Source organism: Dendrobates tinctorius, unplaced genomic scaffold, assembly GCF_039654945.1.
Source record: "Dendrobates tinctorius isolate UK_male_01 unplaced genomic scaffold, ASM3965494v1 ptg000165l, whole genome shotgun sequence".
Classification (NCBI taxonomy): Eukaryota; Metazoa; Chordata; class Amphibia; order Anura; family Dendrobatidae; genus Dendrobates; species Dendrobates tinctorius.
In genome coordinates, this window is record NW_027361832.1 from 24,969,450 (window position 1) to 25,113,628 (window position 144,179).

General features: G+C 43.7%; 1 protein-coding gene and 1 pseudogene across 1 annotated transcript; both read right to left on the bottom strand.

Annotated features, from left to right (window-relative positions):
- Positions 1-25,536: 25,536 nt before the first annotated feature.
- Positions 25,537-83,343, bottom strand: LOC141053051 (WD repeat-containing protein 18-like; annotated as a pseudogene).
- A 39,156-nt stretch (positions 83,344-122,499) lies between these two features.
- On the bottom strand, positions 122,500-133,327 carry LOC141053204 (fatty acid-binding protein, adipocyte-like). The gene is made up of 4 exons (XM_073550596.1): positions 133,159-133,327; positions 131,489-131,661; positions 128,923-129,024; positions 122,500-122,748 (listed from the first exon to the last, which is right to left on the bottom strand). Exons 1-4 carry the CDS (start codon positions 133,229-133,231, stop codon positions 122,698-122,700), a joined length of 399 nt encoding a protein of 132 aa, XP_073406697.1. The 5' UTR covers positions 133,232-133,327; the 3' UTR covers positions 122,500-122,697.
- Positions 133,328-144,179: the final 10,852 nt, after the last annotated feature.

Consider the following 144,179-nt stretch of genomic DNA (forward strand, 5'->3'; position numbering starts at 1 on the left):
AGATTTGGGATGATTCCTGGACTTATTAAACTGGTATATATATCAAAAGTAGTAGCCGACATTGCGCTCTCTGCTCATATATACAATCCCATAGATGCTTGGTTGATCATTCACTGCTAAATCTGATGAAATTAATAGAATAATAGTCCCTTAATGTCAAATATACAGTATACCTCACAAACTGTAGGTTGCCTTTTGACTTGATGACAGTACATGTATTTCCAACTGTAGCTTCTGTTCACAGAAATTAGGATATAAGATGACCTCGGGTCACCGAGCCCTATGAATAGGCTAAAGTTGGCTATACACATGGCATTGTTATCTACCACTCATTCCACTGATATCTATCTCTCTTTCAATAGGAAAAGGGAATGAGATTTTCATCCATGTTCTGTCAGTGTTTTTGAATCTTTACCACAAGTGATTTTCTCATATAAAAAAATAAATAAATAAATTGCAAAGATTTTCCTGTCCTTTGCAATGTTAGTGATGGATAGCATTGATGCCATCCATGTGCTGTCTGTGATCAAACACAGTCTCCGTGATTTTTTTCTGGACACGCAGTCTGCAAAAAAATCCCACAGAAATGTGAACAGCCCCATGGGTAATTGTATCCGTGAAAAACACAGATAGAACTCGACCATGATTCATGGATGTCTGAATGAGGCCTAAAGCTTGTACTATGTATACAGGGTCAGCAATCGTCACAGTATCATCACTGGTAGGCCTCGTCTTTTATGAAAGGGAAGGCAGAAAACAAGATCACTGTACAGACAGTAGGTAATAGGAGCAGCTCACCTCTTCCCCTCACTGCACAATGACCATTGCTTATGTCAAAGAGCATGCCCACAAGACTTTTCTGTTGCTTTTTGACAGCTATTGTCACCGCAACGGAGCGGAGCCAGAAGACTGCAGAGTCTGGTTGCTCCTACTCCACCGCTGAGATGTACATCTCCAGTTTATTAAATGTGTTTATTTCTTCCAGCAGAACAGGGGTTAATCAGCCATGTTGGAAATTGCTGCATTCTACAGTGCTTGGTTAACCACTCCTTCTCCCTGTAATATCTGGGCTGAGCTCTATTACCAAGTCCTTTTCAGAGTTAGCTCTTGCTTCATGACAATAGGAGGGAGAGAAGTCGGTATGAGGAGAGCTAGAGGAATTATAAGAGACTGTTGTTTGGTTTGTACGCTTGGTAATTCCTTATCCTTCCTTGTTTTGCTTTCTTCCCCCTCCCTACACACCCTGGTGGATTCCTCTGTTATATGTGAGTGTACGTGTATATATTTTGTATACGTGGAGTTTTCAGTTTGCCATTGTTTTTGTTGCCCTGTTTGTTGGGTTGGTGCACTGCAGTGCACAGTAGCGCATCTCTTCCCTGGCTGGGGGAAGGGGAATGACGAAGGACTAACTTAGGAGATAAGGCAAGGGCGGAGGCATCAGCGTCTTCACCATCTGAAGTAACCCGGGGAACAGGGTGATTTAGGGCGCCCCCTAGTGTAAGGGCCAGGAAAGGAGCCACTAGTCCCAGGTCACTCGACAGCTGTACCGTGACAGCTATTTTGGTACAGTAGCTTCTATAAAGCCAAACTCTGTGGCTATTGCCCCAGCAGCTCAGATAAATGTCTACCCCATATTCCGATAAAGACAATGGAAAAAAATGATCAGTTAAATAAAAGCAAATCCTATTAAAAATGTATTCTTAAAAACTTTTTCACCAATTTTAGTTTTTTTTTAAATCCTGGCAAGGCGTGATCTAAAAAATAAAAAAAACTATATTCATCTAGTGATCCTACTTTGCTCAACTCTACGGCCAGAAGAGGAAGCAGGAGACCTAAACAGTGGTACGGAAGAACGGTGCCATCTTTAATACTAATTTTTCATAAATACAATATTCATTACATTAATGTTTGCTGTACTTTTTGAAAGGTTACTCACAATTTAGGTCATGCTATTTTAGATGTCCTCCTTCAGTACATCTACTCATACGGCACTTTTTCTTTGTATCGAAGGATGACATTTAAAATGATTGGTTGGTGTACAATTCTCAATTTTCTATAATTTAACAATGAAAGATCATGTTCTGGACTCCTCATATCTGTCCATTTCTTACTGCTCCAGCTAGTACCTTGAGAGCACAAATGATTGAACGCTTGAAGAACCTTTCTAGAAATCATGGTTTGAATAATTATGAAAGCTTCACGCTGTCAGGACTTAGAGAACGTATTGTTCTCTATTCAAGTTGGAAACTGCAGGTTTTGTACAAACATGAAAGTCCACTCTCACCTCTTAATAGGATTTCCACAAAAACACTGCCTTCTCTATTTAAGGACTGACTCGGAAATCAGCTTTTATTCTAAATACTCTTACACCCAGAAGTGATTTAGAATATGTTTTCTTATATATTTTAATAAAAGATCATATTGACGAGAAACTTGTCTGAGATTTTTAAAGAGTAAGGCAATAGGTTTTTTTTTTAACCAACTCAAGTTCCTCTTTTTTCAAAAGTGGCCACAGCTTGACAGGAAAGAAACATGACCAAGAGCAACCATCGAATGTATCCTACTTTAAGCTAAAAAAGTAATGAAAATTATGATAAAAATGTTCTTTAGTCACTGTCTAGAATACATTTCTGGTTCACGGCAAATGAAAAATGCGCCAAATTCATTAAGAGGAGCACGCGTCTTCAAAAATTTGGTGCTTCTTACTCCAGCAGACCCTCATCAAGACCAGCATGCAGAATACCAGTTTTGATGAATCACTGCCTAAGAGAAGGAAATGTGTAAAAATAATTTAGCATCCAATTCTTATTTATTCCACCATCACAACCGTCCCTCAGCTCCACTCCGGTGGTCATTGCTGGTCCTGCACACATGACATCATGCTGATCATTTTATACCACCGCTGCAGCCAATTATTGGACCCAATGCTTACATGCTATACATGCAAATATCACTACTGAGGCCAGTGACAGGCTGCAGCTATTATGGGTCGATCAGTACAGTGGCAGCACTGTTGTGCATGGGATTAAACATGTGAGTAAAGGGTACTTTAACACATTTTTGCTCTTAGCCCATTTTAAAACATTCCAAGTACTTTTGAGGGTGTTGCCTATTTTCACAGTACATTCTTCCAGAGGATTGGGTGTAAGTGTTAAAGGTTCGTCGGATGCAGTGAACAGCAGGAGACAAAGAAGGGGTTAACAAAAGTCTACTAAAGCAATTAATGTACATGAATTCAGGGAAACCTCCGCGATGGGAGGTGTTAAGGCAAATGGTGAACTAAAGTATACAATAAACACATCAAGAAGGGAAAAAGCGAAGGTAATGACTTATCGATTGGAGTTCTTGTTGGAGAGTGGTTCCCGACGGCTTTGCAGTGTGTGAACAAAGTCTCTGGCTCTGCTGTGTAGAAACGAGATGCACTGTCTCCTGACCGTGCCGAAGTATCCAGATCCATTCGTCTTGGGTCCGTTGAACTTGGGTCCGTTGAACTTGGGTACGTTGGTCTTGGGTCCATTGGAGAGGGAATACAGTTCCTTCTGTGGGTTCCTAGAGTGTGACGAGATACACTGGGAGCACACTGCCGTACAGGCCACTGGGGTGACAAGGCCTCGTACAGAATCACAACGCTCAGGTGCAGTCGGCAAGTCTGCTGCACTACCCGTCACAGGTCTCATACGTGGAGGGGCACTGGGTTGCGGGTATGAGAGGACAGTGTGTGAGAGACTGGCGTCAGTGGCGGTAGTTAAGGAGAGGGAGTCAACCTTCGTCCTACTCTGTAGTCACCTTCCCACCAAGTCTCTCTCCTTCCCGCTCTCCGCTCCTTTTAAGTCTCCCACGCCCCCTCCAGTCAGGTGCTTGAGCTCTCCCCAACCAGGTAAGTCATCCCCCTGCAACAGTGATGTCGGCACTGATAGTTCGGGCTCCAGAGCATATTTCGGACCCATTACACTGTTCCTGTTCACCCCCTTACATAAGTCTGCAGTCGATGTATGTTACTACAAACTTGTGAATCTTTAGATTCTCCTGTGCTGGTGTTACGAGTGGCGGGCGTGTGATTGCAAGTATTTATATGATTTTCATACATGCTGTCACATGCCGACTAGACGTGTGTGGCCTAGCTCAATGAAAGTGAATTGAGAGAGGACAGACATGTCTAGCTGTAATGTGGCCGGAAATATGAAAATGCAATGGTGCCGGAGAATCCTTACACTGCACAGTGCACACGATATGTATGAGAATTTACATAGAGTGACTGCAGACTTATACCTTAAGGTCGGACTACCTCTTTAATATCAGTTTCAGCCTTACTTACTAATTGCAGCTCCAGCGCAGCTTCTCGGTCGCATACAATTGGTCTTTTTTTATATTGATGCAGCAGTGCCGTTATATCTAATCCATGAGCTTAGGAGTCTCGTGCCATCTCCTTGGATAGGACACGTTATAGACTGCAGGTGTCACATGCTACAGAGCCTCAAAGGTATTTTATTCATTGTAAGTGATAAGTTTTATAAGAATACAATCATATTTTCCCTATCAATCTCTACTTCTTGTCATTCTGTTCTGTATTGGTCATTTGATGGATATACAGGTACAGGATGAACAGGTTCGGGCAGCACAGTCGCTAAGTGGTTAGCACTGCAGCCTTGCAGCGCTGGGGTCCTGGATTCAAATCCCACCAAGGACAACATCTGCAATGAGTTTGTATGTTCACCCTGTGTTTGCGTGGGTTTCCTCCGGGTTCTCTGGTTTTGTTCCACATTCCAAAGACATGCTGATAGGGAATTTAGATTGTGAGCCCCATCGGGACAGCGATGATAATGTGTGCAAACTGTAAAGCGCTGTGGAATATGTTGGCGCTATATAAAAATATAGATTATTATTATTATTATTATTATTATTATTATTATTATTATTATTATTATTACAAAGTTTGTTACAGCCAACTGGCCCAAAATTGCTGTGGCTCTCCACAAACCTAATTCCTCCAAATTTGGGGTGTCTCAGACTGGTTTTGTTAGTTCCTTCATGGTTTTCAAGATTTCTGCTTCTTCTCATTCCGTCTTGGTCATATTATGGATACATTAGTGTAGAGTTTGATACACCAGATCTGAGCAATTATCCTGAAATTTCTCGGGCAGCTCAGATACATAATTTCTGAAAAGGTGGGATGTCCCAGATTGAAATGGGCAGGGTTCATGTAAGCTCTGCCTCAAAGTGGGCATTCAGGGTTTCGCTGAGGGCATTACCTGGAGGGTTTGGGCACTTCTGGAAGTGGTGGATGGAAAAGACTTAACTGCTTCTTTTACGTAAACATAAATGTTGGCCTATTACAAGTTATAGTACAGTGAACAGACTCTTCTTCTTCTCTATTTCTCTTTAGGTTACTATTAAAATGTCTTTAATAAAGCCATACCAAACCTTTGATATAATATGATGCCAGGAGAATACTGAACAATATGTTCCACCATCATGTTTCATTCCCAACAATTTCCGGATAGTTGTGATCACATTACTCTGAACATATATTAGTAACGGTAAAGAGTATTGAAGCAGAAAGGACACAAACACAGGAAGTTTACTGCTGAGCTGAGTCTTATTGAGGAAGACAGAAGAGCCAACCTCTTAACCTCCATTGTGTTCCAACAAAAGTCTATTTGAGCAATTAGGAAAGCAGCCAATATTCAACGTGTCCACGAACAGCTGCATAGCGTGAAAATGTATGGATATGCCCTGCAAATATACATAGGAGAAATACAAAGAAAAATGTTTTCCAAGTTCTTATTTATCACTGAGAAATTATTGACCATGATCATCTCAATAAGTATTAGAGCTCATTCAGATGTCAATCATTTTTCTTGTAGGCCAAAAACAGACTGATTTTCATCAGTTTTTGGTCCATGTGTCAGTTTTACCATTAGAGTTTCGTCAGGTTTTGGGTAGAGTTGAGCGACTTTGGTCGGATCGGGTTTCATGAAACAAAATTTGTTTCAGATAAAACTGGTCCGACTAGGGCAAAAAAAAGTCGGAGTTTCTTCCGAAACCCGACCCCAATGCAAGTCAATGGGGAATAAAGTCGGCATTTAGCGGATGACATTCATCCACTCAATGCCGACTTTTATTCCCCATTGACTTGCACTGGGGTCGGGTTTCGGACGAAACTCCGACTTTTTTTGCCCTTGTCGGACCAGTTTCATCTGAAACAAATTTTGTTTAATGAAACTCGATCCGACCAAAGTCGCTCAACTCTAGTTTTGGGTTTTTTTGAGTATGAGAAGGTTTCTTAAGCTTTTCTTATCAAACAAGCATGACGTTCGAACAGCACTGGGATGCAGCTAGGAAGGCAAACTGAGTGCTATCTGATTTTTTCATGGAGCCATAAACTTGAATTGGCGAGTTTGATTATTGACTTGGATCCAAGCGGACACATCACTGTGTTTTGGCATAGATCAAATCTATTTCTAGCATGTAGTAAACCTTTTGTTGCCGTCCATGCCATGGTTTAAATTTTTTTCAATAATTCCATCCTCAAAGAGGTACAGTGTTTTGAAAAAGTGTTTGCCCACTTCCTGATTTCCTATTCTTTTGCACGTTTGTCACACTTTAATGTTTCTGATCACCAAACAAATTTAAATATGAGACAAAGATATCAGAAGAAAACACAGAAAGCAGTTTTTAAAGGAAGGTCTTTATTGTTAAGGGAAAAATATCCAAACCTACAGGGCCCTTTTTGAAAAAGTGATTGCCCTCTAAACTTAATAACTGGTTGGGCTACCCTTAGCAGCAACAACTGCAATCAAGTGTTTGCCATAACTGGTAATGAGTATTTTACAATGCTCTGGAGGAATTTTGTCTCACTCCTCTTTGCAGAATTGTTATTCAGCCACATTGAGACTGTGTGCTCATGTTGCATTTTTTTAGCGCTTTTGAAGCGTTTTTCGGGGTCAAACCGCTTCAAAAATGCTTAAAGTAAGCATCCCTTTAATTTTAATGCATTGTGGCCTTTGATGTGTTTTTTTCCACATAGGAAATGCTTAGCGGTTAAAAACGCAGCATGCTCATTGTTTTCTGCTTCAGTCCGCGTTTTTAGCTGTTTCCTATGAGTCCAGAAGACGCGCGGAAAAAAATGCATCAAAAACGCGTGTTTTTTGTGCAAAAAAACGTGCAGAAAAAAAAGCGCGTTTTCTGGGAAGAAGTCCGGTTTTGTATCAGTTTTAAAACGCTAACGTGGGCACATAGCCTGAAAGGTTTCTGAGTATGAACCACTTTTCTAAGGTCATGCTACAGCATCTCAGTCGGATTAAGGTCAGGACTTTGACTAGGGCACTCCAAAGTCTTAATTTTTTTTTTTCTTTAGCCATTCAGAGGTGAACTTGCTGGTGTGTTTTGGATCATTATCCTGCTGCATAACCCAAGTGCGCTTCAGCTCACTTGGGTTATCACTGTGCGCAAAAACCTACAGGGAAAATTTGGTATGTATAAAAACTTCAGTTTACAATGACTGTATTACAATTGTAAGTTGTATATTGTGAAGTGTGATAATGGAATGACTTACATGTATATATTGTGTTGCTACATCCACAATACACATTTCCAGAACTGTTGTTCCTAAATGCAAAGGATGTTCATACCCCTTCCCCTCCCTTCAGCGTTAGGGTGCGGGCAACCAAATTCTTCTTGCAGTTTTCCTGCTCTGCTTTTAGTGTCTTTCTCATGTCTTGACTTAAAACTAGTGTTTTCTCAGTTCTGACCGGACATAACTGGCTAATGTCATGGCTTTACCGCGACAGAGAAGGACCAGAAGAACACAGAGTCTGATTTCACGGATTCCTGCACTGATTTGAAGCAATTCTCCTTCATATTATATGGTGCAGGTTTTTGTTATCAGTGCAGGGTTAAATTATTCAGCTTAGAGTCTCTGAAGCCTCCCTGCTTGGATGATTTCAGCTGTTCAGTGTTGGCCATTCCCTTCTGCTATATATTCTCACCTCTGGCAATCTGGATTGCCGGTGTTAAAGGGAATCTGTCACCTCATTTTTCCCGTATGAGATGCAGCCACCTCCATCAGGGGCTTATCTATAGCATTCTGTGATGCTGTAGATAAGCCCCCGATGTAACCTGAAAGATACGAAAAAAGAGTTAGATTATACTCACCGGGGGGGGGGGGCGGTCTGGCGCCTCCCATCTTCATACAATGACGTCCTCTACTTTCCTTCTGTAGCAATATGTTATATGTTGATGTGGCCTCTAGGGGTCTCACTACTTTGATGTGTGTAATATAGAGTGTAAGAACTTGTTGGTTAGTTGCTGTAAGCAGACATCTTGTAATGGAGGAATGTATCACAAGTCTCATGTAATAAACAAGCCTGGAGATATCCTAGGAGTGTGATCCTTAACCGGAAATACATAACAGAACATGGTGGCAGCTGGGCACAGAACCTGCAAATCCTCAGAGCTTGTGTGAGGCTGGGACTGTACAGAGGATCACAGAGAATCACAGCAAAACAGAGACTGGTCTGAAGCCCCTTCAAGGACTGGATGTGACTTCATGTAATTTGTCCCAGACTTGGAGACATTGGAAGGAAGAGTTCACAAAACAAGCAGGTACTGATGTATATCTGTCTATTCTGGATCATAGAAACACACCCACTCAAGGCCTAGACAGCAGTCCGGCACAGAGGCTCATGAGTAGGCGTGCAAAGACACTTTTAACAACTGCTAGTCATCTGTTAAAGCCAAAGTTGCTGGGAAACATCAAAGCTAAATTACAGAAGAATCAAGCTAGGCAAGCTTTCTATTACAATAAATCTGCAAAGGATCTGCCTGAGCTCCAGAGAAATGACAACATTCGGCTGCAGCCAAGCAGGCCGTTTGACAAACACTGGCAAAAGCAAAAGTTGTCCAGAAACTAGGACCTCGGTCCTACGAAATTCTAACAGAGGAAGGAAGAAGACTAAGGAGAAATCGGAGATATCTGAGGAAATCACAAGAAAGATTCATGGCCTTTTGAACAGTATCCTGACACCAAAGACAGCGAGGTAGCAAGTACAAGTCAAGTACCAACAGTGACAGCTGACCATCAGGGTGAGGATTCTGGCCAGAGACAGACAATATCAGAAGGCATATTACCAGGATCAGAAGAACTACCAGATGTAGGCAGTGACACATCTTATGTTACTAGAGCCGGCAGAATTACCAGAAAGCCGACGGACCTCAAGGATTATATCTAATTGGACTTATTATGTTATAGCTTGTTATTTCAGTTAAAAGAGAAAGGATGTAGCAAGATGTTATATGTTGATGTGGCCTCTAGGGGTCTCACTACTTTGATGTGTGTAATATAGAGTGTAAGAACTTGTTGGTTAGTTGTTAGCAGACATCTTATAATGGAGGAATGTATGACAAGTCTCATGTAATAAACAAGCCTGGAGATATCCAAGGAGTGTGATCCTTGACCGGAAATACATAACAGAACACCTTCCTGTCGTGGCTCCTGCGCAGGTGCACTGTCTGCCCTGTTGAGGGCAGAGCAGAGTCGTGCAGTGTGCAGGCATTGCCTGCGCACTGCAGTATTCTGCTCTGCCCTCAACAGGGCAGCCGGAGCCATGACCGGAATGAAAGAAGAAGACGTCATCGCTAGAAGATGGGAGGCGCCGGACCGCGACACCCATTGGACCGGACCGCCCCCCCCCCCCCCCGGTGAGTATAATCTAACTCTTTTTCTTGATCTTTCATGTTACATCTGGGGCTTATCTACAGCATTACAGAATGCTGTAAATAAGCCCCTGATGTCGGTGCCGGCAGCTCATATTCGAAAAAAGGGGTGATAGATTCCCTTTAAGTGGTTAGTCTACCTTCTCAACCCTGCTGTTCCAAGCGAATGCATTTTTGGCTTTGTAACATCAAGCTGTCTGTTTGACAATTTCACTCTACTGTTCCAAGGTGTTATCCTCATACTCATCTAAGCTACATCTAAATGTCTGTCTACCAACTTTTTCTCCTGTTAGAAAGTGCTGCCGGTACATTTATTTTATTCTGCTACATAAACCTTACTGTTTGCTGCCTCATCTCTGCTGTTTCAAGGTGCTGTCCACATGTTTTGCTCTGCTGCATCATTATACCTGTCTCTCTATTCGATAATGTTGTTCCAAGGTCCTGAATGCACACTAAGCACTGCTGCATTAAGTTAATTCTCTGTCTATACGACTGTCTGCCGTACAAGTAGAGTTCATAGGAACATCTGACAGGAGGAACTCCAGTGTAACTCAGTACTGTGAGTACTTCACTCAAAGGCGCTATAAGAGGAGACGTTCAGAAAAGGCACATATGTTGGCGGAGTGTTGGAAGGGAGAACTTCATCTTGCCTGGAAGTTGGCTGAGCTCCTGACCTGGAGGACACAGCACCAAGGCAGGCACCTGTGTGCACAACAGACTGTGAGTAAAGCTTTGGAACTACATGCCCTGGTGTCCTCCACTTATTCCTGCGCCAACGCGCCAGTACGGCTACATCCCTTGCCCCCGACACTACACCATCTAAGTGTCACTTCATGGTCCCCGGGATGCAGCTGGATGGGGGCAGGTGCTGAATGTAAACCGAGAGAAGGGGTTCGGATTTATTGCGGATCCCAAAAGAATCAGCGACCTGTTCTTTAACTGGCGGGACGTGGAGCCCCATCTGAGGAGGGGGAATCCTGATAGAGACCTGCAGCCTGGGGAGTATGTGACCTTCACTCGGCATGAGGGACTCTGGGGGTGGTACGCCTGAATATCCGCCGTATTCTGGAGGAGTTTTATTGAAAGGTACAAGCCAAAGAGACCTGTTACTGCCCCTCCACCCACCGTTACCACTCAGACTGCTCAGGTACCCGATCCTAGGAACCAGGCTGTTCTTGTGTCACCTCCAGGTCGGCAGCTCAAACCAAAGATCCCTGGCTTAACACCGTGGGAAGAGGAGGAGTACTTACGGATTGCCAATGACTACTTTGAATCTGGTAGCCATTAAAGAAAAACTTTCAAATCTCGTTACCCAGGAGGGTTTGTTTGCACCAGTTGTGCCTTTTTGTTATCATGTTTTTCTGGTAGCACTTTTGTTGCCTAAGTTTTTGCAATGGCAGCGTTCTCACCACTTGAACTAGCGATCATGAACTTGGAGTGATCCAAAAACTTTTATTGTAAATAGTTGCACCTCTTTAGGTGCCCTTTCTTGGTTTTACATAAAGAGACACTTTGCGAAGATAATGTTTTTGCATGGACACTTTTCGAAGATGATGTCTACCTCAAAGGACACTGCAAGAAATCCCGGCTGGGAGCGGTGTCCAGCGCCTTACAAGAATAATTGTTGAATGTTTTACTGTGAAGTATTTGATAATGCGTTTTATGAGTATTAGTAACTGAGAAATGGCTTTTATCGAATGTCTGATTTAGAAATGAGTGTGAATAAAGAACTGGAAGTAGACAGGTGACAGACCAGGTATTTGCGGTCACTGTCTTGTGTCTATAATAGAGAAAAAAAAAAATGATGAGAGAAAATGTGTTACAGAGAATAGCACTTTTAATCAGATTTGCACTCAGAATTGAAAATTTTAGATAGGATTTAAGATAGAATTGTTTGTAACGTTCAAGATGAGTACCTCCTATACCAGGAAGATTAGTATAAGAAAAGTTTGTTATGCATTACAATTTTTTTGTATGTTTCTTTGCTGTCTACTTTGTTGTCTTGCAGCCCGTGGACATGCTGTGTTTAATGGGGGGGTATGTGGCGCCCCTGAGGCTCAGTCACCACAGAGGTACTGCACCTTCTCCTAAGGTGTAGTGCCCCACAGCCTAGGTAAGTTGGGAACTCCTTTCCACACTCCAACACCTGCATCCCACACACAGGATAGTTCAGCACTGATCACATTGCAGCTCATGCTTAGAGGGTAGCAGAGCACCTCTGGTGATTCATTGCTTCATAACACGAGATGTGCTGGGAGGTGGGTGGAGTTGAGATCCATATAAAAGAGTGGGAAGGTTTAGAATTGCAGGTCAGTCTAACAGGAGGTCAGGCAAGAGGAGTTCTGAAGTTAGTTTTGAGTTCAGTTTGAGTTCAGTTTAGAAAGAGTGCTGCAGCTACCTCAGTGATCTGAGCCAGCTGGCATGGGAAAGAGAAGAGAAGGAGAAAGACGTAGAACTGCAACCTAAGCTTCCATAAGAGAGAGAAGGAACAGCGCGGAACGAAGGAGTAGGAGAACAGAGAGGTGTTGTGGGTTGGAAGAGGAACCCTGCCTATAGGTTCTCAGCACAAGGCCGGGGCCCGGTCCCCAAGGTTGTATGGACACTTATGGTTCTGCAGCAGACACCGGTGGAGTAGTTGGCTGTAAATGCACTACTCCCATCTAAGACTTGGGACACAACAGCAACTGATTTAGAGAGCCGGGACTCAGGAGAAGGGAGTCCCCGAAGCAGGCTACAGCTGTCTGCCATACGAGTAGAGTTCTTGGGAACATCTGACAAGAGGAACTCCAGAGTACCACGGTACTGGAGATCTTCACACTTTAAGGCGCAATAGAGGAGTCGTTCAGGAAAGGTACATGTTGGCGGAGTGTTGGAGAGGAGCTTTCCATCTGGCCTGGAGGTTGGTTGAGTCTCTGACCCGGAGGACACAGCCCGGAGGCAGGCACCCTTGTGTACCGCAGACTGTGAGTAAAGCTTTGGAACTGCAAGCCTCGGTGTCCTAAATTCATTCTTGCGCCAAGCCGCTCAGCACCGCTACATCTGGGTACCATCCTTACACTGCCTGCGTCTTTCCACAACCATTACAACTACACTGCCCTGGGACATCAGCCCTGCCTGTGGAGGGCTATACCATCACTGCTGCACCATGCTATCTGTCCCAGAGGATCTGTCTGCAGCGTCGGCTTAATACCTCCCTTGCCGAGCACCACAGGTGGCGTCACGAGCTATTTCATTCCATTAACTACATTCCCCCATTACTTGGGCGCCCAGGGCCACCGACCGGGTCACCGCTGCTGTGACACATTCCCCTGACACCGGCCCGGTACCGAGTACCCCGCGGCCCTGGGAGGGCGACCCAACTGCCTTTAACATGGTATAAATAATGATGCAGCTACTAATTTTCATCAGGTCAAAAAACCTTTTCTATCAAGTTGCTGAGCGTGTGACTTACCATGTCACTTATTTTCTGATAGAAAATTTCCCACGGCTCAGCAGTTTTGATAAACATGAAAATCAATGTAGGTCCAGAAGAACAGTGTAAAAGCAACTTGATCCTTTATTTAAACAGTGTTAAAAACCATAGAGAACATTTAACAGACATGTAGGCATTGCGACCTATGCGTTTTGAATGTCAAGCATTCATAACCACGGTGTTTTTTACTCATACTGCTGGACCTACATTGATTTTCTATCTCCAAGTACTGCTGAGAAATGCAGACGTGACGGGGATTTCAGAAGCCATTTATAAAAACTTATAAGTTCCCCATGCACACTAGGTTAACATGAGCAGTGTCGGACTGGGGTGCCAAGGGCCCACCAGAAACATCAACTCCAGGGCCCCACTTTTTATCTACTTGCAAATATGACTTTATCCTGATTCACAAATTTATATAGCAATAAAATGGGTTGATTGCTAAATAAATAAGATGTTGTCATTGTCTGCTCATTTAAGATGGTGATGGCCAACTCCTGCAAAGGGGCCCACTGGAGGATTCTCCTGTTCTCCTGTGCGCCAGTCCGACCCTGAACATGATCCAAACAGGCCAATATCTTCATCATCGGCCACCAATCCAATGTATATGGAGGCCTCCCGATTCGCCTCCAGCAAATGATATTGGAGGAGAAAAATAATTCCAACAGCAGATGTTTTGTTCTCCATGATATAAGCCACCAGTAGAGGATTGTGACAGAAGTATCCTAGAGGAACGCTTACAGTTACCGTATAATGGGGACTTGGGAGAGATTGCTTTTGGCCTAAAACTCATTTGTCCAAAGGCAATGTATTCTGTATAGGGGGGGTTTACATTGTTTCTCTTGACATTTTAGATCTCTTAATGCCACTCTATTCTAATTGGGCCAGAAATCTGGAGGTATTGCATTTGGAGCTGTGTCCATTATTGTTTCAGTGCTTTGCTATTTGGTGTTAATGGGTTTGAATCTGAGATATGAGGATTTACTACAATTGTATTCAGTCTGGGCATTTCTTTGTTAATTGTGCTAACAGCTTTACCTTTATTGTAACAGATTTGTTGTGGAGGGGACACAATTTTAAAGTAGAATTTTAGTATTTTGTATTAAGGTTTCTTATCCTACACTTGTTACGTCTTCACAGCAGGTACAGTTCCCCTGTCCACAATGTGGGTGCTGATGGAGGAGCAAGTGACCTGTCAATCAACCTCCCCTGATAAAAAAACTGCACATAGGCTCATTCGAAAATTTATTGGTAGATCTGGTCACTTGCCCCTCTATTAGCAAGAATTAGAGATTTGGAGAGTTGTTGAATCTGTGAGGAAGTGGGACTGACAAGACCAGGAAGAAAACCTGTAATACTTTTATTTTTGCAAGTGCCACAAAATTATGTCCCGAACACATTTATTAAAATATACTGGCCGACAACATTAAACAAAGTAAACTGCAGGTTATGTATTTTACCCACACTGATACATTGTAGCAAAATATCAAGAAAGGTTAGAGATTTGCATTGCTAATGTATTCATCTATTCGGATTTAAGGCTCAGGAGCCTAAAGGCAAGATTATCTGCAGTTGTAGATTGCACACGTCAAGCAGTCCTCATCTTCGCGTCATGGGTGGCTTTATATTTGTCTGCTATTACAAAATAAGGCAACCACCCTTCCCTACCTCCATCCTGGGATGAACTCCTCTTTTTCCCATAACAGTAATTAACCCATTTTAATAGATTTACAAATATAGACAGTTTTAAGGGGTAGTCCATTATTTGGACAACCCTTCTGGCTCTCACAGGGCTTGCATGACATTTTTATGTCTCATGATCCCTGTAGCCAATTAGAGGTCATTTCACTCTTCCATCCTTCGGACAAATCACACATCTGGAGGAAGCGAGAGAGCAGCCGCAGCTCTGACTTACTCCGGATGTCCTATTTGTCCAAAGGAGGGGGCAATGATGTAGCCACTGATTGTTATGTCATGTGATCCCTGCAGTCAATGTCATGCAAGCACTGGGAGAGCCAGTGCTGATACTGCTGGATCGGATGGGAGTATAGGTGTTATTTTTTTTCATAAGGAAGTAACATAGTAATTGAGAAGGGATTGTCTGAGTAATGTACAAAACCTTTAACCCCTTCACCCCCAAGGGTGGTTTGCACGTTCATGACCGGGCCAATTTTTACAATTCTGACCACTGTACCTTTATGAGGTCATAACTCTGGAACGCTTCCATGGATCCTGGTGATTCTGACATTGTTTTCTCGTGACATATTGTACTTCATGTTAGTGGTAAAATTTCATTCAAATAACTTGCGTTTATTTGTGAGAAAAACGGAAATTTGGCGAAAATTTTGAAAATTTCGCAATTTTCCAACTTTGAATTTTTATGCCCTTAAATCACAGAGATACGGCACACAAAAAACTTGATAACTAACATTTTCCACATGTTTACTTTACATCAGCACAATTTTGGAACCAAAATTTTTTTTTGTTAGGAAGTTATAAGGGTTAAATGTTGACCAGCAATTTCTCATTTTTACAACACCATTTTATTTTTAGGACCACATCACATTTGAAGCCACTTTGAGGGGTCTATATGATAGAAAATACCCAAAAGCGACACCATTCTAAAAACTGCACCCCTTAAAGTGCTCAAAACCACATTCAAGAAGTTTATTAACCCTTTAGGTGCGTCACAGGAATTTTTTTGAATATTTAAAAAAAAATGAACATCTAACTTTTTTTCATAAAAAAAATACTTCAGGTTCAATTTTTTTTATTTTACCAAGGGTAACAGGAGAAATTGGACTGCAAAAGTTATTGTGCAATTTGTCCTGAGTACGCAGATACCTGATATGTGGGGGGGAACCACTGTTTCAGTGCATGGCAGAGCTCAGAATGGAAGGAGCGCCGTTTGACTTTTTCAATGCAAAATTGGCTGGAATTCAGATTGGACGACAAGTCACGTTTGGAGAGTCCCTGATGTACCTAAACAGTGGAAACCCCCTACAAGTGACCCCATTTTGGAAACTAGACCCCCCAAGGAACTTATCTAGATATGTGGTGAGAACTTTGAATCCACAAGGGCTTTACAGAAGTTTATAACGTTCAGCGGTACAATTAAAAAATCATATTTTTTCCACAAAAATGATCTTTTCATCCCAATTTTTATTTTCCCAAGGGTAACAGGACCCTAAAAGTTATTGTGCAATTTGTCCTGAGTACGCTGATACCCCACATGTGGGGGTAAACCACTAATTGGGCGCATGGCAGAGCTCGGAAGGGAAGCAGCGCCATTTGACGTTTTTGGCTGGAATTGAGATCGGACACCATGTCGCGTTTGGAAAACCCCTGATGTACCAAAACAGTGGAAACCCCCCACAAATGACACCATTTTGGAAACTAGACCCCCTAAGGAACTTATCTAGATGTGTGGCGAGAACTTTGAACCCCCATGGGCTTCACAGAAGTTTATAACATAAAACCATACAATTAAAAAATCATATTTTTTCCACAAAAATGATCTTTTCACCCTCAATTCTTATTTTTCCAAGGGTAACAGGACCCTAAAAGTTATTGTGCAATTTGTCCTGAGTACGCTGATACCCCACATGTGGGGGTAAACCACTATTTGGGCGCATGGCAGAGCTCGGAAGGGAAGCAGCGCCATTTGACGTTTTTGGCTGGAATTGAGATCGGACACCATGTCGCGTTTGGAAAACCCCTGATGTACCAAAACAGTGGAAATCCCCCACAAATGACACCATTTTGGAAACTAGACCCCCTAAGGAACTTATCTAGATGTGTGGTGAGAACTTTGAACCCCCATGGGCTTCACAGAAGTTTATAACATAAAGCCATACAATTAAAAAATCATATTTTTTCCACAAAAATGATCTTTTCACCCTCAATTCTTATTTTTCCAAGGGTAACAGGACGTAAAAGTTATTGTGCAATTTGTCCTGAGTACGCTGATACCCCACATGTGGGGGTAAACCACTATTTGGGCGCATGGCAGAGCTCGGAAGGGAAGCAGCGCCATTTGACGTTTTTGGCTGGAATTGAGATCGGACACCATGTCGCGTTTGGAAAACTCCTGATGTACCAAAACAGTGGAAACCCCCCACAAATGACACCATTTTGGAAACTAGACCCCCTAAGGAACTTATCTAGATGTGTGGTGAGCACTTTGACCCCCCCCAGTGCTTCACAGAAGTTTATAATGCCCGGGCGTGAAAATAAAAAATGTGTATTTTTTCCACAAACATGATCTTTTAGTCACCATTTTTTTATTTTCCCAAGGGTACCAGGAGAAATTGGACCCCAAAAGTTGTTGTCCAATTTGTCCTGAGTATGCTGATACCCCATATGTAGGAGAAAACTACTGTATGGGCACACGTCGGGGCTCGGAAGGGAAGTAGTGACGTTTTGGAATGCAGACTTTGATGGAATGGTCTGCGGGTGTCATGTTGCCTTTGGAGAGCCCCTAATGTACCTAAACAGTGGAAACCCCCCACAAATGACACCATTTTGTAAACTAGAGCCCCCAAGGAACTTATCTAGATGTGTGGTGAGCACTTTGAACCCCCCAGTGCTTCACAGAAGTTTATAACGCCCGGGCGTGAAAATAAAAAATTCGTATTTTTTCCACAAACATGATCTTTTAGTCACCATTTTTTATTTTCCCAAGGGTACCAGGAGAAATTGGACCCCAAAAGTTGTTGTCCAATTTGTCCTGAGTATGCTGATACCCCATATGTGGGAGAAAACTATTGTATGGGCACACGTCGGGGCTCGGAAGGGAAGTAGTGACGTTTTGGAATGCAGACTTTGATGGAATGGTCTGCGGGTGTCATGTTGCCTTTGGAGAGCCCCTAATGTACCTAAACAGTGGAAACCCCCCACAAATGACCCCATTTTGAAAACTAGACCCACTAAGGAACTTATCTAGATGTGAGGTGAGCACTTTGAACCCCCAAGGGCTTCACAGAAGTTTATAATGCCAGGGCATAAAAATAAAAAAATCGTATTTTTTCCACAAACATGATCAATTAGTCCCCAATTTTTTCATTTTCCCAAGGGTAACAGGAGAAATTGGACCCCCAAAAGTTGTTGTCCAATTTGGCCTGAGTACGCTGACACCCCATATGTGGGAGAAAACTACTGTATGGACACACGTCGGGGCTCGGAAGGGAAGCAGTGACGTTTTGGAATGCAGACTTTGATGGAATGGTCTGCGGGTGTCATGTGCGTTTGGAGAGCCCCTGATGTACCTAAACTATTGAAACTCCCCACAAGTGACCCCATTTTGGACACTAGACCCCCCACGGAACTTATCTAGATGTGTGGTGAGCACTTTGAACCCCCAAGTGCTTCACAGAAGTTTATAACACTCGGACGTGAAAATAAAAAAATCATTTTTTTTCCACAAAAATGATATTTTTGCCCCCAATTTTTTTATTTTCCTAAGGGTAACAGGAGAAATTGGACCCCAAAAATTGTTTTTCAATTTGTCCTGAGTAGGCTGATACCCTACATGTGGGGGTAAAACACTGTCTGGGCGCATGGCAGAGCTTGGAAGGGAAGGAGCACCATTTGACTTTTTCAACTCAGAATTGGCTGGAATTGAAATCAGATGCCATGTTGCATTTGGAGAGCCCCTGATGTGCCCAAACAGTGGAAACCCCCCAATTATAACTCCAACCCTAACCCCAACACACCCCTAACCCTAATCTGAGCCCTAACCCTAGCCCTAACCCTAGCCCTATCCCTAGCCCTAACCCTAACCCTAACCCTAGCCCTAACCCTAACCCTAATGGGAAAATGGAGATAAATACTTTTTTTTTAATTTTATTATTTTTCCCTAACTAAGGGGGTGATATCGGGGGGTTTGATTTACTATTTATGGCGGTTTTTATATTTGGCAGCTGTCACACGCTATAAGACGCTTTTTATTGTAAAAATAGTTTTTGCATCACCACATATTGAGAGCTATAATTTTTACGCATTTTGACCCACCGAGTCATGTGAGGTCTTATTTTTTGCGGGACGAGTTGACGTTTTTATTGGTACCATTTTCGGGCACGTGACATTTTTTGATCGCTTTTTATTCCTATTTTTGGGACGCAGAATGAACAAAAACCAGCGTTTCATGAATTTCTTTTGAGGGGGTGCGTTTACACCGTTCCGCGTGCGGTAAAATTGATAAAGCAGTTTTATTCTTCGGGTCAGTACGGTTACAGCGATACCTCATTTAGGTCTTTTTTTATGTTTTTGTCGGTTTTATGCAATGAAAACTATTTTATATAAAAAATAATTATTTTTGCATCGCTTTATTCTGCGAGCTATAACTTTTTTATTTTTTCGCTGATGATGCTGTGTGGCAGCTCGTTTTTTGCGGGACAAGATGATGTTTTAAGTGGTACCATGGATATTTATATGCGTCTTTTTGATCGCGCGGTATGATAATAAATCATTATTTTTTGCTTCGTTTTTTATTTTTATTTTTTAAGGGGTTCGCTAAAGGGGTTAACTAATGGGACAGTTTTATAGGGCGGGTCATTACGGACGCGGCGATACCTAATATGTGTACTTTTATTGGTTTTTTTATTATTATTTCCAAAAAATGGATTTATTGGGGGAATATTTTTTTTTTTTTTCTAATTTATTTGGCGATTTTTTTTAAATTATTTTAACACTTTTTTTTATTTTTTTTTTTACTTTATTAAATAGTCCCAGGTGGGACATCACTGTCCTGTGACCGATCGCTGATCTGTCACATCACAGATCACTGTGACAGATCAGCGATCTGACACAGGCACTGCAGAAGGCTTCCTCATGCCTGCGCTTTGCAGGCACTGAGGAAGCCAGCTTCCTCAGGCCCCCGTCGCCATCTTGGATTCGGGGGCCTGGAGGAAAGGAGCCCCCCGCAGCAGCGCTGCACATTGAGCTGCCGTGGGGGGCTCAGGGAAGCACGGAGGGAGCCCCCTCCCTGCCGATGCTTCCCTTTAACCCCCGGTACACCGCGATCATGTTTGATCGCGGTGTGCAAGGGGTTAACGTGTCGGGGGCGGTCCGTGACCGCCCCTGACACATTGTGCCGGGTGTCAGCTGTGATAATCAGCTGACACCCGGCCGCGATCAGCGGCGCTCACCACGTGGGCGCCGCTGATCGCGCCGACGTACTATCCCGTCCATGGGCATAGGGGCCCAGGTCCCATGGACGGGATAGTACGTCAGATGGCAGAAAGGGGTTAATGTACTCATATTGAAATACTCCCTGCTCTCACTTTGTAATTCTTCACAAGATCTTTATTCTTCAATAGGTTTATCACTCGCTATTCATGCACATGTAGTATACTATTAGTAGTAGTAGTAGTAGTAGTAGTATTAACATCATCATCATTTTTGTCTGCCCTTATTCACACTGAGGTCAACTTTGACACATGGTAAGATTTTTAATATTAGTGTAGGACCGTCTCGATCAGGGTCACCTTGGCGACTGTGAGATGGATTTTAGGCTATTTTTGATCAAAAATCGAATTACTAAGAACCCTGTGTTATTTCAATGCACTTTTGCTTTTTTACTTATTTAGTTATAGCGGGGTTTGTGTTTACTTTGCTTCTTGTAGGTTTTTTCAATGTTTTATGGCCAATGTGAACATGAGTTTATATGCTGCATGTATACCAACTTTAACTAAGCTCAAATTTTGTGAGATTTTTCTTTGTATTTTTGCTTTTTGTGCAAGTCAGGGTGTGGCCTCACCCTCTTGAGCTGTAAATTACATTCAAAAGCCTTTTTTGTCTGCTCTTATTCACACACTGAGGTCAACTTGACATGTGGTAAGATTTTTAATGTTAGACCGTGTAGGACCGTCCCGATCAGGGTCAAACTTGGTGATGGTGAGATGGCTTTTATGCTATTTTTGATCAAAAATCGTATTACTAAGAACCTTGTGTTATTTAAGAGCACTGTGTTATTTAAATGCACTTTTGCTTTTTACTTATTTAGTTATAGCAGGGTTTATGTTTATTTTGCTTCTTGTAGGTTTTTTCAATGTTTTATGACCAAAGTGAGCATGCGTTTATATGCTGCATGTATACCAACTTTAACTAAGCTCATTTTTTGTGTGTTTTAGCTTTTTTAATTTCTAGAAAATGTTGAGCCTTTTATTACAGTTATGTGTTGACAGCTCTGTTTTATAAAAGGAACCAACGTTTAAATAGGTCATCACCACCACCATCTTAAAAACCATCAATAAAGCCAGAAAATAATAAAATAAAGGATACTTACATTACCGCTCCCCACTGCTTCTGTTTCAATGCTGACCAGGTTGCCCACCTATCTTTGCATTTTCTGCATGGTTCAACCAGACATCTGAGAATTGCAGCCACTGACATGTTGTATTGAGGTCATCAGTAAGATACATTTTTATATTTTTTTATAGCTATTCCTCTGAAAATCCCTTCATTAGCTCCCAGTTCCTCAACGAATAAGGTTTAAGCTACTGACAATGACCTACAAGATCGTCCATACAGGGACAGTGATGATGATGTCTATAAAGAGCTGTGGAATTAATGGCGTGATATAAGGCTAGGGTCACACAAGCGTATATTCTCTAACCCAAGAGAATCAGGCCAATTATTCTAATCAGAGTTTGATCAGAGTGTGAAGATAGTGCTATCCTATTCTCTCGGATGAGAAGAATATGGAGAAAAAAAATTCTCCATCTTCTCCATTCTATCAGTCCGTGGAAATCGGACTGAAATCAGATGACAGCCGAGTGCGGCCCCCACAGAATAAAATTGATCCGAGTGCGATACAATATTTCAGATCGCACTCGGACCAAAAATACGGCCATGTACTCAAGCCCTATGTGAGCAAAATAAATCTGTCTCCTCCAAGCCAGCGCTGTGCAGAGAACCTCTCTTACAATATAGTTTTGCACTTTAGTAACCTCAGGTCTGTTTTGAAACACTAATTCATTTTATAACTTAAACTAAGACATAATTGACAAGACTGAACATCGTTCATGGAAAACAATTTGCTAATATCACTTAAAGTTACTGAACAGGTTACCCAACTAACTACAAAGTAAAGGGACACACCCAGGCTCTCCATCGGAGCCACCAGCAACCTAATAAATGTAAATATAGTAGCTGAATATTGTTATAGTGTCTGAGAAGGGAATTATTACAGATAATTTATAGTATCTGCCATTACTACCTCTTTTGGTTGGACATTCCATAGTCTGACTGCTCTAACTATAAAGAACCCTTTACTATTTATCTGCCAAAATCGCATCGACTCCACAAGTAATGAATGTCCCCTTTGTAAACTCATTGGGAGGAATAAATCATATGCCAGCCCTTTGTATTGACCCCAGACTCATTTTTAAGAGTTGATCCGGTCCTTCTGTCACATCGGTAATTTGTGACCACTGGACATGAGCTGCCAGAGCCGCCTCTTACCTAAAGGCATCTTCTATTGATTAGTCAGCCTGGCACAGTACCACATGTGCATCATCCCATCACACAATTGTCATGCAGGCCAGCTAATAAAATGGAGAGTCGTAGATGCTGTCAAGTAAGAGGCGGTTCTCAAAACTCCCACCCACAGATTACTGACATGAATGTAAGGAGGTGGACCGGACCGTGGGTACCTGCATGCCTGGTCCGGAACTGAAGAGGCTGCATCCTCTGTTTCTGGGGGGAAGCCTGCTGCAGGAGGGAATGAGAGGAGAGACGGAGTTTCCTGCTGACAGAAGGGGGCGGGTAGAGCCCAGAGAGAGCACGCTGACACAGGGGTATAAGAAGGAAAAGAGCGTGCTGCAGCAGGAGTTGGCGCCAAATAAGTGAAGCACACAGAGCAGAGGAGAGCGCGGTCCGCTTCCCCCTCCAGAGAGTGTTGGCCCTGTGACAGACCGTGCTGCTGCTGCCAGAATACGAGCTGTGGTGTTGGGGGAATTAGCTGTGCCAGCAGAGTGGAGTGTGCAGAGCTGTTCCAGCTGAGCGGAGTGTGCAGCTGTGCCAGCAGAGCGGAGTGTGCAGAGCTGTGCCAGCAGAGCGGAGCGTGCGGAGCTAAGCCAGGTGCTGCACACTAGGAAACAGCGAGTACCACTGTTTCAAACCTTACATCTTATAGGATGATATAGGAGATTAGGGAGAGCCGTCGCACGAATGGGGGCGCCATTCTCGTATTTCTTAGGGTGCCAACCTCTGCACCTAGGTAGGTGTTCAGACAGTCAATTTTCTATAGGGCCAGGTCACTCTTTTCTACACACCGGCTGAGTGAAATTGTTATCAGGTGGTAGCACTAAGTATCAATTTTTAACATATTCCTTTTTTGTCCCTTCCTTTTTTCGTTTTTGTTGAGGTTTCTCTGGGCTAATCATTTTCTTGCAGTATTTTTTAACTGCTTGGATTTAGATTTTTCTGACCAGATGACTGTACTGGCAGATTTGGCTGGTTAGATTTGTTTCATCTGTAATATATCTTCTCTTCCTAGCAAGGTAATAGCCCTGTTTTTGCTAGGCTCAATAATAGGGGGTATCTGTACAATTTTTATTGTTGGTTAATGTACTTAATAAAAGTTATATTTTAATAGGGTTTTTTCAGTAAGTCGGTTATAGGTAACCCTTGTATACATACAAGTTTGTAAGTTGAAGTACAGCGTTCCAACGGTGGCACTGGCAACTGTAGCGCGGGTCATCTCGACGCAGTCTCTGACAGGCGGGAATCCAACAGTGGCACCGACAACAGCGGCACATGCAGTCTCTCAAGTGTCTGTCCACGATAAAGAAACAGCTTCGGAGAAAGGTCAATAATGGTGATTAGTAATTTAGGTTGATCAATGGAGAAAAGCTGATGAATGCAGTGGTGCCACTTTTGAGTCTCAGAAATGAAGGAAAATGGATTTTGCTTGTTGTAAATGTGAAAGTGACATTGTACTGTATGACTTTACCAACCTTTGGACCATATTCATTTCAGTCCACTTGGTGAGGTGGATCCTCCAAGCCCCTGATCCAGGTGGATGCATGGACTAGAGACGTCAGTGTAGCAGGTAAGGCATGCGGGATACAAGGACTGGAAGCACTGAGGACCGCAGACAGACCGGACACCGGAAAGCAGGCATTGATATGGAGCAGGTACTGGAGGACACAGGCAGACAGAACACAGATGAAACTAAGACACTAATACAAGCCTTATATAGGCCTAGACATACTGTACGATCACATGGAAGCACGTTCGGCCACAGAATTGAGAGGACCAGGATGAGGCAGGAAGAGTCCCGACCTGTGATAGGTGTCTAACAATATTCTTCAGTTGCACCAGTTGTCTGCTGACAATGTATTGCAAATGACGTTGATCAGGAAAAACTGTATATTTACTAACCCACAAACCATTTACCCTCACAGTATGCAGGAGGCATAACGCAAACATTTATCATGGGAATGAATAAAAATGTGTTTCTGACATTTGTTGAACTTATTAGTGACTTAATCAGTGCTAAATTTGGCAATGCTACTGCTAATATCTGCTCCGTTTCTCAGTCAGTATGTGAAAGGTAAATGGATCAGAGGATAGATTTCCTCGTATCTAAAACCACAGAAATGAAAAGACTGAAACTTGTTATTTCAGCATAAGATATCAGAATGATGTGACTAGTGAACTATGTGGACTCCATTGCACATTGTGGAGCATGGTCAAGTCATGTTGCCTCATATCACAACATCTGCTTTTCTATTCTAAGACAACATAAGTGTCAAGAAGTTATACTGGGAAAGCACCAAACTGGGGAAAAGGCTAAATGTACAAACAGAATGCAGAGGATATTTTATAGAAAACTTCATTTTTTTAATAAAGGAACGAGAAACTAGATCGAAGTGATAGAATCAAATTTATGTAGGATTTTTAGTTGCGCTCTGAAGTTAACGTCGCCAACACTTTTTTACACATCGCTGAAGATTGCATCAGGCATAAAAGGCTCAAATGACCTTTAGCATAACCGGGCAGGCTATCGCATCACTTGTTATAGCACAGCCAATCAGGAGGAACTACCATAAACTGTATGAAATCAAAAGCAGGAAATGCAGCACCCATTTTATAGTAAATCTGGATAGTGAGAAGATGTCACAGCTCACAGCTTAGCAATAAAGATAGGGAAAGTCATAAAACACTAAAGAAAGTGTACAGTTAGTGTATGACAGCACTGCGGTGAAGAAGATTAGAGTGTGAGAGATAGATTGTTGGTTACTGCCAGTTACCCTCCATTTACCCATAGCCATACTGTATATAGTGAGGTCACTTTGACATCAGAAGACTGTGTTAACACTAAAGAGCATGAATGGGGTTGGCTACAGCTGAAAGCTAGGATTGCTGTCTGTTCTTAGCATATTTCCTGGTGCAGGTATGATGATTGCATTGGTCACTGGACCTCTATGGTTTACAGTTCGTAGGCATTGCTTGCCTTGTATGTCCCAAATGCAAACAGTTTCATCATGGGAACCCAAAACCAGCATACTTCCATCTAATGATATGGAAAGGCACGTCACCTGGTCTCTGTACCCTTTAAACACCTTCTCATGTTCAGTATTAAAAGGCCTATCTCGCTGCACAGGCCATTCAAAAAGATCCACCTGAAATATGGAGCTATCACTTCCCCCACAAAATAAATTATATTCCGCAGGGTCGAATGTTACTGATATGATTCGAACATCAAAGAGGATGGACACAAGAATCTCCTCAGATGCAATATCCCAGAGCTTAACTGTCTGGTCCAAAGATGAAGTAATTGCTCTGGACTGGGTCCCTCCATTGCCACACTGTACATCAGTGATACGAAGTGAATGTTGGGTCCACATGTGACAACGTTCAGAACCTCGAGAGCCTTCAGTCTGCAAAACACTGAAAAGGTTCCACACAAGAGCAAGACTATCCTTGGCTCCAGTCAGGAAATGACTACTGTCATCTGTGAAGGTGAGGCAGGTGACATCCTGGTAGTGACTAGTGAGAATGGTAAGTAGATGTCCTGTGCAAACCTTTCACAGGTAAGCACTTTCTGCAATGCCGGCTGCTAGGTATAAACCATTAGGGGATGCAGACCAGCACGTCACTGGCGCCAAGGACACAATCTTATGTTGAACGTGATACTTTCTTTGTAGCTCAGATACATTGATGTAGTTCTTCCCCAGCTGTCCTCCGACGAGATACTGCCCACCGAGCAACACCAGGCCTCCTGTGCATGTGCGTCCTCCACGATAGGTGAGCAGAACCACTCCTTTCTGTAGATCCAATTAGCAACTTGTCCTGCAGCATCAGTACTCAACACAAGTTCTAGGGCACCGCCATGTTTGCCGCCCGGGCAAAGAGTCACGTATTAGCCACACATGGCCATATTATGGATAAGGCAAAAAAATCATTGCAAACACAGACATGGAAATATGAGGAAAAAGTTAACAGGAGTTTCAGAAACTATCACTCTTGGACAGTAGCCCATCTTTCTTATTGTCAGCAGCCTGAGGCAGTATCATCATTGAAATGCAACCCAGCTTTCCCCCAGTGCACGCAGCCTCATAAAGTATTGGCAACAGTGTCGGAAAGTATCACCACTGAAATATAAAACAGTTTTGTTATTGTCAGTAGTAACAGAAGTATGTTCATTGAACTACAGCCTGACACAGTGAGCAAAAATGGATGAAAAATGGACAAGCTTGCTGATGAGAAATTGTCCATGGAAAAAATCTCTGATGTGAAAGAGAGTATTTATGAGTTACTGTAACTCATAAGTGACCAAATGTTACTATGGAGTCCTATCAATATGTCGCATGTACTGTAATAGGTGTTCTATAGTAATCTATGCTCAGTTCAGAAACTAAAGGCAAATTGTTGGTCGTGGTCTTAATGCAGACACAAGAAGGAATCGGCAGTATGGCCAGGCCCATAGATAGCACTAGAAATCGGTTTGCGTTCTGGTGCCTAAGATGGGTTGCAAGAGGAAGCGACACAAGTATCCCTATAATTAAAAAAGATCTCCCCTCCACCAGGCTCTATAAAAAAAGGTGTTTTATGGAGGAGGGGGGAATGCATTCTTTTGTATTTGCAAATGAACCTCGAAGCAAGCCAGCACTTTTGGGGGTCAGAGGAGTTCCAATAAGATTCTTGCCTAGACGTGCAGGTAACCTAATCACACTGCAGACATCACTGCAGAGCACCACCTAAAGAAAAAAGACATTGGAACCAGGAGTATGTAAGCCAGAGATTCAGGGTGCTTTTTTATGTGTTAGGGAGGCTTTTACTATAAATTGGGTGGTAGGGGTGCTTTCAGAGTGAGGCATAGTGCAAGGGACAATGTGGAGGAGTGACAGGATGGGCTCAGCGTGGATAAGGCAAATTAAGTGGACTTAATATGGATAAGGAGCAGTGTAGGGGACTTAGTATGCATACGGGGCAGCATGGTGGGCTTAAGGCCCCGTCTCACTAAGCGATCTCGGTAGCGAGATCGCTGCTGAGTCACAACTTTTGTGACACAACAGCGATCTCACCAGCGAGATCGCTGTGTGCGACAGCGATCAGCGAGCGGCCCCCCTGCCGGTATCGCTGATCGCTGGAAGAAACCTCTGGACATTTCTTTGGTCACTGGTCTCCCGCTGGCCAGCACGCATCGCTGTGTGTGACAGGCGGGAGACCAGCGATCAGGTGTAAAAAATAATAAAAAAAATAAAAAATATAGTTATTCTCACCTTCCGACGTCCCGTTCAGCCATCCTGCCTCTCTCCACGCTCCGGTCCCAGTGATCCTTTGCACAAATGACCGCGAGATGTCACGGTCTCGAGGGATAACAAAGTCTCGCGGTCATTCGTCCAAAGGATCACTGGGACCGGAGCGTGGAGAGAGGCAGGATGGCTGAACAGGACGTCGGAAGGTGAGAATAACTATATTTTTTATTTTTTTTATTATTTTTTACAGCGATGGCAAGCGATGCCGCACACTCGGCATCGCTGTGCTGATCGCTGGTGAAGGTGTCTGTGTGACAGCTCACCAGTGATCACATAGCGACTTACCAGCGATCCTGACACCATGATATCGGTGTCGGGATCGCTGGTAAGTCGCTTAGTGTGACGGGGCCTTTAGTATGAATAAGGGAGAGCATAGGGGTTCAGTATGGAGAAGGGACAGTATGGGGGTTCAGTATGAAAAAGAGGCAGTATAGCTGTCTCAGTATGAATAAAGGGCAGCATGGGTACTCAGTATGGAGAGAGGGCTGCATGGTGGGGCATTCAGTAGGTAGACCAGGTAGTTTGGGAGGGCTCAGTATGGAGAATGAGCAATGTTGGGACCTCTGTATAGTGAAGGTGCAGCGTTGAAGGCTCAGTATGGAGAATGGGCAGCATGAGGACTCAGTATGAAGAAGGATTAACATGGGGGCTCAGTATTGAGAAGGGGCAGTATGGCATCTCAGTATGAATAAGTGACAACAAGTGTGGCTCAGTATGGAAAAGAAAAGCATGAGTGGCTTAATCATGCCAGACCTATTAAGTTTACGAAACACTCCTGTTAATTTTTTAATTCCCAAAACCTTTATAAATGGTAGTGTAGAGTTAATGTGTTAATATTCTCACCGACAAAGAAGGAGATGACTGAGATGGCTGTCTGCCGAACGATCAGCCAAAGAAGCATCATTCAGCTGACAGCCATCTAATGTGTATGGCCAGCTTTAGTCTCACGCACCACTAGGCGTTGTGACCACATAAAGTGCCTAAGGCATCATGAACGCCAAATACGGTTCTGAGTAAAGGCCTCATCACACACAGCGAGATCGCTGATTTTGTGACGCCACAGTGATCTCACCAGCGATCTCGCTGTGTGTGACACACATCAGCGACCGGGCCCCCTGCCGGGTATCGCTGATCATGCAGGATCATCCTGGGCCATTTTTTGATGGTTGCTCTCCCGCTGGCCAGCGCGCATCACTGCGTGTGGCAGCGGGAGCCAACGATCAGCGATGCTCCCAGCGCTGTAAGCAGTCCCTGGGAGCTGGTATCTAAGGTAAATATCGGGTTACTAAGTGGCGCGCGTCACTTAGTTACCCAATGTGTACCTTAGAAACCTGCGTGCTGGCAGCTCCCGGCGCGAGCAAGCTGATATCTAAGGTACACATCGGGTAACTAAGTGACGCGCGCCACTTAGTAACCCAATATTTACCTTAGATACCAGCGTCCTCGCTGGTGCTGATCGATGGTGGAGCTGCCTGTTTGGCAGCTCACCAGCGATCATGTAGTGATGCACCAGCGATCCTGACAAGGTCGTATCATTGTCGGGATCGCTGGTGCATCTTTAAGTGTAACGGTACCCTAAGGTCACATGAAGACAACCAAACTGATTAGTCCAACAGCTCAGGTTGAGGGATACAGATCTTTTCTTTTTTTTTTCTTTTCCAACTCTAATTACGGTAAATACTTTACTTTAGAAAATGTATTATGGAAGGTAATATACAATTTTCTGATAATTCTTTTCCAAATATGAAAAGCCCTTTGAAAACAGTAAGCTATATTAAATCTCAATGACAACATCACCTTTCCCCCACTTCTTAAACAATACAAATACCACAATCATAAACCTAATGAGCATTACTTCCAGGCCATGATCCGAACAATAGATTTACTGGGCGTAAAGGTGCCAAACCCTGTGCTGCTGAGGGGGTGTTAAGCCGCTCCACTGTCTGGACTGGCCCTCGCTTTGTGTTCAAGGAAGTTTAACTAGTGGGAGAACACAAGAGAATTTGCCAACAGGACACACGTTCATTGTCATGTCCGCTCACCATTCCAAGGTGTGTTTTGTCATGTCAATTTTAAGTGTTTTGTGTCTTGAAATAGCACAGAATTATCTTAACATTTTGGCTATTTACTGACTGCTTCAGCAAATGAGAGAGTTTTGTGGGTGATGACACGGCTGGTTTGTGAATGGAGCGACTAGGCCGAGTGCGATTATCCACCCAGTAACGCTGGTAGTAGTACAGTATGCTGAATAATCAGCCTTGCTTTGTTAGACAGTAGAAAATGTCAGAAACTGACCTGTTAAAATAAATGCTGATCTCTTCTGTGGAACGGAGCCAGATCAGTATCTAAATTCACTGGTGTTATCGTTACCAGCAGGTTTAATAGCACTGTGGTGAAAACTGCCTTAAAGGGCTTGTCCGTAATCACAAAAACAAAGCCACTTTCTGTCAGCACTAAATGACTGTTCAAACCAAACACAAGGGCTCGGTGCACCCTTGTTGTGGCTTGCTGTGGCCAAAAAGTTCAGTCCACTTTCCCACCTATTTGTCCTTCAATGCTGTCAATTAAGGAAGAGGTGGATGGGGATAGATGGAAAACTAATAGGTGGGAAGGTGTATTGCACTGGTTGACCACCTCAAAGGTGCACCAATTGCCTGTGCTTCATTTGAACAGTCATTTTGTGTTGTCAGGTTCCCTTTATTGAATGCAATACTACAAATAGCATGTAAAAAATGTTGCCACTACGGGACTGCAAAGCGTAAGTAGAGCTCACTAACGCAATTGTGTTTTGAAATTCCACCTAGTAGTACATTGGGATGTGACGATGCACTTACAGCTTCTTAGTCTGCACTGTATTCTCTAACCCGCAGCATCCTCCCTTGGCTGCTAGACAGGTTGTTTGCTCTGGTGTGGGGAAGGTGACTTGACGGACAGACGTGACTGGTAGTAGGAGGAGACGGTTTGTGCACTAGAGACGGAGATTGACAGGATAGGAGGGTGACAGCTGGGAAGGGTGGATAGGAGAGTGCAGTACCTAGAAATGACCACAAGATGGCAGGGGGGAGTAGCTTAGGACTTAACATCAGCTTACTGCTTGAGAAACGCTTAGTCATGGGGGCAGGGAGATAGGAACCCAGGAGGGGAATTCCTGGTGAGAGAGGGGATAAATAGAACAGGGTAGGGTTCCAGGCAGGCTAGTCCCGGGAGTAGCTCGGTAGAAGACGGTGAAGAGAGAAGAGCTCGACTAGAGGATGGATAGCAAAGAGACAGTCAGGGGGGTGGCCCTGACCCGACAGACCACAGAACAGACGAGGCCCCGGGGGTACCGATTGGATGACGACCTCGGGCAGGTGAAGCGCTGGCGGTAGATTGGTCTAGGACAGCCCCAGCGAAAGATCCGCGAGGGACATCACTTCGACTGGAGCAAAGGTGCATGTACCTGGGCCTGGAGACAGAGAACCGTAAAGAGGCTGCGGTGCGTGGTTGTGGTCGTCAGGAGGACGATGAATAAATCCGGAACTGTTACTATTGAAATCTGTCTCCGCCTCGTCCTTGCATCGCCTGGTGTCTGTGTCATCCGGACAGGGTAAGCAGTGGTCCACCCCCCAATCCCGGCCCCTACCACACTGGTACACAGCCACTGACCTGTCAATCAGCCGATGGAGTAAGTGTGTTGCTAGGCAGGAAATACAGTGCGAGACCGAGGAGCTTTAAGTGCGTCGTCACACCCCAATGCACTTCCAGACTGAACTGAAAATCATAATTTCTTGCTGCTAGAGAAGCTTTGTGTGGTCATAAAGGGATTGACTGGTTTATCTATCAAAGGGCCGCACAGTCATATAAATGGTTTGCAGGGTAAACGTTGCTGTGGAAATCACAATACTTTAACTAGACCTTATTAATATGGCTTCATCGTACCCACATTTAAAAGTCTACACCTATTGTACTACCCAGACTCCCAATGAGCGGATCCTACACTACCATAGCACTTTGGGGTGATGTGGGTTTGGTTCTGTAGAAAAGTGTGGGTTCAGGGGGTTAAATCTGGAGCACTCTCATACATGAGTACATTATGGCCCTCTGCCTCATGCATCAGGGAGGCAGTGAAATCCATTACCTTTGTTTTTAAAGTCAGTCTGGCCAGATGAGAACATCCCAACCAGATCCTTCCCCCAGCATTTTATTAAAATCAATGACCACAGCTTTTTGCATGCGAGGTTTGCATGCGATGAAAGCTAACTCTCCATTTTAGTCACTTTAGATGCAAAATGAATTCTTATTAAAAACAATAGGATCCTTTTAGATGTTGAGCTGTGTTTATTTACCGGAAGGCTTCATGCATATGATACAGCATCCAACCTTTGGGTAAGTTAAACACCTTTACATCTAAAACAATCCTGAATGTTGGCATGCTCTAACAACATTGTAGTGCAGGAGTGAGGAACCTCAGACCCATGGAAATGGCCGTTGATGACCTTTTATTCAGCCCCTGGGCAAGTTTCCGCGGACAGTCATGCTTGGGCCAGTAGCTGTATTTTGACAGCCGCCAGCCCATTAATTTCTTCTTACTCTGTGAACCCTCGCAAGTAGTGTTCACTACTGATGCTGAAGTGCGTGCAAAGAAAGATTATGTCCTGACACGCATTAGGAGGTACTTTGTGGGTGGAGTTAATGTGCCATATGTATGGCCCCCAAAGGATGATATAAATATCCAAATGGCCCTTGGCAGAAAAAAAGAAGAGATGTGCTCCAGCGATGAAACAATCCACTGATGTATTAAAAACATTTTTTGCTTCTTAAAAACATGAAAAATAATGTGGGTAACAGAAGATACAGAAATATGACCAACGCATTTCAGCAATTAAGCCTTAATCATGACCATGTTTGGCCATGATCAAGGCTTAATTGCTGAAACGCGTTGGTCATATTTCTGCCTCTTGTGTTACCCACATTGTTTTTTTCATGTTTTTAAGAAGCAAATAAATAACTGTTTTTAATACATCAGTGGATTGTTTCATCGCTGGAGCACATCTCTTCTTTTTTTCTGCTGATTGCTGACGCCCTGGACTGGGGCGGCTCCGTGCAGAGGACTTCCACTATTACAGACCAGCATGCTGTGGTGAGCTGACTTTCCTTTTCCCCTACCCTATCTTTTGATATTGGCAGAAAAAAGGTTCCCCACCCCTGTTGTAGTGGAATAGCTCCATGATGCAGGGTGGTATTTTTTTTTTATTTTATAGTAATTATTTTGTGTCTGGCACATTTTTATAAGCAAGTCATTATGATAGCCACAAAGGTTTAGTAATTTCTGTCATACAGCTCTGTAGTACTTAGGTTACTATATGGCACTTGGTATGGATTTTTATTACATAGATACATAGCATGTGATGAATCAAGTCTCAGTTTTTTTTATGTAGAATTCAAAATAAAAAAAACAACTCATATTGTGCATGAGCATCGAGTACATAGCTTCAACCCTGCATTGAACAATAAAGGTTTAATGGTACACATTGAAATCAGTGGTCTAGCTGTGTATGAAAGTGAAAGCTGCTCCAAATCTTAAAGGTGTTCTCCAACCTTAACATACAAGTCTGCAGTCACGCAATGTGAATCCTTGCACGATGTGAGGATTCTCCAAAGACCGCAAGTATGTGATTTGCGTACTTGAGGTAACATGCCAACTAGATGGGCACGGATGGGCCTTGAGAGAGCACAGACATGTCTAGTCATAATGTGGCCATAAGTATGCCAGCTGAATTCTTGCAGTCACATGACCGCCCATTAATGGCACACAATGTGAGGATTCACAAGTCTATAGTGACATAGCGCGACTGAAGACTTGTTGCCTAAAGGCCCCGTTACACTAAGCGAGATTGCTAGCGATATCACTTAAGAGTCACCGATTTTGTGACGCAGCAGCAATATTGCTAGCGATATCACTATGTGTGATACTTACCTCCGACCGGCTCCCCCGCTGGCTATGGCTGATCACGCAAGAACGTCCTGGGCCGTTTCTCGTCGGGCGCTTCCTGCTGGGCTTCCTGCTGGCACCGACGAGCGACACGTGGACGCAGGTGGGAGGGCGTCTTCATCGCCACGTCTGACAGGTAAGTAATGACGGCCGACCGCTGCTGCATCGCTGGTGAGATTTGCCTGTTTGGCAGCTCACTAGAGACCATTTAGTGATGCACCAGCGATCCTGACTGGGTCGTATCGTGGTCGGGATCGCTGGTGCATCGCTAAATGTGACGGTACCCTAAGGTTGGGCAACTCCTTTAAAGTCACCATGCACATTAAATGAAAGTAAGGCTGAATCCACTGATTTAGGCAGAACATGCCGACTACCTGTATGGTGGGTTACCGACTCTACCCTGACAGGTCATGTCAGAGGACGAAAGGATGTGGCATTTTGGATTTCAACGTCTGATCTGTCAGGGATTTGCTTGTCTATCCCACTTTCCAGTTCCGGTTAGGAACTTGCAGCTCTCTGGCACCCTCCCTAGCCTCAGCTCAGTCAGGGAACTACATCTAGGATAAGTAGTCGCCAGAAAGGCTGCCTTGCCACGTACTGGCTATTGTGCACTCTGCAGTGAGGGCGGTATGTATATCCCCAGTCTCAGGCAGGAAATACACACATAAACCTCCGTTTCATCACTGCCAGGGTCTCCCAAATCCACCAGAACACTTTGCTGCCACCAGCTCCTCATTTGATATGAAAACCAATATCAGGTCAGGAGGAGCCCACCCACAGGGTAGTGTAATTTAGCGTGGAGGACGTGGCGGTCCGTTCATAGAGCAAGGAAAATGAAACTAGTACATTTTATAGATTTACTCCAGAAAATATAGGCAGTATTTACAAAAATACAAAAGATGTTACAAAAGAGACAAATACCATCTGCTCACTCTTTCTATCCTCCTTCTCCTAGTCGCAGGAGACATTGCTCCCAACCCTGGTCCCCCATGTTATAGAAAGTCAAACCCCCCAACTGCTACACTCAGAAACCCCTCTAATCTTATTAATATTCCCTGCATGCCATCTGTTGTGCACTTTGGAATTCTCGCTCAGTGTGTAACAAACTCTCCTTCACGCATGACTTTTTCCTTTCTAATTCTCTTAACCTCCTGGCTCTTACTGAAACCTGGATCCAGCAGTCAGACACTACCGCTGCTGCTGCTCTTTCATATGGGGGATTACACTTCTCTCATACCCCAAGATCAGACAAAAGAGCAGGTGGAGGCGTTGGTCTGCTCCTATCACCAAAATGTACCTTTCAGGTTATCCCTCAACTACCCTCACTAGTCTTCCCTTCTTTTGAGGTCCATGCCGTCAGACTCTATACCCCCTTCTCCATGCGAGTGGCGGTGGTGTATCCTCCTCACGGCCCCTCCCATCAGTTCCTGGATCATTTTGCCACTTGGCTTCCACATTTTTTCTGTGACATCCCTACCCTCATCATGGGAGATTTCAACATCCCCATTGCTCTTCCCCTCTCCCCATCTGCTACTCACCTTTTATCTCTAACCTACTCATTTGGCCTTTTGCAGCTTACTAATTCTCCAACGCATGAAGACGGAAACTCCCTCGAATTGGTCTTCTCCCGGCTTTGTGCAGTGGATGATTTTGCAAACTCCCCTCTCCTGCTCTCTGACCACAATCTTCTTTCATTCTCTATCAAGAACTGCCAGGCTGCTCAGGTCACCCCCACTGTCCATACTTATAGAAACATACACGCCATTAACACCCAGAAACTTATGAAGAACTTGCAGTCTTCATTGGCCCCTATCTCCTCCCTCTCATGTACTGATTCTGCATTGAAGCATTACAATGAAACACTTCAAAGTGCCCTGGATGAATTTGCACCCCCTATAAATAGAACACCACAACACAGACGGCGACAACCCTGGCACACCCTGCAAACACGTTTCCTGCAGCGGTGCTCCACGTGCGCCGAACGTCTGTGAAGAAAATCCAATCTACACGAAGATATCATCCATTATAAGTTTATTCTTAGAACATACAACACTGCCCTTCACCTCTCCAAACAAACCTATTTCAACACCCTCATCACCTCACTGTCCAATAACCCGAAACGTCTCTTTGACACTTTTCATTCTCTACTCAACCCAAGAGTACAGGCCCCAACCACGGAGCTCTGAGCTGACGATCTGGCCAATTACTTCAAAGAAAAAATTGACCAGATTCGACAGGAAATTATCTCCCAATCACCTCATACCATGCACTGTCCTCCCTCCCCCACTGCATCTAGCTCACTCTCTGATTTTGAACCAGTCGCAGAAGAAGAAGTAAGCAGGCTCCTTGCATCTTCTCACCCAACCACTTACACCAGTGACCCATTTTCGTCACATCACCTCCAGTCCCTTTCCCCTGCTGTCACCCCTCACCTAACTAAAATATTTAACCTCTCTCTCTCTTCTGGTATGTTTCCCTCCTCATTTAAGCATGCCATCATACATCCACTACTTAAAAAACCATCCCTCGACCAAAACTGTGCCGCTAAGTATAGACCTGTCTCTAATCTTCCCTTCATCTCTAAACTCCTGGAAAGCCTGGTCCACTCCCGTCTTATCCGCTATCTCTTTGATAACTCTCTTCTCGACCCTCTCCAATCCGGTTTCTGCTCTTTACACTCTATTGAAACTGCCCTCACTAAAGTCTATAATGATCTACTAACAGCTAAATCAAATGGTCATTACTCCATGCTAATTCTCTTGGCTCTCTCTGCAGCATTCGACACAGTGGATCATAAGCTCCTCCTCACTATGCTCCGTTCCATTGGCCTCAAGGACACCGTTCTCTCCTGGTTTTCCTCCTATCTCTCTGACCACTCCTTGGGGTTCCTCAAGGATCGGTTCGAGGTCCCCTCCTCTTCTCCTTGTACACTGCCCCTATTGGTCAAGCAATCAGTAGATTTGGTTTCCAGTTCCATCTCTATGCTGATGACACCCAATTATACACTTCTACTCCTGACATCATGCCAGCCTTTCTAGAAAAAAACGGCGATTGTCTAAACACTGTGTCTAACATCATGTCCTCACTATATCTGAAACTGAACCTGTCAAAGACTGAACTCCTTGTGTTTCCTCCCTCTACTACTGGTTCCACTATTACTCCCCAGCAACATGCCCGCTGTCTTGGGGTCATACTTGACTCCGAGCTTTCCTTTGCCCCCCACATTCGATCACTGGCTCGCTCTTGTCATCTGCACCTCAAAAACATTTCTAGAATTTGACCTTTTCTTACTTTTGATTCTGCAAAAACTCTAAGGCTAAGTGCACACATACCGGAACTCTCGCGGAAATTACCACGAGAATTCCGGAATTCCAGTCCGCGGGAAAATCGCATTTTAAATTCCCGTGATTTTCCCGCGGAAAAACTAGCATTTTGCAAGCGTATTTAGCTTGCAGAATGCTAGCGTTTTCCAAGCGATCTGTAGCATCGTTTGGAGAACTGATTGACAGGTTGGTCACACTCGTCAAACATAGTGTTTGACGAGTGTGACCAACTTTTTACTACTGAGGCCGCCTATGCGGCATCAGTAGTAAAAGATAGAATGTAAAAAAAAATAAAAAATGGTGTTATTCTTAGCTTCCGACGTCCCGCGCATCCGTTCCCAGTAATCCTTTGCGAAAATGCCCGCGATGACGTCAGTTCTCGCGGGATCGCGATGTCTCGCGGTAATTCGCGATGACGTCGCGCGAATGACCGCGAGACTTCGCGATCCCGCGAGAACGGACGCCATCGCGGGCATTTTCGCAAAGGACTACTGGGAACGGGAGTGTGGAGAGAGGCGGGAAGGCTGCGCGGGACGTCGGAGGGTGAGAATAACAATATTTTTTATTTTAAATTCTATTTTTTACAGGGATATGGTACCCAAAGCCCGGAGGACAGTCTCCTCTCCTCCGGACCGTGGGTACCATCCGCAATTGTTCTGCTTACTTTTCGCATGGTGTGAACAGCCACATGCGGGAAGTAAGCGGAACAATGCATTCCTATGGGTGCGGGATCGCCGCGGTTCCGCAAATTAATGAACATGCTGCGGTTTTTACCGCGAAGCGATTCCGCTGCGGTAAAAACCGCAGCATTAGCACAGCACTGCGGAATCCCATAGGAATGCATGGGATGCTTATTTTTTGCGTTTTCGCGGCAAAATCGCGCGGTTAAAACCGCCGCGGAAACGCGTAAAAAACGCCACGTGTGAACTCAGCCTTACTGTTTCTCTTACTCATTCTCGTTTCGACTATTGTAACTTTCTTCTAATCGGTCTCCCTCTTACAAAACTCTCCCCTCGCCAATCTGTCTTGAATGCTGCAGCCAGGATCATATTCCTCACCAATCGTTACACCGATGCCTCTACCTTGTGCCAGTCATTACACTGGCTTCCCATCCACTCCAGAATTCAGTATAAACTTATTACCTTCACCCACAAAGCCCTCCATGGCTCAGCACCACCCTACATCTCCTCCCTTGTTTCAGTATACCATCCTACCTGCACCCTCCGTTCTGCTGATGACCTGAAGTTAGCATCCTCAATAATCAGAACCTCCCACTCCCGTCTCCAAGACTTTACACGTGCTGCGCCAATTCTTTGGAATGCACTTCCCAGGCCAATACGATTAGACCCCAATCCCCACAATTTTAAGCGTGTCCTGAAAACGCATTTATTCAGACTGGCCTATCGCCTCAACACATTAACCTAATCTATCCCTGTGTGGCATAACCAGGTTCCCCGCATCATGTTCCCACATTCTTTATGCATCCATTAGCCCTCTGTGTCTGTACTGTTACACACTTAACATTATGGCTGGTCCATACAATCAGGGCAACTGTTACCACCCACCTTTCGTGTCTACCTCTTCCTCATAGACTGTAAGCTAGCGAACATGGCCCTCATTCCTCTTGGTATTTGTTATAATCTATGTGATTATTGTTATGCTGTAATGTCTATTGTCTGTACTAGTCCCCTCTGAAATGTAAAGTGCTGCGAAATATGTCGGCACTATAGAAATATAATTTATTATTATTATTATTATTATTATTAAATACAGTATATACAGACAGTTACAAAATAAAAGAGGATTAAGATAAGAACTTACACATCTCAGTCACTGGTATGTCGTGTGGATGAGGGGGGAGGCGAAACTTCCCAGGACAAAGGGGTACAAATGCACAGCTTCCTGCAGCTGATTCTCCGGGAAAAAAAACTTCCTAATCGAGCATCCTAGATTTTTGCTCTTCTCTGGTTGACATCAATGTGGGGGCTGAGTCAGGGAATGCACTCCCCTTTTTGCAGAGTTATTAAAACTTCCACTGGCCATAACTATCGCTGGGAAGCTAACATAGTGATGATGGGGGGATTATCTTTTCAGTTACAACATTTTCTTTCATTTAAGACCAGACATGACGTGTCTGGGTGGACAGATGGGCATACATTCGTTTCTCATTTTCTGGCATCTGCACAAGCTACAAAACCCTGCTGTGAATAGCTTTATTTATGCAGATTCTAAAAATATAAGTTTCCTGCCTCTAGGATTATTGTGGGTTATTAAATTCGAGATAACTGCACAAACCAAGTGGGGTGGGCAGTATGTCATTCACAAACCAGGTAGATGCAACAGACAGCTCTGGCTGGGTGCTTTGGTTATTTACGCAATAACTCATATTTTCCTGACATGATTATTTTGCTTTCAGGGGAGATAAGCCTCTGTCAGAGGTTCCTGGCAATGGCTTTTTCGTCATTGCCCACACTCATATGTATGGGGCAGTCGGGAGAGATGGCACTCTGCAAAACAAATGTCTAGTCGACAGCTCAATCATGTGTATGGCCAGCTTTAAAATCCACTTTATACTTCAGCTAATAGATGAGAGGCTTTACATGTAGTAATATAAATACTATCCAAATATTCCCTTAAAAAGTCCATCAATCATCCCCTCTTATATGGATGCTATGACTAAGGGATAATTTACTATCTTGGGAATAATCTTTAAAGCCCATTTGTAAATTATTTTAGATGTACAACCCCTTTAATCTTTCCAATATATAACAGTGAAAAGCATCTGCAAGAAAAGAAGCTAATGCGATGTAGGATTCTTCCTATCGCTCTTATAGTCATTTCATGAACCCATCATCGATAGGTTCAGTTCAGTGGATTTTGTGGTCAGTACACAGGTCAGAAACTTTTTCAAATGGTCTTTAAAGCCAAATGAAATTCTAACTTGTCCTGGCACCGAGATGAATACAGTAGAGGAGCACACTGAGCTGTCAGTGCCGCGGCTTTGATCAGCACTCCAGCCTTTTTATGAATTAGTATAATGATGTGCTCCCCATTTTCCTTACTGCTACATCTGTGATGGTAAAGGGGATCTGTGTTTCCTTTCCCAGCCATCTCTGGCCTTACATTCCTTTCCCACTGTGAACATCTCTGTCTGGCGCGCTAATCGCTACGGGAATGCAAAGCTTAAGTAGCGCTCATTAAAGCATAGAAATCAAACTCTAAAGTCATCATAATGTCAATGTGTCAATGCCAGATCAACGCAGAATCCTAAGTAATGAACGACTGGTGAACACTCTAAAGACAAGCAGCAAATACAGAAATCTCCTTCATTACAAGGGCTTGTGTGCGGTAATCTCTGGAGCTGGCATTAGTAAGGATATACATAAATGCAGGGCTGGGACAAAGGGTAGGGGTATAGGAGGTCGCTTAGGGGAGCTTTAAAGAGAAAATGTAAATTAGAGATTAAAAAAACAATAAAAAATAATGCTCCCTCAATAGTGTTAACAGTAGATAGAAAGAGAGAGCATTATTTTTTGCTTATATAGTGCCATTAATTCCACAGTGCTTTAGAGATTATTGGCACTGCCTATTGTGCAGTCAACGGTGGCGCCATCTTGCTAGAGAAAATTTTTTTTCCTCCTTCAAGATGGCGCCGCCGGCACATGCGCAGCAGCTATCGGCAATCATCGAGAGCTGCTATTGCGCAGGCAGCACCATTTTCAAACTGATTTTTTTTAAAGAATTTCAGGATAATCTGAAGCAAATAAAGTATATACACATTACATATGCGATCATGCTGCAGCGCAGGCGCCACCGCCGACGCCTGCCTGCAGAAAGGTTTTTTTCCCAAGATATATGTATATAAATATATACAGTGGGGCAAAAAAGTATTTAGTCAGTCAGCAATAGTGCAAGTTCCACCACTTAAAAAGATGAGAGGCGTCTGTAATTTACATCATAGGTAGACCTCAACTATGGGAGACAAACTGAGAAAAAAAAATCCAGAAAATCACATTGTCTGTTTTGTTTTCATTTTATTTGCATATTATGGTGGAAAATAAGTATTTGGTCAGAAACAAAATTTCATCTCAATACTTTGTGATATATCCTTTGTTGGCAATGACAGAGGTCAAACGTTTTCTGTAAGTCTTCACAAGGTTGCCACACACTGTTGTTGGTATGTTGGCCCATTCCTCCATGCAGCTCTCCTCTAGAGCAGTGATGTTTTTGGCTTTTCGCTTGGCAACACAGACTTTCAACTCCCTCCAAAGGTTTTCTATAGGGTTGAGATGTGGAGACTGGCTAGGCCACTCCAGGACCTTGAAATGCTTCTTACGAAGCCACTCCTTCGTTGCCCTGGCGGTGTGCTTTGGATCATTGTCATGTTGAAAGACCCAGCCACGTTTCATCATCAATGCCCTTGCTGATGGAAGGAGGTTTGCACTCAAAATCTCACGATACATGGCCCCATTCATTCTTTCATGTACCCGGATCAGTCGTCCTGGCCCCTTTGCAGAGAAACAGCCCCAAAGCATGATGTGTCCACCACCATGCTTTACAGTAGGTATGGTGTTTGATGGATGCAACTCAGTATTCTTTTTCCTCCAAACACGACAAGTTGTGTTTCTACCAAACAGTTCCAGTTTGGTTTCATCAGACCATAGGACATTCTCCCAAAACTCCTCTGGATCATCCAAATGCTCTCTAGCAAACTTCAGACGGGCCCGGACATGTACAGGCTTAAGCAGTGGGACACGTCTGGCACTGCAGGATCTGAGTCCATGGTGGCGTAGTGTGTTACTTATGGTAGGCCTTGTTACATTGGTCCCAGCTCTCTGCAGTTCATTCACTAGGTCCCCCCGCGTGGTTCTGGGATTTTTGCTCACCGTTCTTGTGATCATTCTGACCCCACGGGGTGGGATTTTGCGTGGAGCACCAGATCGAGGGAGATTATCTGTGGTCTTGTATGTCTTCTATTTTCTAATTATTGCTCCCACAGTTGATTTCTTCACTCCAAGCTGGTTGGCTATTGCAGATTCAGTCTTCCCAGCCTGGTGCAGGGCTACAATTTTGTTTCTGGTGTCCTTTGACAGCTCTTTGGTCTTCACCATAGTGGAGTTTGGAGTCAGACTGTTTGAGGGTGTGCACAGGTGTCTTTTTATACTGATAACAAGTTTAAACAGGTGCCATTACTACAGGTAATGAGTGGAGGAAAGAGGAGACTCTTAAAGAAGAAGTTACAGGTCTGTGAGAGCCAGAAATCTTGATTGCTTGTTTCTGACCAAATACTTATTTTCCACCATAATATGCAAATAAAAGGAAAAAAAAACAGACAATGTGATTTTCGGGATTTTTTTTTCTCAGTTTGTCTCCCATAGTTGAGGTCTACCTATGATGTAAATTACAGATGCCTCTCATCTTTTTAAGTGGTGGAACTTGCACTATTGCTGACTGACTAAATACTTTTTTGCCCCACTGTATATATATATATATATATATATATATATATATATAATATTCATTATGTAAACTAGGGGGCAGGTCTGTGAGGGATCAGTGATCTGTCATAAGCCATCTGTATGAATACCTAATCATACCTAATCACATGAAGACCACCGCCCACAGGCCGCCCCGGAGCACGAGAATATCATTAACACAAAACCAAAAATAAGGATTAAACAACAACCACAAGACGGATTTCATCAACCAAGGTATCATTGTAATCAGTATAACGGCACCGACCTGACACTGTCTGTAGGTTACTGAGCACAATCCTGCTGACAGGTTCCCTTTAAAGGACCATAGAATAGATAAAACATAGATGGGTAGTCCATAATTTACAACTAATTGGTGTTTCATATTTCACACTTCTAAGACTGTTCACACCTGTTTCTAAATTCTGATTCTCTGCTCTATTCTAGGAAAAAACATTGGAATTCATAATGAAGACAGATCTATTGCATGATGGCATTACTCTGGTTTCCATTATGGTGAAAGAAAAAGCACAGAAAAATGGAATTGAAAAATACTGATGTGATCAGGGTTTACAGGGTGCGTTTTTATCTACCAATTCAAATACTATGAATCATGCAAGAGAAAAAGAAATAGAAACGTCTTCCCCAATAGTCTTCGCTAATTTTAATACTACTTAGAAAAATTGAAAGATAGGTAGTTAATAATTTCCTGTTTTTTTGCACATTTCGGAATATGCTTAACTACCCATAGCTGTTCAGTTTACTGCATGCAGATAGCTAGAATATATTTCATGATGTAGCCAAAGATAAGAAATGGACAAAATGATTTATTTTCATAAAACTGACGCTGCGAATATAGTTAATATAGAAGGAAAATATTCATAAATGATTTCTAATTACAGCCAACACCCTAGCACAAATGATTTCCTTCCTTTCCATACATAATTGAATAAAGTGTTGAGTTATTTGGCACAATACTCACATGTACACAATAGAAATACAATCTAGGACACATTTAACAAGTCGGTAGGTAATTACAAGATTTGTGCAATACCTTGCTATTGCAGAATATAGGTAACTCCCTTCTTCATACAGACAAGATGGCTCGTCTGCACAGAAAAAAGATTTTCTTGGTAGTTACAAGTAGTAACTTATGACGCTGCCCAGGCCTTAGGATACAAGTTGCAGTCACTCTATGTGACTGCAGACTTGTGAATCCTCACAGCGCGCGCACTGCACACTGTGGCGATTCTCCGGTGCCGGCAAAGGGAACAGACAGTTATATGATCGCAGGTATGCAATTTGCATACAAGTGTTCACATGCCGACGAGACGTATATGGCCTTGCTTAGTGCAAGTGTATTGAGCAACACCGGATATGTCTAGTCGGAATGTTGATGGAAGAATGCAAATCATATACTTGCAGTCACATTACCGCCCACTCCCAGCATTGGAATGGAGAATCCTAACAGTGCACGCACTGTGAGGATTCACAAGTCTGTAGTCACATAAAGTGACTGCATACTTGTACCCTAAGCATGAACCACCCCTTTAAAACTTTTGGATTGCAGTGTAAAATCTCCAAAAGACACCAACTTTAATATGGGTTATTTCAAATGGAAAAAGTAACCTTTTGGGCAGTCCTGGGTGTTACTGCAACCCATACTCCTACTATAATTACCCTCCCTGCCTAGAAGATAAATGTTTTCTAATAAATCAGACCAGAGTATTTTCCATACTGTAGCATGAAAAGATCTATATAGGTATTTTTATAGGAATATTATGGTATATTTACATTCCTATTCATCTGAATGAGGATTTCAGAAATGTAAGCACATGCTGCAGAAACAACCCCATGGGATTGGATTTTTCAGCATACTATAAAGCATGATAGGCCTTGTAATACCATTTACTCGCCTCACCACTGACGTGTAGTATGAATGTGAGACTTTGGTTGTGCATCTAGAACTATTCTCCAAATAAGCTATTGAAAACAGTCTGAATAATCAGATTTATTCCATTCAGTGAAATCTCACATCCTCAATCTATCCTGATTGAAGCAGCCAGCTTCAGGAATGTGTCCATCAGTGCCTCTTCCCGGTGCCAGTCACTGCATGGGTAGCCCGTTCACATTGCAATCTGAACTCATCACTAAGAGAGCAGCAGCACCTCACATCTCCATCACCCGACCCACGCTCTCTGTTCTGCCAAATATTTAAAACTAATATCCTCCATGTTACAAACCTCCCACATCCATCTCCAAAGCTTTTCTCCTGGTTCAAAAGTTCTCTGGAATGTGTTACCCTGGACAATCAAATTACTTCCAAAAGCCACATAGGCCAATCTTTTTCTATAATCTGACTTTTTTTTTCTTTTACCCTTCTGTTTTACACTTTTCTTTTTCTGAGCTTGATTCCTTTGTTGACCAGTATTCCCCACTCTCCTTGCACACTAATTCCCTTCATATCTGTGCCTACACAGATACTTATTTCCTAGGTTATGTCTGTGAAATGGCCACAGTGTGAACGTCCTCTTACAGGTTGCACGTATGTAAGGGTGGTGGACTGTACGCTCACGTTCCTGCGCCTGAACACTCCAATCGCATCATGTGAATAATGTCATGTGTTTTAAATTATGTCCTGCGGTTTTGAAATGTGTTAGGCAGTCAGACACAGGGTAAGATATTGTGTGATAAGCATTTCAAATGTTTAGAAATGTAATATATTCCTTTCATTGGATTAAGGTGTGTATAATCTATACATTCACCGGGAAGCGCACAATAACCAGCCTAATAAAGAAAACATCCGTAGCCTTTGTCCATTAATCATCAGTCAATTGTGTAATTTTCCTGAGGATTAGAGGCAGTGGAGTGCTGGTTCGTGACAAATTGTTAGCAGTGCTGGGATCTCTATGTGTGATCCCCTGGCGGTCCCCTAACAGTATGGAAAACAGTTTATCTTCGGGCTAGTCTGGGGCTATGTCACGGCCCCCGTCGCGCCCTGTGATACTCACCGGCTCACTCCTGCGCCGCAGCCTGTCTCCTCCCGTCAGCCGCTGTGTCCTCCTCTGACCGGCCCGCGGCCTGCGACGTCACTGCATGCTTTGTGCATGCGCCGTAGGCCGTGGCCGCGTCTCCCTGCATCTTCTTATGCTCCGGCGGTGCCCTGACCTGGAAGCACTGCCGGACCAATGGGGGCTGGTCCATAGGTATTTCAGGCCACCCTCCTGTAATGGAGGCGCCTGACCATCGTGTTTATTCCCACACGCTAGGCTCTCCTGTCCTTTGTCCTGTGTCCATTGTTCACTGGTTCCTTTTGCTCTCTTCCTGCAGCCCTGCTCCGTCCTGCTACCCGTGCCTGATTCCTATTATCCACTCCGGTCCTGTGCCTGCTCCGTCCTGCTGCCCGTGCCTGATTACTGTTATCCACTCCGGTCCTGTGCCCTTGCTCCGTCCTGCTGCCCATGCCTGATTCCTGTTATCCACTCCGGTTCTGTGCCCTTGCTCCGTCCTGCTGCCCGTGCCTGATTCCTGTTATCCTACTCGGGTCCTGTACTCCTGCCGGGTCCGGCTCTCTGTCTCTATCTCCTACTGTACCACTCCGGTCTTGCCACCCGAGCCCTAGACTGTCTTTGTGCTCTTAGTACCTGACCCAGTCCTACTCCAGTCCTTCTGAGCAGCCCCGCTTGGTACCGGCTGCCGTGGCATCCGAACCCCTGGGCCTGCTCCTAACGGTCCCTGTATAGGTGTCGGCTCCACCTCAATGCTCACCCGGGGCCCCTCGGTGCCACGGTCCAGAGGGTCCACTCCTGGAGTCTTTCCTCGCCAAGCGAGCACGCTAACAGGCTAGTTTTGAGACATTCCTTTACACTATCTTGAAGATGTCTGTCAAAAGTGGTCAGAGTGTAAAGATAGATATTTAGAAAGTACATTTTAGGTGCCGAATCATTTCTTATGTTACATAAGAAAAGATAGAAACATTTTTTCTTTTTCTCATGAGAGAAAGTAACTTAAGAAACTCAGACTAAAGTCTGATTGTAAAAACTGACACTGAACAAACTCTGGTGACACTTTGATCAAAGATAATTTAATTACCCCTTCACTCCGAGAACAATTTCCGTTTTTGTGGTTTTATTTTTTCATTTTTCCGCCTCTTCTTCCCAGAGCCATAACTCTTTTATTTTTCTGTCCACATAGTCATTTAAAGGTTTGTTTTTCGCGAGATGAGTTGTACTTTTGAATGCTACCGTTCATTTTACCACCTAGTATATTTGAAAATGGGAAAAAATTCCAAGTGGAGAGAAATTGAAAGAAAAACAATTCTGACATTGTTTTTCAGTTACAATTATGGCGATACCCTACCTTAATTTTGAGTTTCTAACGATACCCCACGTGCCCAATTTTTTAAATTATTTTAGGGGTGAAAAAAATCAGAAGTTTGGAAAAAAAAATTTGGGCTTGTGTCGCTTTTTCTGCAACCCATAACATTTTCATGTGATGGCTTATAATTTGTGGGGTGAGACAACATTTTTATTATTAATACCATTTTGGGCTAGATCTGACTTTCTGACTGCTTGTTACAGCATTTTTTGTGGAATTGCAGTAACCAAAAATGTAATTTTGTCATTTTTTAATTATTTTAGTTTACTGATCTTTTTTTTTTAAATATATTTTCATAGATTAGACTTTTCTGAATTAAGCGATACCACATATGTGTATTTTTGTATTTTTTTAATATCTTTATTTCCAATGAGGGAAAAGCGGGGTTATTTGAACTTTTTTCATATCTTTTAAAACATTTTTTTTTATTTTTCACTGTTCTTGTGGGATTTGAGGATTCAGTTGTCCGATCCTTGTGCAATATACAGTAATGTCACAGCATCGCTGCATGCAGCAGAAATTATGGTCTTCTTTGAAGCCTGGCCACAGGAAGGATTTCAGAGGAGATCCATAATGACAGGCACAAGGGACATAATCTGACCTTCAGTTGTCTTGACAAGCCATTGGCAACCCGCGATCATGTAAGGGGGTGAAGCACAGAAGGAGCCAAGGGAGGGTTGTCTCATCTGCTCCATGCCTGGAACCATTGAGCAGGAGAGCAGGTTCCCCGGGGGACATTTTAGCAGCCTATTCAGCAGCCAGAAACAGGAAGAGAGGAGAGCTGAGAGCGGGAAAACAACACGCGCTTTGCTCAGAGGAGCACAGACATCAGACAGGGGAGGACGCAGACGCAGGCGGGGAGAGAACTCTGGTCCAGCCGCCAGAGTCAGAGAGATTGTGGACAAACACTGCAGACTGTGAGTACGAGAAGTCTGGGACTGCAGTGTCAGGAAGGTTGCGCACTTCCCCCGTGATAAGACGCTGCCGCGCAGAGAGACTGTATTCTGTGATAAGACGCTGCCCCGCAGGGAGGCTGTGTTCAGTGACAAGACGCCCCCTGCAGAGAGACTGAGTTATGTGGCAAGACGCTTCCCTGCAAAGAGGCTGCATTCAGTATTGGAACTGTGGCCTGTATAGAGAGAATGAGCCACGTACAAAGTTGCGGTGACTTATGTGTTAAGGCAGAGCCCCTGATTCCGGTGAGAGAGCACCGCTGCAGAATAAAAGAGAAGGACTTGGAGCAAAGAGGATGTCGTCAGTCTCGTACCTCTCTGGCTCCTGCGTTAACCCCTCGTACCCCTGCTGGACAATGTTAAAGACCCAGGACACAGAGTACTACGACTACAAGCGCCACTGGTGATTCGGCGCAAACATTGGAGAAGAGTGACCCCTTCAATCAAGACCCCTGTAGACTAATAAGTTTTCACCATAGGAAAATAACTCTTATTGCCATTGAATTCTGTTTATGCTTTTTCTGCTATTTGCTAAACCCGTTCACATCACATTCATATTCTATACCGTTAACTTCACCAGTATTTTTCCCTGTAAATAAACCTCCCCTTTAACTGTTGGTCCGTCTGCTCCGTGGTGACATACCTATTCCTGTACGCTTCTTACAATCACATCATGGGCAAAGAGAATGACGTGCACACATAGTGGTGCATGTTAAATGCCACTGTCAGAGATCGTGAGCTGCAGGTCCTGGCTGTAAAACACAGCCATCGCCTGTCAGATATGGGGTGGGCTCGCTTTTGTGCCTACTCTTTACACCCGCTTTCGGCTTGCTCCTTACATGTATGGCAGATGTCGTGAAGCGGTTAATGAAACTTGAACTCTATTATCTCGTACAAGAATATCACTGCTATCTGAATGAGCCCTTAAACACTTTAATTATTAAAATTTTTATATAATTCAGTTTCAGTTATATTTACATTTATTTTATTTACTTTATCAAGGACAAGGGAGTAGTGTAATCCTGAAGTGACTGACGAGACAGATTGGCCTTACAGATAATGGGTCCTTGGATAGGACAACGTGTCACAAGAAACCCTGAGTTTGCAAAATGCCAATGGTAACAGACCTAAATAGGATTGAGTTTGTGGGACTAGTGGGGGTCCCAAGCGGTAGATCCAGGGTGCCAGGAGTGGAAGAAATAAGATGCTTATCCACTGAGCAGGTAGAGAGTCTTGCTGATCAGAATTGTGGGGACAAGCTAGGATGTGACAATCTATGGCAAAACAGTGTGCTTCACCGGCACTGGAGTAGTCTACAGTGGAAGGATACTGCGTGTGGTAAAAAGCTTTACACTGTGAAAGAAACATCCACAACCCTTGCCATGTTAGCCATTTAATACGTATTACAAACCAAGTTACCATTCAGTAGAGACTGTGTTATAGGCCCTCACAGCACCAACATCCAGCCAGGGTCCACACTTTCATGTAGCGCTCTGGGGCACAAAAGGAGGGGACGATTGTGTCGCCAGTGGCAACCCCCCCGCCGCGCTACTACATAGGCATTGCTTCATATCCCCTGAGCTGGCACTGCCTTTGAACGGAATGCTTTTAGCCAAGTTTGCCTACAGATTTCACCTGATCAGAGAGGGTCTCAACAGTAGGAGACCTTGAACTACACTTATGAGCATCCTTCCAAACTTTTGCTGGTTAATACTTTGTGTTATTGTTACGTTTCACATACCTCACCACAAGCTTATTTTTAGGATATAATTTACTAAGTCAGTTATTTTTCACTCGAGCTAGAAAATAGTGATTATTTTTTGTATATTTAGATTCCTAGCGACCGAGTCATAAAAGTGGTTTTGACAGAATCCTGGGGTAAAACTTCTTCAAATGTCACAAAGTTTGTGCAACTCAAAGTTCCTGTCATCTGTGCCAAAATGGGTTGAGCTGGGGTGGGACATGACTACGGTATGCCTGCCCAGCAAATTCAACAAAAACTACTTATGTAATGTGGTGCTCCCAGGGGTATGGTCGCCACAGTGGCTTTGCCTTCCTCGAGGGGAGGGTAATGCCAGACTTGGAGGCAATGACGGGACTCTCTCGCAGTCAATCTATGCATGCAACACAGTTCCACTCCAGCCCAGCAGGGGGAACTCTGAACCGGGATTAAGGGGAGGAGTGCTCTCTGAGGGCCAAGAGGAAGGGGTGGTTAGTCAGTTAGTCTGCGGAGGGTGCAGTGTGCAGACGTGTGCAAGGAGCGCTGAGATAGAGCGGAGAGGAAGAGCTCATCTCTGGAGAGAGCGCATGAACTGGAGCCTGGTCTCCACGGTTGTATGGATACTAACGGTCCTGCAACAGACACCAGAGGAGTAGGAGGTTGTAAATGCCCTATTCCCATCTAAGACTTGAGGGCACAACAGCAGCTTGGATAGTGAGCCAGGACTCAGGAGAGAGGAGTCCCCGAGATAGGCTACAGCTGTCTGCCGTGCAAGTGAGGTTCTTGAGAACATCTGTCCAGAGGAACTTCAGTGTAACTCGGTACTGGAGATCCCGCAAATAAGCGCTAGTAAGGAGACTGCACAGCCCATCTGCTGAGAGAGAACCCCTGAATTGCTTCCAGGCTAGCCTGCTCCAATACCATCTGTAATCAGGACCCTGGACTGCAGTTATCAAGTAAAGGTACACAAATTGTACCCCGCTGTGTCTTGTCTGCTTCCTACCTTTCCAGCACCGCTACATCCCCGTGACAACCACATCTACACTGTCCTGGGACTATAGCTTCACCTGTGGGGAGCTTTTACATCTTTGCTGCACCATACCATCAGTCCCAGCGGATCTGCATGCAGCGTCGGCTTAACACCTCCCTTGCCGAGCACCACAGGTGGCGTCACGAACTATTCATCTAACTACATTCCACCATTCACATCTTCCTATTACTTGGGCGCCCAGGGCCACGGTCCGGGTCACCGCTGCTGTGACACATCCCACTGATACCGACCCGGTACTGAGTATCCCACAGCCCTGGGAGGGTGACCCAACTTGGCGTCACGAACAGGATTACGGAGCCCGGTACCCCCCCGGGTCCTGTGTGCCATAGACTGTGTTTGTGTAAAAGACTGTGTGTGAAATTGGCGCCAATTGCCGCCATTGCCGCTCTGTTTGGCGCACGCGGGAAGAAGGGGCAGGCCTTCGTGGGCGGGGCCTGCCACAGAGTGCGAAGAAGTGAAGTGCCGCGTGGGAAGTGAGGACAGCGCGCGAGAGGAGTAGGAGCTGAGGCCTACAGCCCGGAGCATCGGGCCTGCGAAGCGGTCACTGGTCACCGGTGAGCTCACACAACCCCCGGTCCTGGCTAACGTTAACTAGGGGGGAGGAAGAGAATGACCGCGCCACACGGCAATGCAGCGGCGGACACCGTTGCCAACCCCGCAGCGCTGCAAGGAGGAGCGCCCGCCGCAGCGGTCCCCATAATGCCGCTGTCTATGCCCTACATACTGGGAGCGGCCTGGCTACCGCAGTACTCGGGTGAGTCTCATACCCTGAGTGAATTTAAAGAGAGACTGTGCAGTTTGTTTAAAGTCTACCCTCTGTCTGAGAGCCAGAAAGTGAATATCCTGATTGGACAGCTAACGGGTGCAGCGCAGAGAGAAGTGAAAGCCTGGCAGGACTCTGATAAAGAGATTGTTGCACAGATCCTGGCCAAGCTGAGAAGTACCTTTGACACTCGCACTGCAGCTGAAATCAAGATAAGGTTCTTTGGCTGTAAACAGAAGGTGCAGGACAGTATAAGGGACTATGCTCTCATCCTGCAGGAGGCGCTGCGAGCAGTTAAGCAAGTTGATCCTGACAGTGTGAAGGAGGAAGATAAACTGTTAAAGGAGCAGTTCATTGAAGGACTTCTATCCAGTACGCACAGAGGACAGTTGTGCATCATAACCCTGCAAGACCCTGATCTGGACTTTGCTGATTTTAAGGACAGGGCTATACGGGTACTGCAGGAACCCACTGACAGCCGTCCAGCGCCCCCTAGGCGCCCAGCGATCACTTACCACCAGGAAGCAACATCTTTCCCTTCCACCCCTGTGGAGGCTGATGCACAGACTCTGGATAAAGATACAGCTGAGGAGCTGCGTCTTCAGGTCCAGGAGTTGACCAAAGGGATGGCTGCACTTACCAAAACCGTGCAGTCCCTGCAAGTGTCCTCCAAGGAAAAGATCCAGCTTGCTTCCAGTCCAGATGATGTCCCGTGGCTCCGGAGGAGGAGAGCCCCGCCACTTCGAGGGAGGAACAACGATCGCTATGACCAGGACGGACGTCCCATCTGTCGTCGCTGCTACAAGGCCGGTCATCTTGCAAGATTTTGTCCTTTAAACGAGCAACCCCTGGGGCAGAGGGCCAACCCCCAGGAGTAGGACCACAAGGCCCAAGGAATTGGAGAGCCAAGTATGTGGGAGGGAGACTAATCCTTCCTGTGGTGATTGATGGCATCCCCATGAACGCTTTGCTGGACACTGACTCCCAGGTGACCACTATGCCGTACATTCTTTATAAGAGGTATTGGGCTGATTCAGAGCTTACCCGTGGCCCAACTGATAAACTGACAGTAGTTGCCAGTAATGGTCAGTCTTTGCCGCAGATAGGATGTAAAGAAATTACTGTTAAAGTGGGTCGGGTAGAGCTAGAGTCTCAAGGTCAGATAGTTGTTGATATTGATTGATGTGAATGTAATCCCATGATGACTCTTGGTACAAATGTAATTGAAAACTGTCCGAGGTTATTGTCTTGTTGCAACAGGTGGCTGAGACTGCTGGTTCCAGTGAACAACGAGTCCTGCAGAAGGAGATCAGAGCCCTGATGCAAAGACAACAGGTAGAACTCTCTGGCGGAGAAATTGGCAGTGTCAGAGTGAGTGATCCCTTCCCCATTGCAATACCCCCCAGATGTGAAATGCTGGTTTGGTGTCGGGCAGCTATAGGTCTTAGAGGGAGAGATTACCAGGCATTGGTAGAACCAGTATACTCCGATTGCAGGCCCACTGTCCTGACAGCCAGAGGGGTGGTTGATGTACGAAAGGGGAGAGTACCTGTATGCCTTTTGAATTGTGGGAAGGAGGCCACGACACCTCGGTACGCCACAGTTGCTAAGCTGCTCACTGTCAATAACAACTCTTTGCAGGCAGCAGAGCCCTTGGTCTCATCCGATCAGGAGGAGGACAATGGCTCTGTGAAGCAGATGGAGGAGTGGTGCCAGCAACTGCAGGTGGGAACTGACTCTACGGTCTCCTACCAGAAAAATGGGGTATACAGAGTGACACAAGAGTATGAGCGGGTATTCAGCAAACACCCACTAGATTTTGGGCAGGCAAAAGGGGTTCAACATCATATCCCCACTGGAGAGCATCCACCCATAAAGGAGAGGTACCGACCTATACCCCCCAACACAATACCAATGTGCTAAGAGTATGTTGAGGGAGATGAAGGAAGCAGGCGTTATCAGAGATAGTTGTAGCCCATGGGTAGCTCCCATAGTATTTGTAAAGAAAAAGGATGGTACCATGAGAATGTGTGTTGATTACAGGAAAATTAACAGCATTACACATAAAGACGCCTACCCACTACCTAGAATAGAGGAATCATTAGCTGCACTTAAAACTGCTAACTACTTTTCCACCTTGGATCTCACTAGTGGGTATTGGCAGGTTCCTGTGGCAGAGGCAAACAAGGAGAAAACAGCATTTGCCACTCCAATGGGTCTCTGTGAGTTCAATTATATGCCATTCGGGCTCTGCACAGCCCCAGGAACATTTCAATGACTGATGGAGTGCTGCCTGGGACACATGAACTTTGAGACGGTCCTGTTGTACCTGGATGATGTCATTGTTTTCTCCAAAACTTATGAAGATCATCTGGAACACCTGGCTGAAGTGTTTGAAGCGTTATCCAATTTTGGCCTGAAGGTGAAGCCCTTCAAGTTCCACCTCCTGAAGCCCAAGGTGCAGTACCTCGGTCATGTGGTCAGTGCAGAAGGTGTGGCACCAGATCCTGATAAGGTCACAGTCATCCGGGACTGGCCGAAGCCCAGCAACTTTCATGAAGTACGCCAATTCCTTGGACTGGTAGGCTACTACTGAAGATTCATCAAAGGCTTTACTGAAATAGCCACCCCTATGCAAAATCTTCTGGTGGGCCAGCCCAAGAAAGCCAGGAAAAAGAGTCCTACATTTGAATGGAATGAGGAACTGGAGAGGTCCTTCACCAGATTGAAGATGGCTCTCACAGGAGATGAAGTTCTGGCCTACCCAGATTATGACAAACCCTTTGTGCTGTACACTGATGCCAGCAACATGGGACTAGTAGCAGTACTGTCGCAGGTACAGAATGGGAAAAGAAAGAGTGATCTCCTACGCCAGCAGGAAGCTGCGCCCCACTGAAAGGAACCCTGACAACTACAGTTCTTTCAAGCTGGAGTTCCTTGCCATAGTCTGGGCTGTCACCGAAAGGTTCAAACATTACCTAGCCTCCGCCAAGTTCATTATATTCACAGACAACAACCCGTTGAGGCACTTGGACACTGCAAAACTAGGTGCACTGGAACAGCGATGGATGGCTCGCCTATCTAACTATGAGTTTACCATCAAGTACCGGGCAGGGCACAAGAATGCCAATGCTGATGCGCTGTCCAGAATGCCTAACCTACCAGATGCAGGAGAAGACCCTGAGGCTCTTGAAGAGATAGGCTGGGTTCACACGTAGCGGAACTCTCGTGGAAATTACCGCGAGAGTTCTGGAATTCCATTCCGCGGGAAAATCGCATTTTAAATTCCCGCGATTTTCCCGCGGAAAAACTAGCATTTTGCAAGCGTAATTAGCTTGCAAAATGCTAGCGTTTTCCAAGCGATCTGTAGCATCGCTTGGAGAACTGATTGATAGGTTGGTCACACTCGTCAAACATGGTGTTTGACAAGTGTGACCAACTTTTTACTACTGAGGCCGCCTATGCAGCATCAGTAGTAAAAGATAAAATGTAAAAAATAATAAAAAAAATTAAAAATGGTGTTATTCTTACCTTCCGACGTCCCGTGCAGCCTTCCCGCCTCTCTCCACGCTCCCGTTCCCAGTAATCCTTTGCGAAAATGCTCGCGATGACGTCCATTCTCACAGGATCGCGACGTCTCGTGGTAATTCGCGATGACGTCGCACGAATGACCGCGAGACTTCGCGATCCCGTGAGAACAGACGTCATCGCGGGCATTTTCGCAAAGGCTTACTGGGACCGGGAGCGTGGAGAGAGGCGGGAAGGCTGCGCGGGATGTCGGAAGGTGAGAATAACAATATTTTTTATTTTAAATTCTATTTTTTACAGGGATATGGTACCCACAGCCCGGAGGACAGTCTCCTTTCTTCCGGACCGTGGGTACCGTCCGCAATTGTTCTGCTTACTTTTTGCATGGTGTGCACAGCCACATGCGGAAAGTAAGCAGAACAATGCATTCCTATGGGTGCGGGATCGCCACGATTCCGCAAAATTAATGAGCATGTTGCGGTTTTTACCGCAAAGCGATTCCACCGCGGTAAAAACCGTAGCATTAGCACAGCATTGCAGAATCCCATAGGAATGCATGGGATGCCTATTTTTCGCTGCAAAATCGCGCGGTTAAAACCACCGCGAAAAAAACGCCACGTGTGAACTCAGCCATAGAGTTACCTCCCTTCCACCGGCCACTTGTGGCCCATCATGCTCAAGGAGTGAGAAACAGACGGTCTGGCTTGAAAGAGGTCACCCTGAATCCATTGCCCCATCATGACTGGGCAGAAATGCAAGATAGTGACCCTGCAGTCCGCCTGGTGACGGAGCTACTGTCACAAGCTGACTCACGCCCAGAGTTGGATGCTCCTGAAGAAACCCAGCAGTTGTGGAAGGAGAGAGGCCGGCTGTTCATCTATGAAGGAAAACTGTGTCGGAGGAGTATCAGTGCCCGTACTCATGAGCTGGTCTGGCAGGTGGTAGTCCCAAAGAGAGAGACATCAATGGTCCTAGAGGCATACCACAATGGAGCTGGACACTTTGGATGGAAGAAGTTGGAAGCATTGCTCCGGGAGAGGTTCTACTGGGCTGGTATGAGGAAAGCCATTGAGAGGTGGTGCCGGGAGTGTGGACAATGTAACCTGCGCAGAAAGGATCGAAACAGCCAGAGAGCTCCTCTACAGCCAATCATCACCAAACAGCCACTTGAGTTGGTAGCCTTGGACCATGTGAAGCTGGTTCCAAGCCGGTCAGGCTACATCTATGCTCTTACCATGGTGGACCACTACTCAAGATTCCTGGTAGTTGTGCCTGTCAAAGATCAGACAGCCAGGACAGCAGCCAGAGCATTCCAACAGCACTTCTGTAGACCACATGGATATCCTGAAAGAGTGCTTACAGATCAAGGTCCAGCTTTCGAGGCAGAAGTGTTCCAGGAATTCTGTAACTTGCATGGTTGTAAGAAGATCCGGACAACACCATACCACCCACAGACCAATGGCATGTGTGAGAAGATGAACAAGGTAGTGATTGACCTACTGAAGACTTTGCCCTTGGAGGAGAGGAATCTGTGGCCAGAGAAGTTGCCAGATCTGGTGGACCTCTACAACCATATTCCAGTAAATTCCACCAACTGTACCCCAGCCTACTTAATGAGAGCAAGACCCGGTAAATTGCCTATTGATTTGGACATGGGAGTCCTTATGCCCAAAGTAACGTCACCAGATGCTGACTGGGATACAGAAAGACAACAACAGTACAGAAGAGTTCAAGAATGTGTGGAAAAGAGTCTAGCCCAGGCAAGACAAAAGCAGGAAAAGCTCTACAATCAAAACGCACCTGCCGTTCCTTTGTCGCCGGGAGAACAAGTCTTAAAAAGGAAGAGAAGATTGCACAAATTGGTGATCAAAGGGAAGCTGAACCTTATACCATTCTGCCCTCAAACTTTGATAATACCAAGGTATGCCTTATTAGCAAAGATGGAGGAGAAACCTCAGCAGCAATATCAAGAGATCATCTGAAACTATGTCCTGACCTGCTGAAGAAAAGAGTGGAAGAACCAGATAACATCCAACCCATAGAGGAAGAAGAGAAGGTCAGCACAATACTTGGGGAATTCCCTGCGAATTGGACTAAAGTAAATGATGCTATAGTGGTGCCGGTGTTGACATTTCCCCAATTGGCAGCACAGGAAGACGTGACTCAAGGAAATCCTGAGGATCAGGAAAATCAGGCAGCAGATGCCACATCAGCAGTGGAGTCAGAGAACCCTCACCCTGCCAGTGGTGAACCTGTTATGCCCCTGGTGAGTCTAAGAGTTCGCAGACAATCTAGGATCCCTGTGCCATGCAGAACCCCCAGTAGTGTATCCAGTACATTACCCACTACACCAGTATTACGCAGGTCTACCCGCATTACACAAGGGATACCACCCATCAGATATTGTATATAGATAAATGTAAATGTTGAAATTGTATGTGTATATATGTAACTGTTTTTCAAATTTTGTGCCTACAGGTAACCTGTAAGAGTTTTCTTTAGATTTGCCAGTTTTCTTTTATGGACATTGTACCACAGGACTTGTGTGGTCAAAAACTTTCCTGTATATAGTTCACCATTTGCCCAGGAATGGACCATGGACATTGATGCTTGAACTTATCATCATAGGACCATTTTTGAAGCTCTTGGTTTTTGTAACTTTTTCATTTTTAACTCTTGTACAATTATTATTGTTTAACTGTTATTATGTTTCATGTTTTTGTTCAGCCTAGGAGTGCTGTCTTGCACTAGGGGGGAGTGTGGCGCCCCCAGGGGTATGGTCGCCACAGTGGCTTTGCCTTCCTCCAGGGGAGGGTAATGCCAGGCTTGGAGGCAAAGATGGGTCTCTCTCGCAGTCAATCTATGCATGCAACACAGTTCCACTCCAGGCCAGCAGGGGGAACTCTGAACCGGGATTAAGGGGAGGAGTGCTCTCTGAGGGCCAAGAGGAAGAGGTGGTTAGCCAGTTAGTCTGCGGAGGGTGAAGTGTACAGATGTGTGGAAGGAGTGCTGAGATAGAGCGGAGAGGACGAGCTCATCTCTGGAGAGAGCGCATGAACTGGAGCCTGGTCTCCACGGTTGTACGGATACTAACGGTCCTGCAACAGACACCAGAGGAGTAGGAGGCTGTAAATGCCCTACTCCCATCTAAGACTTGAGGGCACAACAGCAGCTTGGATAGTGAGCCGGGACTCAGGAGAGAGGAGTCCCCGAGATGGGCTACAGCTGTATGCCGTGCAAGTGAGGTTCTTGAGATCATCTGTCCAGAGGAACTTCAGTGTAACTCGGTACTGGAGATCCCGCAAATAAGCGCTAGTAAGGAGACTGCACAACCCATCTGCTGAGAGAGAACCCCTGAATTGCTTCCAGGTTAGCCTGCTCCAATACCATCTGTAATCAGGACCCTGGACTGCAGTTATCAAGTAAAGGTACAGAAATTGCACCCCGCTGTGTCTTGTCTGCTTCCTACCTTTCCGGCACCGCTACATCCCTGTGCCAACCACATCTACACTGCTCTGGAACTATAGTTTCACCTGTGGGGAGCTTTTATATCTTTGCTGCACCATACCATCAGTCACAGCGGATCTGCATGCAGCGTCGGCTTAACACCTCCCTTGCCGAGCACCACAGGTGGCGTCACAAACTATTCATCTAATTACATTCCACCATTCACATCTTCCTATTACTTGGGCGCCCAGGGCCACGGTCCGGGTCACCGCTGCTGTGACACATCCCACTGATACCGGCCCGGTACCGAGTACCCCACAGCCCTGGGAGGGCGACCCATGTAACATAGGGTCTGGGATTATATGAAAAGACAAAATGATTTACCTATGCACATAGAAGATCTGTGTTTAGTTTTACTAAATTTTTGGCACATTGATGGTCTCACCAAGTATTGATTTCATTTAGATTTCTCTTTTGGTCATTAAAAAGATTGACCATTACTTTTTTTATTGAACGTCAATTTATAGATTAGGCCATTAATATCTGATCGGTGAGGGGGTTACACCTGGCAAATCCAGCCATCAGCTGTTAATGGTGGCCCCTGTAAGATTTTCTTTTCCTGAAACAGTTTTGGAGGACTTTTTTTACTGAAGTGTTCTTTGCATCCATTCAATTGAACAGTGCCTTGTTTGGAGAGGTTTCCCTCAGAATTTGCTTCAAAGAAGTGAAATATACTTTCCTTTTTCCATCAGGCATTTTTTTCAAAACCTCTTCAGGGAAAAAAAAAGATAAAAAAAAGCACATCTTGTGAGCAGCAAACTGGCTTTCCCATAGAAATGAATTGGAAGAGTTTTCAAGAGAATTTGACGACGTTTTTGAGCAGAGTTTTGGAAAGAATCTGCTTAAAGCAAAAACTCTTGAAAAAAACTGTTTGAACATTGGTTAGGCCTCCTCATTCTGCCATTTCATTTTATTTTTTTAATCAATATTAGATAGAATTCTTTCATTGGCACTTTGCCGCTTGGCCCTAAGATGCAATACCGACGTCCTATTTTTCCCCATGTCTAAAGTAGTTTTGCTTGTGCCTCCTGCATCCTACAAGTCAGTGCTGGCTGCTGAGTATTTCACAGCACATTTTATGTTCAATAGTTTAATTTTACTTTTTATTTCCTTTTACTCTAGAATAAACATTGCATCAAAGCAAAACATTGTGCGTGATTCACAATGGTATAATTACATCAGGCATCCTCATACGTGTCTTACATGCTGCTACTTTATATTTTGCCTCACATTCACTTTCCAGTGTTACCTGTGTAAACCTGGATTTCCTTGTGTGTGACAGATTAGGATCTTGGGGAAGATGCAGGATGACTTTTCCCAGTGCTATGGATTGCTTCTTCATCCAGAGATGATGGAGTAGAGCTTGGTATCAATGTTTCTGCAGTGGTCAGCACAATGGGGATGTCTTATTAAGTGAACTATGAGTGGTTGTTATGGATAGACCCTTCTTAGTCTATTCCCCACATATTGTGCTTACCCTTCTTGGAAAGTGACTATGTAGAAGCATGGTAGAAACAAAATAGAAGACAGGAGGGGGCGCTCTTGGTATGATACCCGGTGGTCAAATGGATGAGGTTGAGGACAAATTGCACTAACCTGCCGTGGTTATGCTGGCAGCATAGCCACGTTCGCAGAGCCTGCGGTGCTTAACGTGCACTATTCGCTGTACCAGCTTCCAGGTTCAGAGTGTGGCCGGTCACATGGATCGTCACGTGATGCTGATGTCACCACAGGTCCTCCGTCCTTCAGGTCATCCAGTATGGTTGATAATCTGCTGGGTCCGTGCTGCACCAAGCCGCTTGCCGAAAAGGATGTAAAAAGTAAATGCAAGGAAGGAAAAATACGGCTGATCAAGGCGCTCAGACCAAGACAGACACTGGTTTTAGATGGAAAGGAAACTTATTTTCTTGATGAAGGCAGATTCACTGCCAAAAAGCTTTGTGAGGAGATAATGACCAAGTAAAGCATTTTCCTTTCCATCTAAAACCAGTGTCTGTCTTGGACTGAGCACCTTGATTAGCCATATTTTTTCTTCCTTGCATTTATGTAGAAGCATGGTCAGCCTCATGGAGTTTGATTCCCTGTGCACTTTATGAATTGGTAACTACATGGTGTGTAATAAGAGGGAAGGGTTTTTCTTGTGTGATACACCAAGAAATGCCCAAATAATAGAATAATATTGTCTACTTGTACGAAAGAGGACCAGGCTGTGGGTACCTCTGAGACGCCGGGTCCAGAACTGCCGAGGCCACGTCCAGTGTTGCAGGGGGGAAGGAAAGAGGAGATGGAAAGAACCCATTACCTGAAAGGAGGGGGTGTGGTAAGAAAGGAGGGGGTGTGGTAAGCGAGGGGAGACGGCAGGGTGTAGCGCGGAAAAAGGCAGAAAATTCCCGCCGAAGGAGGGACCGGCTGCGCGCTGCAGGGCAGAGACCCAGGACGGGGTCAGTGCGGACTCCCGTGTACCGTTGGGCGTACAGAGAGATGGGTGGCGGGTAAAGTAGCAGCTGTTGGGTGCGCAGGGGAGAACACTCCGAGGAGAGACTTGTGTGGAGCTTCACAATTCGGCTCCGCCGTTCAATGGACTAGGGGCTCAGTGGACAAAACTGTAGACCACCCTCTGCCGCCAGAAGCGTGACCATGGTGTTGGGAGGGAATGCCTGAAGACCCTGTGTTGGCCCCTGCCGGCAATACATCATCTATTGCACTACAGGTGACTAAAAGACATCAGAGTCACAATAAGTTAAAGATTATAGAAAGACTGTTGCATTGAACCACATTTATCCTGTTTAAACTGTTGTCCCCCTTCCTGTTATCTCCCTGCGAGGAGTTCATTATTGTTAATTAAACCTCACTCCTGTTAACCCTTGCTCTGCACCTTTGCGTTACTGCATCCGTTTACCTGCTTTACATACTCATAAACTAGGAAATCTATCTCAATCACATTTATCAGCTTTTGCATAGGTTCAGGTACAATATTACCATCAATATTGGCCAATAATGCGCAGGTTGCATATCCTTAAAGGAGTTGTCCGGCCTGAGGCTACAAGTGTTCAGTCGCTCTATATGACAGCAGACTTGTGAATCTTCACAGCGTGTGCACTGCGCTCTGTCAGGATTCTCCCACTCAAGAAGCAGTCGGTCACATGACTGGAAATAAGTAATTTGCATACTTCCAGCCACATTCCAACTAGACTTGGCCAGCCTTGCTCATTACACTTGCATTGAGTAAGGCCGTACCTTTCTAGTCGGCATATGGCCTCATGTATGTAAATCACATACTTGCGGTCACATGCCCAGCGCCAGTGTGCGTTATGTGAAGATTCACAAGTCCTGAATGTAAATAATTTCATAAAAAATGCAGATTTAATTTTTGCAACAATTGTACATGAAGATAGAAGTGAACATCTGCAGTTCGGGAGTAAGTAGTTACCTAGAGATCAACAAAGACGGCATGTATCCAGAGAGATTACACGGGGACTCTTATAGGGCTTGCTGTGTTAGCCTGGGGACTATAAGACACAACTGCTCATTTGCCAGGTAGAAACCTCAGATGTTGACTCACACTTATATGGAAAAAACTGAAAAGAAAGGTGAGCCGAACAAAACAGTGATATGTGCACATTTCAAACAAAATTAGAATAGATGTAGCAATTTTGTCATGTCATCTATCTGCTGCACATCAATGGTGTTTGTTTTTAAAATTGCACAAATTTGAATAAGATCTATGAATCCTTGTGTCACCTGAGACCCAGAACAATGCATACTGTATGTCAGTCTGTCTATTCACTTCTATGACAATTCCACAAATAGACAACTAACTGGATTTCCTATTTGCAGAAATCCTATAGAAGAGAATTATGAGAGGTACATACAGGTGCATCTCACAAAATTAGAATTGCTTCAAAAAAGTTAATTTATTTCAGTTGTTCAATACGAAAAGTGAAACTCATATTATATAGAGTCATTACAAACACAGTGATCTGTTTCAAGTGTTTATTTCTGTTAAGGTTGATTCTTATGGCTTACAGCCAATGAAAATCCAAACTCATTATCTCAGTAAATTATAATAATTAACAAAAAACACCTGCAAAGGCTTCATAAGCATTTAAAATGGTCCCTTAATCTGTTTCAGTAGGCTCCACAATCATGGGGAAGACTGCTGTCTTGACAGATATCCAGAAGGCAGTCACTGACACACTCCACAAGGAGGGTAAGCTACAAAAGGTCATTGCTAAAGAAACTGGCTGTTCATAGAGTGCTGTATCCAAGCATATTAATGGAAAGTTGAGTGGAAGAAAAAAGTGTGGTAGAAAAAGGTGCACAAGCAACCAGGATAACCACAGCCTTGAAAGGATTGTTAAGAAAAGGCCATTCAAAAATTTGGGGGAGTGTCACGATTTCACCCCTCAGGGTGTCTGTGATGCAGTTACTGACAGCTCGGCCGTCCAATCCAGTACAAGGCGTGCTGAAACTGTCAGTACTTTGATTGGCCATCCAATCTGCTACAGGGGTGTGCTGAGCAGTCAGTGTGTTGATTGACAGCTCGACTAGTCAATCTGTGACTGGGAGGCGTCGGCTGTCTCAGGTGTTCACTATCCCGGCTAATTGCAATGCCTACTTAACTGAGGAGCTTCTCCCAGACCACTGCCAGAAATGCATTTATCTTGTGAGGTTTCTGCTCTGTGCTCTCCTGTGCCTTGTATTCTGTTTGCTTGATCTGTTGCCTGACCTTGGACTTCGTTCTGACCATCCACCTGTTTAACCCTTTCAGTTCTGATCTGTTAGCCTCCCGGTACTCTGACCTCGGAACGTTACCTGATTACGCTTTTGTCTCTTCCTTCTGTTTATGATGTACCCTCCTGTCTTCTGACCTTGGACTCCTTGACCACTCCGACTCACGGCTTGGCCGTGAGAAGTGACTAGCGTCACAGGGAGATTCACAAGGAGTGGACTGCTGCTGGAGTCATTGCTTCAAGAGCCACCAAACACAGATGTATCCAGGACATGGGCTACAAGTGTCGCATTTCTTGTGTCAAGCCACTCATGACCAATATACAACACCAGAAGTGTCTTACCTGGGCCAAGGAGAAAAAGAACTGGACTGTTGCTCAGTGGTCCAAGGTGTTGGTTTCTGATGAAAGTAAATTTTGCATTTCATTTGCAAATCAAGGTCCCAGAGTCTGGAGGAAGAGTGGAGAGGCCACAATCCAAGCTGCTTCAGGTCTAGTGTGAAGTTTCCAAAATCAGTGATTGTTTGGGGAGCCATGTCATCTGCTGGTGTAGGTCCACTGTGTTTTATCAAGACCAAAGTCAGCGCAGCCATCTACCAGGAAATTTTAGAGCACTTCATGCTTTCCTCTGCTCAAATGCTCAAATATGAAAAATTGAGACTGTTATATCCCTCTATATTATTTGTTTGATTGTATATGAGTTGGCGACTCTAGGTAAGCACCTGTTCCGACCCAATCTATGTTTGGATGTGACAGTCAGTTTTTTGATATTGTACAGTATGTATTAGCCTTGTGACTGAACACTCTGCCCCTTAGTCTCAGGTGTTTTTAATTGCAACAGGATCATATCCCTCCATAGAGATATAGACTTTAGTCTAGGAGAGGATTCACATTAAGTTACCAGAGAAATGTAGACTGTCTAAGAGAGGATTGGCATTAGGTCCAGGCAACGAAAATCACCTTAACGTGGCTACCAGGTACACATGAATTGGCCAATTTATGCGCTAAGCATTCTCAATTTTTCAAATTTCTAGTGCAGTAATGCAATTCAATTTTCATATTTCATGTTTGCATGCTATAGCACTACATAGTGCTGCTTTATTTGTTTGATTGTATATGAGTTGGTGACTCTAGTTAAGCACCTGTTCAGGCCCAATCTTTGTTTGGGTGTGACTGTCAGTTTTTTTATATTGTTTAATTTGTTCAGACACAGGTGAACTTCTTTTTGTGTTAAACTAGTTATACAGTATCAGGTGGTGAACTTTGATTTTTGCCTTAATGAAAGATCACTTGAACAAACATGCCATTGGTGAACATGGATGAAAAGTGCTTGTTTAATATCTCAGCCTTTTCTTTGTCCTCTATAATAATCTTGCTACTATTGTATTTTAAGGGGCCGATACCATCTGTTTTTTTTCTTTTTGGCATTAATGTATTCATAAAAAATTTTGAGATTGATTTTATTGTTGCTATTTGTTTCTCTGTAGATATATTTGCTAGCTTGATATCTTTTTTACATTTCTTATTTAGATTTATACTTCTGAAATGCTCCCTTAGTTAAAGGGGTTGTCCGAAGTCCAAAGTAAATTTCCTCCTAAATACTTATCTATTTAGTGCTATAATCTAAACTATTTTCTAATATACTTGAATAAAAAATTCCCAATCCTTCCCTAACTATCTAACTGCCCTATGCCTGAAATGAGACATCATGAATGACTCTCATTTCAGGGACTGTGTTAGTCCCTGCGCGATGTGCACTGTACAATGTGCACAATGACAGCACATTCTCTGTTGCCAGCCCAAATCAGCAGTAACAAGCCAGAAACACAGATCATTGTCAAAATATCCGGTATACAGTGACGTCACTTGCAGAAGTGGCACTGGTCTCTGCATGCCTGGTATTTTGATAATGTTCTGTTGCCAGCTTGTTACTGCAGCTATGAGCCAGCAATAGAGAGTGAGCTGTCATTGTGCATATGGCACAGTGCACATCGTGCAGGGACCAGGAGCTGCGAAAATGACCACAGTCTTTACTACCTGAGGATGCCTCATATGAGTATCCCAGCATGCACTGAGATTACCAAAGAAGTGTCATCAAAAAGAAGAAAAACAACCAGTTTGACAGTGTAGTAAGGGAAGAACAGGGAATTATTAATGCAAGTATATTAGAGAATAGTTTAGATTATGGCACTAAATGGATAGAGATTTAGGAGGAAAATTACTTTTCACTTCGTACCACCCCTTTAATTTTTTTTTCTGAGGAGCCTTGGTTCAGCATTTTGTACTGCCTTTTTCATTATTGCTTGTTAATTGAATTTTAGTTTAAGCTTTTACCACTTTGATGATTGCTATGCTGTAATGAATGGATTGGAGGAAATATAGATTGAGAATGAGAATAATACAGCATCTATTCATTCATGTATGATCCCCTGGAGTCACAATTTACAACAAACATGAATTTTATTGTTAAACTGTGTAAGAAAAAGGAATGTCTTACCCTGGGATCTTATAAGCTGATTTAATTACTCCTGGAAGAGACCACGTGTACAAGGAGAATTATGTCTGAACAAACCTTCATCCCCTTTGTGTGCTTCACCCATCTTCCTGAGCCCTACGGTTACTACAGGACGAATGTCCATGGCATTCCACACATGACCCTAATCTCTCTACATGGATTACGGGTTATTATGCAAAGATTACTTAAAAAAAGTTGCTTATTATTGAAGAGTAACATATTTGTTCTTAATAGAAAATAAAGTCATTTTTTTAAGTTATCTGTATCCCTAAGAGTATCACACAGTTGTATTGCGGTGATCTGTTAAACTGAGATCAGATTTATATGCAGGCTACTTTATAGTGCACACTCACTTGTATGCTTTCAAGGTCAATGGCATGTGCTTTATGGCATGATTATAGTGTTGGATGGGGTACCAAAAATCTTGTGACAGGTTTCCTTTAAATGCCATAGCTGTAAATGATCATGGGCATCCTTTAGGCTGGCAACTTTGGCAGTGATAGGTTAGACTTTTTCGACTTGCTTACTCACTTGTATTGCATTGTGATGTAGCAGCGGCACGGAGTGAACCTTGGTAACACCACAGGTGTCGTGGCCAAAGTCAATGTGTAGCCCCAGCCTAAAGGAAACCAATGATCAGCTACAGCTGTGGTATTTAAGGGAAATCTGTCACCAGTTTTTTCTATCCCACCTGAGCACAGCATGATGTGGTGGTAGAGATCCTGATTTCATTGCTGTGTCACTTACTGGGCTTGCTGGCTGTCATTTTGATAAAATCACAACTTTATCTGCTGCAGATCTAGCAGTTCTCTGAATGCTGACCTCTGTATAGCCCTGACCACACCTCAGATTGGCAGCTTTCTATGTACATTCACGGTGCTAGCGGTGATCTCATTGAGTTCACCGCAGTTCATCGTCTCAACTCACAGTGAATTGAGGCTGGACACGCAACTTCAATGACCAGCGGTAACCTTTATGATAGCAAAGTGAAACAGAATGTATGCCATGTTATACCACCTTTCTGCCTATCTCCATTTGATAAAAGTGCCCCAAGTATATTTGTTTTATACCTCTGTCACATATAAAATACCACATAGGGTTATTTATTACTCAAACCTAAACTTCACTTTACCCTTTCCTGTTGCTGCCAATTTTCATTTTTGCATATTTGTATTTTCCTACAAACCTTGAAAATGTTAGTTGAAAGACATACCGAGTGAATACTAGGAGCAGAGGTAAGAAGTCTGTGTGGAAAGCTGAGTGACGTACCTGTAGAGAGAATAGATAAATAGACATGCTGGTTAGAGTGCGATGGTGGCAGATGGCAGGGCACAGTCTGTATACCTCGTTCTGGATTAATTCATATCTCTCACTTTTAAGATACACACTTATGGGATACACACTGCAGACATCATGGCAATACAAATTAAAAACACACAGAAGCTGTGCAATAAATGAAAAAAACATTGCAGAGATATAAGTGGGTTAAAATCTTGCAAAGACCACATTGACATGATTTATAAAAAAGCAAAAAGTATACAAACTAACGAGTCTGCTGAGATTACCAGGGGAAGAGTCTTGAGGAGATCATTTGCATATTCCCAGCGCCTTCTGGGATAAGTGAAGAGTCTCCGCGAGCTCAACGATCACTGGGTTTTGGCCGTTGCAGCTGAAAAGAGGAAATCGGAAAACCAGGGGAAGAGTCTTGAGGAGATCATTTGCATATCCCAGCGCCTTCTGGGATAAGTGAAGAGTCTCCGCGAGCTCAACGATCACTGGGTTTTGGCCATTGCAGCTGAAAAGAGGAAATTGGAAAACCAGGGAAAGAGTCTTGAGGAGATCATTTGCATATTCCCAGCGCCTTATAGGATAAGTTAAGAGTCTCCGTGAGCTCAACGATCACTGGGTTTTGGCCGTTGCAGCTGAAAAGAGGAAATCGGAAAACCGCGCGCCTATGGGGGCGCGAATTTTGGCTCATCTTTCATCATTTTTAAGAAATCTCAATATGGAAGAAGCCAGGAGCCATTTGGTGAGCTGCATTTCTTGCTACATGTTCACAGACTTACCAGTGGAAAAGCCAAACTTCACATGCCACAAATGCAAGCTTGTGTCCCTGTTGGAGGAAAAGTTGCAAAATCTCGAAGAGAGGTTAGCTACGTTGAAGATCATTAAGGAAGGTGAAGAGTTCTTAGACAGAGCAGAATTATCTCTTCATGTTACAGAAAGAGAAGAAATTCGAAGTGCACCTGAACAGAGGAATGGAGACATGTGACCCAGAGAAGCAGGAGGATCAGGAGGCAGTCAGCACACATACTTCTCAGGAACCAGTACCAGGCTCTCACGCAGGAAAACGATGAAGAAATACATCAGGATAAGACTTTGCCCACAAACAGCAACCTTATACGCCTTCAGAGTCCTCCTGGATGGAGAAAGAAAAATGTTGTGAAGAAGAAACGGAGAGTGGTGGTCATGGGGGATTCCCTGTTGAGAGGAACAGAGGCCGCTATCTGCAGACCGGATATAACTTCAAGAGAAATGTGCTGTCTTCCAGGTGCAAAAATTAAAGATGTGTCTGACAGGATATCAGGACTATTCAGACCTACAGATGACTACCCATTCCTGCTACTACATGTGGGGACAAATGACACCCCAAGAAACGACCTGGAAACCATCTGCAGAGATTTTGAAGACTTAGGCAAGAACGTGAAAGAACTGGGAGCGCAGGTGGTCTTCTCTTCCATCCTCCCAGTGGATGGCCATGGAACAAGGAGGTGGAATAAGATTCTGCAGGTAAACAACTGGCTACGTCGATGGTGCCGTCAGCAACTATTTGGATTTATGGATCACGGAGTGAATTACCTTTACAATGGACTACTTGCTAGAGATGGGGTGCACCTTACGAAGACTGGAAAACATGTATTTGGAAGTCGCCTTGCTACACTTGTAAGGAGAGCTTTAAACTAGAACAACATGGGAAGGGAAGCAAAAGACCAGAAAAAGCCATACACCTGACAAATGCTATTGAGAACTCTGCTATTAGAAGTGGAAAGGAAGAACAAAGACAAAAGAATCTAATTAATAAAAATATTGGAGAAAGAGAAACCAATCACAAACTAAAATGTTTCTATACTAATGCACAAAGCATGGGCAACAAACAAGGAGAATTGGAACTACTAACGCAAGAAAAGAAATATGATGTCATTGGAATCACTGAAACTTGGTGGGACAATACACATGATTGGAATACAAGACTAGAAGGATACAACTTATTTGCAAGAAACAGACTTGATAAACGAGGAGGAGGTGTCGCATTGTATGTTAGAAACGCTTATATCTGCACAGAGATTGAAGCTTCAGAGACTGGGAGTTCTGTGGAAACTGTTTGGGTAAGAATACAAGGGCAGAACAATGGAAAGGACACCATTGTAGGCATTTACTACAGGCCGCCTGTGCAAGCTGAAGATATGGATGAACTCTTTATGCATCAAATGGCCAAGTTCTCCAAAAAATATGACATAGTTGTCATGGGAGATTTCAACTATCCAGACATTTGTTGGGAATCTCTCTCAGGCAAAACTAACAGGTCAAGGAAATTCTTATCCTCTCTTGCTGACAACTTTATCTTCCAAAAGGTAGGGGAGAAAACAAGGGGAACTGCTACCTTGGATCTAATCCTTATAAACAGGGAGGAAATGGTTGAGGAGGTAAAAGTGGCTGGGACCCTAAGAGGTAGCGACCATGCTATTTTAGAATTTTGGATAACTAGAGGAGGAAGACCTGTGAAGACTCAGACGTCAAGGTTGGCTTTCAGAAAGGCAGATTTTAAGGGATTCAGAAAGAGAATTGGAGGGATCCAATGGCTGGATATCCTTAAAGACAAAAATGTCCAGGAAGGATGGGAGATCTTGAAAAATGAAATTCTCAAAGCACAATTGTTAACAATTCTGAAAAGAGGGAAGAATAGGAAGCATTTAAGGAAACCAGGATGGATGAACACAGAACTTAAGCACATGCTAAAAAGGAAGAAAAAAATGTTTATAAAATGGAAAGAGGGAGGCATTTCTAAAGAAGAATATAATGCTGTCTGCAGAACCTGCAGGGCACAAATCAGATTTCTAAAGCTGACAATGAATTGAGGCTTGCAAGAGATGTCAAAAGCAATAATAAAGGATTTTGGGGATATGTCAAAAGTAAAAGAAAAGTCAAAGATGCTATAGGATTTTTACAGGATGAAAATGATGAAATGGTAAGACAGGATGTTGAGAAGGCCGAACTTTTAAATTCCTATTTTGCATCTGTTTTCTCTCAGAAAGGAAATGTAACATCAACTGTTCTTCACTGTCCTATTAAGGGAATAGAAGAAACCAGGATATCTATAAACAGAAAGATAGTGAGGAAACACTTAGCTAACCTAAATGAATTCAAGTCTCCATGTCCAGATGAATTACACCCCAGAGTACTGAAGGAGATAGCAGAAGAAATTTTTGAACCCCTCTCCATAATCTTTGAAAATTCTTGGAGAACAGAAGTCCCAGTAGACTGGAGAAGAGCAAATGTTGTTCCTATCTTCAAAAAGGGGAAGAAGGTGGACCCAGGCAACTATAGGCCGGTGAGTCTGACTTCTATACCAGGAAAGATCTTTGAAGAAATTATTAAACAACATGTATGTCAGTACCTGGATAAGAATGAAGTGATTAAACAGAGTCAGCATGGGTTTGTAACTAATAAGTCATGTCAGGCTAACTTAATTTCCTTCTATGATGGAATTACTGATTGGGTGGATCAAGGAAATGCTGTAGATATAGTATATCTTGACTTCAGCAAGGCATTTGACAAAGTATCTTATACAATCCTTATTGAAAAAATGACTATGTATGGAATGGACAAGGCAACTGTTAGGTGGATTCATAACTGGCTTAGTGATCGGACCCAAAGAGTGGTCATAAATGGCTGCACATCCAGTTGGAAGAATGTCCCAAGTGGGGTACCACAGGGCACTGTCCTGGGCCCTGTATTGTTCAACATATTTATCAATGATTTAGATGAAGGAATTGAGGGTAAACTGATTAAATTTGCTGATGACACAAAGCTAGGAGGGATAGCTAATACTAGAGAAGAGAGAGAGAGGATTCAAAAAGATATAAATAAACTGGAGAAGTGGGCAGCAACTAACAGAATGGTTTTTAACAGGGAAAAATGCAAAGTACTACATCTGGGCAATAAAAATGAAAAAAGCATATACAGAATGGGAGGAATAGGGCTAAGCAACAGCACATGTGAAAAAGACTTGGGTATACTAATAGATCACAGACTGAATATGAGTCAACAGTGTGATGCAGCAGCAAAAAAGGCAAATGCAATTCTAGGATGTAATAACAGAAGCATATAGTCTAGATCACGTGAAGTCATTATTTCCCTCTACTCCTCTTTGGTCAGACCTCATCTGGAATATTGTGTCCAGTTTTGGACACCACATTTTAAAAAAGACATCAACAAACTGGAGCAAGTTCAGAAAAGAGCGACCAGAATGGTGACCGGTCTGCAAACCCTGTCTTATGAGGAAAGGTTGCAGGATTTGGGAATGTTTAGTTTGCAAAAGAGAAGGCTGAGAGGAGACTTAATAGCTGTCTACAAATATCTAAAGGGCTGTCACATTGTAGAAGGATCAACTTTATTCTCATTTGCACAAGGAAAGACTAGAAGCAATGGGATGAAACTGAATGGGAGGAGACACAGATTAGATATTAGAAAATTTTTTTTGACAGGGTGATCAATGAGTGGAACAAGCTGCCACGAGAAGTGGTGAGTTCTCCTTCAATGGAAGTCTTCAAACAGAGGCTGGACAGACATCTGACTGGGATGATTTAGCGAATCCTGCTTTGAGCAGGGGGTTGGACCAGATGGCACAGGAAGTCCCTTCCAATTCTACGATTCTATGATTCTATGATTAAAATCTTATGAGTATATCTAAATACAAGATTATTATCATATGTGAAAGCATGTCTCTAGTAAATTTTCAGATGTTGCAATGCTGCAAAAAAACCTCTGTTTTGTCCTTTATCTTAAAGCAACCTCACTCTTGCTTAAAATCTACCCACTATACAAATAAAGCTGCAGGAGTTAAAGGTTCACCCCTCCCAAAGTCATGTCCTCCTCCGTTTTCTTCTCCGGTGGTTTCTTTATAGCAGGAAAAACCTGATAAAAACATGTAGTTCATGAATCTGAGGGCAGAATGGGGATTACATCATGCATCAGGATAAGGTTTTTCTCCCAGAAACAAAAGTCCAATTATATCTGAGGCCGCGCATGTGACTTGTGCTTCAGCAGAATACGAAGCATTTAGCGCAGAGGTAATAGAGTCTCCATGGACGGCCTGTATCTCAGCATATCCAAGCAGGACTGACATGTACCAGATGGTACAGATGTGATGCATGTACTCACACTGCCATGTCACAGTGATGGCTGCATGGAAAGAAACCTGACCGGTTGCATCAGCGTGACACATACTGGGGGGAAATCATGCTGTAATAATAAAGGGAATCTGTCACCAGGTTTTTCCTCTTTACCCTTCTTCTCACTCACCTGAAAAGATATCAGAACAGGAAGTAACATTTTCATCTATAGGAAGCCCAAGTTTAATACAGTCCTGAAATCATTAATGGGAATCTGTTACTAGTTTTTTTCCCTACCCCATCTGAGAGCAGCATAATCAGCTGGGAGGAGCTCAGGAAGACAAGTGAAAGAGTTAGAAATTCTCACACTGGGCTGTCAGAATGCGCTCACTGAAGAATTCTCAGTTAACCTATTCTACAGCCAGCAATAGAGAGCGCAACATAGACATTATGGAAGATAACCATAACAACTTTTTTAATGCTCATTTGCATAATAAACTTTACACCCAGCCTTTCCATGTGCTTTCACATCATTTTTCAGGACATTCAGGTATCCATAAACTTTTGTTAGTTGATTCTGGTTAGTTACTCTTAACATCCTGAAAGATTCTCTGTAGGGTATTGTGGCACCCCTGAGGGTTCAGTTGCCTCAGAGGTACTGCACCTCCTCCTGAGGTGTGGTAACCCACCATCTAGGTAAGGTAGAGACTCCTGACCACACTCCAACACCTGCACCCCACACCACAAAGTAGTGTAGCAAAGCACCTTCGGCGGCTCCCTGCTTGGAGTATAGCAAAGCACTCATTGGTGGCTCCCTGCTTGGAACATGAAACGTGCTGGGAGGTGGGTGGAGTTAGATTACATTTCAAGGAGCAGGAAGAGTTTAAGTCAGTCAGTCAGTAGTTGGTTGGAGAGAGAAGAAGATCCCTAGAGAGAGGGATAGACGGATGGAAGTGCTGCAGCAGATCCCAGTGATCTGGGACTGCTGGCACGGGAAAGAGAGAAAGAGAGAGCAACATAGACTGAAAGCTTGACTCTCCATAGAAAGAAAGGATTAGTACGGAACGTGAGGAGTAAAAGAGAACAGAGGACGTGGGTGAGAAGAGAACCCTTCCTAGAAGTTCTAAGCGCAAGGCCGGGGCCCGGTCCCTGAGGTTGTACGGATACTAATGGTCCTGCAGCAGACACCGGAGGAATAGAAGTAGTGACCACTTTATTCCTACACAAGACTTGGGGGCACAACAGCAACTGGATAGTGAGCCGGGACTTAGTAGCAAGGAGTCCCCGAAGCAGGCTACAGCTGTCTGCCGTACAAGTAGAATTCATAGGAACATCAGACAGGAGGAACTCCAGTGTAACTCAGTACTAGGAGTACTTCATCTAAAGGCGCTATAAGAGGAGACGTTCAGAAAGGCACAAGTTGGCGGAGTGTTGGAAAGGAGTATTTCATCTGGCCTGGGGGTTGACTGAGTTCCAGACCCAGAGGACACGGCACAGAAGCAGGCACCTGTTTGGACGACAGACTGTGAGTAAAGCTTTGGAACCACATGCCCTGGTATCCTCCACTTATTCCTGCGTCAACCTGCCCGGCACTACTACCTCCCCTGCGCCTGACACTACACCATCTAAGTGTCACCATATCTACTCTGCCCTGGGACTACAGCCCTGCCTGTGGAGGGCTATACCATCACTGCTGCACCACACCATCTGTCCCAGAGGATCTGTCTGCAGCGTCGGCCTAACATCTACATTGCCGAACACCACAGGTGGCGTCACGACTTATTCATTCACACTGAACAGTTACAATGGGCGCCCAGGGCCACGGGCCGGGTCACAGCTACCATGACAACTTCCATTGAGATCCACCGGGCCCGGTACCGAGTACCCCGCAGCCCTGGGTGTGAGGGCGTCCCAGTATACCTTATGTATGGTGAGAGAACTTCAACTGATGTGATTATGTCATTGTGCAGTTACAATAAGTTATCACAACTCAGCTCCATCACTGTTTTTTCTTTTGAGGGAGGAGGGATGTACTGGGTGAGCTATGGGATCCCCAGGCATCAAGCATGAGTTAGGGTACCGTCACACATAGCGATCTCACTAGCGAGATCGCTGATTTTGTGAGACATCAGCGATCTCACCAGCGAGATCGCTGTGTGTGACGGGGATCAGCAACCAGCCCCCCTGCCGGTTATTGCTGATCGTGCTCGAGCGACCTGAGCCATTTTTCCATCGCTGGTCTCCCGCTGCCCAGCACGCATCGCTGCGTGTGGCAGCGAGAGACCAGCGATCAGCGACACTGGTTTCTAATGTAAATGGGTATCCAGGAGCCGCGGCTCCTGGATACCCGATGTTTACATTAGAATCCAGCGTCGCTGGTCCTGATCGCTTGGGCTGTCTAACGATGTCCCAGCGATCCCATCCATGTCGGATCGTTGGTGGGATCGCTGGGACATCGTTATGTGTGACGGGGACTTATTGCTACTTCTGTAGTCAATACAGAAGTAGGATTTTTAATCCCGGAATTGATGCAAATGGAGCCCCGACCAAGTATTGAGTGCAGTTACTGAACATAATTTAACTTTTTGATGATAGTCTAGCACCTGTACAGTAATTACGTGAATTAAGAAGGAACATTAGGGGAATTATATTATATTATACAAGTAACTGCAGTAATTTCTATAGGACAAATCTAAATGTTCTAAGACTGTATTTGTGTTCAGTACAGTAGAGTAGCTACCAGGGGGGCAGGGGGGGCGGTGGCCCCGGGCCCCGCGCTCTGATGGGGCACACCGAGCTATGCTACTGTAACTGTACCGGCGTGCACAGCGCGCCCATACAGTTACATTCTGTGGCAGAGCTGGGAGAATCAATCTCCCTACTCTGCCGCCCAGCCGCTATGGGCCCCTTTGAAGGCAGTGGGGGGCCCCGGTTCCAGCAGTGCGCCCCCCACCTCACAGCCAGCAATGTCGTCCTGGGCTATTCTGTGCGCACAGGACCTCTGATGAGGTCACAGGACGGGCGGAGTCAGTGGTCACATGATCAGGTGCTTCAGTGGCTGCAGGTCAGGACTCTGCTGTGTTGGTTGTCATGGTGTTGGATGAGGTGAAGTAAGTTTCTGTGTGGGGTCAGGAGGGTTTTACAGGGTGGATGTAGGCGAGCTGTGTGTGTAGAAGGTGTACGGAGCAGAGATATGCATGTTTGAGGTGTACAGAGGAGCGGAGCCGTGTGTGTATGGGGTGAGCGGAGCCGTTTGTGTACAAAGTGTACGCAGCGGAGCCGTTTGTGTACAAGGTGTATGGAGTGGAGCCATGTGTGTACGGGGTGTACGGTGCAGAGTCGTGTGTGCGGCGTGTACGGAGCAGAGCAGTGTGTGTGCGGCGTGTACGTAGCAGAGCCGTGTGTGTGCGAGGTGTACGGAGCGGAGCCGAGTGTGCAAGGTGTACGGAGCGGAGCCGTATGTGTGCAAGGTGTACGGAGTGGAGCCGCGTGTGTACAGCGTGTACGCAGCAGAACCGCGTGTGTACGGGGTGTACGGAGCAGAGCCACGTGTGTACAAGGTGTACGGAGCAGAGCCGCATGTGTACAAGTGCACGGAGCGGAGCCAGGTGTGTACAAGGTGTACGGAGCGGAGCCGTGTGTGTACAGCGTTTACGTAGCAGAGGGGCGTGTGTGCAAGGTGTACGGAGCAGAGGCGCATGTGTACAAGGTGTACGGAACAGAGCCGCATGTGTACAAGGTGTACGGAACAGAGCTGCATGTGTACAAGGTGTACGGAGCAGAGCCGTGTGTGTATAGGGGGTGCAGAGCAGAGCCGTGTGTGTATAGGGGGTATCAGGTGCAGTAATAGGGACACATATGGCAGCAGCGGCTCAGCATTGGGGTATCAGGTGCAGTAATAGGGACACATATGGCAGCAGCGGCTCCGCATTGGGGTATCAGGTGCAGTAATAGGGACACATACAGCAGCAGTGGCTCAGTATTGGGGTATCAGGTGCAGTAATAGGGACACATATGGCAGCAGCGGCTCAGTATTGGGGCATCAGGTGCAGTAATAGGGACACATAAAGCAGCAGCGGCTCAGTATTGGGGTATCAGGTGCAGTAATAGGGACACATACAGCAGCAGCGGCTCCGCATTGGGGTATCAGGTGCAGTAATAGGGACACATACAGCAGCAGCGGCTCCGCATTGGGGCATCAGGTGCAGTAATAAGGACACTTACAGCAGCAGCGGTTCCGGATTGGGGTATCAGGTGCAGTAATAGAGACACATATGGCAGCAGCGGCTCAGTATTGGGGCTTTAGGTGCAGTAATAGGGACACATACAGCAGCAGCGGCTCAGTATTGGGGTATCAGGTGCAGTAATAGGGACAAATATGGCAGCAGCGGCTCAGCATTGGGGTATCAGGTGCAGTAATAGGGACACATACAGCAGCAGCGGCTCAGCATTGGGGTATCAGGTGCAGTAATAGGGACACATGCGGCAGCAGCGGCTCCGCATTGGAGTATCAGGTACAGTAATAGGGGCACATACAGCAGCAGCGGCTCCGCATTGGGGTATCAGGTGCAGTAATAAGGACACATACAGCAGCAGCGTTTTCGGATTGGGGTATCAGGTGCCGTAATAGAGACACATACGGCAGCAGCGGCTCAGTATTGGGGCATCAGGTGCAGTAATAGGGACACATACAGCAGCAGCGGCTCAGTATTGGGGTATCAGGTGCAGTAATAGGGACACATATGGCAGCAGCGGCTCAGCATTGGGATATCAGGTGCAGTAATAGGGACACATACAGCAGCAGCGGCTCAGCATTGGGGTATCAGGTGCAGTAATAGGGACACATACGGCAGCAGAGGCTCAGCATTGGGGTATCATGTGCAGTAATAGGGACACATACAGCAGCAGAGGCTCAGCATAGGGGTATCAGGTGCCGTAATAGGGACACATACGGCAGCAGCGGCTCAGCATTGGGGTATCAGATGCAGTAATAGGGACACATACGGCAGCAGTGGTTCCGCATTGGGGTATCAGGTGCAGTAATAGGGACACATACGGCAGCAGCGGCTCAGCATTGGGGTATCAGGTGCAGTAATAGGGACACATACAGCAGCAGCGGCTCAGCATTGGGGTATCAGGTGCAGTAATAGGGACACATACGGCAGCAGCGGCTCAGCATTGGGGTATCAGGTGCAGTAATAGGGACACATACAGCAGCAGCGGCTCAGCATTGGGGTATCAGGTGCAGTAATAGGGACACATACGGCAGCAGCGGCTCAGCATTGGGGTATCAGGTGCAGTAATAGGGACACATACAGCAGCAGAGGCTCAGCATTGGGGTATCAGGTGCCGTAATAGGGACACATACGGCAGCGGCGGCTCAGCATTGGGGTATCAGGTGCAGTAATAGGGACACATACGGCAGCAGCGACTCAGCATTGGTGTATCAGTAGGATGAGGGGTTTGTGCAGGTTGGGCATACATGATGATGGAGCTGGAATATGAGAAGTGAAACATGTCATTGTTGTATTCTCTGCTGCTGAGTCCTGGCTAGAGGAGTTGTCAGGTCGGTCTGGGCCAGATGGAAAAGACGTGAAAAATGAACGATTCCATCAGAAAGAATGTCAGCTGTAAGACACCAACTATACCTGTGCAGTAATCACATACAGTATGTTTTGTAGGACTGGTATTTACCACTGACCATATTGCGGTAATATCCATGTTGGTCTTTATATAGGGATTATTTTCAGTAACAACGCAGCCATCTACTACATCCACTATTAGGGTGCGTCACCGAGTTGTAATCAAAGTTACCTAGTTAGGGGCCCACTCAGAAGTTTCGCCCCCCCTGAACCAAAACCCTAGCTACGCCTCTGGTTCAGTATTTGTAGTATATATCAATATGGAACAGATTTTGGGAACTGGCCGGTCCAGCTGAGGTTGCATTGACTTATATACGGCTCATTGCACAAGAGGAAATATATGTACACTCCTAAATAATGACATGGCAACCCCAAGAAGGAAAAATTGTGGCATTATGGAAATCACAGATTCAATAGACATGATAAATGTATGCAAATTATGAAAAATGTAAAAAAAAACCTTTCAAAACATCTACTTCCAATTACTGGCACTAGAGTTTAAGTCCTTACATCTATTTTACTATCTAATTTATTGAGCGCCATGCACAGAAATACATTGTCTAACACAACTAGATTTACAAGTGATGGAGGCCTCTCGTATGAGAGGATGGAAACGTTGGGCTTATTTATCTTGGAAAAAATTTGCCTCAGGGGGGATCTCATTTATATGTATAAATATATGTGTGGTCAGTACAAAGGACTGGTGCATGACTTATTGCTTACAAAAACAACCATACTAAGGACCAGGGTCACTCATTATGGGTGGAAGAAAAGCCATTCCAGCAGCTAAATAGGGAAAGGTTCTTTACAGTCAGAGCAGTCAGACTGTGGAATGTCCGACCACAAGCGGTTAAAAAAACATTTTTCCCACAACAAATGGAATTGTGGATGATAAATAATCTAGAAATAGAGAATGTATAACTGGTAGAGAAAGGGTGAACTGGATGGGACCCAAGTCTTTTTTGTAACTGCCGTATGTAATATGACTTGACTTTTATTAATGAGATTATTATGGTTGCCTCAAGAATGTTCTGCAATGCACAAATCATCAGGATCCGCTTCTGGCAGCTACTTTGCAATTACCGACCAATAATGTCCTAGATGTGCTCAGTGGGAGATGTCTGGAGACGCTGCAGACCACTGTAGAACGTTTAGGCCACGAAAGCATGGCCAACATGCAGATTAGCTTCGCAGTGTTGAAAATCAGCTCCTGAAACATTTTGTAGAAATGGCTGTACCACTGGTACAACCACCAAATCAATGTAAGGCAGGAAGATTAGAGTACCTTGAATGGACTGTGTGACATATCCACATGAAGCCTTTGCAAGGGAACATCACTCCAATTCTACTCATGGAATTATAACCTGTCATCCCCACATACCTCCAAACTAATTTCACAATATCTCCCCACACATAATCCCCGGTCCTCCCACAACCCCCTTCTTTCCTCCACACTTATACATTCGTTATACATTGTACATTCTATGCCCCAACACATCTGATTATCTGCCACACTCGGAACTTTCATATGGAGCATGAAAACCAATGTCTTCAAGAAAGCTTCCAGCTTGCAATGAGCCCGGTGCCACCTCACCACCACTGGAGCTGCCGCAACCCACAGACCTACTGTCACCTTCCCCATCATCCTGTAGACTGTAAGCCCACGAGGGCAGGGTGCTCTTCCCACTGTACCAGTCTGTCATTGCTAGCTTGTTAACTGTAATTTATATCAGTATTTTGTATGTAACCCCTTCTAATGTACAGCACCATGGAATCAACAGTGTTAGACCCACTGGTCTTCATCCCAAGTACATTTACAGTTCAGCGTTACACTGATTTGGTCATGATACCACTTCTTCCATGTTTATTGCACAAAGCTTAGGTTTACCTGCAGTGACCTGCAGTGACCAGAATTTAGAAGCTGAATCCTTGGAGGAGCCAACGAAGATGTCCAGTCTTCACTTAATCCTAAATTTACTTGTAGTTCTCTAAGTTATTACTGCACATTTTGTTAAATGATATGGTCAACTCAGCTTCTCTGCATGTCCCAGTATTTCAGTTTCTTGTACAGGTACAGTAACCCATGTTATTTTTGTAAAAAAAAAATTATCTATGCAATTCATCTCCATTTTACTTAGCTCCAGACCGTTGTTTCAGAACTGGAAAACTCATCTAGCGGCATATTGAATACTTTTGCTCTTGTGCATACATTGTTTGAATCTGAAAGCCTTGTTTAGTGTCTGCCAAAACTCAGTAGGTTGTGTAAATGTTTTGAGATTAATCGCACCCCAGGGAACTGTCCATTATCCACTGGTTATTTTGGCCACTGGAATGATGTTACTGGAACACTTACTTTTCCATCTGGAAGAACTGGCTCTTGGCCAGAGGATTTCATTACATAAAGGGCGGATGAGTGAAAAAATAGTGAGCATGACAAGTTCATGTTAGGTTCGTTGTGTAGTATAGTCCCATAGTTCGGACATGCATCTTTATATTGATCTGTTACCAATACCATGCACTCAAATACAGTTCCCCTTCACTGCTCTTGGAGCGCCCCAAGGGTCTTCGCCAGGTCGGCGGGGTACTCAGAGCCGGGCCCGGTGGATTTCAATGGGAGTTGTCACGGTAGCTGTGACCCGGTCCGTGACCCTGGGCGTCCATTGTAAAAGGGGAATGTTGAGTATGTGAATGATGATTAAAGTTTATTAGTGAATGATTCGTGACGCCACCTGTGGTGTTCGGCAATGAAGATGTTAAGCCGTCGCTGCAGACAGATCCTCTGGGACTGATGGTGTGGTGCAGCAATGGTGTTAGGGCAGTAGTCCCAGGGCAGTGTAGGTGAAGAGATAGGGAGGAGACGTAGATGGTGCGGTGTCAGGCACAGCGATGGAGCATTGCTGAGTGTGTTGGCGCAGGAATAAGTGGAGGACAACAGGGCATGTAGTTCCAAAGCTTTACTCACAGTCTGTGATGCATACAGGTGCCCGCCTCGGTGCAGTGTCCTCCGGGTCAGGGGCTCAGCCAACTACCAGGCAAGATGAAGTACTCTGTTCCAACACTCTGCCAACATATGTGCCTTTTCTGAACGTCTCCCTTTTGCGCCTATAGTGAAGTACTCTCAGTACTGAGTTACACTGGAGTTCCTCCTGTCAAATGTTCCTATGAACTCTACTTGTACAGCAGACAGCTGTAGCCTGCTTCGGGGACTCCTTGCTACCAAGTCCCGGCTCACTATCGTTGCTGTTGTGTCCCCAAGTCTTGAGTGGGAATAAAGTGGTGACAACTTCTATTCCTCCGGTGTCTGCTGCAGGACCATTAGTATCCATACAATCTCGGGGACCGGACCTCGGCCTTGCGCTGTGAACTTAGGAAGGGTTCTGCTCTAACCCTGCTCCTTAGTCCTCCTCTCCTCACGTTCCATACTAATCCTTCCTTCTTATGGAGAGAGTCAGGCTTTCCATCAATGTCTCTTTCCTGTGCCAGCGGACCAAGGTCACTGAGGTCGGCTGCAGCACTTCCTTCATCCATCCCACTCAGGGGATCTTCACTGCTCCACTGACTCTGTCAGAATGACTAAATCCTAAACTCTTCCCGCTCTTTTGGTGCAGACTAAACTCCACCCGCCTCCCAGCACGCTTCGTGTTCCAAGCAGGGAGCCACCAAAGGGTGCTTTGCTACACTACTATGTTGTGTGGGATGCAGCTGTTGGAGTGTGGTCAGGTGTATCCACCTTACCTGGATGGTGGGGTACCACACCTCAGGAGGAGGTGCAGTACCTCTGTGGCGACTGAACCCTCACAGTACATCCGCGGGCTGCAAGTGAAACAAAGTTAGACAAAACAAAGGGACATACAAAAATTTTTGAATGCTAATAAACAATTCTTATCTAAACTTCCCAATGTGGGAGGCACTCACTCTTGAACGTTGCAGAACAATTTAACAGACTATCTAGAATTACCTAATTTTAAAGTGCTATGAAAGTAAACTTACTACCAGTTCAAGTCAACACATTTTCCTTCTCTTTATCTTTCACATTTTCTTTTACTGTCTCTGTTAGACATGGGTGACAACCGCTGATGCCTGGTTCGTCACCTACATTCAATCTTTATTCAACATTATCAAATTCTGTAAAATATCCATTCCTAATCAAATACCTAAATACTACTATCAGTAAGCGCTCTATAAAATCTATCAATCTTTTTATAAGACACATCACACAATACTTCACATTAAGACATCAATAATTCTTACACGTGCTGGACACCACTCCCAGCCGGGATTTCTTGCAATGTCCTTGGATTGGAGCTATGCTCCATGCTGAGGTAGTTCTTATTCATAAAAGATCTATGTAAAACCAAGAAAGAGCACCTAAAGAGGTGCAACTATATACAACACAGTTTGTGGATCATTCATTGTCCATGATCTCTGCAGTTCAATGAAAAATATGCTGCCAACGCAACTAGGCAAAAACTTGTAAAACTAAAGAAAACATGATAACAAAAAAAAGGCACAATGGTGCAAATACCCTCCTGGGTTCTATATTGGGGATCCCCTCCTGGGGTAGTGGAAGCTGGTCTCTTTGGCTGCTTCCAGGGGAGAACTGAAGGGCTTCCTTTTCTTGTTGATTGTCCACAAATTGTAAGTATTCCTTCTCCCAAGGGGTTAAGTTGGTGGCTGCCGATGCAGATGGAATGGCAACGGGAGTAACTGCTGTCTGTGAGGGTAGCATTTCAGCTGCTGCTGGTGGTAGCTCTGCTGCTACTGATTCTGCAGGAGTTGCAGCTGGTACCGAAGGATATTGTTCCCCAGTTTCAGGTGGTACCACAGTTAGCACTGTTTCTGTAGTTTTTGGCCTAACGTCTGGTGGCACCAATATCTGTGGCCGCTCGTAAGGTGAAAGGCGTGGGTTCAGATTCTGCGGCAAAGGGAACCCGTGATGCAAATTAATATCCGTCTGCGGTTCAGTCTCTTCCACCAAACCCACAAGATGCCGAATGGGACGTGCCTGCTCCAGCCTCACTCTTCTCAGCAGGGATTTCTTCCACTTCCCCATCGCAATCAACTTAGTGCCTCTAAATTGAGAGCATAGCTCTTCCAATTGTCCCATGTGGAATTCGAGCATGCTGGCTGCAGTGCGTGAAAACTCAAGGGGTAACCCGTTGACAGGGGTGGTGGTCATACCTGGAGCTTCCCGGTGGTGTTGTGTCTGCTCCGGTTCGGGCATCGGGCGGCAGTCAGTGGCAGCGGTGGTGACTTGTGCTGCCCGGTCAGAGGCGGGAGAAGGTGGTGGACCCGATGGCATCTCCGGGCTCGCAGGGTCCTGCAGCAGGAGTCCAGCTTCTTCCTGCTCGGCTCTCGGGCCCTCCGGTACCTCCTCCGTGCAGGCGGCGCTCAGTGGCCGTTGCAGCAGGGAGATGGTGACAGGAGCTGCCGATGGCATCGCAGCGGCCTCAGGTTCCGCAAGTGCTGCAGGAGGGAGGACCAGGGCATCCTCGGTGGGTACCAGTGGTGCAGGTACCGCGGGCGTAGGTACTGGTGATATAACAGCGGCGGCGGGTACCAATGGTGAGGGCACCAGTGATGAAGGTACCGATGGTTTAGGCCCCTCCTGTGCACGCTGCAGTTCAGAGTCCAGAGAGCCTCCTGTCTCAGCTGCAGGCGGTGTGTCAGCTGGGCAATCTTGTCCTCCAGCTGCTGGCGGTCCATCATGGAAGCAAGGTCGGAGCCTTCAGCCATTGCGCCGGGGAAGTTCAGCTCAACCTCCTCGCGCTCTTCGGGCCTCCTTCCTTCTTCCAATATTGTGTTCTCGCTCTCTTCCTCCTTCCCGGGCTCTTTTCCCGACACCGGCTCTCGCTCCTCCTTCTGGGGGCGGAGTCTTCTTCCTACTCCTCCATACCAGGCCAGTATACGAACCCCCCGGGGGGTGGGCCATGTTGCAGTTGCATTGAAGTTCAGGCAGGGGAGGCCCAGGACAGTTTGCGGTCTTTTCTTAGGACCACCCATGTTCTCACGCCCTTCTTCACCGTGCCGGCGGCCATTTTGAGAGTCCATTTTACAGTCTATCAATTTGGTTGTTCTGCACATTTTCAGCAATGTCTAAGTCCAATAACATTCAGGCACACAGAACCCAGTGGCACTGGGCCTCGTCATCCTGTTCGTGACACCAGAAAATGGAGCGCCCCCAGGGTCTTCGCCAGGTCAGCGGGGTACTCAGAGCCGGGCCTGGTGTATTTCAATGGGAGTTGTCACGGTAGCTGTGACCTGGTCCATGGCCCTGGGCGTTCATTGTAAAAGGGGAATGTTGAGTATGTGAATGATGATTAAAGTTCTCTGTGGCGACTGAACCCTCAGGGGCGCCACACTCTCCTGCAAAGATCCGATGCTAAGAGACCCTATATCAGACAGCTGTTGTGAAAACATACGGAAACCAACGGAATACAAAATACATAGTCCTACTTCAAGGATGCTCTCAGAAATATCATAGAAAATGCATGAAGACCACAGAGAGTTTCAATATCCTAACAATAGTATGGATATACTGCAAAACATATTTAGTTATTAATTAGCAAAGACAAATTCTGTAAAGTTACAAACTGTCTTTATTAGATTTCAAAAATACAACACACGTGGCATGATAGGAAATTGAATCCAAAACTAGAAGTCAATTTGTATTAAAAGGACAGGCGGGCAACATTATAACCATGAAAAGCAATGGGGGCATCAATGTGAACAAATGGGGAAAACCATAGACATGCAAAGCAAAGTAGTGTTCAATAATAAAGTGCATAGTGCGTAACATATAATTACATATACAGCAATGCATGTCCTGTGGTACCACCACAGGTCACAGGGGGAAAAAGAGCACAGAATAGTCATTACATATTTCCAAACACAATATATGGACCACCCATATGATACATCAGCCCCAAATAATGGATAGTGGCCTGTAAGTATCCACAAAAACATTAGAAGCAGTAGCACCACATTTTCTTACCCATGTTGATACCCAACCAGTGCGCAGGTGCCCTGACGCGTGTTTCGTTGTTGCTTCCTCAGTGGGCAGTGACGATCAGCCATTGGAACTCCTGTGGTTTTACAGTGTGTTAATTGGGCACAAGGTTTCTACAGGTGAATCTTGCAAAATATGTGTTTCATTGAAATCACAAAACTATGTAAAAAAGAGCTTATGCAGTTTTTCAGATGCATTCTTAAAGTTGGTTTTAACTGCAGCTCAACCACTATGTATGAATATACCCTAAGAGTAAAAAAGAGGATGTATTTAGACAAACCATAAGCAAATTACCTCTTCAGAGAGGAAAAGGACTAGAACTCTAGTGCCACCTTTTAGAAGTAGCAATCCTAAAAGTATAATAGACAATTTAATGAGCCTTACTACATAACTAAAGCCCCCGTCACACATAACGATGTCCCAGCAATCCCACCAATGATCCGACATGGATGGGATCACTGGGACATCGTTAGGCTGATCGCTGGTGAGCTGTCACATAGACAGCCCCTCCAGTGATCAGTACCATTGACGCTGGTCGCTGGTTTCTAATGTGAACGTCAGGTATCCAGGAGCCGCGGCGCCTGGATACCCGCTGTTTACCTTGGAAACCGGAGTACACGCTGGTTTCCAAGGTAAGCATCGGGTTTCTAGGAGCCGTGCGACTCCTGGATACCCGCTGTTTACCTTGGAAACCAGCATGTACGCCGGTTTCCAAGGTAAACAGCGGGTATCCAGGAGCCGCGGCTCCTGGATACCCGACGTTTACATTAGAAACCAGCGTCCAGTGTCGCTGATCTCTCGCTGCCACACGCAGCTATGCGTACTGGGCAGCAGGAGACCAGCGATGGAAAAACGTCCCAGGCCGCTCGAGCACAATCAGCGATAACCGGCAGGGGGGCCGGTCGCTGATCCCAATCACACACAGCGATCTCGCTGGCAAGATCGCTGATGTGTCACAAAATCGAGCGAGATTGCTGTGTGTGACGGGGGCCCTTAGGATAAAAGCCAAACCTGAATCTCAATTTGCAGACAATGTGTTTCAGGGTACTGCTCCTCATCAGTGCAAAAGTGTGAGATCTGGTTTGACTAAGTGAGTAGGCGTCTCACCAGTATCCAAGGGTTAACGTTTTTCCTTGTGGAGACTGACATGCCAAGCCTGGCATGCCAATGTGAGGAGATTTTTAAGCCTTGCAATGCTATTCTACAAAATTAAATATGCAAATTACCTCTTCAGAGAGGAAGAGGACTAGCGCTATAAGCAACCTTTAACAAGCCAGGAGTGGGTGAAAAATGCAGAAGCGGTGACGTGATTCTGTTATACTTTTCATCTGATTGTTCTACTACTGGTTTTGGCTTGCAAATACTGAAGTGAAATACTGACCAAATACTGAATGTGTGAACGAGCCTTAGGCTAGGGTCACATGAGTGTGTATTCTTTCTTCTGACAGAATCGGAATATTTGACAAATCATACAAATCAGAGTTTGATCATAGTGTGATCCGATTCACTTGGATGAGAAGATGGAGAAAAAAAATTCTCCATTTTCTCCATTATGTCAGTCCGTGAAAATCAGACTGACCTAGGAAAAAAATCGGACATGTGCCAAGTCCCATAGACTAACATCGGTTCAATTGTGATCTGATGTTTTGTCGGATCCTACTGGGACCGATAATACTACAGTCATGTGCATGGGCCCTTAGGCTGTGTCCAGACAGCTGTAATTTGTCAGTGTGCTGTCCTTGTGCACAACCGACAGCTCAATGTCCCAATAATAACCTATGTGCTGTTACCACCAGGGATTTTCCACATAACTGCTGGTCCATGTGAAAGACACTACAACATGCACTAGTCTTGCCCTTTTAAGGACCAGACTAAAGGCTCATTCAGATGTCTGTGATTCTTCTGGTATGCAAAAGACAGTCTGAGTTTTATCAGTGTTTTGATCTGACTTTCATCAGAGTTTGGTCAGTGTGTCAGAGATTCATCAGTTTTTCCCTGATGAAAAAAAGAGTGATGGAGATTCTTCTCCTATCACATAGTCTGTGAGAAATGAACAACTTATGGATGGCACCTGAATACTGTCTGCGCCGAGAAGAGTATACCGTGACGTGGTGGAGTGACTTCGTATACATTTTTTGCAAAAAACGTATCAACTAAATACCCTGTTTTTGTTATCATCTTTTACCAGCACTTGCTGTTTATTGTTATATATATTTTACAACAGCGTATTCATGCACGTTTGTCATGCTGTGTGTTTTTTCTGTGTCTCAGTCTTTGGGTGGTGTGAACATTGTCTTATTGACCTGTTCACTCTTGTGCATGTCCCATGTGTTTTTAATTTATTAATTTCTTGCTCATGCAAGCTTTGGGAGATCCCCGCCTCTCTCTTGTGGGACTTGCACATGAAGAGCCATTTTGCCCAGCGTGCCCATACCGGGCAGCTCCTTTCTGAATCCTGCTCACGTAGGTATTGTTCACATGATCAGGTTTAAATACATTAGATAGGACTGCTCCGAGAAGGGTATACCGTGACGTGGTGCAGTGGCTTCGTATACATTATTTGCAAAAAAAGTATCAACTAATTACCCTGTTTTTGTTATCATCTTTTACCAGCACTTGCTCCTTATTGTAACATATATTTTACTACAGAGTATTCATGCACGTTTGTAATACTGTGTGTTTTTTCTGTGTCTCAGTCTTTGGGTGGTGTGACCATTGTCTTATTGACCTGTTCATTCTTGTGCATGTCCCATATGTTTTTAATTTAAAATCAAGCATGTCTATTTTGTGTGGACAACTCTAGCTGCAAAAATGCATGTAAACAGATCCAAAGACTGTAACAAGTACAAGATCATTCTGTGAGAAACATATATTAAATAGAACCCGAAAGAGAAAGACTTATGTCTGAATAACCCCTAATATTGGTCAAAAGTAGGCACGGTGCAAGTTGTACATGGGTATACCTGACAGATCATTGGCTGTGTGTTACAGCCAGGACCTGCCTCCAGGGCTGCCATTAGGAATTTTGTGGCACCATTCTGGCAAAATTTTCGGGGCGCCCTTGAGACTCTGCCCAGGCTCCACCCCTCGAGCTGTCCACAGCCGCCACCACGACAAAGTAGACTCTTTTTGCCGAGCTTTACTCTACTGTATCCCATTAATCATTTGTTAAAATATCCAATACAATTTAGGTATATTTTTATTTATTTTTCAATTTTTAAAATGACCAATAATATCACATACAAGGGACAAATTCCAATGCACCATGTTCAGATCACATACTACCACCATATGGTGACCAATAACACCACATACAAGAAACAAATACCACTAGACCATGTCCAGACCACATATTACCACCACATAGTGACCAAATAATAGCATATACAAGGAACAAATACCACCACACTATGACCAGACCACATATTACCACCACATACTGACCAAATAATAGCACATACAAGGAAAAAATACTGCCACATCAAGGCCGGACAACATATTATCACCCCATAGTGACTGAATACTACAGTATTGATCATTAATTTAAAAAAAAACATAATACTAATGTCACCATAAGTGCCATTATACAGAGGAAATCTGCACTTAGTATGCAGTGTCTGTGAACAGGTAATACAGTGGTTACTGGTGACATTATACACAGGAGCTCTGTATACAGTATCAGTGTACAGGTAATACAGTGATCAACAATGACATTATACACACAAGTGCTGTATATATTGTACAGGTTATACAGTGATCAATGACATTATACACAGGAGCTCTGTATTGTTAGAATCTGTTCAGTTTGTGACTATCCGCCTTTTTCTTGTAGTGTTCTGGCTGCTGGTCTTTTTCCCCTGGTGCTGGGTTTGCCTTTGGTCAGGTGATTGTATCGCCCTTTATTAACCTGCACCTGTCTCCCATTCCTTGCTGGACAACAGTGTTAATCCACTTGAAGTCTGGCTTGGAGCCTTGCTTTGCCTTCTGTGTGTTTATTTAGTGCAGTTCTGAGACCTCTGGTTCTGCCAGTCTTAGTTTCTGTTTGCAGTTTGTTTCTGCAGCCTTCTCTGCATTTCTACTAGGAGGTGAACCGTTTTTGTACCTAGTCCTTAGATCTTTCAGGGACCCCCCTTCCCCCTATCTATAGGTCTTCGCTGAGATTAACCTAGGATCGTCGGTGGGTCTATTCTTAAGGAATGGGTCACCCACTCCATCGTAGGGTATCAGCCTTGTCGCAGTGCAGGGTCAGTTTTCCCCCATCTTACCCTAGTCCTGTGCTGAAGTACCGTAACATGTATATTGTGTCAGTGTAAAGGTAATACAGTGATCGCTGGTGACATTGTACACAGGACTGCTGTATATAGTATACAGTGAATAGTGTCAGTGTACACTTAAAACACTGACTCACCAGTGATGTCTCTAGGTGAAGTCCTTCATCTTCACTTTTCATCTTCATACAGCACAGACCGCCATCACTTCTTTCAGCAAGGGCTCGTCTTTGCAGGAAATAATACAGTTATCTACAGCACCGCTTGCAGAACACATTACTTATTGTTTTCCCAACTTCTACACTACACCAGATGAAGAAAAAAAGGCGATAAAGTGTCGCTCTGCAGAGTAGCAGTACCGCCCACCTTCATTTAAAATAGTATACCTGCATAGTATTACTGCAGTAATAATATCCCTTAATTAGCCCCTATGAAAATAATATCCCCCATCCTGGCCCCCATGTGTCTCATTCCTGGCTCTAGCCATATGTTCTTCCTTACTGCCCTCATGAGTATCCATTCTGCCCATGTGATGTCTCATCCTGCCCCATCTGTCCTATGATCCTGCCCCATCTGTACAATGATCCTGCCCCATCTGTCCCATGATCCTGCCCCATCTGTCCCATGATCCTGCCCCATCTGCCCCATGATCCTGACCATTCTGTCTCCATCATACCCATCCTGCCCCATAACACTGCACCATGTGTCTCCATCCTGCCCCATGTTTCCATCCTGCCCCATGATCCTGCACCATGTATCTCTATCCTGCCCCATCTGCCTCCATCCTGTCCCATTTTCCTTCCCATCTGTTTCCATCCTGCCCCATCTGTCTCCATCCTACCCCATATTCCTGCCCCGTGTCTCCATCCTGCCCCGTATCTCTATCCTGCCCCCCGTGTCTCCATCCTGCCCCCATGTCTCCATCTTGCCCCGTGTCTCCATCCTGCCCCCTGTGTCTACATTCTGCCCCTGTCTCCATTCTGCCCATGTCTGCCATCCTGCCCCCATGTCTCCATCCTGCCCATGTCTCTGTCCTGCCACCGTGTCTCCATCCTGACCCGTGTCTCCATCCTGCCCCCTGTGTCTCCATTCTGCCCCGGGCTTGTCCCTTTCAATAAAAATAAAAAAACACTTTCTCCTTACCTGCGTCTTGGACGTAGGTTCAGTTACTACATCGGCAGAAGCCTGCTGATGGGGCCCGATGACCAGAACAGACGGGACCCGATGTGGTCCTCCTTCTCTGTTCATTGGGCCTCATACGCCAGTCAGGGAGGTAATGCCCTGATGGCGGCCCTGCCTGCCTCTACCAATCACGGGCGGAGCAAGTCTCCCCACACCATTATTAACCAGTGAAATGCTGTTATCAATCTCTGACAGTGGCATTTAACATGCATCGGCATGGGGGCGCATCATTCATGCCCGTGATGTGATTGCAGGCGCCAATAGGTTGCTATGACAGCAGGAGGTTTGTTGAAGACCCCCGTGCTTGTCCTTACATAGCTCCTTTGAAACACTGACTGTGTATAGCACAAGCGATCAGACGATCGTAGCTTCAAGGACCTTAAGGGGACTATTAAGAATAGTGAAAAGTGGAAAAAAATGTTTAAAAAAACCAAAAAAGTTAAAATCACATCTTTTTCCCACATTTAAAATACAGATAATAAAAAAATTACACATGTGGTATCCCCACATTCAGAAAAGACAGATCTATCAAAATATAAAACAATCCCCAAAATATGCAGCATCAAGCGATCAAAACATCATGTACAGTGCCTTGCGAAAGTATTCGGCCCCCTGGGACTTTTCAACCTATTCCCACATATCATGCTTCAAACATAAAGATACCAAATGTAAATTTTTGGCGAAGAATCAACAAGTGGAACACAATTGTGAAGTTGAACGAAATTTATTGGATATTTTAAATTTTTGTGGAAATGCAAAAACTGAAAAGTGGGCGTGCAATATTATTCGGCCCCTTTACTTTCGGTGCAGCAAACTCACTCCAAAAGTTAATTGTGGATCTATGAATGATCCAATGTTGTCCTAAATGACTAATAATGATAAATATAATTCACCTGTGTGTAATCAAGTCTCCGTATAAATGCGCCTGCTCTGTGATAGTCTCAGGATTCTGTTGGAAGCACAGAGAACATCATAAAGACCAAGGAACACAACAGGCAGATCCGTGATACTGTTGTGGAGAAGTTTCAAGCCGGATTTGGATAAAAAATGATTTCCAAAACTTTAAACATCCCAAGGAGCACTGTGCAAGCGATCATACTGAAATGGAAGGATTATCATACCACTGCAAATCTACCAAGACCCGACCGTCCATCTAAACTTTCATCTCAAACAAGGAGAAGACTGATCAGAGATGCAGCCAAGAGGCACATGAACACTCTAGATGAACTGCAGAGATCTACAGCTGAGGTGAGACAGTCTGTCCATAAACAATCAGTCGTACACTGCACAAATCTGGCCTTTATGGAAGAGAGGCAAGAAGAAAGCCATTTCTCAAAGATATCCATGAAAAGTGTCATTTTAAGTTTTGCAACAAGCTACCTGGGAGACACACCAAACATGTGGAAGAAGGTGGTCTGGTCAGATGAAACCAAAATCGAACTTTTTGGCAACAATGCCAAATGATATGTTTGGCATAAAGGCAGCACAGCTCATCACCCTGAACACACCATCCCCAATGTCAAACATGGTGGTGGCAGCATCATGGTTTGGGCCTGCTTTTCTTCAGCAGGGACAGGGAAGATGGTTAAAATTGATGGGAAGATGGATGGAGCCAAATACAGGACCATTCTTGAAGAAAACCTGTTGGAGTCTGCAAAAGACCTGAGACTGGGATGGAGATTTGTCTTCCAACAAGACAATGATCCCAAACATAAAGCAAAATCTACAACGGAATGGTTCACAAATAAACGTATCCAGGTGTTAGAATGGCCAAGTCAAAGTCCAGACATGAATCCAGTCGAGAATCTGTGGAAAGAGCTGAATACTGCTGTTCACAAATGATCTCCATCAAACCACACTGAGCTCAAGCTGTTTGCCAAGGAAGAATGGGCAAGAATTTCAGTCTCTCGATGTACAAAACTGATAGAGACATACCCCAAGCGACGTTCAGCTGTAATCGCAGCAAAAGGTGGCACAACAAAGTATTAAGTTAAAGGGGCCAAATAATATTGCACACCCCACTTTTCATTTTTTGAATTTCCACAAAATCTTAAAATAACCAATAAATTTTGTTCACCTTCACAATTGTGTCCCACTTGTTGGTGATTCTTCACCAAAAATTTATATTTTGTATCTTTATGTTTGAAGCATGATATGTGGAAAAGGTTGAAATGGTTGAAAAGTTCCAGGGAGCCGAACACTTTCGCAAGGCACTGTACATAACAAAATGGTATAAAAAATGATGTCTCGCCCTGCAAAAAAATGGGCCATCACACAGTTCCATCAGCCGAAAAATGAAAATGATATTGGTTTTGGAAAATGGCGACACAACTCAAAAAATATATTTTTTTTACACTTCTGATTATTTTTCACCACTAAAATAATTTAAAAAAAACATCATACTGATGAGCAGGATCTTATTGCAACGTTATTTTTACAACAAAATAAATAATTCCCAAAAAACAATGTCAGAATTACGTTTTTTTTCACAATTTCTCCTCACTTGGAATTTTTTTTCCCATTTTCCAGTACATATGTGGTGAATTAAAGGGAGTCACTAAAAAGTATAACTCGTCTTTTGAAAGAAAAGAAAAAAAAGCAGTAATATGTCTTTGTGGAAAGAAATAAAAAGAATTACGGTTCTGGGAAGATGAGCAGGAATAAACTAAAAATCAAAAATGTAAATTGTCGTGAAGGGGCTGATATGGATGTTCAAATCGGAACCTTACTGAGCAACCCTATGACTTCTGTATTTTCCTTAGGGAAGTCTAGTTAGAACAGACTTTGTAAATCAAGCCTGAGACTAAAAAAGTAAATTTTTACCTTTTGTTTGGTCCCTCCTCTAAATATCAATATGTAACCTATAATTATAGATTCTATTATACTGAAAGCATGTGTGTTTGGGTGTTGTCTGACATATGCACTGGCCTCATCGGGCATAAATCCATGGATTCGTGTACTAAAGGACATATCTTGCTTTTATCTCACAGCTTGTCAGTAAGATGCAGCTGAAGGTTATTAGAGTTCAAGTTCCCAATCCAGTTCCCACCCAGTATGATGTGTCCCATTGTGACATTCTTCACGGTATGAGAGGCCATGTGTAGCTAGCAGCACCGTCCTGCCCCATATCAAACTTGTGTTGTTTGGCATGTATCACTCAACTTGGCCGGGTTTAATAAGCAACCTTATCAACAGGAGTTGCTCCTGTCCGGTTCGGCGGAAAATAATATGCTCATGGGATGAATTAAAAATACGTTCACAGTGTTCTCCATCTACCATCACAGCACAGTATAAATGTATAAATATAAAATATGGCCAAATATTTGAGTCAGGATGTTTATAGGTGTTTTCTGTTATTTCCCACCTAGAAAAAAAAAGGTATCCAGGTGGCTAATAATAAGCCTGAGCTCTCAGGAAATCTATCAGAAACTTAAAAAAAAAAAAAAAAGAGTTATTCTTTATAGTTTAGGAGAAATATGAGCTAAAGCTGCACAGGCCTTTTTGTCGCTGTTGGTCATAGACATAGCACTGCAAAGGAGGTAGGACTTATTGCTACTATAATCCGGCATATAGGTAAGCCTAAATTGGGGTTGAGAGCAATTTTGGGATAGGAGCCACAATTACATTAAAGTGTTAGGCAGATTTTTCACTTTCATGTGATTTATTTGTCCCTACAGCTGGAAACACTTGTAGGGATACACTTCTCTAGACCTGGACACAGTATGGCAGATCTAAAATTCCTAATATTGAAAGGTCATTTCAATAGTGACAGAGAAAGGAAAATTTGGGAGTTCAAATTTATAAATATGTTCCAATCTCTAACAATAGGACTGAATTTGACACCTGGATTCATGACTCATTACATGGACACAGTTCACACCTCCACAAGAAGGTCTTCAGCTCTCTAATAGAACATTTCCACCTCATTTGCATGTGTAACAAAAACCTGAAATTGATTTCCTTGACCTGTATCACCTCATGTCCTGTTGTCCTATTTAAATGGTGCCATCTCTTCTCAGTAATTCACTTGTAATCTAGCCTGATGAAGGGGCCTTTTGAGCTCTGAAAGCTTGCTTGCAAATATAATTTCTCTGGTTAGCCAATAAAGGTATCACACCTTGATTACTTTTCTCAATTTTTGGGACATAAGTATTAACATCTATGTGATTTACTTGCTATTAAACTGTATCTGGAGGTTTATTTTCTTACATTCATAAAATCATTGACAACTCAATTATTATAATTTTATTTAAGTTACAGAAGAACCCATTCCCACATATTGGAAATATTGGAACATTCACCTTTACCTTGACAAATATTGTGTACATCAAGATGCACTAACAGTGTCAGACCTTATGAGCTATCAGGCATGGATCCTCTCTGAGGGCAGGTGATCACTTTATATATGGGTGCATGTTTGTAACATCTATGACTCTGTTCCTATTAGGGACAGTTATGGGAAAGGGGCATGTTCGTGATGTCACTGGTTCGTATCCTTTCAGGGGCATTGCAGGGGAAGGTGGTGAGTTTATGACATGTTTGGTTCACCTAAGGTCCTACAATAGGAAGTGGAGGGGAAGGTGGTGAGTTCATGACATCATTGGCTCATGTAAGATCCTATAATGAGCAGCGGAGGGGAAGGTGGTGAGGTTATGGCATCATTGGCTCACGTAAGATCCTATAATGGGCAGCGGAGGGGAAGGTGGTGAGTTTATGACATCGGCTCATCTAAGGTTCTATAATGGGCAGTGGAGGGTAAGGTGGTGAATTTGACATCATTGACTCATCTAAGGTCCTATAATGGGTCGTGGAGGGGAAGATGGTGAATTTATGACATCATTGGATAGCCTCTGATCTTATCAGGGGCAGTGATGGGGAAGGAAGTGTGTTCGATACCTCATTGGCTTTGGTCCTATCAGGGGCAGTGAAGGAGAAGGATTTGTGTCTGTGACCTCAACAGATCTGTTCCTATCCGTAAGGGAAGGGAGAAGGGTGTGTTTGAGACTTCTAAGAATGCTATCCATAGTGAAGTCACAGACAGCGGTATCAAAACTGTTAAGACAAATGGGAACAGTGCAGGATGATTCAAAACAAGGGCAGCAGGTATTTTGACTATACCTTTGATATGTATAGTTAAATTTTCAATTTGGACTCTAGGATTTAAATAAACAAATCCCTAAAATGTTCTTAGAACAGTTTTGTGCTTTTTTAATTTAAATGTGTTATTATATGCAGGGAATATGAGACGAAGAGAGGAACTAACTGAGGCAGAGCCGAATGAGTTTAGGAAGGAAAGAATGTGTATAAAGATGGTCTATGTGTTAAGAGAAATATCCATGAAGATTTGCACTGAGGAGGGGCAACACCCTGAAACACTGCTTGCAAATTAAGTTTCTGGTTTGGTTTTTATCCTCAGTCCCATGACAAGGATCGTTAAACAATTGATGATGACTTTTATGATTGCTACTTCCCATAGGTGGCCCTAGTGTTTAAGTCTTCTTCCTCTCTTAAAATGCAATTTGTATACACACACGTGGTCAAAATTGTTGCCACCCCTCGTGTAATGACAGAAAAACCCACAATGATCACAGAAATAACTTGAATCTGACAAAAGTAATAATAAATAAAAAGTCTATGAAAATGAACAAATGAAAGTCAGACATTGCTTTTCAGCCATGCTTCCACAGAATTAAAAAAAATAAAATAAATAAAACTCATGAAATAGGCCTGGACAGAAATGATGGCACCCCTGAAAATAATGTGACAAAAGATACATGTTATATCGAGGTGTGTCCACTAATTAGCATCACAGGTGTCTACAATCTTGGAATCAGTGAGTGGGCCTGTATAGAGGCTACAGATAATCACTGTGCTGTTTGGTGCCATGGTGTGTATCACACTTAACATGGACCAGAGGAAGCGAAGGAAAGAGTTGTCTCGGGAGATTAGAAAGAAAATTATAGACAAAAGTAAAAGTTATAAGACCATCTCTAAGCAGCTTGATGTTCCTGTGACTACAGTTGCACATATTATTCAGAAATGTAAGCTCCATGGGACTGTAGCCAACCTCCCTGGACGTGGCCGCAGGAGGAAGATTGATGGCAAATCAAAGAGACGGATAATACAAATGGTAACAAAAGAGCCCAGAAAAACTTCTAAACAGATTAAAGGTGAACTTCAAGCTCAAGGAAAATCAGTGTCAGATCGCACCATCCGTTGCTGTATGAGCCAAAGTGGACTTCATGGGAGACAACCAAGGAGGACACCATTGTTGAAAAAAAATCTTTAAAAGCCAGACTGGAATTTGCCAAACTACATTTTGACAAGCCACAAAGCTTCTGGGGGAATGTCCTACGGATATTTGAGACAAAAATGGAACTTTTTGGCAAGGCATATCAGCTCTATGTTCACATACAGAAAAATGAAGCATATCATGAAAAGAAGACTTTCCGTACTGTGAAACATGGAGGAGGTTCTGTTATGTTCACACAGCTAAAAACACCCAAGAATGGCTAAGAGGAAAATATTGGATTATTCTGAAGTGGCTTTCTATGAGCGCTGACCTAAATCCTATTGAGCATCTCTGGAAAGAGCTGAAACATGCCGTCTGGAAAAGGCAACCTTCAAACACGAGACAACTGGAGCAGTGGGCCAAAATACCTGTCGAGAGGTGCAGAAGTCTCATTGACAGTTATAGGAATCATTTGTCAGTGTTGGCATAGTACTTTTCAATTGCACAGTATAAATAACTTGAAATCTCTATCTCGACGTTATTTTCTTTCAGTCTATCTTAGCTAAGGCTAGGTTCAAATGCATGTTTACGCAGCATTTTTATCAGCATCATTTTACGCATGATGCCAAAAAATGCTGCGTTTGCATGCGTTTTTGCATGCGTTTGCATTGTGTATGCATCAGACAAAAATGGGTGTGTCTCATGGGATTTCTATTTACATTTTGAAGAACGCATGCGTATCGAATGCATGCGTACGCATGCACTTGTGTACGCATGCGTTCCCATAGACAGTAATGCGTTTTTTTATCCATTAATCCGCATGCACATGACTGCGCATACTTGATGGATTTTTGCCGCTTCTAAAAATGCAACATGTTACGTTCGCCAGACTCGGCCGCACACCGAAAACTACGCATACGTATGCTGACGCATGCGAACTGGTGCAAACGCATGCCCCTGTGTACACTATGTTAAAGATAGGTATACATGATGCATTCGGATTGCTGCGGATGAAATGCTGCGCACACAGATGCAAATGTGAAACCAGCCTTATGCAATAGTATCTGTGCCCAATCTGTTCAGCTAAGGCTAGTTTCACACTAGCGTTCAGGAGGGCTGCGGATGGCAGCCTACTTCCTCCTTTCTTTTACTCCGTGAAGCTCCGCACACACTCCGCCTACTGCCGAATGCGTCCAGTGTTTCCATGCGTACCTATCTTTAACATTGGGTACACAGGGACATGCGTTGTATGTGGATGCGTCCACATGCGGCGATTTGATGTGTGCGGCGACCGCACGGAAACGCAAAATTTGGCTTTCTGTTGCTAGGCTCACTTCCCAGTGTCATGGATGTTGTGTTTGGGTATATCTGTCATTTCTCCAGTTACTTTTCAGTTTGCTACCTCAACAATCTTCCTATTACACATACCCTAGTAATGTGACTACTCTCCTTCTTTTTCCAGAACTACTTAATAACAAACTCCACAGAAAATCACTTCCTTCTTCTTTCTAAAACTTTTCCATCTGCATTAAAGGAGATGTCCAGGTTTGGCACAAAAGTGTGCTGTCACTTTATGTGACTGTAGACTTGTGAATCCTCACTTCATGCACAGCGTGCATTGTCATAATTCTCCGGTGCCAGCAGCAAGACAGGGTGGTCATGTGACTGTAAATAAGTGATACACATAATTCCTATTATATTACAACTAGACGTACTTCACTTGTGAGTCAGCGTATGTCTAGTCGGAATATGGCGGGGAGTATGCATATTGCATTCTTGCGATTGCATGACTGATTTAGTTGATAATTTTCATCACGTTACTATGCACCAGGTACGGACTGGGGCTGAAATTCAGCCCTGGCATTTGAAATTACACAGGCCCATCGTGTCCCCATCCACAAGCACCATATGGGATTTATTAATGCTAATATTACTATGGATGGAGGAAAGCAAGATTTAGGCTAAGTTCACACGTACCGGAACTCTCGTGGAAATTACCGCGAGAATTCCGGAATTCCATTCCGCGGGAAAATCGCATTTTAAATTCCCGCGATATTCCCGCGATTTTCCCGCGGAAAAACTAGCATTTTGCAAGCGTAATTAGCTTGCAGAATGTTAGCGTTTTCCAAGCGATCTGTAGCATCGCTTGGAGAACTGATTGACAGGTTGGTCACACTCGTCAAACACAGTGTTTGACAAGTGTGACCAACTTTTTACTACTGAGGCCGCCTATGCAGCATCAGTAGTAAAAGATAAAATCTAAAAAAAAAATAAAAAATGGTGTTATTCTTACCTTCCGACGTCCCGCGGAGCCATTCCCAGTAATCCTTTGCGAAAATGCCCGCAATGACGTACGTTCTCGCGGGATCGCGACGTCTTGCGGTTATTCGCGATGACGTTGCGCGAATGACCGTGAGACTTCGCGATCCCGCGAGAACGGACGCCAATGCGGGCATTTTCGCAAAGGATTACTGGGAACGGCTGCGCGGGATGTCGGAAGGTAAGAATAACAATATTTTTCATTTTAATTCTATTTTTTACAGGGATATGGTACCCAAAGCCAGGAGGACAGTCCCCTCTCCTCCGGGCCGTGGGTACCATCCGCAATTGTTCTGCTTACTTTTCGCATGGTGTGCACAGCCACATGCGGAAAGTAAGCAGAACAATGCATTCCTATGGGTGCGGAATCGCCACGATTCCGCAAAATTAATGAGCATGCTGCGGTTTTTACCGCGAAGCGATTCCGCCGCGGTAAAAACCACAGCATTGCGGAATCCCATAGGAATGCATGGAATGCTTATTTTTCGCAGCAAAATCGCGCGGATAAAACCACCGCGGAAACACGAAAAAAATGCAACGTGTGAACTCAGCCTTAATACAAGACCAATAATTCTAATGATCCACGTGGCTGCTGGGGTAAGTGAAGGAGTCAGCAACTTTGTGCTCAGTCACAACTCTTAAGTATGGGTGTCTTTAGAACACTGATTCTCTTAACAACGTAGCAGACAAGGCAGCCCATGACCAGACAGGCCCTTCTGGCATTTGCCAGAGTTGCCAGATGGCCAGTCCAGCCCTGCTATGAACAAACAGGAGTTGCTGCCTGATTTCAGCTCTGAAGCCTACAGATTGTGATTAGTATAATGAATCATTATTCATTATGCAAGCTGTAACAATGTAATGGTTTTAAACAGCAGCTTATATTTTGCTATTTATTTCTGTAAAATCTACTAAGAAGGCAGCTACAACCAATATCTAGCGCAGAAGATACCTTTTCAACGCAAATGTTTCGAGCAGGAAGGTAAAGTTTTCCTAACAATGTTTCAGCTCTTGTTGGAAAATGAAATGTGCAGCGTCTGCTAGATTTCCTTTCCTCAAGTACATTTTCCTGATCTATAAATTTAGGATAATGAGTATCGGTGACATTTAAGTGCTGCATTGTTCCCCTTCCACTTGATAGTATTGTACTATCTTTGACAAGAAGGAATAAACAGGAAAAGAATTTACTATATATAAATCTGACTATTTTTGAAATGATAAAATGGCGACTTTATAGCTTTTGCAATAGACTTCTAGTTCTTAAAACTCAGAAAAAAGCAAACACTCCATAAAGTAGCAGAGGTAGAGCATGGACTAAGATTTCTATAGGTAACATTTCATTGATTCATCTAACATGAAGCTTGTGCAAGCCATGTTCATATGGTCTGGTTATTACCTGCTCATAGAACCAAGTTTTATCCTATCTACTGTTACCGTCATTTCAACAAATTTTGCATAATTGTATAGTACAAGAAAATATAAGAAACTTTATCATATACAGTGGCATGTAAACGTTTGGGTACCCCTGGCTAAAATTACTGTTATTGTGAACAGTAAACAAGTTGAAGATGAAATGATTTCTAAAAGGCCTAAAGTTAAAGATGACACATTTCCTTTGTATTTTAGGCAAAAAAAATATATCTATGTTCATCATTTCCATTTTAAAAATTACAAAAAGGAAAACCAGCCGATGAAAAAGTTTGGGCACTAGCCATGGTTAATATCTAGTAGCACCCCCTTTTTAAAGCATCACAGCTTGTACCGTATATACTCGAGTATAAGCCGACCCGAGTATAACCCGACCCCCCTAATTTTGCCACAAAAAACTGGGAGAACTTATTGACTCGAGTATAAGCCTAGGGTTGGAAATGCTCCATAGATTATTCCCCTATATGATGTCCCCATAAGAAGCTCCATAGATTGTTCCCCCATATTCTGCCCCCCATAAGAAGCTCCATAGATTGTTCCCCCATATGCTGACCCCAGAAGAAGCTCCAGATTATTCCCCCATATGCTGCCCCCATAGATTGTTCCCCCATATGCTGCCCCCATAGATTGTTCCCCCATATGCTGCCCCCATAGATTGTTCCCCCATATGCTGCCCCCATGCTGCTGCTGCTGCTGCTGCATGTAAAAATAAAAAAAGACATACTCACCTCTCCGTCGCTGGGTGTCAGGTGCCGGTGTCACTGCTGGCACCTGAGATACTCACGTGTCCTGCGTCCATGGCTGCTCACCGCTATGTGCCACGTCATCAGTCAGTGACGTTCTGACTGCAGGGGGCGCGGCGCGCACTAACCACGTCACTGCGCCCTCTGCTGTGCTGTCTGAAGTCACTGACCGATGACAGACAGCAGCAAGCAGCCATGGACGCAGGACAGGTGAGTATCGCTATACTTACCCGTCCTGACGCTGTGTCTTGAGCCCCCAGCTTCTCCGTGCTCTCTCTTCCTGCCTTCAGCAGTCATGTGGTACCGCTCATGAAAACTCGTGAATATGCGCATATTCATGAGTTTTAATAAGCGGCACCACGTGACCGCTGAAGGCAGGAAGAGAGAGCACGGGGAGAAGCTGGGGGCTCAAGACACAGCGTCAGGACGGGTAAGTATGACCTGACACCCCCGCCCCCCTCCCCCTCTGACCCCCTTTGTATATGACTCGAATATAAGACGAGAGGGGGACTTTCAGCCCAATTTTTTGGGCTGAAAATCTCGGCTTATATTCGAGTATATACGGTAAATTCTTTTTGTTGCTAGCCAAGAGTCTGTCAGTTCTTGTTTGGGGGATTTTCATGCATTCTTACTTGGAAAATGTTTCCAGTTCTTTGAGATTCTTGGGTCGTGTTGCATGAACTGATATTTGGCGGTCAGATTTTCAATGATGTTCAGATCAGAGGACTGTGAGGGCCATTGTAAAACCTTCAGCTTGCACCTTTTGAGGTAGTTTAATGTTGATTTTGACGTGTGTTTAGGATAATTATCCATTTGTAGCCATCCTCTTTTCAACTTCAGCTTTTTTACAGATGGTGTTATGTTTGTATCAAGATTGTGTTGAAATTTTATTGAATCCATTCTTCCCTCTACCCGTGAAATGTTCCCCGTGCCATTGGCTGCAGCACAACCCCAAAGCTTGATTGATCCACCCCCATGATTAATGATTGGCGAGATGTTCTTTTCCTAAAATTCTGTGCCTTTTTTTCTCCACACATACCTTTGATTATTGTAGCCAAAGATTTCTCTTTTAACCTCAGGCTTGTTCAGATTTTTTTTGCATACTTCTGATGCTGAATTTTATGGTGAGGATGCAGGAGAGGTTTTCTTCTGATGACTCTTCCACGAAGGCCATATTTGTGCAGATGTCTCTGAACAGTAGCACAATGTACCACACCGCTCTATTCTGTTAAATTTTTCTGACAGCCTTTTGCAGTCAAGCGAGGGTTCTGGTTTGCCTCTGTAGCAAACCTACGTGCAGCTCTCACTGAAATGTTTCTTGATCTTCCAGACCTTATCATGACCTATTCCTGTTAATTGTCATTTCTCAGTTAAATTTCGAACTGAGGAAAGGGCAACTTGAAAACACTTTGCTATCTTCTTATAGCCTTCAATCGCTTTGTGGACCTCCACCAATTTCAGTGTCCTAGGCTGCTGCTTTGAAGAACCTATGGCTGCTGTTTTTTGGCACAAGGTTAGAGGAGGCTGGGTTTTTATAAAGCTGGGAAATTTGCATCAGCTGGCCTTTCCTAACAATGATAGTGAACAAGTGTGGAGACACAGCGGGTCAGCTAGTGCCCTAGTCCACTTGCCGAAACTGCATGGCCCAGGGATCATCCCACTGAACGCTCAATCTCTTTTTACCATGGGCATAATACTACTCAGTCAACTGTGAGGGTAAACAGTGTGGCAATCCTTTACTGAACCGCAAAACAGACAAATAACACATAGAACAGTCCAGCAAAATACCCAAGATGGTGTAAAATAATAGAGTCTCACACTTCCGCTGACTCACAAGGATAAGACCAGTTGTGACTTCAGAACTTCCAGAGCTGACTACCCCCACATGTTGCAAGCACAGAGAGGAGGTAATGACAAGCTTAGGAAGATGACAGTCCATTGAGGTATAAGGCCGGTTGACCTGAGGGTCACAACCTGGCTTCTCCGAACATCTCCATGGAGCCAGGTGACCTGTGGGTCCCATTCCTGGCTTTCACAGATGTATCCATAGGGCTCAGGTGACCAATGGGTCCAAATCCTGACTACCCCAAATATATCCATGGTTCAGTGATGGTCAATGAAGCAGATCTGCATTCTTTTAGCAGGGGCTGTGGTCCCCTAAGCTCGCATCCTGTAGAATGACAAATCTGTGTCCCTCATGATGGAGCCATGATATCTTGGCTGCTGTCGTGTAGAGTCTCAGGTTCTTTGGATGTTTGGATGTCTTGACTTAATATCTGTCTGATGTTACAGAGGCATATAACCTCTTTTTAACAAGTGTCCTTCAAACCAGCAGTCACAGGTAAAAGGGAAGAATGGTCACAAGATCAATTCACATTATTTGATTAGTTAATCTATTTGCAGAGTTTTTCCTCCTCTGATTTGCAACTCAACAAACTGGCTAGCCTGGACAATGTGTAATCAACATATCATCAAATATCATTGTGCAATAACCCTGTATCTCTAGTCATCCAGGATTACAGCACAATATGTTACATCAATGTCAATATTACAGGCTTATACAAACAAAAGTCTGTGTTTTCGTGACCAACAAGAAAGAAGCACATACAGCTCTGGCAAAAATTAAGAGGCCACCACATCAAAACCCTGTTATGGGCAGCCCAGTCTCCAGACCTGGACCCCATTGAAAACCTCTGGAATGTAATCAAGAGGATGATGGATAGTCACAAGCCATCAAACAAAGAAGTGCTTAAGTTTTTGCTCCAGAAGCAGTGTGAAAGATTGGTAGAAAGCATGCCAAGACGCATGACAGTTGTTTTTAAAACTCATGGTTATTCTACAAAATATTGATTTCTGAACTCTTCCCGAGTTAACACATTAGTATTGTTGCTTCTAAATGATTCTGAATTTGTTTTCTTTGCATTATTTGAGGTCTGAAAGCACTGTTTTGTTTTTTTATTTTGACCATTTCTCCTTTTCAGAAAAAAATACAAAATTTATTGCTTGGAAATTCAGAGACATGTTGTCAGTAGTTTATAAAATAAAAGAGCAATTTACATTTTACTCAAAAATATACCTATAACTTTTGGTCTGTACTGTCTGTACTGTATATATACACTCACTGGCCACTTTATTAGGTACACCTGTCCAACTGTGTGTTAAGACTTAATTTCTAATCAGCCAATCACATGGCGGCAACTCAGTGCATTTAGGCATGTAGACATGGTCAAGACAATCTCCTGCAGTTCAAACCGAGCATCAGTATGGGGAAGAAAGGTGATTTGAGTGCCTTTGAACGTGGCTTGATTGTTGGTGCCAGAAGGGCTGGTCTGAGAATTTCAGAAACTGCTGATCTACTGGGATTTTCACGCACAACCATCTCTAGGGTTTACAGAGAATGGTCCGAAAAAGAAAAAAAATCCAGTGAGCGGCAGTTCTGTGGCCGGAAATGCCATGTTGATGCCAGAGGTCAGAGGAGAATGGGCAGACTGGTTCGAGCTGATAGAAAGGCAACAGTGACTCAAATTGCCACCCGTTACAACCAAGGTAGGCAGAAGAGCATCTCTGAACGCACAGTGCGTCGAACTTTGAGGCAGATGGGCTACAGCAGCAGAAGACCACACTGGGTACCACTCCTCTCAGCTAAGAACAGGAAACTGAGGCTACAATTTGCACAAGCTCATCGAAATTGGACAGTAGAAGATTGGAAAAACGTTGCCTGGTCTGATGAGTCTCGATTTCTGCTGCGACATTCGGATGGTAGGGTCAGAATTTGGCGTAAACAACATGAAAGCATGGATCCATCCTGCCTTGTATCAACGGTTCAGGCTGGTGGTGGTGGTGTCATGGTGTGGGGAATTTTTTCTGGGCACTCTTTGGGCCCCTTGGTACCAATTGAGCATCGTTGCAACGCCACAGCCTACCTGAGTATTGTTGCTGACCATGTCCATCCCTTTATGACCACAATGTACCCAACATCTGATGGCTACTTTCAGCAGGATAATGCGCCATGTCATAAAGCTCGAATCATCTCAGATTGGTTTCTTGAACATGACAATGAGTTTACTGTACTCAAATGGCCTCCTCAGTCACCAGATCTCAATCCAATAGAGCATCTTTGGGATGTGGTGGAACGGGAGATTCGCATCGGGGATGTGCAGCCGACAAATCTGCGCCAACTGTGTGATGCCATCATGTCAATATGGTCCAAAATCTCTGAGGAATGCTTCCAGCACATTGTTGAATCTCTGCCACGAAGAATTGAGGCAGTTCTGAAGGCAAAAGGGGGTCCAACCCCTTACTAGCATGGTGTACCTAATAAAGTGGCCAGTGAGTGTATATAGATATATAAAAACATATATATATAACATATATATACAGTACAGACCAAAAGTTTGAACACACCTTCTCATTCAAAGAGTTTTCTTTATTTTCAAGACTAAGCATCTCTGGGAACTCCTTCAAAACTGTTGGAAGACCATTTCCGGTGACTACATCTTGAAGCTCATCAACAGAATGCCAAGAGTGTGCAAAGCAGTAATCAAAGCAAAAGGTGGTTACTTTCAAGAACCTAGAATATAAGACATATTTTCAGTTGTTTCACACTTTTTTGTTAATTATATTATTCCACATGTGTTAATTCATATTTTTGATGCCTTCAGAGTGAATCTACAATTTCCATAGCATAAAAATAAAGAAAACTTTTTGAATGAGACGTTGTGTCCAAACTTTTGGTCTGTACTGTGTATATACAGTGGGGCAAAAAAGTATTTAGTCAGTCAGCAATAGTGCAAGTTCCACCACTTAAAAAGATGAGAGGCGTCTGTAATTTACATCATAGGTAGACCTCAACTATGGGAGACAAACTGAGAAAAAAAAATCCAGAAAATCACATTGTCTGTTTTTTTTTCATTTTATTTGCATATTATGGTGGAAAATAAGTATTTGGTCAGAAACAAAATTTCATCTCAATACTTTGTGATATATCCTTTGTTGGCAATGACAGAGGTCAAACGTTTTCTGTAAGTCTTCACAAGATTGCCACACACTGTTGTTGGTATGTTGGCCCATTCCTCCATGCAGATCTCCTCTAGAGCAGTGATGTTTTTGGCTTTTCGCTTGGCAACACGGACTTTCAACTCCCTCCAAAGGTTTTCTATAGGGTTGAGATCTGGAGACTGGCTAGGCCACTCCAGGACCTTGAAATGCTTCTTACGAAGCCACTCCTTCGTTGCCCTGGCGGTGTGATTTGGATCATTGTCATGTTGAAAGACCCAGCCACGTTTCATCATCAATGCCCTTGCTGATGGAAGGAGGTTTGCACTCAAAATCTCACGATACATGGCCCCATTCATTCTTTCATGTACCCGGATCAGTCGTCCTGGCCCCTTTGCAGAGAAACAGCCCCAAAGCATGATGTTTCCACCACCATGCTTTACAGTAGGTATGGTGTTTGATGGATGCAACTCAGTATTCTTTTTCCTCCAAACACGACAAGTTGTGTTTCTACCAAACAGTTCCAGTTTGGTTTCATCAGACCATAGGACATTCTCCCAAAACTCCTCTGGATCATCCAAATGCTCTCTAGCAAACTTCAGACGGGCCCGGACATGTACAGGCTTAAGCAGTGGGACACGTCTGGCACTGCAGGATCTGAGTCCATGGTGGCGTAGTGTGTTACTTATGGTAGGCCTTGTTACATTGGTCCCAGCTCTCTGCAGTTCATTCACTAGGTCCCCCCGCGTGGTTCTGGGATTTTTGCTCACCGTTCTTGTGATCATTCTGACCCCACGGGGTGGGATTTTGCGTGGAGCAACAGATCGAGGGAGATTATCTGTGGTCTTTTATGTCTTCCATTTTCTAATTATTGCTCCCACAGTTGATTTCTTCACTCCAAGCTGGTTGGCTATTGCAGATTCAGTCTTCCCAGCCTGGTGCAGGGCTACAATTTTGTTTCTGGTGTCCTTTGACAGCTCTTTGGTCTTCACCATAGTGGAGTTTGGAGTCAGACTGTTTGAGGGTGTGCACAGGTGTCTTTTTATACTGATAACAAGTTTAAACAGGTGCCATTACTACAGGTAATGAGTGGAGGAAAGAGGAGACTCTTAAAGAAGAAGTTACAGGTCTGTGAGAGCCAGAAATCTTGATTGCTTGTTTCTGACCAAATACTTATTTTCCACCATAATATGCAAATAAAATGAAAAAAAAACAGACAATGTGATTTTCTGGATTTTTTTTTCTCAGTTTGTCTCCCATAGTTGAGGTTTACCTATGATATAAATTACAGACGCCTCTCATCTTTTTAAGTGGTGGAACTTGCACTATTGCTGACTGACTAAATACTTTTTTGCCCCACTGTATGTACACATTGTGAGGTAGCGCTGTCATTCACATAGGGGATCACTTGCTTGCAGCCACAAAAACCACATCCGGCACGGGTTTTCATAAAACAATCATAGTCTCTTCGGTTTATTCAGCATCATAAACCGTCAAAGCAACAGGAAACAGTATATAGTCAGCATAGCGTCCATTACAGAGTTCAGCTCTGTTATCCTGTAGTCATACAAGTTATGCACTGTTCAATGCGCAGGCTTTCTAGCCACCAAGTTATCTCACCCTGTCAGGGTTTCCTCATGCTGCTTCACCATGCTGCACATGTTCATTCCCTCCAGGGAACTAACAGGCACACATCGCCATTACTCACAGCCACTTCACAGGCTGTTAGCCAGGAAGCCCTATCTCAGCGGGACCTTCCACACTGGACCAACCGGGTCCCAGCATTCACCACATGTGACCTACCCTGGCCACCATATATGGTCCGTTGCCATGCCCACCGGGTCACATGACTATGACCTCATCACAGGTCCTTGACCCATTCACACACTCTTTGCAATATCGTCCTTAAACACACCCCCTGGGTGGGTTTGTAGGTAACTGGGTCCACCCGTCTCACCAATTACCTGGAGACATCTCCCTGACACATTGACATAACACGTCAGCAGTATCACTGCTGATCAATACACACATCAGTCTCCATCTCAAGGCCACCCACCTTGAGATACATAATGGTCATTCATGACTCTGCCATTCATCCTCTCTCCTGGGACATCCACACAGTGCCCCCTAGTGGACACAGGGGTCATTACACCACAATATATATACCAGGATGATGGACATATATACCAGGATGGGGGGGAGTAATTTTGACCAGGGGTGCCCAAACTTTTACATGCCGCTGTATCTTAGCAGGAAAATGTTCATCTGCCTTCACATATGATCCACTCACTCTCCAGCCCTTTCCGCCTGTTAAAGACATCATTCACTACTATGAAAACCTGCTAAAGTCTATCTTGTTTGGGGACTGCCAGCTCACTGAGGCTGCTTATTCAAGTCTATGGAATGGGGGGTGAGGAGGAGACGGAGATACAGTAGGGAGACACACATGAAGTGCTTACTAGAAAGCAGCAGCTCTATTTCACAGCTACACTGCTCAGTACTGTTGTATAGGGACCTCCATGCTGTTTCTTCTGAATATACTGTACTTGATATACAGAAAAAGTGTTACAGTGTTAACGGTGTTATATACAGAAAGGGAAGCATGAATAACTAATGTCTCTGTGAACTGAATACAGGAGTAATCATAGCAGCAAGTTTCCACTCACCAGTAGTGTTGAGCGATACCATCCGATACTGAGAAATATCGGATCGGATTGGATCGGACCGATACCCAAAAAGTATCGGGTATTGCCGATTCCGATACTGGAAGTCCCATGCAAGTCTATGGGACAGAAATATCGGAAGTAAAAAAACCCTTTCTTTCCTTGTACATCCAGTTCGGGAGGGGGGAAGAGTGTGGGCGGTGCGTGGGCGGACACTGTGCGTGTCTGTGTGTGCGGGCAGGGTCTGTACGGGCCTCTCGGGGGTCTATGCGGGCCTCTCGGGGGTCTGTGCGGGCCTGTCGGGGCCTGTACAGGCCTCTCGGGAGTCTGTGCGGGCCTGCCGGGGGTCTGTACGGGCCTGCCGGGGCCTGTATGGGCCTCTCGGGGATCTATGCAGGCCTGCCGAGGTCTGTGCGGGCCTGTCGGGGCCTGTACAGGCCTCTCGGGAGTCTGTGCGGGCCTGCCGGGGGTCTGTGCGGGCCTGCCGGGGCCTGTACGGGCCTCTTGGGGGTCTATGCGGGCCTGCCGGGGGTCTGTGCGGGCCTGCCGGTGGTCTGTGCGGGCCTGCCGGGGGTTGTGTGTGTGTCTGCAGGCATCGTCCGATGGGACTACAAGTCCCATCGGGCGATGCCTGCTACAATGACAGTGATTGACACATTAGCCAATGATGGGACAGTAGTAGTCCCATCATCCGGCTAATGTGTTGAATGTAAAAAAAACAAAAAAAAACATACATACTACATGCATACTACGTATTACATACATACTACATATATACTACATTCATACAACATACATACATACTACATATATACTACATTCATACAACATACATACATACTACATACATACTTCATATATACTGCATTCATACAACATACTTACATACTACATATATACTACATTTATACAACATACATACAGTTGTGGCCAAAAGTATTGACACCCCTGCAATTCTGTCAGATAATACTCAGTTTCTTCCTGAAAATGATTGCAAACACAAATTCTTTGGTATTATTATCTTCATTTAATTTGTCTTAAATGAAAAAACACAAAAAGAATTGTCCTAAAGCCAAATTGGATATAATTCCACACCAAACATAAAAAAGAGGGTGGACAAAAGTATTGGCACTGTTCGAAAAATCATGTGATGCTTCTCTAATTTGTGTAATTAACAGCACCTGTAACTTACCTGTGGCACCTAACAGGTGTTGGCAATAACTAAATCACACTTGCAGGCAGTTGACATGGATTAAAGTTGACTCAACCTCTGTCCTGTGTCCTTGTGTGTACCACATTGAGCATGGAGAAAAGAAAGAAGACCAAAGAACTGTCTGAGGACTTGAGAAACCAAATTGTGAGGAAGCATGAGCAATCTCAAGGCTACAAGTCCATCTCCAAAGACCTGAATATTCCGGTGTCTACCGTGTGCAGTGTCATCAAGAAGTTTAAAGCCCATGGCACTGTGGCTAACCTCCCTAGATGTGGACAGAAAAGAAAAATTGACAAGAGATTTCAACGCAAGATTGTGCGGATGTTGGATAAACAACCTCGACTAACATCCAAACAAGTTCAAGCTGCCCTGCAGTCCAAGGGTACAACAGTGTCAACCCGTACTATCCGTCGGCATCTGAATGAAAAGGGACTGTATGGTAGGAGACCCAGGAAGACCCCACTTCTTACCCCAAGACATAAAAAAGCCAGGCTGGAGTTTGCCAAAACTTACCTGAAAAAGCCTAAAACATTTTGGAAGAATGTTCTCTGGTCAGATGAGACAAAAGTAGAGCTTTTTGGGCAAAGGCATCAACATAGAGTTTACAGGAGAAAAAAAGAGGCATTCAAAGAAAAGAACACGGTCCCTACAGTCAAACATGGTGGAGGTTCCCTGATGTTTTGGGGTTGCTTTGCTGCCTCTGGCACTGGACTGCTTGACTGTGTGCATGGCATTATGAAGTCTGAAGACTACCAACAAATTTTGCAGCATAATGTAGGGCCCAGTGTGAGAAAGCTGGGTCTCCCTCAGAGGTCATGGGTCTTCCAGCAGGACAATGACCCAAAACACACTTCAAAAAGCACTACAAAATGGTTTGAGAGAAAGCACTGGAGACTTCTAAGGTGGCCAGCAATGAGTCCAGACCTGAATCCCATAGAACACCTGTGGAGAGATCTAAAAATGGCAGTTTGGAGAAGGCACCCTTCTAATATCAGGGACCTGGAGCAGTTTGCCAAAGAAGAATGGTCTAAAATTCCAGCAGAGCATTGTAAGAAACTCATTGATGGTTACCGGAAGCGGTTGATCACAGTTATTTTGGCTAAAGGTTGTGCAACCAAGTATTAGGCTGAGGGTGCCAATACTTTTGTCTGGCCCATTTTTGGAGTTTTGTGTGAAATGATCAATGTTTTGCTTTTTGCTTCATTCTCTTTTGTGTTTTTTCATTTAAGACAAATTAAATGAAGATAATAATACCAAAGAATTTGTGTTTGCAATCATTTTCAGGAAGAAACTGAGTATTATCTGACAGAACTGCAGGGGTGTCTATACTTTTGGACACAACTGTACATACTACATATATACTACATTCATACAACATACATACATACATACTACATATATAATACATATATACTACATTCATACAACATACATACACACTACATACATACTACATATATACAACATTCATACAACATACATACATACTACATATATACTACATTCATACAACATACATACATACTACATACTACATATATACTACATTCATACAACATACATACATACTACATATATACTACATTCATACAACATACATACATACTACATACATACTACATATATACTACAGTCATACAACATACATACATACTATATTCATACAACATACATACATACTACATACTACATACATACTACATATACACTACATTCATACAACATGCGTACTACATATATACTACATTCATACAACATACATACTACATACATACTACATACATACTACGTATATACTACTTTCATACAACATACATACATACTACATACATGCTACATACATACAACATACATACAACATACAGTACATATAACATAGAGTACATACTCACCATCACTTGTCACTTTGTTCCCCGAAGCCAGTGTCATCTGTAAAAAAATATTAAAATAACAAACAAGCGATATACTCCCTGATCCGCAGAAATCCACGAGTGTCCCATGATGATCTCCCGTGGAGAACAGCAGCATCAGCTGATGCCACCGCTCTCTACGGGCCCCAGGAATACAATGACAGGAGCTAGGTATCCTTCCGTACTGTATTCCTCCGCCACTGTAAAAAAAAAGTCCCTAGTCTCACTTTTGGCATTGCTGTGTGAGAAAGTTCCAAGACTGAAGCTATAAAACTTGCAGGTAACCTTGGCTTTCCGCAGACGCATCCCTGGAAACAGCTGTGTGTGCTTGATGCCTATTAGAACTGTATATAGTTGTACCACCCAATATTAATGTACATTTAATGCCTTCATATATTACTCACCATTGTAATCTATATATTTTGTATGTACCATAAGATACCTAAGGTGTATTCACAGACTCTTACAAGGTGGACAGACCAGCCATTGATACAATGACCTAATGTTGTTATCATCACTGGCTAATAATGACATATAACACTATTATAAAGCTTATGGAGATTACACAGGATGCACCATTGACAATAGGTGATAGCGATATCTCAGCTCCATCTTTCTCCTCCCTCTCCCTGCACATAGTGATCTCTCCACATCTCACAGCACATGCTCACACCTCCTACAGAAGCAATACACAATTTTCTCACTGCTTTATATCTACAGCCCTTTAAACTCCATAAAGGAATGTTCCATCCATAGAATTTTATGGAATATTTGCACACTTCCACGTATTTTAATATAGAAAGCCTTTGACATGTACGGTCACTCCTGTCAATCTCCCCTTCCATACAACTATTACTAGCAGAAAAGCAATTAGGATTTCCCCTTTTTTCCAATATGTGTGTGGGTCTCAAAGGGGAGGTCACTACATAAAAGACATAACATAAAGGAAGAAGGGTCCACCAATGGGAAAAAATTAAAACATAATGTTTACTGTTCAATTATAAACATGGTGAGAAAAAGAAAAAGATAAAAAAGATTGTGGATCCCAGGGCTGTGGAGTCGGAGTCGTAGAGTCGGAGTTAGTTTTGGTCGGAGTCGGAGTCGGTAGAAATGTACCGACTCCGACTCCAGCTTTAAAAAAAATGTATTAATATTTCATAATTGAACTTTCATATGAATTTTATAAATGTTACTCAAATATATATGTTCTATCAAACTATGAACAACAGTGATAAGCAGTTCTGCTGGAGATAGAGACATTTCTTACTTCTTGTGTGTCACTGTTCTCCACTGCCCTTATCTAATCTTATACTTGGTTAACCTCATGCTGCCCCAACCCCCCTACTTACAATGTATGAAACTGAAAGTGAAAATGTGTTGCAAATTCTTAGTAGTAAAGCTCCTCCTCTAGACTAGATCATACTAGGTGTGCGTCTTCCAAGCATCTCACAGCTGCCTGCTACTCAGAAGAGGAAGACTGTAAGAAGTATTATCCTTTCAACAAACTTTGCATCAGTTAACTGTGAGTACATGAGGAATAATAACAGTATTACTGACCACTATATCAGTTGTACGACCTGGCAATAATTTTGTACAATTGTTTTTAGGAAAAACAATTGTCATTTGGATTGTGAATGCAGAATTAAAAACCTGAGAATGTCAAAGAAGCATCACATTAAATCAGCTGTATTTGAACATTTCACCATCACTCAAGATAGAAAACATTATGTCTGTCAGTGTATGACAAATGATCCAGACGAAAACAAATGCTATGAAGCCAAGATGAGTGCATATTCAGGCAAAGATAAAAATGCTCCTACCAGAGCTTCTAATCTAAAGAGACATTTACAGCGCTTTCATCCAGAAGTACTGAAAGCAGTGGATGAGAAAGACTGCATCCAAACCAATGAACCAGTGCCCAGCTCTTCCAGCCAAACAAAGGAGCAGAGAACTTTGCAGCCATCAGTTGCAAGATATTTTGTCAGTGACAAAGTTACTGTGACAATGACAGTAGATACATTTAAAAAACAGATCATAGAGCTTGTTGTAAAGGATAGTGTGCCTATTTCATTATTTTCACGACCAGCTTTTTTGTGTCTGAATGGGGAAATGGCCCGCAAGCTTGGTGTTTCTCTGGAGAGAGAGAGTATTAGAAAATTAGTAATCGAAGAAGCTTTTAAACAAAAGGAAGAACTTAAAAAAACTCTCAAGGGACGCTTTCTGTTTCTTAAAATGGATGCCTGCACACGTCACAGAGTGAACTATTTTGCCATCAATGTCCGATTTGTTTGTGACAAAAATGAAATAGTTACCAAGACATTGGCAGTAAAAGACACCAAAGCTCATCACACCAGTGAGTTTCTCCAGGTCTTGGTGGAAAAGGTTCTGCAAGACTAAGAACTTAAAAAAGAGCAAGTTCTTTCTGTCGTAACTGACAATGCTTCAAATATGATAAGTACTATTAAGTTAATGAATGAGAGTAAAGATGGTGACCAGCAGCTAGAAGAACATTCTGGGTCCACAGACACAGAAATGTTTGAAATAGAGGAACACAGTATTGTAACTGAGGAGCAAACTTGAAGTTGCTTCAGATGAACAGCAACATGATAGTTTAGATGATCTTGTTGAAACTGTGTCAATATGTTCTTTCATTCATCACATGCGCTGTGTTGTGCATACGCTACAGCTGGCTATAAGAGACAGTCTGCAAGAAGGACATGCTGCTGCACTGATTGGCAAGGTGAGAAAATTGGCTACTGTTGCCAGAACCCCTAAAGTTGACTCAATTTTGAAGAGACGTGCTGGAAAAGGGGCAATTATTGATCAAGCCACACGATGGGGCAGTACTTACTTAATGATTCAGCGCTTGGTTGAACTGAAAACCTTTCTTGTAGACATGGCTAACCCTCAACTGACGCTAAATGAAAGTCAGTGGAATCAGGTGACTGAGCTGGAAAAATTGCTAGAGCACCCATTTACAGTGACTAAAAAATTACAAGCAGAGGACTTAACTCCAGGTATTTTCTTAAAGGAGTGGAAGAACCTGATGTTTCGCCTGTCCCAAAGAGGAGGGTTAATTGCAAGTGGCATTGCTACATCAATGAAACGGAGAGAGGAGCTATTATTACAAAATAACATTCTTTTGGCAGCTGTTTATGTAGACCCAATGCATCGGATTCTTCTACATGATCAACAGCTAAATAAAGGAAAAGAAGCTCTGTTTGAAATAGCAGTAGGGATGAAAGGGTTTCAGAACAGTCAGGAGGAACAAGAAGAATTTGGTCGTCCTGCCACATCTTCACCCTCATCATCAACTGATGAAGAATTTAATTTCGAAAAATATTTGGATCACAAGGACCGTGCAAAGCGTTCCCGCATAGAAGAAGAGTCATCCCCATCAAGGAACACAGCCAGTACATTTCAGCAGAATTTTTCATGTGCACTAAAAGAAATTGAGAAATTTGACCGTTCATCAAAAATAACAGTGCAACAAGCGATTCCTCTGTATCCTGACATTGTCAGAGATGTTGCCCGAGTGGTTACTGCTTTGCCACCAACACAAGTTAGTGTAGAGAGGTTGTTCTCTGCTCTCAAAATAATTCAGATTTGAGGGCATCCATGAAGGAGGATCTGACAGAGGCAATACTTTTTCTGAGGACAAATTTATAGATTTCGTCTTATTAACTGCATAAAAGTGTTTATTGCATATTTACTTACAGTTTAGAAAAGTTTATAAAAGTTATTTGCTATATTCTAATTGTATTCTAATAAATGTAGTTTTTGCTCTAAGTGGTCTGATTACTTATATGATGGTGAGAAACTGAATAAGCACGATGTTTAATATTTTACAACAGTAAATTTGTTGTTATGAATTGGCCATTTATGAAGGAGTCGTAGTCGGAGCCGGAGTCGGAGTCGGAGCCTGATAAAATCCAGGAGTCAGAGTCGGAGTCGCAACTGTGGCTTACCGACTCCATAGCCCTGGTGGATCCTACAAAAAACCTGACCAGCACCTCCATATAGTGTGAATATGTGCAAGCTGCAATAACTGCACAACATACAAAAAAAGGGGGACACAGCAGCACTCTGTAAGGACTGTAAGGACCAAGATACAGTGGGACAGAAAGTATTCAGACCCCTTAAAATTTTTCACTCTTTGTTTCATTGCAGCCATTTGGCAAATTCAAAAAAGTTCATTTTTTCTCAGTAATGTGCACTCTGCACCCCATCTTGACTGAAAAAAAACAGAAATGTAGAAATTTTTGCAAATTTATTAAAAAAGAGAAACTGAAATATCACATTGTCATAAGCATTCAGACCTTTTGCTCAGTAGTGAGTAGAAGCACCTTTTGAGCTAGTACAGCCATGAGTCTTCTTGGGAATGATGCAACAAGTTTATCACACCTCGATTTGGGGATCCTCTGCCATTCTTCCTTGCAGTTCCGTCAGGTTGGATGGTGAATGTAGGTGGACAGCCATTTTCAGGTCTCTCCAGAGATGCTCAATTGGGTTTAGGTCAGGACTCTGGCTGGGCCAGTCAAGAATGGTCACAGAGTTGTTCTGAACCTTCGGCCAAGTCAGAGCACTCTGGAAGAGGTTTTCATCCAGCATATCTCTGTACTTGGCCGCATTCATGTTTCCTTCAATTGCATCAGTCATCCTGTCCCTGCAGCTGAAAAACACCCCTGTTATGATTGAGTCACCGCAGGAGGCAAAAACAGAAATGCAAGCTAAGTCCAGAAAACCAGAGAGGTTGGCAGCTAACGGATTGCAGACCCCTGAACCTATCAACACAACTAGCAGTAGCCGTGGGGGGTTCCTACGATGCCCTAGACCCCTCGATCACAGCCGGAGGACTAGATAGCCTAAAGACAGAAAGGGAAATCTAAACTGCCCCAGAGAAGACCCCAAAGCAAAAGGCAGCCCCCCCACATATAATGACGGTGAAGCAAGAAGAAAGAACACAACACAGACAGAAAGATAGACTGAGCAAAGATGGGGCCCAAGCTAACTAGATAGGAAAGGACAGGAAGGCTGCTGTCTGCAATCCGTGAAAAACCCTATGAAAATAAGAGCCAACAGACTGACAGTGAAAAAGGCCCTGAAGACGCTAGGCTTCAAAAAGACTATGTCAGTACTCAGAAATATTCTGAAGACAGAGCAACCGGCAAAAGGAGATTCAGCTCACCCCAGCAGGGAATGGCAGAATCCAGAAAAGCAAGGCAAAAAAACAAAACACAAATGCAAAAAGGCAAAGCAGAAAACTTAGCTTTAGAGAGGCAGGAATCAGACTGGTGTCCTAGAAGTCCACAGAGAAATCACCCGCAGGGCAGAAGGGCGTCGGCAGCTTTATATCCAGTCAGTGACTACACTCAGCCAGTCATCATCATTAGGCTCAGGTGCCTGATAATCAGGCTCACTACCTTCCCTCACCAGAATAGGGAGTTCACCAGACCTCAGTGACGAAGGGGAAAATGAACTCACAACACACCCCATAGCATGATGCTGCCACCACCATGTTTCACTGTTGGGATTGCATTGTGCAGGTGATGAGCAGTTGTTAGGGACGGCGGAACGCACTAAATATTAAATAACAGAAAGTGCGTTCGCTGGCTGGGGTCCACCGTGCAGAGGTGTTAAACTGCTGCTATATAATGGCAGACTCGCTATATGGTGGTATAGCACATGCGGGTTATACATCACCCGATGTGCTCTGGCAAGCTCTGTTAACCTCACAGAGATGCCTAAGTTATAAACATAAATGCAGAGCCTGTTGACCTCACAGGTCTCAGCGGTGGGCACACACGGTATACGGTCATAGGACTGCGCCCAAGACTCAGGGTCAATGTCCGTCTAGACCTACCATGCGTGCGGCTTCGCTACCGCGGACGCCAATAAGTGCTGCTGACTGCAATAAGTGCTGCTGATGGCTTCAGGTGTTTCCTGTTACTAGTTATTACTCAGCTACTTAACTGAGCTGTCTGGCCCAGATAGCTGCCAATCAAAAATTTCAGCTCTATGTGGCTTGTCCTCTGTGCTTATACACTGGATTCTGTCATTCTGATATTTTGTTGCTGGACCCTGGATTTTCCTATTGATTTCCTGTTTGTATTACCCCTTTTGCCTTGACACGCTCTGACCATGAAATTCTGACTCTGGACTTTGATCATACTATGCCTTTTACCTTACCCCTTAATACAAAGGCAGGGAATCTTGGCTATTTGGATATTTATACCATCCATCGTGGTCCGTACATATGGCCTGCTAACTCTGTCCACAAAGTACCTAAACCTTCATTGCACACGCTTCAGCATCAGTGGTGAACAATAATAATAATAATAATAATTTTATTTCTATAGCACCAACATATTCCGCAGCACTTTACATTTCAGAGGGGACTTGTACAGACAATAGACATTACAGCATAACAATAATCACATATATCATAACAGATACCAAGAGGAATGAGGGCCCTGCTGAATGCATGTGTGTGCTCGATGAGTAAGAAGAAATTAATGGGCTGGCGGCCAGCAAAATACAGCTGCCAGACCAAGCATGGCTGTCCCCAGGAATCTGCCCGAGGGCCAGATAGAAGGTCATTGAGAGCCGTAAATGGCTTGCGGGCCTGAGGTTCCCCACCCCTGCGTTAGTATATGAGGATCCCTCTTGGTAACTGATCCCAGACCTCTTGACTACCAAAGCCTCACGACTTGCTCATCGTGAATGGTATCTAGCCTCACACAAAATAAATAAATCATTATACTAACCAAATAAATAATCATATGACTAAATAAATCTATTCAGTAATAGATATAATGCAACCTTAGAGCAGGTCCCACTATGTGAAAACAATGGCAGCTCAATATGCTCCCCACTCAACCTGTGGGCATTCTTACACCTGTATTACTTATGGGTCAATATGTCCTGAGAACAGGATTTGTTCACAATGACTGAATCTATACAAATAGTGCAAACATGAAAATATCCTGTCATGAAAAGTAGAAATGTAATCTGCCATCTATTGTGTGAGCGCTCCCTCCTTTATTTGTGCAGCATTCACATACTGTTCTGTGAATAATCGTAATCTTCTGCTGTTATCAACAATATAGGATTTACCTACAGAACCTTCCTACCCAAAAGATGTCTGTTCCTGAGTGTCAACTAGAATGGCTATTGTTCTTTGATATGGGATTATTGGAGGGGAGGAGTTTCCAGGCTATGCATGTTGTGAATGCTGGTAACCCCTGATGAAGGAGGCTGAAACGCGAGGCAGGGTCCATCTCACAATGTAAGTATAACCATTATATTCACTGTAGTATATATAATCTGCCTCTCTTTCTGCCTCATTTGTTTATGTGACTTAATTAGGAGGGCTTATTTAGTACTGATGCGTACATCTTTAACCAGACTGAATGTATTTAGTAGGGGGGGTAACCAGGTTAATAGTCCCTGAATCTTTGATAACATTTATCTTACACTATGAAAGCAATCAATGAATGGAGTTCTTATCTCTTATGGTGAGTACATTCATGATGTAAGGCTAATTGAGCACTGCATGTGAGAACAAATCCAGAGGTATATGAAGGGAAAAGCTCCTGGTGTATACTTTAGGGTTAATGGGGTATCCCCATGTCCAAGATCCTATCCCAACAGGTAGTAGGTGAAATAATATAAGCAAATACCTCCAATTAGAAATGTAGTATAGTTTTGATAACTTAGGTCACGTACCCCATGTACAAGGCATTGCAGAAGCTTAGGTATCCATGGCTACGACCACTAGCAACTAACTAGCTAGCTAACTGTCACTATGAGTGGCTGTAACCATGGATACCTAAGCAACTGCAATGCCCTGCACTTGGGGTAAGCAACCTAGGTTATCAGAACTAGACTACATTTCTAATTGGAGGCATTTGCCAATATTATTATTACACCTACTACATATTGCTATAGGGTCTTGGAGATGGGCATACCCCTTTAAGTTCCCACAACAACTATTTGGTGAATTTCTGATGTTACAGATTTTCTGCACTATTTCTGCACCTATTAGCTAAATTAGATTACTTGCGGTTTTTCATTGTGTTTTTTATTACATTTTTGACACCACGGTTTTATCTTTTGATCGTATGTCATGTTTTAATAAAGCTGCTTTGATTTTGATATTTCATGGTATTTGGCTTTGACATCACTTTATTGATACAGTCATGTGTGCTTTACGTGTTTTTTAATGCGTTTTCACTGTAGAAATGCACTAAAAACGCATGTGGTTTTACCTGCAGATTTTTTTCTATCTAATGCGATTCTATGGGTAAAATCCACTCATAAAACTCAGCGTACCCGCAAGAAAAATTGACATGCTGCGCATTTGAAGCACGCACCGCAGGTCAGTTTTCGCAGTGTTTAAAAAACAATGGGCATGAGATCTCTAAAAATTCCATCCACTTTGTTAGATTTGCCACTTTTTTGCACAGCGGATATCTACATCATCAGAAATTCACCAAAAACTCATCTTGGGAATTTCATCCAATTCTTGCATAGGCCCCTTTTTACAAGAAGGAGCCTAAAAGTGTGATTGTGTTTGCAAACCATTTATTTCAATGTGTGTGGTTTATTTTAAACAGGTTATAGGTCACCATCCAAAACTTCTCACTTCCTCCTTGGTAGAGTAGTGCTGATAACAATGTTCACTCATCTATTCTATTATTTCTAAACACTGTTTTTCGGTGATTACTTTGTATATCCGTTCATACTGCACCCACACACACACAAATTATACACCATTTGAAAGGTAAACTTGCCCCCTTCAGCAAGAAAATAGCGAAACAAACCACACATCCACGATTTGATCATAAAATACAGTTTAAACATTAATTTTCACAAACCTGCAGTAAGGAAAAATGACCTGCACGTGGCACCACAGTACTCCAAAGCACACTACTACAAAGCTGCTTACAGACATCACAAACAAATCCAAACATTTGCCTTGGGGGCTTTTCAGCTTGCAGAACTGCTTGCCCAGCCTATTTTAGCCAAATCGGAGGATTGAACACTTCACTGCAGTTGAGGCACATATGCAAACACATTTGTAAACATGCACTGCCTATTGAATTGCACACTTGCTCCGTTCATACTCCACCCACACAAACAAATGATGCACCATTTGAAAGGTCAAATTACCTGCAGGTGGCAGCACACTACCCCAAAGTACACTACCACAAAGCTACTTACAGACACCACAAACAAATCCAAACATTTGCCTTGAGTTCTTTACAGCTTTCCCAGCCTATTTCAGGCACATTAGAGGATGGCACATTTCAGTGCAGGTGAGTCACATATGCAAACACATTTGTATACATTCACTTCTTTTTCGGTGATTACTTTACCCTACACACACAAATGGTGGGTTACATATGCAAACATATTTGTAAACATGCACTGCTTTTTCACTGATTACTTCACCTCACACACACAAATGATACACCATTTGAAAGGTAAACTTGCCCCCTTCAGCAAGAAAACAGCCAAACAAACCACACATTCATGATTTTATCACTAAATATAGTTTAAACATTCATTTTCATAAACCTGCAGAAAGCCACAATGACCTACAGGTGGCACCTCAACCGGAAGACATTTTTTGGCCTCTACTTATCAAACCAATTTATTGTATTACCAATCTACATATACTGTATAAATACCTATCTGTGTTCATCATCTCATGAAATACATTTACATTTGAACAGCTTGCTTTTTCTGAAATTGCCTGCGCCCCCGACGACCAATGTGCGAAAATTTCGCACAGGCCAAGCTAGTCACTAATAATTACCATTTGGAATTTGAACTTCAAACTTTCCTAAATACAGAATTGATGTATCTGGAGTTTGCTGTGTTTCTATATAGCCTACATTTAGGGATCCTCTGCGCATGAGCATCTTTTGCCTAACTTACACAGAGTGCAGTCGATTACACTCAAATTTTTACATTATATTTTATTGTACATCATGAATTTTGGAATTGTATAATTATCGTATGAAATAAAGTTGATTATTTAATCTCCAAAACAAGGCTCAATTTTTTTGTAAAACTACAAGAACCATCATTCCCTAGACACACTCCTATCAAAGTTGTTATCCTCTTAATACTCTATATTGCAATCATCATGTTATATATCACTATGTACTTACAATTGCTCATTTTGCCTTTCTGCCCGTATATTTCTTCTCTTTTCCATTAGGCCTATGGCATCACGCCATTGAAAACTGACTAGCTGAATCTTTCTAAGTTTTTCGTAGAAAAAGGAAGTCAATTTTCCCTGTATGAGTCATCACTGCAAAGTCCCTGTCAGGGGGAGGAGAGAGCAGCTGGTTCAGTAGGTGAAGAGGGAAATGATTCACGTAGGGAAAATTGACCTCCTGTTTCTACATAGAGCTTAGAAGGATTTGGCTAGTCAGTTTTTAATCACATGATGTCATAAACCTAATGGAAAAAGAGAAGAATTAGCTGAGTAGAAAGGCAAAATGAGCAATTGTAAGTGCACAGTGCTGCATAATATTATGACTGCAATATATTAAGAAGATTAAAAATGTTGATGGGAGGAGGGCTTCTTTAACACCCATAAACAGAGTCAAAAACACATTAGACAGGATGTAGGAGGGATTTATTTAGGGTGCACAGCAGGTTCACATCCGGTTCACTACTGCTTCCAAGAAGAATTTTACACATAATTTCTTTCATCTGATTATGAGAGAGAAATAGATTGATTTGCGGAGTAGTGTCGTTGAGCAAGGCTCATTGAACTGAGCTGTTTCCAGTTTCAGTCTGATAGACTGAAGTTAAGTCTACAGCCTGTCATACACACGGACGCACTTCACGTCTCCCATGGTGCATGTCTGGAAGAAAAAAATAAGATAAGTTACGAGATGTAATGCAATGCATTCTGAAGATTCTCTATACTGCATATGTATATGTATGTCATAAAAGTAATACTGGTGAGATCTAAGCATTCTGTACATTGCTTTCATAAGAAAACTGCCCACACATAAACAGTTCATCTGTAATAAAACCCATGAGTCCGCTTCCCTTCTATTATTCCCACTAAGAAACGAACCTTATGGGCTCATCACAAGTTTTCATGGATGTATCCTAGCCTCAATCCAGCCATATAGGCCAAGGAAAATTTATCATGAGAGACAGTTTTAACATCATTTTTTTTATTGGAACATTTTTATTGAAGTAATAAACTGACAAATTTATGGGGAAAAAAAATCAGACAATATGCAAACTTTAATATAGTTATCAGATTTGGGCAGCACGGTGGCTCAGTGGTCAGTACTGTTGCTTTGCAGCACTGGGGCCCTGGATTCAAACCTCACCAAGAACAACATCTACTAAGAGTTTGTATGGGTTTCCTCCTAGTTCTCCGGTTTCCGCCCACACTCCAAAGACATACTGAAAAGGGAATTTTGATTGTGAGCCCCGAGTCAGGGGGGGCCCAGACACCTATCTCATCCAATGATTTCTCTTCCCTGTTCTATTGTCTCACCCTATCACAATGATTGGCGCGATTTAGAAACAAGGCTGGTCCATGGGAGGGGGGATCTAGTACTAGTCTCTTTGTTATTGACTTCTCTGGCAGCCAATGGGCGAGCGCCTTTGTATCAGACATTGCTTCTGCTCAGGGCCGGCGTCAGCACCCGGCGTACCCGGGCAAGTGCCGGGGCCCTGCCGAGTCGGGGGGGGCCCAGACACCTATCTCATCCAATGATTTCTCTTCCCTGTTCTATTGTCCTGCCTGATCACAATGATTGGCGCGATTTAAAAACAAGGCAGGGCCATGGGAGGGGGGATCTAGTACTAGTCTCTTTGTTATTGATTTCTCTGGCAGCCAATGGGCGAGCACCTTTGTATCAGGCATTGCTTCTGCTGGTCAGAGAGGTGTCCGGGGGTGGAACCTTTTTTCAAGAGTGACAGATGGACTGACCAATGAGCGCTGAGTGCGAAGTAGGACGCAATGTTAGGAGGTGCGCGGTATGTCGGCCACTCGGAGCCTCAGGTAGAACAGGAGGACCATCGAGAGACACCAGGGACAGACAGAGCGAGGCCTGGGAGCCCTGGGAGGCGGAAGCGGTGTGCTGCTCAGGTGAGAGGAGGCGGGGGAGACGTGTGCATCATCAGCTGCCATGTCTGACTGCACCTCACCCCCAGTGGCCCCGAGTCTGTGCAGGGATCGCGAGTGGTAATCAATATGTGCAGGGATTGCGGGCAGAGCACGGGGCCCTGTGTGTGTATTTAGTGTAACACGTGTGTGCGGAGCACGGGAGGTGTGGAGGCTCCACTTATGGCTGTGCCCTGTGTGGCCATAGTCCCCACCATTCAGCCAGCCTGAGACCTCCACAGGAGACAGCTGACCTTCTCCTACCAGGCACAGGTGGGGAATAGGAAGCATGGAGCTTTTATGTGCCCCCCAGTGCCCGTAGCGCCTGTCCGCTGAGACCTCCGCCCACCGCATCTGTGCAAGTGGTCAGGGCCGGCGTCGGCACCATGGAGTTGGGGGGCTGAGCATCGCGCTCTCTGGCTGGAGTAGGGGGACTCAGCTCTGTGTATTAAGCCCCCGTTATACACTGCGATATCGCTAGCAATATCGCTGTAATGTCACCGATTTTGTGACGTAGCAGCGATATTGCTAGCGATATCGCTGCATATGATACCTACCTCCGACCGGCTCCCCCGCTGGTTATCGCTGATCGCGTGAGAAGCTGCTGGATCATTTCTCGTCGGCCACTTCCTGCTGGGCTTCCTGTGGCGCCGACGAGCGACGCGTGGAGCCGGGCGGGAGGACGCAGGATCGCCTCGTCTGACAGGTAAGTAGCGACCCCCGTCCCCAGCGATGTCGCTAATGAGATCTGCCTGTGTGGCAGCTCACTAGCGACCACCTAGCGATGCACCAGCGATCCTGACCGCGTCATATCGCTAGTTGGGATCGATGGTGCATCGCTAGGTGTAACGGTACCCTTAGCTAGTGCTTATCATCTGTGAACTAACATGGATGAGCGCTGTCTATACAGTGTCAGGGATGGGGTACTACTGTGTGTGTGAGATTGTGATCAGCATGATCTGGAGTCACAGTGCTGAACACAGAAGAATTTACCCATCAGAGCGATGGAAGTCACTTTCCAAATTTGCAGAATATGGATTAAAGACTGAAGGTTATAGCTAAATCATCAGCCATTATGATCTCACTTGTTGCATCTTTACTGACAGCTAGATTTAAGACAAGTATTTGGTACCTGATTTGTAAACAACAATTAAAAGGCACATAAGGGAATGTCTCAATAAGTGTTTTTTTTTTTCTTTTATTGTTCTTATTAAAAGGAGTCTATCAGCAGGATTTTACCACCTAATCAGAGGGACACATAATGTAGTGGCAGAGACCCTGATTTCATCGACGTGTCACTTATTGGGCTGCTTGCAGAAGTTTTGATAAAATAATTTTTTTCAGCAGGAGATTCTTTAGAGGACTAGTAAACCTGCTGCCAGGTAGTCCTCCACATTCATGAGCTCTGCATAACCCTGTTGTTCTGTGTACACTGCATAGGCAAAAAGCTGTAAATCAGTTGCGGGATTATACAGAATTCAGTATTCTGAAAGCTGGTAGATCTACAGTAGAGAAAACAGGATTTTTTTCAAACCTGCAAAAAGCAGACCAGTAAGTGACACATTGCTGGAATCAGAGTCTCTGCCCCTTCATCGTGCTGCTTTCAGATGGGCTAGCAAGTACCTAGTGACATATTCCATTTAAAGTCCATAAGTTGTGGTATGTGTTAAGCGGAGGGGCCCAATGAGACTCTTTCACCCGGGGCCCTCTAAAACCTGAAGCCGGCCCTGCCGATGGGGACAGTGATGATGTCTGTAAAGTGCTGCGGAATATGATGAAAAACAAATATATTTGGCCTTTTAATTGTAACTGGGAAAAGTAAGTACAGTAATTGTTTTACACCATTCTCTTCCCGGAGTAAAATTGTTCCCAGTGTTCAAACCTCTTGAAAACTTACAAATTCTAAATCTGTCAAAACCATTTCTAAGCTCAAACTACACCCACAATGGGATGTCTAGGTGCAAAAGGCTTCATAAATATGAAGATTAAATTAAGCTCAATTTACAGCGTAGAAGTAGTGTAACTGATATGATATATTCTTCTTACGTCTTTTTCTTGTGTGGATTTTGAATAATTCCCTTAAAGCACCACTCCAGTGTTTTTTTTTAAATTTTACAGCTGAAGTGGTGCCAATAATCTAAATTCCCTGTATCAAGTATCTTTTAGCAGCCGCCATCTTCATCTGTTCTCGGACCCACTCTGGCTGTCTTCTGAAAGTTGTGACCTGCCGGATCTCTCCAGTGTTTGCTGGATGAGTCAGAAGTTATTACTCAATGTAAGTCTATGAGAGCCGGAACAAGGCCAGACTGCGGTTCTTATAGACTTGCATTGAGAGCTCGTGATCATTACCTCTGACATATTGTCAGTCCAAAGTTGTTGTCACAAGATGGCGGGGCCGGACCGAAGCGGCTCCGGTAAGGGCTGAAAACAGCGGCTGGTAAGTATAATGCTAGGGACAGGGGAATTTAGATTAATGTCACCGCTCCTGACCTGAAATAAAAAAAAATAAAAAAAGCTACAGTGCTGCTTCAAGGTCAGTAGACTGTTATCCATCGCTGGTACATATGCTACATGTGTATGAGAAGAGCAGCTGAGAGTTTTTACAAAGGGACAGTTGCTGAAATGGTGGTGGTATTTTAGGGCCCGTCACACATAGCGATCTCGCTAGTGAGATCGCTGCTGAGTCAGAAGTTTTGTGACACAACAGCGATCTCACCAGCGAGATCGCTGTGTGTGACACCTATCAGCGACCGGGCCCCCTGCCGGTATCGCTGATTGTTGTTGGAAAGCCCTGGACATTTTTTTGATCGCTGGTCTCCCGCTGGCCAGCACGCATCGCTGCATGTGACAGGCGGGAGACCAGCGATCAACTGGTAACTAAGGTAAACGCAGTGTTTCTAAGCACCGCCCGGTGCTTAGAAACCCTCTGTGTACCTTAGTTACCAGTGCGCTGATGCAGGGAGCTGGTAACCAAGGTACACATCGGGTTTCTAAGTGACGTGTGCTGCTTAGAAACCCGATGTGTACCTTAGTTACCTGCTCCCTGCATCAGCGCACTGGTAACTAACGTACACGGCGTCGCTGGTGCTGATCGCTGGTGAAGCTGCCTGTTTGACAGCTCACCAGCGATCATGTAGCGACTCACCGGCGATCCTGACACCTTGATATCGTTGTCAGGATCGCTGGTGAGTCGCTATGTGTGAGGAGGCCCTTACACCACACATCTTACATATAGGCTTTATATGGTAGGAGGTAAGACATAAATAGTGGAAAGAGGTTTGAGGTTTGCATGTGAATACTTCCGTATGATCACATTTGCTTCACATATATTTATTTCAGTTGATAAAATAGCAGCTAGAAATATAAGTAACATGGAATTAGACAAGCTCCCAAAGAGGGGAATTAGACAAGCCCCCAAAGAGGGGAATTAGACAAGCCCCCAAAGAAGTGAATTAGACAAGCCCCCAGAGAGGGGAATTAGACAAGCCCCCAGAGAGGGGAATTAGACAAGCCCCCAAAGAGGGGAATTAGACAAGCCCCCAAAGAGGGGAATTAGACAAGCCCCCAGAGAGGGGAATTATACAAGCCCCCAGAGAGGGGAATTAGACAAGCCCCAAAGAGAGGAATTAGACAAGCCCCCAAAGAGGGGAATTAGACAAGCCCCCAAAGAGGGGAATTAGACAAGCCCCCAAAGAAGTGAATTAGACAAGCCCCCAGAGAGGGGAATTAGACAAGCCCCCAGAGAGGGGAATTAGACAAGCCCCCAAAGAGGGGAATTAGACAAGCCCCCAAAGAGGGGAATTAGACAAGCCCCCAGAGAGGGGAATTAGACAAGCCCCCAAAGAGGGGAATTAGACAAGCCCCAAAGAGAGGAATTAGACAAGCCCCCAAAGAGGGGAATTAGACAAGCCCCCAAAGAGGGGAATTAGACAAGCCCCCAAAGAGGTGAATTAGACAAGCCCCCAGAGAGGTGAATTAGACAAGCCCCCAAAGAGGGGAATTAGACAAGCCCCCAAAGAGGTGAATTAGACAAGCCCCCAGAGAGGGGAATTAGACAAGCCCCCAAAGAGAGGAATTAGACAAGCCCCCAAAGAGGGGAATTAGACAAGCCCCCAGAGAGGGGAATTAGACAAGCCCCCAGAGAGGGGAATTATACAAGCCCCCAAAGAGGGGAATTAGACAAGCCCCCAAAGAGGGGAATTAGACAAGCCCCCAGAGAGGGGAATTAGACAAGCCCCAAAGAGAGGAATTAGACAAGCCCCCAAAGAGGGGAATTAGACAAGCCCCCAAAGAGGGGAATTAGACAAGCCCCCAGAGAGGGGAATTAGACAAGCCCCCAGAGAGTTTGAACTTGGAACGTTGCACATGCCTTAGTGAATAAGCACCTTCTTTTTGGATAGTGCATTGCTGCTTTTTTAGGGGGAGGATGTAAATCACCCTCTCAATATGTCAACTTTTTTGATTATATTGGTTCTATTTTCTAAATTGGTGCAATTTTAAATGTAAGTTATGGTAATTTTTTATGTTCTCATTTTGGCTATTAGACAACTGGAAAAGCCCTATAAAGGATTTTCCATTTTTGGCAAAAGGTTGACACGTATATAATGCTTAGCTGCTGAAGCCCCTGCTGTTCCAGAGCCCCTTATACAGTGCTCCCCTCCGATCTCTGTTTACAGGTCCACAAGAAGGATGTCCTAGGTACAAACATACATGCTGCAGCGTGGCACCGTCAAACTCAGCATAACCCCCTAAGGCCAGTGACTGGCTGCAGCAGTCACATGTTATTGATGGGACAACACTTCTTATCAGTCTGGACCCAATTTTCTATAAAAATAGACATCCCTTTAAGCTAATTATATAATGCAAACCACTATGGAAATCAGGGTGCCGGACAATATTATAAACTTACCACCACCAGCTGTCCATTTTTCAGTTCCCTTTTGATAGTAGTCTCTTTGCCGTCCCATTTCTGCACCTGCATTAGTACTCCATCATCACAAGTAATAATGGTCTGGAAAGAAAACAATATGCAAAGTGATGGCTCATTCTGAAATCCAGGGAGGTAGAGAAAATAGACCAGTATGTGATTTGTCTACAGGAGAATAGCCAACAAATGCAAAATCAAGTGTTAATAATAACCCTTTGATATACACAAGTAACCATAAATGGGCTGAATATACAAATATGATTGATGAACTCTGAAGGGTTATGTAAATGTGGAGGATACTGCATAAAATGTTACTTAATTTCACTTTTTGCCATCACTATGCTTAATTTTTCTTTTTAAAAGATCCTCAGATTTCAGCATTCTGAAAGAGAGAGAGAGAGAGAGAAAGCGGGGGCGGATCCGTTTTTTCTAAAATTGGTGGATTTTGACTGACGTCAAAAAACGGAAATGTGAAACAGGCCTTACCTGGCACTCACTCAGCTTATGTGCCCACCAGTTATCTGAGTAAGAAGTGGACGTACCATGTACTGAAGAGCGGAATAACAAGTGGGATGAAATTGTGAAAAAAAAAAATGAAATTCTGCCTTTTTTGGGTTTAGTTTTTACAGTGTTCAATGCTCAGTAAAAATGACCTGGAAACATGATCATCCAGGTTAATCCGATTATGGCGATACCAAACATGCATCAATTTTCTTTTCTATTTATCTTAAGTGCAGAAATAAAATTCAAACATTGTAAATATTTTTTTTGCTTTGTATCGCCATTTTACAGAACCCATAGCATTTATGTTTTTCTATTGATGGGGCTGAATGTGAGCTTTTTCTTTGCGCAGCGAGCTGATGTTTATTTCTATACCAATTTCGTGTACATACCATGCTTTGATTGCTTATTATTACATTTTAGGGATGTGCGGTGACTAAAAAAGGGTAATTATGGCATTTTAATTCTTTTCTCTGTTTAGACTGTTTACCTAAGGGGTCCATTAATTTTATATTTTGATAGATCAGACTTTTACAAATTCAGCAAAGCCAAATATGTTTTTTCCCCTTTTATTTTTAACAGTAGAAAAGTAGGATGATTTAAAGTTTTAGATTTTTTTTTAGCTTTTTTTTAAAAAATATCTACCGGATTTGTTACACTATTAATCTCCTTAAGGAAGTTGAACCTGAAATTATTTGATTGTTTATTCTATATACTGCATAATGTTGCAATATATAGTGAAAATCTCAGTCTCTTCTATGGTTCAGTCTGTGGCTGAACTTCACAGTAGTACTGACATGACAGTGGCAGAGGCCTTCATCAGGTCACCGACCGCCATTGTAACCCATCCGTCACCTGCGATTTAGGACACTTAAGGTATGACGTGCGTTCCATTTAAATGACGTGCGTTCCATTTAAATGATGCTGTCAGAAATTAAAAGCAGCAATTAAATGGTTAACAGCTATGTAATAGAGCCAGCATCAGCCATACATGGAGCTCATGAGCCTCCTCCATACATGCAGACCCTTTACCTGGAAATTAATTCACACCATAAAATGGGAAGGAGTTAAAAGTGTTGTCTCAACCTCAGTAATAGTTAATACTGTTAAGTGCTTGGCCAACTTTGCAATTTTAATCTTACTAAAAATCCACTTCATTCTCAAAAAAAAAAAAATCAAATCCTAATGAAATCTACTTGTGCATAAATTCAGTAAGTATTCACAGAATATTCAAAATGTGATCCCCATGAACTACGGTGCATGCCCAAAATTGCTGTTGAGAAGACTGGAGTTCCATGAACTAAAAGGTCAGTGCCCCATCTTCCGCTATGTTTCACCAAATGCCAAGCTTCATCAGGGGCTTGAGTCAATGGCAATGGCCTTATACCCTTGATGAAGTCAGGTGTTTGGTTAAACATAGTTTTGAGGCAATTTTTGACCTTTTCATTTATTAAGCCAAGGTTCTAATTCTTAATAGCAATTCCAGGCATGAGCTGCAGACAATGCAAAGCAATTGTGACAAGTTATAGAGAGTGAATGGGAGTACTTACTGAATTTAAACACAACTAATGGACTAGTAGATTTCAATGGGATATTAAATTGTGTTTTTCTGTAAATGTATAAATGTTGAACTCCTTTAATATGTATACTAGTGTGGGGCATACAAAATACACTACATTCCTGTAGCTATAACACCTAATTCTGTATAGTTTATTTATTTTACCTCTCCAGAGCACCCACCCCCAAACAACCATGAAGCTCCTGAAGATGCACTACTGAAGATAAAGCTTGAGAAGAACCCTCTAGTCTATTCTCACAGTGTAGTTTTTGTAAAGATACCTTTTAGCCCCGCAAACCTACAGAAAAGAGAAACAAAAAGTGAAGCGCTATAATACTACACTTATTTTCATTCAATCTAATTTCTGAGTAAAACAGCTTTCATAAACTTCATCATGAAAGCAACACGTACGATGTGGAATTTTATTGGCTTCAGTTTTTCTTAAAATCTCATCCATTGTTGGAGCGAGCATCTGAAGTTTATCCTTACCCTTGTGTTCCTGCTGTCTGCTGTGGTCTCGTCAAACTCTTCTCCAAGCCTGAACCTCACCTCGGTAGTTTTCAGACTGCTCTCTGTTTTAAGGCAGATCTCATCGCCATTTTTAGAAATGACAACATTTGGCTTTGCCATGGCACCGGCTTTTCTTGTGGCAAAGCCAACTCCTGTAAAGCAAAGGATGTGATGTTGTAGATGAGACATCGTCTGAACACACGGACAGCTCCGACTATTATATTTCCTTTTCTACTCTCTTAGCCATTGCACTGGTTTCCGCCTAATTTAATTTCTTACCAACTTGTAAACCAGATAACAAAAGAATAAAGTGCAAGAACTAATAAATGAGCTCAGCATGCAACATATGTGTACGATGAGAACTCTATGGCCACCAACAATGCTGAGATGAAGAAATAGGCCACGTTCACACGTTCAGTATTTTACATCAGTATTTGTAAGCCAAAACCAGGATTGGGTGGTAACACTCTTAACTACTATATTCTATGGAGCTGTTCACGTCTCTACATTTTTGCGGACTGAGTGTTCCACAAAAAACAATCACACAGACATGTTCGAATTTGATCAATCTCACCAATGCCATTCTATGGATCTGTGAAAAACTAAACAGAACTGTCTGTTTTTTTCAGAATTGTTTGAAGCTGAAGAAAACCAACATTAGTTTTATTTCATCCAAGAAAAACTGAAGAAACTTTGATTATATAAAAAAAAACACTGATGGATCTCAGACCATATTTGTGAGTCTGAGAAAAATCACTGACGTCTGAATGAGCCCTTAGAAGCCACTTTAGGCTGAGAGCAAATTTTCAAGTTTTTCTGCAAATTTTGTTGCAAAATGTCTGTGACTGACCCATCCATGTAAATGGAAATTGCAGAAATCCATGTGTTTACTGCGTAAAAAATGCATGTTCAAAATGTGAATAGAGAATAAGTCACTGCCAGACACCGTTGGCATCGACTTATCTCTCCTGACAGTTAAAGGATTGGCCATGCTGAAATCCAACAGCCCGATCCCATACACATTAGACATTTGCAATATTAATGTGATGTGTAGTACCACACAATAACTCAGATTTTTTTGCCCCCCCATGATCACTGCTTTCTCACGTAGTGGGTGAGATTGCTAAACATATTTAACATTTTCTATGCTGCCCATAGCAATCAACCACAGATCAGCTTTCATTTAGTATTCTGCTGTTTAGAACTGAGAGCTGCGCTGTGATTGGTTCCAATGGACAATGAGACACTTCCATAAATCGCCTCCACTTTATTCACTTCTGAGAACTTCCAGGATTATTTCTAAATATATAGTAGAATAATGCAGGAAGCTGTTGAATTAATTTGTAATGAGTAGATTTAATAACCAATTCAAATTTTTAAAAAAACGCGTGCTGTCTCCTTAAGGTTTATCACACTCCTGGGCACACATCTCAGGAAGACATGCACTTTGGAAATCATAGAGTTAATACTGAGAATCCTACCGGCAGCAAAAACTATGCAAGTGGAATCCTCATTATTATGTGCTTTTAACGCTTTCCTTTCCAGAGTCCACAGCTTAAAGAGAAAGTGATGCACCTGTGCACACAGCACCCGACAGGTGATCATATACAGTTACCTGCAGCGAGCGATGTCGGAGCATCCTTACTTACCTAGACACTGCATGTATTCATCGAAGCCCAGGCTATCGCACAGCTTCCAAGTGCCTACAAACTGGTCCACCATGATGAGTGATTGATTGCCGGAGAGGGTGCAGTGCTCAGCACAGAGGTGTGGAGGGTGCTGAGGGCAGCACTGGGTGCTGCGTGCCCTTATAAAGTGGCTGCACTCTGAGCTGAGGACCAGTGCACTGGGAGGACTGGCGGTGACGTCAGTGGATCAGTTCAATATTCCCTCCCCAGACACTGTCATTGTAAAGACCAGCTCAGCTGTTTCACATTGCTCTGGCTGACAGCCAGAGATGAGATGGCGAAATGTGGGTAAAGGGGATGCTTCCCGTGCTCCGACACATGGCTGCAATAGTGATTAGCTCAGCCTGGGCAGAGATGGTTGTTTATGTGATCACATTTACCTGGATGGAACCTGAGGAAAGTTCCAGCGATCACTGACAGCACCAAGAAAGCGACATCTGCAGCTCTACAAGTTTCAGCTTTTATACAATTCCCTAAAAGTTGCATTTCTGCAAATACCAATTTTCGGAAGTACGTTATTAGTTGTTTTTTTTCTAGTATAGACTTCTGAGTGGCGGTGTGGGAAACAAAGACGGCACAACGTTTTGAGTATGAAGGGACAGTAACAATTGGAGAAAGATGTACTTAATAATGCAGGTTCTTTAATCCTCACATGGTTAAACTAGTAGGCTAAGGAAAGAAAATTTGCTTTTTAGGGCAGACTGTGACATACATTATGGTTGTACCTACAAGTGTTTCTCAGAAAATTAGAATATCATCAAAAAGTTAACTTATTTCAGTTGTTCAGTACAAAAAGTGAAACTCATATATAGAGTCATTACACACAGAGTGATCTATTTCAAGTGTTTATTTCTTTTAATGTTGATGATTATGGCTTACAGCCAATGAAAACCCAAAAGTCATTATCTCAGTAAATTAGAATACTTTATAACAATAGCTTGAAAAAATGATTTTAAATCTGAAATGTTGGCCTACGGAAATGTATGCCCAGTAAATGCTCTCAATACTTGGTCGGGGCTCCTTTTGCATCAATTACTGCATCAATGCGGCGTGGCAGGGAGGCGATCAGCCTGTGGCACTGCTGAGGTGTTATGGAAGCCCAGGCTGCTTTGATAGCAGCCTTCAGCTTGTCTGCATTGTTGGGTCTGGTGTCTCTCATCTTCCTTTTGACAATACCCCATAGATTTTGGGGTTAAGGTCAGGCGAGTTTGATGGCCAATCAAGCACAGTGATACTGTTGTTTTTACACCAGGTATTGGTACTTTTGGCAGTGTGGACAGGGGCTAAGTCCTGCTGGAGAATGAAATTTTCATCTCCAAAAAGCTTGTAGGGCAGAGGGAAGCAGGAAGTGCTCTAAAATTTCTTGGTAGATGGCTGCGCTGACTTTGGTCTTGATAAAACACAGTGGACCTACACCAGCAGATGACATGGCTCCCCAAATCATCACTGATTGTGGAAACTTCACACTAGACCTCAAGCAGCTTGGTTTGTGTCCTCTCCACTCTTCCTTCAGGATCGGGGACATTGATTTCCAAATGAAATGCAAAATTTACTTTCATGTGAAAACAACACCTTGGACCACTGAGTAACAGTCCAGTTCTTTTTCTCCTTGGCCCAGGTATGACGCTTCTGGCGTTGTCTATTGGTCTTGAGTGGCTTGGAATGCGACACTTGTAGCCCATGTCCTGGATACGTCTGTGTGTAGTGGCTCTTAAAGCAATGACTCCAGCAGCAGTCCACTCCTTGTGAATCTCACCTAAATTTTTGAATGGCCTTTTCTTAACAATCCTTTCAAGGCTGTGGTTATCCCGGTTGCTTGTGCACCTTATTACGACCACACTTTTTTCTTCCACTGAACTTTCCATTAATATGCTTGGATACAGCACTCTGTGAACAGCCAGCTTCTTTAGCAATGACCTTTTGTGGCTTACCCTCCTTGTGGAGAGTGTCAATGTCATCTGTCAAGTCAGCAGTTTTCCCCATGATTGTGAAGCCTATTGACACAGACTAAGGGACCTTTTTAAACGCTTAGGAAGCCTTTACAGGTGTTTTTTGTTAATTACTCTAATTTACTGAGATAATGACTTTTGGGTTTTCATTGGCTTAAGCCATAATCATCAACATTAACAGAAATAAAAACTTGAAATAGATCACTCGGTTTGTAATGACTTTATATAATACTAGCTGAAGAGCCCGGCGCTGCCCGGGCATAGTAACTAACTGTGGTTAGTTATAGCAAATTAGAATTATCCCCCATCCCATAGTCCCGTGCCCATATACCCATCATACATATCCACGATCCCATAGGCCCATGCCCATATACCCATCATACATATCCTCCATCCCATAGTCAAGTGCCCATATACCCATCACACATCCTCCATCCCATAGTCCCATGCACATAGACAGGTTATTACACTTTGGGTTATTTAGTTTGGAGAATCGAAGGCTTAGGGGTGATCTTATTACAATGTATAAATATATGCGGGGACAATACCAAGACCTATCTAATGATCTTTTTACTCTTAGACCCGAGACGGGGACAAGGGGGAATCCTCTACGTCTGGAGGAAAGAAAGTTTAAGCATACTAACAGACGCGGATTCTTTACTGTACGAGCAGTGACACTATGGAACTCTCTGCCATATGATGTTGTAATGAGTGATTCCCTACTAAAATTTAAGAAGGGACTGGATGCCCTTCTTGAAAAGTATAATATTACAGGGTATATACACTAGTTTCCTTAGTGTTGCGTTGATCCAGGGAGCTAGTCTGATTGCCGTATGTGGAGTCGGGAAGGAATTTTTTTCCCCAATGTGAAGCTTACTGTTTGCCACATGGGGTTTTTTTTGCCTTCCTCTGGATCAACATGTTAGGGCAAGTTAGGATAGGATATGGGTTGAACTAGATGGACTTAAAGTCTCCCTTCAACCTTAATTACTATGTTACTATATACCCATCATACATATTCGCCATCCCATAGTCGAGTGCCCATATACCAATCACACATCCTTCATCTCATAGTCCCATGCCCATATACCCATCATACATATCCTCCATCCCATAGTCCCGCACCCATATACCCATCATACATATCCGCCAACCCATAGTCCCGTGCCCATATACCCGTCATACATATCCTCCATCCCATAGTCCAGTGCCCATATATCCATCGCACATCCTCCATCCCATAGTCAACCATTATGACATCATAGTGAGCGGCGGGGCTTGCAACCTATGATGACATCAGCGTCGCCATGGCAACCATTATGACATCATAATGAGGGGCGGGGCTTGATACACACACACTTTTTCCCCATTATGTAGATAGGGGCAAAATTGTTTGGTGAATTGGAACGCGCGGGGTTAAAATTTCGCCTCACAACATAGCCTAGGACACTCTCGGGGTCCAGACGTGTGACTGTGCCAAATTTTGTGGCTGTAGCTGCGACGGTGTGGATGCCTATCCCGGACATACACACAAACATACATACACACACTTGAGCTTTATATATTAGATATGAGTTTCAATTTTTGTATTGAAGAACTGAAATAAATTAACTTTTTGATGATATTCTAATTTTGTGAGAAGCACTTGTATAACCATTCCCTTTATTCTTCCAATCCCTTGATTGAACTTGATGGACATGTGTCTTTTTTCATCAATACTATGTTAATATTACTAATGCTTATGTTGGGGACCTGACTTTTGGGCATCTACCATTGTTTAAGGGCGAGAATAGGCATCCCAACATAACTTTTGAAAATTGAGCAGTAGTGGACATGTGCATACATTCACTGTCTATACCAGTGTTGGTTGCACATGCTCACTATCTCTCAAAACAGTGAATTTTAAGCCCCCGTTCTCTGGATGGCTCAACAGTAGGTTCTCACAGGTATCCCCATACATCTATCATCTAATCTGTGGATAGGTGATAAATGTCTAAGGAACAAACCCTTTAAGGCAGAAAAAGGCTACTGTACCTTTGTTCAAAGGTTCAGTGGGGTCCAATCTAGATCTAATGGTCAATACATGTGACACAGCTTTGGAAAGTGCCCATTTATACAGATTCTTTAGTTTTGTCTGGGTCCCGATAAATGCTCAGTAAAAAGGGATCCTGATTCCTTACTCAGTCCAGTACTTGAAAGTGCACCATTCATATCTGAATGATTTGGCACAAATGTGATTATCACATACAGTAGATTATCTGAATCATGTACTTAAACCTGGCTGCTTTCCTCCAAATAAACAGCGCCACACTTTCTATTGGTTATGTGTGGTATTGCAACTTAGCTTTTTGCTTTTTTTTGCTATGTCTGAGTAATGTGTCAAGATAGATAGATAGATATTGATATATTGGGGAACTTTAATATGATTTTTGATCACATTGGGTAAAATGATAGTTTACGCTGGTCCTGACATTTCAACTATTCATTGCAAAGAAATGAATTAATGAAATGTTATTTACATCATGCACCATCACATATTTCTTGCCTTTTATGCATTTTTCCAACAGGAGTGATGTTGGAATTGGAATGGTTTTCTAAGAATCCTGTGTCCGCTTAAATGGCAGTCATCACTGTCAATATAAGATAAATCGTTTTTTCCTTTGTTAGAGCGGATCTGTCACCAAATTGTACAATTTAAGACACATAAATTATTACTTAGTAATATTACTAAAAATATCCAAAATAGCGGAATATTCCTAATAATAAAAACTCTTGATCAGTAGCGTAGCTCCCGGGGCGCAGAGGGAGCGGTTACCCAGCTCACACAGTGGGGACCACTCGGAGTAACCACCACTTATAAGAAGGTTACTGTGGGGCCATCATACTGTGTGGGTAGCTCTTGGATTATCCCACTGTATTTGAGTGAACTGCTGTGGAGCCAAAATACTGTGTGGAGGAAAATGTGGATCACATGATGTAGGATCATCATATTGTTTGGAAAGCTGTGGGAGCCATCATACTGTGTGGGAGGCACTGAGGGATCCATAATGATGTATGGGACATCTACATCATACTGTGGAGGGCCAACCATTTGGGATCATAGTGTGTGGGGTCTTCATCTTCTGTGTGGGATGCTGTGGGGTCATCATTTTGTGTGGGAGGCACTGTGGAGTCTATTATGCTGTGGGGGCCATCATACTGTTGGGATCATACTGTGTTGGGTCTTCTTACTGCGTGAGGGAGGCTGTAGGGGCATCATACTGTGTTTGTGGATCAACGTGGGGGCCATCATACTGTGTGTGAGATTATACAGTGTGGGGCGTTAGATCACTGGCTTTAATAACTAGTTTCCTATGTTTCTAATTCTTACATTGTTGCTGCTATATGCGGATTGCTTAGTTTACAGCTATTTTTATATTTCTTTATATATGTTTTTCCACACTTTTATATAATTGTTTAATAAAGTATAGGTGGTTTCACACTGCTGCCATTTTGTATGAGTCATGGTTTTTGGCAAGCCTGCACATCTATAGTATATTAATGTTGGCAGCAGATTATTCAGGATACTCTCCAAGCATGTGACAACAGAGCTTCTTTATTCAGGAACAAACAGGAACAATATATAAGCTTAATAGATCAGGAATAAATCACTTGTGTGTCTCTATCTGTGCAGCATCTACAGCAGGCTGCTTCTCTCATATACAGCCACAGGAAAAACAGGAAATACAGTCACATTCTCTCCCTGTGTGAGCCTCTGGGAGTTTTTTTTTTATTCTAACTTTATGAACAGTATACAAATCTAGCAACTAAACACTAATAGGCAGGAATGGAGTTGTTGCATCAAACATATTCCAAAAATTAACCAATAGAGTCCATTATCTAAGCGCATAGATCCACTTTAAGTCCTACATAACACATCTCCCTTGAGCACTTTCCTGCTTCTGATATTGCAGATTTACCATGTAGGATGTTAGGAGAGCAGAGCTGCATCAACTCCTAAGGGAGATGTAGAAAGAGATCTATTTTTCACACAACTTTCTGAGAATTCAATGGCCCCATAAGACTATATAGGTTCGAGTCAGGAGAATGATAGACCGGGTAATCAGACTATATGTGAGATGTGTGAAACAGGCCTAAGAAAAGAATTTTTGCCAATATGACAGATGACCTATATTTACTGCTAATGTCATTCATTTTTAAGGGGAAATGCCTTTTAACTCTAGTTTATTAAAATAAAGGGTAAGTCCCAGCTTTGAAAAACAGTTCCACAATTCTTAAACCACTAATTGTGCTATACACTCACTGGCCACTTTATTAGGTACACCATGCTAGTAACGGGTTGGACCCCCTTTTGCCTTCAGAACTGCCTCAATTCTTCGTGGCAGAGATTCAACAAGGTGCTGGAAGCATTCCTCAGAGATTTTGGACCATATTGACATGATGGCATCACACAGTTGGCGCAGATTTGTCGGCTGCACATCCCTGATGCGAATCTCCCGTTCCACCACATCCCAAAGATGCTCTATTGGATTGAGATCTGGTGACTGAGGAGGCCATTTGAGTACAGTGAACTCATTGTCATGTTCAAGAAACCAATCTGAGATGATTCGAGCTTTATGACATGGCGCATTATCCTGCTGAAAGTAGCCATCAGATGTTGGGTACATTGTGGTCATAAAGGGATGGACATGGTCAGCAACAATACTCAGGTAGGCTGTGGCGTTGCAACGATGCTCAATTGGTACCAAGGGGCCCAAAGAGTGCCAAGAAAAAATTCCCCACACCATGACACCACCACCACCAGCCTGAACCGTTGATACAAGGCAGGATGGATCCATGCTTTCATGTTGTTTACGCCAAATTCTGACCCTACCATCCAAATGTCGCAGCAGAAATCGAGACTCATCAGACCAGGCAACGTTTTTCCAATCTTCTACTGTCCAATTTCGATGAGCTTGTGCAAATTGTAGCCTCAGTTTCCTGTTCTTAGCTGAGAGGAGTGGTACCCAGTGTGGTCTTCTGCTGCTGTAGACCATCTGCCTCAAAGTTCGACGCACTGTGCGTTCAGAGATGCTCTTCTGCCTACCTTGGTTGTAACGGGTGGCAATTTGAGTCACTGTTGCCTTTCTATCAGCTCGAACCAGTCTGCCCATTCTCCTCTGACCTCTGGCATCAACAAGGCATTTCCGGCCACAGAACTGCCGCTCACTGGATTTTTTTTCTTTTTCGGACCATTCTCTGTAAACCCTAGAGATGGTTGTGCGTGAAAATCCCAGTAGATCAGCAGTTTCTGAAATACTCAGACCAGCCCTTCTGGGATCAACAATCATGCCACGTTCAAAGGCACTCAAATCACCTTTCTTCCCCATACTGATGCTCGGTTTGAACTGCAGGAGATTGTCTTGACCATGTCTACATGCCTAAATGCACTGAGTTGCCGCCATGTGATTGGCTGATTAGAAATTAAGTCTTAACACACAGTTGGACAGGTGTACCTAATAAAGTGGCCAGTGAGTGTATAATATGCATGTTCTTCCGGTTCTTCACGTTAATAGGAAATAGGCCCTGTCCACACTGTGTTTCTGCAGTGCACTTGGTGGGGGTCCAATTAAAGCACCTAAAACATGGGCTTCAGATAAACCCCAGACAGATCTATTGACTATGGGGGTTCAGGTTGAACCCCCCAGACACACAGTATCTTAGAGTGATTTTAGTAGCCATTGTATATTCATGTGTCCTTGTCAGTACTGGACTAATATTTCTGTTTTCTTACCTTTGGCTTTATGTTAAGGATTTTTTTGCTTGTAGAGACAAAGACTTTTATTGAAACATCCAAATTAAAAAAGCAGAAGCATTAAAAGCTACGTTTCATACCTGCATTTGTGCGCGGTTTTTATTCCATTTTGCCATGAATAAGAACTGCACACAAGTGTGAATTCGAAACACGTAGGTTTTTTGCTACCATCCTCATTATGTCCTTCATTTTAATGTTTCTACAATTTTAATTTGGATCTTTCAATAAAAGTTTACTTATACTTTTACTTATACTAGGAAACAAGTGCTGGATTTTCACCAATTTTCTAAGTTCCATCTATTTCTTCCCAACCGGGATTTTTCATCTGAGCACTTCCCATGGATCTAACCAAGCATTTGAGAGGTGAGCTGAAAGCACCTAAGTTTTTCTGCATGTGAGCAGATTTTCTTCCAGGATTTCCTAGAGAACTTCATGTTACCCTCTAACTTCTCCAGCATTCAGAACCCTAAATCAGAACTGCAGAGAAGCGACCTCTCAGAATACCCAAGGTTTTGGGAGGGGGAGTCAGCAATGTTAGATTCCTTTTTCCGCTTACTAATGCACATATTTCTACAAATTCACAAGTATTACTATTCTGAACCACATTCTTGTGACACTGTATGCCAACCACAGTGCCCAGCATGACAGCCACTTTTCCTCATGCATGAGTCTAATATTTAGATTGTAGACACACCAGCCAATTTAATGGAAAACCAATATATGTGAGAGCATATTTTTGGAGTGTAGAAAGAAACTTACAAAAACCCTGCTAGCACAGGGAGACGATATACTCTCTTTCCATCTGTGGTCCTTGGTCAAAGCTACAAGTCAAAAGCACACACCACAGAGTCAATATAGGGCTTCAACTTTCAAGAGCACACATTCTGATTAGAGAGGATTTTTGGATCACGAAAACTACCCCGACCAAAGCCTTATTCAGATGATCGTAGTTTTGGTCCATGTGGTGTCTTAGTCCACACTAGACTGTACGCAGACAGCACACGGACAAACACACTCAATAGCACACATCTCTGGTCCTAATATGCTTCATAGCATTTCAGATTTGCGATGAAGACGTCTAGTTGAGCCAGGTTTCAATGACTCCTGTGTGAGGTGAAATGATGGCTTTATTTTACTCAAATTTCCCAGAAATAGATATCACTGAGATTAGAATTGATAACAACAATGGCATTCAGCCAAAGGTGGCACCCAACCACTAAGAGGCCCATGAGACGAGGGGGCCCAGGGCTGCATGGATCCAAAGGTAACACCCAACCGCTAAGAAGCCCATGAGAAGAGGGGGCCCAGTGCTGCAAGGATCCAAAGGTAACACCCAACCGCTAAGAAGCCCATGAGAAGAGGGGGTCCAGGGCTGCATGGATCCAAAGGTAACACCCAACCGCTAAGAAGCCCATGAGAAGAGGGGGCCCAGGGCTGCATGGATCCAAAGGTAACACCCAACCGCTAAGAGGCCCATGAGAATAGGGGACCCAGTGCTGCATGGATCCATACTCTGTCTGATGTCCACCCACTTCTCTCGACATTTGCTATATCTGTACATAGAAGTAGGAAGGATTTGTAGTGCAGCAATCGCTCATTAGAGGAGGACTACGGCTATTTTATGCAGCAGACCCCCACCAGTAACTGCTGTGATCGGAGCTAGATCTGATTGAAGCAGTTTAACCATTTAGACACCAATGTAAACCACAACAATGGCATCTAATAGGTTAGCCAGAATGGATGCTCTGTCATCCCCAACATCATCGTGGGAACCTGATGGGGTGGTTACTGTCAGCCTCAATTTGGACCTTTGCTATGGGGCCTCTGGATTCCCGTGTACGCCGCTGGTTATCAATGTGACAGAAGATCTGTATTTGTTGCTGAATTGTTTTCTACATATAAATGCCCTTTAACACAGTAAGTTCAATTACTAGTTCTGCTTTGAATAAAAGTTGCACAATTCATAAACCGCTAATGCTAGTATTAAAAGTTCACAATCTGTAGCTGCTATAATTAGAGTTAGAGCTCAGTAGCGGTTGTATATTCATGTGTCATAGCCCGTCCTGGACTAATACTGCTGAATTTGACATTAAAATGGAGACCCTTTTTTTTTTTTTTTTGCTTTGCTGTTAAATAAATCATTTTCCAAATAGCATTCTTCTTGTAAACTGCAGAAGATTTTCTTCCAGAATTTCCTTTTTCAGTTAGTTTTACCTTCTAACTTCATAATTCTCCAGAGTCCTACGGGCTCATACTCACTTGCGAGAGACTCACACAATTCTCATGCGAGTCTCTCACATGAAAACCTGGCACTGCCGCCGGCACTCGGACCGGAGTGTGCGGCTGCATAGAAATACATGTAGCCTCACGCTCCGGTCTGAGTGTCGGGGGCAGTGCCAGGTTTTCACGCGAGAGACTGGCACGAGAAAAATACGCTAACCAGCCTTACAGCACAGTGTGCATTATGGGCTAGGGGAGGAGTTACACTGCTTCCTCTGAACATGACACACCTTAAAAAGTTCAAGGAGTTCTCCACTACTGCTTTCATATTGATAACCTAAGCTTAGGGCTCGCACAGATGACTGTGATAATCAGACGAGTGCTATCCATCATTTTGACGGATAACACTCGTCCCCATGTTATTCTATGGGGCCGTGCAGATGTCCGACTTAATTTTCCTTGATAGAGACTGTCAGCATGGAGGAGATGGAGAATTTTTTTTCCCATTTCCTCTTCGTCCAAGAGAAGTGGCTCACACTATGATGACACACTGATTAGAGTTTAATTAGAATGTGATTTGCATAAATGACCCAATTCTCTTGGATGAGAGAATACCCGGTCGTGTGACCCTAGCCTTAGGATAGCTCATCAATATCAGATTGGTTTGCCTCTGACACTCAGCTCTCCTACTGATCACCTGTTATCTGATGTGCCAGATGGAATGCACAATTCCATTTATGGTTTTGTAAAGAAAAAGAGAAATAGCGCTGCAAGTATGTTTGTAACGGTTCCCAGCTAGGTAGCCGTAGGCGAGTGTCATGAGACCGACACCCCAATACAATACAGAAAAAAATAGACTTCTGAATGTGTGTTTACGCTGGCAGTGTTGCTATGGGTACCTTCAAGTTGGTTCCGTTCCACTCCTCACCAGGTTCATTAGACTTCAAGACAAGGTCACCATATGCAGTCATAAAAACAAGGCTCTCTTTAATTGGCAACACACTTAGGGACACAAGGCA

Excerpts from the sequence above, each read along its gene's own strand:
- LOC141053204 (XM_073550596.1), bottom strand. The coding sequence starts at position 133,231 with ATGGTGGACCAGTTTGTAGGCACTTGGAAGCTGTGCGATAGCCTGGGC. Across the intron at positions 129,025-131,488 it reads CAGACAGCAGGAACACAAGG|ACCATTATTACTTGTGATGA; the intron begins GTAAGGATAAAC and ends TTTTCTTTCCAG. Across the intron at positions 122,749-128,922 it reads AAAATGGACAGCTGGTGGTG|ACATGCACCATGGGAGACGT; the intron begins GTAAGTTTATAA and ends TTTTTCTTCCAG.